The sequence below is a fragment of the Pseudonaja textilis genome, chromosome 2 (assembly GCF_049901715.1).
Source record: "Pseudonaja textilis isolate UNSWEBS1 chromosome 2, rPseTex1.2, whole genome shotgun sequence".
NCBI lineage: Eukaryota > Metazoa > Chordata > Lepidosauria > Squamata > Elapidae > Pseudonaja > Pseudonaja textilis.
Window position 1 is genome coordinate 98,137,285 of NC_141991.1, and position 144,179 is coordinate 98,281,463.

At 39.9% G+C, this 144,179-nt stretch overlaps 5 protein-coding genes across 9 annotated transcripts; 2 read left to right on the plus strand and 3 right to left on the minus strand.

The window, feature by feature from the left end:
- Positions 1-595: 595 nt before the first annotated feature.
- On the minus strand, positions 596-33,920 carry DNAJB1 (DnaJ heat shock protein family (Hsp40) member B1). Its single transcript, XM_026696256.2, has 4 exons — positions 33,718-33,920; positions 4,193-4,675; positions 1,966-2,531; positions 596-1,611 (listed from the first exon to the last, which is right to left on the minus strand). Exons 2-4 carry the CDS (start codon positions 4,401-4,403, stop codon positions 1,381-1,383), a joined length of 1,008 nt encoding a protein of 335 aa, XP_026552041.1. The 5' UTR covers positions 4,404-4,675; positions 33,718-33,920; the 3' UTR covers positions 596-1,380.
- A 271-nt stretch (positions 33,921-34,191) lies between these two features.
- Positions 34,192-78,124, plus strand: TECR (trans-2,3-enoyl-CoA reductase). Of its 2 annotated transcripts, XM_026696255.2 has the most exons (13): positions 34,192-34,275; positions 57,012-57,062; positions 61,616-61,667; positions 62,410-62,454; positions 62,854-62,957; positions 63,042-63,157; positions 66,300-66,405; positions 66,556-66,628; positions 68,222-68,265; positions 69,406-69,463; positions 69,903-69,991; positions 74,287-74,332; positions 75,454-78,124. In XM_026696255.2, the coding sequence occupies exons 1-13, from the start codon at positions 34,261-34,263 to the stop codon at positions 75,579-75,581; spliced, it is 927 nt and encodes a 308-aa protein (XP_026552040.1). In that variant the 5' UTR covers positions 34,192-34,260; the 3' UTR covers positions 75,582-78,124. The 2 variants fall into 2 exon arrangements, with proteins under 2 accessions (XP_026552040.1, XP_026552039.1); XM_026696254.2 differs by lacking the exon at positions 34,192-34,275 and having other exon boundaries at positions 56,655-57,062.
- Positions 75,705-86,042, minus strand: NDUFB7 (NADH:ubiquinone oxidoreductase subunit B7). Its single transcript, XM_026696253.2, has 3 exons — positions 85,713-86,042; positions 82,554-82,725; positions 75,705-81,916 (listed from the first exon to the last, which is right to left on the minus strand). Exons 1-3 carry the CDS (start codon positions 85,822-85,824, stop codon positions 81,820-81,822), a joined length of 381 nt encoding a protein of 126 aa, XP_026552038.1. The 5' UTR covers positions 85,825-86,042; the 3' UTR covers positions 75,705-81,819.
- Positions 86,043-86,203: 161 nt separating this feature from the next.
- On the minus strand, positions 86,204-99,883 carry LOC113433532 (uncharacterized). Of its 3 annotated transcripts, none has more exons than XM_087924666.1 (7): positions 99,732-99,883; positions 98,544-98,648; positions 97,675-97,791; positions 96,983-97,210; positions 92,953-93,083; positions 90,107-90,210; positions 86,204-86,321 (listed from the first exon to the last, which is right to left on the minus strand). In XM_087924666.1, exons 1-7 carry the CDS (start codon positions 99,829-99,831, stop codon positions 86,273-86,275), a joined length of 834 nt encoding a protein of 277 aa, XP_087780792.1. In that variant the 5' UTR covers positions 99,832-99,883; the 3' UTR covers positions 86,204-86,272. The 3 variants fall into 3 exon arrangements, with proteins under 3 accessions (XP_087780792.1, XP_026551936.2, XP_087780793.1); XM_026696151.2 differs by lacking the exon at positions 86,204-86,321 and adding an exon at positions 87,964-88,366; XM_087924667.1 differs by lacking the exons at positions 86,204-86,321; positions 90,107-90,210 and adding an exon at positions 88,279-88,366.
- A 6,336-nt stretch (positions 99,884-106,219) lies between these two features.
- On the plus strand, positions 106,220-129,562 carry LOC113433598 (low affinity immunoglobulin epsilon Fc receptor-like). 2 transcript variants are annotated; one of them, XM_026696251.2, is made up of 9 exons: positions 106,226-106,409; positions 110,108-110,227; positions 112,016-112,078; positions 113,301-113,354; positions 114,065-114,127; positions 116,038-116,127; positions 117,473-117,624; positions 126,551-126,657; positions 129,284-129,562. In XM_026696251.2, exons 1-9 carry the CDS (start codon positions 106,325-106,327, stop codon positions 129,420-129,422), a joined length of 873 nt encoding a protein of 290 aa, XP_026552036.1. In that variant the 5' UTR covers positions 106,226-106,324; the 3' UTR covers positions 129,423-129,562. The 2 variants fall into 2 exon arrangements, with proteins under 2 accessions (XP_087780794.1, XP_026552036.1); XM_087924668.1 differs by lacking the exon at positions 110,108-110,227 and having other exon boundaries at positions 106,220-106,409.
- The last annotated feature ends 14,617 nt before the right edge of the window (positions 129,563-144,179 follow it).

Sequence of the window (144,179 nt, forward strand, 5' to 3'; positions counted from 1 at the left end):
AAATATCAAAATATTCATGTTATATAAAGTGTGTATACTACCTTAAAGAGGCAGTTTTACTTTGATATTGATATCAAATGACACTTTGGAATTTTTATTAAATCCTTATAGACCAGGAGGGTGTACTTTTAGTATTAGAACATTTGCTGTCTGTGAGTGACCAAACCAGTCAAGTCTTAAATTACAAATCTAATAGGGATATGAAACATTTTTGGATGAATTGGCTAGATTTCTTAACCATCTCTACTGCTTTTCTACATTAATTAATCCTGAAGGATCAAAGAGTCTGGTGGAATCTATTCAAAACACTTGGCAGCAGAAAATCTACATTCTTCATTAGATAGCTACAGCCATATTCTAATTACAGTAAAGATTATTTCTCCTTATCCTTAGTTATTCAACAAAGTAAATGGTGTTTAGCAATTTCCTTAAGAAAAATAAGGTTTAGAATTAGATAGTCTTTTTCCCATGACAGAAAACATTGACAATTCACGTGCAGTTTTAAGTATCTGTTTTGTCACTTATCAATCAGATTTAATTAGGCATTTACCAAATTTTTAATCATCATAGGAGCAAAACAAATATTTTAAGCATATATATCAATAAGCAAGACTCCAAAGTCTTTTTATTAGAATTTTCAACTGTAAATTTGACTTGATACATTCAATTCTTTTAGACCGTCCTCCAGCAGGACATATAAATATGTCTCTACAGGAAAAAAAATATCTGGCAAGTCTGTAAATCAGATCAGATGGTTTCCTGTAATTTTTTTGCATGCATTCAAGAGCTACCTGGTATCAGAAAAAGCCCTCTTCTATTCAACTTTCTGAAAGAGGCAAATCATTTTTATGGCTATATAAACAACTTTTCAGAGTGTCAGCATTTGGTACTATTTAAGGCGTACCATAGGTATATCACGGAAGCTGGAAATCTGAATATTTACTAAAATAGCCTATCCCCCTTCAGGAAATAATGTAAAAGACAAAGACAATACAACATAGACAAGAGATTGAAGATGTTTACTTCTGAAGTCCAGTTTAGATTTTAGTCTCTTTTTTTTGTAATGAAAATCTGCATTGGCATGGCCGGACTACGGCTTGTCAAATAGATGCAGAAATCATTACTGGTCGCCATCCTCAGATACAAATTTTTGAGATGTTTTCCTGTTGCTTTCAGCAAATGCTCCTGGTTATAAATGCTATGAGCAAAGGCAGTCTGAGTCTAAAGTCATTTAGCAGTGCAGTACTCTCTTTTTCCAATGAAACTTTTTGTAGCATAAAGTTACTCTCAAGTCCACTGCCAAAACAGACCCTGAAATCTTGATTCCAGTCTGTAATCCTCCATAATAGAGGTAGTGCAGTCAAGTCGGTGCCAGTCTTATTATATTGGCAAGATCTGTTCTAGGACGCTTTTGGAAGACTGTGGAATTCTGTCTGGGAATCTTACATCAAATTCAATAATAAGATCCCCTCGCTGATTTGGATTCTTGGGAAATGGAAGGCCTTCTCCAGGAATTCTTCTCTTCATGCCAGGTTTAATGACATCTTTGAATATCATTGGTATGGTTCTGCCATCTAAAGTTGGTGTATTCACAGTGCAGCCACACAAAGCCTGTATATAAAAATAAACCACAGATGAAAATAATTTGACAAAGACTTTAAACTTCAATTAGATTCCATAAGAAAAAATGCCAAAAACCTGAATGCCACTTATATACCAATATACTGCAATGTTCCTGTTCAAGCTACAGCAGCAATATGAAGCATGCTTCCTGCATGTGTTCCATAATGCTGCCTGTATCTTGAGAATATATACTCTTAGGGGCTATTTAAAGTTGCAACAAGTCTATTCTTACAGTGATATATGGACTATCCGAATTAAACTTTAATCTATTTCAAAATGCAGTAATTCAGACATTTTACTACCTAGTCCATTTTTCAAATGACAGTTTTTTTTTTAACTTACCTCACGGAGGCTGATCTTAGCTGGGTACACAATATCAGACCCATCTCTGTTAAAAGTGTTGTGTGGCTTGTCCTTTAGAACAAAAACAATATCAGCTGGAATGTTGGTTGGTGTTTGGTCTCCTTCTTTGGGGAATGTGATCTTAGTTCCTTCTTTCCACCCTCGTTTTACTTCTATTGTTAAAATCTTATCCTCACTGCGTGTGCTTTTCCCATCTGGATTGAGCCGCTTGTGTGAAATTTTCATTTTCTTGGTGCAACCTGTGTAAATTTCCTCCAACGACACCCTCAACTCATGGATGATTGGAGGATCTTGTTTCTTGCGGATGTTTTCATGTCCTCCACGACTACGAGTAAAACCAATATTGCCAAAGTTTTGAAAAGTTGAAAAAGGATCATCAACGTCCATGTCCTCATCTCCGTTCCTCTGAACAAAAAAGGTATCAAAAGGATTCCGTCCACCGAAGAACTCCGCAAACATGGCATGAGGATCTCCATGGAAGGTGTAAGTGAATGAAGTACCATTAGGACCTCCTCCACTACAACTGGGACCACCACCTTTTAATCCTGAAATATAGAAAACATAAAAATGCACTTCATCAAGTAATACTGATGTTCAATGTCTCATGCTACATTATGTCTCTTTTTAGTATTATATTGAGAATATCAAATAGGGCTAATCTTAGAAATGCCTCAAATTTTCACCTCCATTTTTCTCTCACAATTCCTTTTTCCAGCATGTTCACGATTCAACTGTATAAAATCAGCAAAACACCTTTTTCAGTGTTTCAGTCTACAATACTCTCCTGAACGGAAAGTTATTATAGATACAACACAAATTATTAATTTCTACCTCAGCTGGATAAAGCAAAAGGGATCTTTTAAGAATTATGAAAAAAAACCATTTAGCACGAATAAAAATAATATTGGAAAGGACACTAGCATAAGAATATGCTAGAATATTCTAGCTACTACTAGAAGACTTTGCAGGAAAGGCTCCACCTATCTTAGACAGCTTGTCATGCAACCCAAATATATGCAGTGAATACATATTTTACCAAGCCTTCAGAGGAAAATTGCTGACTATTTACTATGAATTGAAGCAAGAAAGATAATGGAAGCCAGTACTGAAAAGCTATCCCAAATCTGTACAAATGTTATAGTAATTAAGAGTGTCTGTTTTAAATGCTGTTTTATAGATGCTAGAGATGGAATGTTCTTTAAAACATAGATGCCACAAGGTAGAAAGTTGACAGAATTTATACACACAGCAATCTTTATTAGCGTATATAAAATCATTATAAAAAGGAGAAATTCTGCATTTTAATACATTATTTTGTAGCTTCCTAGGTGAAGCATTTATCCAGCTGGCTCAAAGCAAGCTTCCTAGACAGGAAGAACCTGTAAAGTAATGGTGGATTTTTGAGGAGTGACCTTAATACAATCAGAACAATTCAAAGATGGCAACTCATCTGGCCAGTTTCCAGAATGGAGAGTAAAAGAACTTGTTTTCTTGTTCTCCACTATTTTGTCCTCCCTTCCCCTTCCCCTTCCTGAGGAAATTAATCCCAACACGGTCGTTTTCCACAGCCGCTGGGAAAAGAAGTCTTTATTAATAAGACCTAAAAGCTACATCTGACAATTATAATAGTAACAAACTGGGAAGTTCCCAGTTTATCCTTTCAGGGTGGGAGCAAGATTAATTAGCAACCGAGGGTTAACAGCCGAATAGAATTTTTAATGTCAGAGAAACGTACAGTCGAAGGAAGGGCATTTTTTGGCTGAAGCAAAATTTAAAAGATAAAAATATTTCAAAGCTGATTTTTTTTTTTTGATTCGAGTCCCCAGCCCGAGTATAATCGTTTCCCTTTGAAGTTTCACTTTCCAATTTCATTCGCTTCAGTTCAACGGGGGGATTTAATTCTGCTTCCTTGCCTACCCACCAGTTAAATTGGTTTTTCTTCCCCTCTTGCGTCCTGCGATTTACACTGGGAGCCAGGTCATTGCAATTTCCTTCTTAAGAGAATACAGCAAAGGCAGCAGCCCAGTAAGGCCGTTTCGCTAGTCCCGATTCTAAACAAATTAGATCCACCCCGCTCCGTAAATTCGGATAAGCGAGAACGTGTCCTAGACACCCCCCCACTCCCACCCCATACATCGCAGACTCCCAATTCCCCTCCGCCCGCTCCTACGACTCCCCGGCCCGGCCTGTTTCCCTCGGCACGCACCTTCCTCGCCGAACTTGTCGAAAATCTCGCGCTTTTTTGGGTCGCTCAACACGTCGTAAGCCTCGGCGATTTCTTTGAAGCGCTCCTCGGCTCCTGGATCTTTATTCTTGTCGGGATGGTAGCGCAGCGCCTGCTTACGATATGCCTTCTTAATGTCATCTTCGCTAGCCCCGCGGGCCAGGCCCAGGATACGATAATAATCTTTCCCCATCGCCCTTCGCAACTCCCTCAGTAGCCGGCCACCTACCCCTCTCGCTTGTCTCCCCAAGCTGTAATTTAGGAGGAGGAGGCGCTTTCCTTTCTAAGTTTATATGGCGGGCGGAGGAATCTTCCAGAGCTTGCCACAACATTCTCTCCCGAAAGCCCGCCTCTCCATCCTGCTTTATCCAATTGCAGCCGAAACCATTCGAACGCTGCGCCAATGAAGACACGGCGTGCGTCACACATGCGGGAAGTAACGGTTGCCGAGAGTCCGCCTTCCCCCTTAAAGAGCGAAGGAGATAATAAGCAATTGCTCTTCTTTCAACGGTTGTTTTCCTGCCGAATTCTATCGGCGGGTGGCTGGTCTCCGGGTGGGGGCGAATCGGGTGACGTCACGGGAGGCTCGCGCTATTCCCTCTTTTATTAAAACCTTTCCAGAAAACGTCGAATCCCCCTCCGGTCATTGCCATTCAATTAATCAACTCCACCCAGAAGCTGACGTTTTCTTACACCTCAAGCCAGGCAAGATTCAGAGAACCTTGTTAACACCGCGGTTTCCTTTATGTTATGCTAGTTTCTCCAGTCTGGTGCCCTATGAATGGAATTTCGTTAGATGGGGAATTGGGGGAAGTTGGAAATCAAACACTTCGGGAGAGCAGCAACTGGGGAAAGCATGCGCTCCACTGGGTAGTTATGACAATGGTACAAAGTACACACGGTTTTGAAATCCTGTTACAATAAATGTCATTTATGGCTAACCATTTCATCACTAATGATAAGGGTGATCCATGTCTGTAAAGTAATAGCTCTAACTATAAGACTCAATGCACCACTGCTGAGGAAGTGGCATTTAACAACATGGACATTCACACCGATCCTATCTGCAGATTTACAGTCCAGCCAGCTAGCAACGAAAACTGAATTCAAATTATAATCTTATATGGAAAGGCAGTTATTTGTTACCTGAAGCAGAGAAGCAAAACCCTAATGCCCACAAAATATCACTGCAATCAAAATATTTTGAAATATTAATTTAAGGCAGCCTGGAAAGCATTCAAAAGTACCTCGTTGGCAATCATAAATACATTTGCTTCCCTTTTAATATCCCAAAGCAACTTGCTAGAAACAAGCTTCTCAATTAAAAAAAAAACTGCCTAATTTTCTTTGTATCTGCAAGTCAGTACTGACTCCTGGAGATTGTATGGACAAGTCACTTCTGCTTTCTTGGCAAGATTTTGGAAGTTATTTGCCATTACAGGATTTCTGCTAGCCTCATATTGTGCTTCTGTTAAAACCTCTGAAATAATATCTGGCCCAGAGACAAATAGAAAATTAAAAACAACATTAACACAATAATTGTAGCAAGGTAACATTTTCTTTGTAATATTAATTTGTACAGATTATAGCCCATATTTCAGTTGTGTCTGCAGGTGATGAACACAAAATTGAAAACCAACAGAATAATTTAATCCCAGGCTCACCTAACCTATAGGGCCATTCTCAGGGAACATGCAATGGTTGAAGGATTTGCAAAATGCCAGGAACGTCAGGGCCCAAAAACCTCCAAGGTGCATGAGCTTCTCGGGCCTGCATAGTACTAAATGGGCCTACCTTGCCTGATCTAGTACACCAGGCAGAAACAATTGGAGAAAGGGGTCCTACATATAAGCCTCTGTGAATGTGGTAATGTGGTATACCCTGAAGTATACCTGGAAGCTTACTGGATTCTATGTAACCAAATTAATCAAGTTTGGAAAAATATTATGAATAGCTTCTGACTGTTTATTATATGCTGCAATGCAGTCAAAACATTTACACAATGAGTTTAATAAATAATTACAGGTTAGTGGAAAAATAATGGCAGCAATTATTTCCATTTCCTTCTAAGTGTAGCTGAATAAGTCCTTTAAACTGAATTTCTGGATAAGAAACATAAGACAAATATTTATCTGAGATAACCTGTCTACAGGGAACTGTTATATGGATTAAGTGATTGCTTAAATGTCAGTATTGCAAAAATCTATAAAACCACAGTGTAATGATTTTTTGGAACTACGTATTATATACTATCCTGGGTTATTGATGAAGCTGTAAAATACCCATAGTGAGTGCCACCCGCAATCATTTTGTGCCATGGAAAACACATTTCTAATAATATAAATGGGTCTAGAAGCAATCCCAAAGCTATGAACTTGAACTGGAAATATGTTGAATGCTATCATTTCCACAGGTTGTTCAATAATAGCACTTCATCTTATCTGGTTCAAGTTTTACTTTGTTGTCCCTTAGTACAGTCAAGGGCCTATCAAGCCATTGTGTTGTAGTGTTAAGGTACTGGAGTAGCATTGCAGAATTCCAAATTTTAATTTTAATTAATTTTAATTCACATCCCACAGTGTGATTGGTTTTAGGCTTGTCACTCATAGCCCAACCTATCTGTTTGTGAATTAGGTTGCTATAGTTGTTATCATGAGGAAAAATAAAAGGATATAGAACACCTTAAGCTCCTGCACACAAGACGAGATATCACAACTAACCAAATAAAAAAATACTGCCTCAGTTGGATCTGAGGAAAAATGCATATTTGAGCTATGTGTCATCAGAATGCTGAATCTTCAAATGATTTATTCAGTCTTTTAATATAGATTTAAATTTAAGAATGAAGCTTGCAGAACCTCAGAAAACAAACATTAAGCATACATTATAGGTCATATGTCAATCTAAGGCTGATCCAAGGAACTGCTTTCAGGCCCTTTCATAAATGATTCCCAGATTCAATTAAAGTCAGTATTAACTTGCGTTACATTATTTTTTGACATTGATCCAAATCTGTACTGTAATAAAGGTAATCCCCGATATACAACTATGATTGAGCCTGGAATTATGGTTGTAAGTCATGCTGATCGATAAAGGATCATCATGAAACCTCTCGTGATTATACAACTTTTTTGCGGCAGTCATTAAGCAAATGCTGTGGTTGTTCAGCAAACTCATTGTTTGGAAAGGGTGTTTTTTGCTGGGAACTGGAAGTAAATATTGTAAATTGTGGTGAAATGTGGCCATAAATTTGGGGTGTTTGGTGAGCACCCAAAATACAATCATTTGACATTGCTGGAGTGGGGCAACCATCAAAACTTCGAATCTGGGTTGTAAATACCTTTTTTGAAGTCTGTTGTAACTTCAAACAGTTGCTAAGTGATAGATTGTAAGTCAAGGATTGCCTGTACCTGACTATATCATTGTTCTAAAGATGGAATTATATATAATTTCCAGGAAGAAGAACACGGATGTACAGTTTCCTAGGAGCTGTTATCATATATAGAGCCAACTCCATATACTTTGGAGGAAAATAAGGATTAGTAATGTTGAATTTATCCTACCAGGCAGCAATTTAATTTGAACAAATCAATACACATGGCCATAGGAAATATTTTAAAATACAAATATCTAGACTCCCATATAAAGTTTCTAATATGTCATTATAAAAAGAAAATAATTGTCCATGAAAAAAAATGATCCCAATTGCTTTTCTTTGCTCCTCTTTCTTCAGTGTTTCCAAGAACAGATGCTGATCAAAAATAGAAAAAAAATTCTTCTGTATGTCTTGCAGATCTCAAGAATAGATTAAAGCAGCTGATGGTATCTATTAATGTAGTCCTAACCATGTAGTTGTCTTGCTTTCTTCCTGTCTCACAGAAAGTTGGAATGAGAAACTGTAAACCAGCTACACCAGCTCACTTTTCTCATGTTATAAATGAAGAGGCACCAAATATCAGGCAGACCCAGTTTCTGTATTAAAAGGCCTTCTTCGGGACAAGATTGGTATATTTTAACTGAATTCTTTTTTTAATCATTGGGTATAACCAGAAGAGAAATGCAAATAGTATTTATTTCTATAGTTCCATTATACTGTTCATCAGTCCTTTAATCTTTATATTATATAACATCACTGAAAACTCAAACAAGTCTTAAGCATAAAGTTTTCTTGTAAAGTATAAGACAATGCTGATAGAGTATATACAATCTCTATTACTAGTCCTTACCAATAATCTGTTCCAAGTCACTGTCAAATTATGTTGCCTGACTAGTGAGAGTGACTATTACTATTGATGATACATTTTCACCTCGTTTTGAACATGTGCAAAACATGTTTATTTCCCCATTTTCTACAGGGAAATGGGAGTGATAGAAATAATGTAGCTATTGCTACATTAAGCTACAAGTGACCACGGGGTCTCTATATAAGAAAAAGCAAAATAGAATCACCCATTTTGAAGAAAATAGTACAACTTAGTGCACTTAGACTGATACACTGCTTCTCAGTGCTTTACAGCTCTCTATAAGCAATTTACAGAGTCAGCATCTTGCCTAACAATCTGGGTTCTCATTTTACCGACCTCAGATGGATGGAAGGTTGAGTCAACCTTGAGCCTAGTGAGTTATGTTTGTTGCAGAATCCCCATGGTCACATGATCAAAATTTATGTAGTAACTGACTCAGATTTATGACAGTTGCATTGTCCCGGGTCATGTGACCACGTTTTAGTGACCTTCTGACAAGCAAAGTCAATGGGGAAGCCAGATGCATTTAACAACTATGTTACTAACTTAACAACTGCATGATTGACCTAACAACTGTGGCAAGAAAGCTTGTAAAATGGGGCAAAATTCACTTAACAACAGTAACAGTAACAGTGACACTTAACTTTCTGTCTTGCTTAGCAACAGAAATTTTGGCTCAATTGGGGTCATAAGTTAAGGGCTACCTGTAAATGCCAAGGACTTGACACAAAATAAGTTGAATGAAAATGCAGACTAAAAATTCAGCACTGATATAGAGGATTGCAAGTTCTAATTAGTTATATTCTTAGAAACAAGATCATTTCCAAATATCAAGGCTTAAAATATACAAAATGCTTTTTCTCTGGAGATATGCTTGTGATGTGATTCATAAACTGTATGACGCATACAGCAAAAGAAAAGGGAGGGCATCGATGAAGAATGTCTTGAGAAAGCTATCAAGCAGTTGACCTAGTATTTGATTTTTAAAAAGGATAAAATAGTCTATAAACTTTTCTAGGTGACTGTTGTAATTTTTATATTTCTCTGAAAAATATCTGTAGTTAATATTTCAATAATCTGGATTAGAAAAAACATTAATGAATTGTAAGGTTTATGGACAAGGAAAAGAAACACTATGGCTCTTTCAAAGAATTGAAATATTTACATTTATTTTTTGTATAATTTATTAAAGCTTACAAGTATAAAGATAAAAACAATATAAACTAAAAAATTACACAAGAATGAAAAGAATGATAGAAAGTACAGAAAATACAAAAAAGGAAAGAAAAATGAATAAAAAAGAAATATATAAAGAAGCAATTTCCTCCATCACAGAGGTATGCTATAATTTCAGCTACTTATTACTCTTAGAATCTACAATAAAATATCTCTTCTTCCCATATCTCATCTCTTACCTATAAACAAATTCTTAAAGCCTTATCATATATTTCAACTTTATATTTCCTTCCATTCCTTTTAATATAGTAACATCACTTTCTCTGAAAATGCAACAAAATTTTCTGTCTCATAACTGTATTTATTTATAAACAAACTTTTCCAGAAAAGCCTTGTCATTCAACCCTGCTTCATAAAAGTCAATTAAGGGTTACCAGAAACCACATGTGCCTTAATCTTGATAAAAGAAACTAACTGTGTATTTCTTCCCTTTGATTTTAACAATGTTGTCGCGACCACTTGACATTACATCTGTATCCGCCTTTTGTGACACACATTGAGATTTTTCAGAGCTACCCAACCCTTTTCTCGTACCACGTGCAATACCACTACTTTGTACATTACTACTAGTGGGGCCAGGAACCCTAGCTACTTGCTTTCTATCATCAGTTTCTATAGATGAACACTCTTATCGCCCAATGTCCTAAACCTTGACACCGAAAACACCTCATCAACACTCTTCCTCTACCATTAACTTTACCCTCTTCTCCCGTCTTTCCTCTTGCTGTTAATGCTCCCATCTTTTGTTTTCTGGGGCCTGTGAATATAGGACAAAATTCCCGTAATCGAACATCCAATTCTACAACCATTTTATACCATTCCCCCAGTTTCTGGGGAACCCCCCTGTAAAGAAAAGCTTGCCTCAATGCCTTATCTAAACCAGACCTAAACTCCCTAATCAATAATCTTTCAGGCCAGGTGTGCAACCTAGTTGCCAACTTTCAAAAATCTTACATATTCCACAGCAGGTCTGCCCTCCTGCCTTAATGACTTTAATGCTTCTTCATACTGATGAATCCTAGACCTATCTTCAAACTGAACCCTAAGTGCATCCAAAAATAATCCAACTTCAATCAATTCCTTCACATGCACACTGTGCAATTCTGCCACCCAATCAGCAGTGTCCCCTGTTAAGACCGCCGTTATAGCGACTATGATAGACCACTGCGAAGGGTAGCAATTTGAATATAACTCCTGGTGGTTCACAACTTGGCTTAAAAATAATGCCAGGCTGTCAGGGTTCCCATCAAATGGCGTGTTTAAAGGAGGTAGACCCCAAACCATGCATTGGGGCCAATACCCAGATGCCCCAGATGGACCCCAGGATGAGACTGTTTGCCTACTCCCCATCTGCCCCTCTCTACAGTCTACTCTGGAGCCTACTGGTTTAGAAGTTTTTCTGCAAGCTTCCGATATTCCTACCACTTTTGCTAATGATTCATCTATCTCCACAGAAAATTCTCCCTCCAACCTCCTACTCAAATCCCTACTTTCTCTTGTACTTGAACTGAAAAGTGATGTGTCCTCAGTTCTAATTCCCCGCCCCAGAGTTTCCCAACCACTCCGGGGGGGTAGAGTCTTGGATGCTCAGTTCACCATACTTGACACGAAGCAATTCCAAAGTACTAGCGTTTAAGCTGGTGGTGGAAGTGCTCCACTCGTCCTCGTCAACAATCCGACATTCCCACCATTTGTCAAACATTCCGGTAGCCATCAGCACAAAAGTGGGAGGCTTCCCTTGCACAGCTGTCCCCACAGTATCTTCCTTCAACTCCAATCCTGATTTCCGTTCCTTTCGGATTTTCGGCCATACCACACGTTGAGAATCCTCCTCACGCCTTGCATTATCTGAATGCACACTTTCAAGGGGGAAAACAGTATCGTACAATTGGGTTGAGGGTTGCTCAGGAAACGCTTCAGCTCCACCAACTGCAGCATCCACCCCCCCTCCAAAACATCTGTCAGACCCCTGTCAACATCAGTACCTTCAGCCATGATATCGTAAAGAGATAATGGAGGGAGAGCTGACTTTCCTCTTAACCACTCTGTAAGTCAAATGCGTGGATCATAGAAAATACAAAATCCTTGTTTTGATAAACAAAAAGTTTTAATTCCTTCGTCTGCAAGGACACCATGAAAACAGTCAAGCAAATAAAATTAAAGTCAGCTCTAAAACTGAGTTCAACTGAACCCTGTATTTATAGTAATTTCCCCCTTATTACCCACCATTATCCATTATTACCCCTTATTACCTAATCACATTCATAGTAGTTAATTCCTGTAGCCACATTAACATTGCCATAACAAAAAAGTGCTCTCAATACACCCTGCGTGTTTATTCAGGATTGTTGCTGGTGAATTTGAATCGCCATCCTTCTCGATCAAGCCATCACCAGAGTTCCGTTGGACTTTTGTGTTGTGTGGTCACGACAGTTGTCTTCAATTCTGTAAAGTGGCATCCCAAAACTTGATTTATTTTAATTTTCTCTTTATTTCTTCTCAGAAAATCCTTCAAAAATTTAACAAGTCTGTTTTGTAAATCCAAAATAAGTTATCCAAGTCACTCTTTTGATTTGCTATTTATATATCCTTTAATTATTAAGACTTTAGCTAGTTTTATTTTTGTATCAGTATAATATATTTTCCATAGTTTTTTTATAATCTGTCATTTTAAAATCTACATTCAAAACAGCCTCAATTTCAGTGTCATCTTTCCTCCAGTTGAAGGATTAGGCTAAGTGAAAAAATTTCCATATTTAAAATTTTCTCTCTATACTTTCTAAAAATAAATTATGATTTTGTTAAATACAATATATATTTGATTAGATAAAAGTTCTAAGTATTAACAGGAGCCAAAATTAATTCTTTCTGCTCACTGAGCATAAACCTCAGAAGACAGCTAAAAGAAGAGAAGTATTTCAATAAATGAATTACCAGTAATGTCTACTTTTGGTTCACGTAACATCACAAGATATAAGATTAATTTTGCCAAATGTCCACAGATTTTATAGCCTCTAAAGAGATAAAACTGGTATTACAATTTAAAGAAAATAGTTATATGTCTAAATCAGCAATGATGAATATTGATAATTACAGGGTTTATCCTATGTGCATCCTAATATCAAGTTTCTTTCTTTTTTTTGCAATACATTTTTTGTTTCTTCTACAAACATATCGTTGTGTGAACAGTATGGTTACAGGGTATTTTACATTTCAAGCAAACATGACAATGATTTCATATTAAAACTGTTGACTTAAATCATTAATATTAATACAAATTGTCTATCCTGATTATTCCAAATTCCCATGTTATTTTTATGTCGATTTCTATATTCTTAACATCTTCTTTTATTATAAGTATATATTACTGGTCATATTAGCAATTTATACATCTTTAACAATCATCCTATAATAAAATATTAATTTCATATTTATTACAACTACCATATTAATTTTCATGTTTATTTCTGTTAACAATTGTATATTGTTAATAGTAATCTTATAGTAGACTATTTCATGTTTATGCAATTAACAATTAAATATCCTAATAATAATACACACACTCATGTGGAATCCTTATCCTTTCCTTTTTCAACCATCGTCTCTTACTCTCAATCAAGCCTTGATTGATTGCTTCCTGGCTTCTCCCAGTTTCTATCATATTTTGACCTTTAATCATTTCTCCCTTCTCTATTATATTCCATTGTCTCTTTTTTCCAATTGTCTAGTTTTACCCCAATTCTGTTAAAACATTCTCCCTGTAATTCCCTCTCCTGTTGCTTTTCCCTAAGAATATTCTCCCCTTGATTTATTACCTATCATTATCATTTTATATTTTCTTTTCTTTTTATCCTCTCTTTTTGTTTGTTGTTCCATCTGTTCTATTTTTCTGGTTATTATTCCAGTTAACTCCTCCTCTTCCTGGGTTTCTTGTTTCCTTTCTGTTGTTGGTGTCTCTATGTTCAACCCTTCTGCCATGCTTTGTATTTTATTCAAAATGTCTTCAAAGCTTTTACTCACAGTGTCCATTGTAGCTTGCAGTTCCAGTACAATTTCTTTGCATGTTCTGCTCATCTTTATTTGTATTTGTTCTGTTTCTTTTATCCAATTGTCCCACAATCTTGTAATCTAACCAGCAATGTTTTTCAAACTATAAATCCAACATCCAAGAATCTTTGTATCTCAAAGTTAGTCAGTCTGTTTTAAATAATCCAAGGATGATATCTTAATAAAACTCTACACCAATTAGATTTTATCTTGTTACTTTCTGGAATCTTTTGATATTAGAGTTCAAGTTTTCCATCTTAAATCAGGACTTTGGTAATTTTAGGGATCTGCAATATTTTCTTTTGACAACAGGTTGCGTTCTTGTATCAGTTTCCACTTTTCACCTTTCCCCCCCAAATTTCTTTCATCTTTTCAAATCTTTACCAATGTTCCAAAAAAGTTAAATATAAAAATATATTTATAAAATATATATTTTATAAATCGATTACAGCATTTTAAATAATGCCGATTCAAAGCCAAATCCTGTCCAATCACAGCATCCAATTTTCAATTATTCAATTTATTTTAATCTTCCTTTCCTTTCCTTTCCTTTCCTTCAGTCTTTCAGTTTTTAGAGTTAATTTTTTTTGTATTACAAATTCTTCTCCAATATTAATACACTGCCAGTTCAAAGATCTTTATGAGTCCTCTTTTCTGATTTACTTTTTTATCAGGGGAACATGTAGTAATTCAGAAGCATTTTCACTTTGTTCACAGGGACCGTCTCTTCGCTCCTGCACAGTCTTGGGTATTCAGACTATTCAGGTCTTCATGGCAGCCATTTTGATTGCCGCTACAGCTTGTCTTCGGATGAAGGGGCTTTCCATGCCAGGGAGGAGAGATGCAGCTCTCCTCTACCTTCCAGATGGTCCCCCTTTTTTCACCACCCCTCCAAGGTGGTTCTGGCCCTGATTAGGGCCCTCTGATAAGGAGAACTCAGAACAGGGCCACAATGGTCGCGGACCTCACTCTGAAGGCGACAGAAGTTCAGCCGGATGTCCCGTATGAAGTTTCTTTTGTTCTAAAGAATTGGCATTAAACAGCAATAAGGGAGAAAACTTTGGCATATCAACTCTTTCGAAAAAGCTCTTTACCTTCTTTGAAACCAATGTTTTTGGAATCTTAAGTTTCAATACTTAATATTGGATACAAATAGATAGTAGGCCTGGTTAAGTAACTGTGATGTTTGTAGATATTCTGTGGTGGTTGCAGAGCCAGCTAGCACCTTTCTGAAGAATGTTTCAATATTTGTTGAAGGTGTTGCTGCTACTTGTTTCAACAGAGCATAAAATTTAGATTGATTTATTCTACTCTTTTGTTTCCCTTGGTTTGGACTCCTTTGCTTCCAGAGATAGCGCACTCATTGGCAGTTAGAAGCAGGAATGACAATAAGGCAAAGAAAATCAATACAGGGTCCTTTTAAAAGAAACAGAACTGGAACAAGAACAGTTGTGTTTCCTCTTTGCTCTTTGTCTGAGACTCACGTTCAAAGTATAGATTGAGAACTGGCATAATCATGGTCATGAATCATGTGCAAAAGGAGGTCACAGGCTTGGACTGAAGAAACAACCTTATACCAAAACATCAGAGTGAGGAAATGACCTTATAACAAAACTAATTATTCAAAGAATAACAAAGTGAAGGGTTTATACAGTATTTTTTTTCTTTTATACTCAACATCTAGAGGTGAAGTTTTGAGTTTTAAGCTGAGGAAGGAGTTCTCACTTTCTGAATTAATGCCTAATCAACTAGATTCACTGCCAAGTATGCACTTTACTCTATAAGAATTGTTAATATCATATTGTATTTGAGTCCTAGAAGCAGACAATTTGAAAAAGTCATCATAATCTCTTAGCAATTGTGGTAAACATAACTGATTTATTCTGTCCATTAGCACTTTTGAAATTGGTAACAAATCTCTTGTCCGTGGAACTTGTGGCCTGAATCCATAATACTGTAGTCATATCTGACTTATCCATAAAACATTTTGCTAATCGATCACTTGAATTCATTTTGACTTGGGTTGCTTCCAGACAGACAGCACTTACCATTAACATTTTAAAAGTGCAGCTATTCCATTTTGCCTCCATAACAGATAAGTTATAAAAAAATTAAGGATAGAAAAAGGAATAGAAGAAGCAGGGATTTATCAATAAGGCAATATGCACCTACAGTTACCCATAACATTCTATTGACAAAGAGGGAAATTGCATCCCAAAATAATATTTTGCAAGTATTTTTGAATTAAAAATGTTGTTTTAATACTTCTTTTTGAATTGCTTGCATCTCTTTCTGATCTTGCAGCCTCAGGACTTTTATAGAGAAGAAATTGAACTGGAGAAATTCAACTTTCACTGATTCTTATCTGTCAGGCCTTTATAATAGAGAGAACTGATCAACTGGATTCAAGAAGTTAGTATTTCTTTGAAAGATGAAGCATCATTCACTCTGTCTTTTAAAAAGAGGCAGTTTTCACATTTATAAAGAAACTCTAATTAGACTTGTCAGGCAAGACATGAAATCACAGTTTGATCTTAGCTAGTTCTTATTAGATCATTTAAAGATACCTAGTTTGGAAGATTTAGGACTAGATTAATATAAGAGATGGAATCAGAAGCTTCATCTACAACAGGGATGAGTAATTAATTTTTTCCAAGGGGCCACATGAAAAACTGTAACTATTGTGTATTGTCAAATCAATAGGGCTGTGAAAGGGTGTAGGGGCGCATATATATTCATAAATTAAAAAAAAATAGGCACCTTCAAAATCAAAGCAATGCTGTTGTATTAAGTGCATGGCATATACTTATTTACATTTGACTTCTAATTTCCAATTGATCACATGCGGGCCAAACAGGGACAGTGAAAAGGTTGGATCTGCCCTACAAAGCCAAAACAGAGGACTGGATTTGTATAATTGATGTAGTTCTTTTCATTTTTATTGCATCCAACTTACTTGTTTGACAGAATTTTATTGAGACCTATTTTATTTATATAGCAGCAGCCCCAACAAAATAGTGGGTCAAACAGCACGAAAAATAAAATAAAATAAAATTGTGACTAAGCACTGGAACCAATTGTAAATAAACAGAAAATATGTTTTACTATTCATGGCTCTGTCTCGATTAAAATTATTAAAATTAAAATTATTAAAATTAAATTAATATATAACATAATCCTGATAGGGTATTTTAAAGGTAGTTTCAAAAAGTTACATTGGTATTTTTATTTTCATGTGTTTATAAATCAAGCTATATTTGCATTCATATATTACATACGTTCATTCATACATATGGATCCATCACACTATTCCATTCCACTGGTTGCAAAATGCAAAAAAGATCTAAGAAACACAGAACCAACAAACTAAAGAACTGAGATATGGAGAAGAAATATTGCCAACACAAGTTTATACCTGACAGCATTCATGTAACGGTATCTCTTCATGCATTTCTATCCTTGCAAACATTTTTTCCTAACATATCCCCATTTTTATTCTTTAAACTTTTCAGCTTTCTTTCTGGGATTTCAGCAGTTTCACCTAACTACAACTTTCTTGGTCTTCTTCTTGACCCATTCATAGTCATTACTTGTATTTGTTTTCCAGATGGATCCTCAATCATTGTATCATTACATTCAAACCATATCAATGTACTTCTTTCACACTGGTCCATATTTAACACCTATTTGAACTTATTGCATCTTGTTAAATACACACCTTTAAATGCCCCATTCCTGCTGCATCCAACTTACTTGTTATGTTTCTCTTACATTCAATTATTTTCTTATCTGACAAAGTTGGCAGAAGCAACTTGTTCTTATATAGCCCTCATTACTTCTTTTGCATTATTATTATTAGTTTAATTTTCAGGTCCATGCTCCTTGTTGCATCATACAAACTAAAGTTTGATATAAATTATTTGGTATTATCTGCATACAAAGGCACATAAACATTCATACCCCCAACTAACAACCATAAGCATTCTTTATGTATTTATCCATAAGAACATTAAATAACTAAAAGTCATCTTTGTCCTACTTCCTATTGAATTTTGAAACATTACAAACCTTCAATTTATTCTCAAAATTATTTCCATTATATGCCACCTTTATTATTTAGGAATTTTATAATCATGTACAATATTTCATAATTCAAACCTATTCACTTTATGATATATTTTCTCTAAATTGACAAATGTTCAATAACATTTCTTTCTTAGATTAATATGCTGATGAAAAGCAAAACCTATTCTATAAAGGTCTGATGCATCAAATTTTGCTTATTCTAACTTCCTGCATCCTTGCAACATTTTAGGAATTGTTCTCACTGCAATCACTTTTTTTTCTTTGTACACATCTCATATTCGTGGTGTCCATAGCAATGGTCACTGGCTTCAAAACAGAAAGCACAATCATGATTAAAGCCCCAACTCTTTAACATATTTTGTATATGCATTGCATGGAGTAAAAAAGAGCAGGGCTTTGATCACCTAGTTCACATTTGCAATTAAAAATAATCATTTATTTTTTTACTTTTAATATTTTGAAAGACAAGGAAGAAATAAGAAAACAACATGGTGGGACTCATCTCCAGGGGGGATGAGTCTGCCTACCGAGATGAGGTGGACCGGTTGATTTTGTGGTGTGGAGACAATAACTTGGTCCTCAACACCAATAAGGCCAAGGAGATTATAGTGGACTATAGAAGGAACAGATCAGGCATCCGGCCCTTGCTTATCAATGGAGACCAAATGGAGTAAGTGGCCAGTTTTAAGTTTCTGGGTGTTACCATAAAAGAGGACCTGACCTGGGATGCTGACATTGCAGCACTGGTCAAAAAGGCCTAGCAGAGATTATACTACCTGAGACTTCTCAGAAAACAACTGAATGAAAAACTGCTGGTGACCTTCTACCGCTGCACCATAGAGAGTATCTTAACTTACTGGACCTCTGTATGGTTTGCAAATTGCACAGTGGCAGATACGAAAGCACTCCACAGGGTTAATGTCTGCCGATAAGATCATTGGTTGCCCTCTCCCCTCTTTGGAAGAGCTTTATAGCTCCCGCTGCCTTAAGAAAGTTCAAAACATTCTCAAAGATCCATCTCATCCTGGGCACCCTTTTTTTGAACTATTACCATTCTGGCAGATAGTACAGAATAATAAAAACAAGGACAAATAGGCTGAAAAACAGCTTCTATCCCAGGGCAGTAGCTCTTTTGAATTCTACTGTATAATGCTGTGTTGGGGGTTTTGGGTTCAAAGTGTGGAGTGTGAAGGATGTGTTTGTTTATTTTCATGATCATGATATGCACTGAAGATAGTGTTTGATTTCATTGTACGAGGTGCAATGACAATAAAGTAAACTAAAAAAAAAGAACATCTCACCATTCAGTTATAATTCTCATATACCACTGTCAGAGTTACAGCTATTATTAACAAAGCCCACATCTTTCAAGACGTAATAAAATGGTATTCATCTCTTTGAAATTTTGTGACTTTTTCAAGAAAAGCAATACTTTAGTACAGCAGCTGTCTAATGATAAACGATTTAAGAATTTCTGAGTATTTAATTAGTAGCTGAGAATAAAAATAGAGTGAATTCCTTTTTATTTCATTGAAAATATGTGACAATCCCAAATCTAGAATAGATTGTGCTTGTTCAAGTGACTATTCTGACTTCCTCAAAAACTTTCTTCCAGAAAAGTGCAATTTTTTTTACTAGTCCATCATACATGATAAAAAATAATGGTCTCTCCAACATTTTGACGTGTAATTTGCAGTAGTCTAATTGGAATTGTGCCAATGATGTACCATCTTCCATTGCATCTCTTGTAAATGAGCTGACTGAAGTAATCTGATTTTCATAGTACCCCATATCTATTCATTTTCTTAAATCTGTATGCACTACTTTTTAAAAACCTACTTGGGGCAGGGGTGTGTGTGGGTGTGTGTATAAATTCCAATTCCAATAATAATTTACACATTTTTGAGATTGTTCCTTTAAGTTGGTAAAGATATTTATTAATTTTTCAAAAGTAAACACTGATCTGTCACCTCTTAATCCTTCTTATTCAAAGAGGATTTAAATTGGAGCAATGTTAGCCAATAAAGGTAGCAAGCTATTTGTAACTTAATCTCTTTATTACATATTGTTTTACTGTATTATTGTAAAAGTGATTAAGATGTCTCCTAGGCTTCAACTGCATTGACCTATCTTAATTACAAGTATAGGTTGTCCTCAATTTACAACAGTTTATTTAGTGACCATTCAAAATTACAACAGCACTGAAAAAATTGATTTATGGCGATTTTCACATTTATGACCACTGCAGTAATCTGACGGTCATGTGATCAAAATTTAGATGCATGGCAACTGATTTATATTTATGATAGTTGCAGTGTCCTGGGGTCATGTGATCACCTTTTGTGAACTTCTGACAAGCAAAGTCAATGGGGAAGCCACATTCACTTAACAACTGTGTTGCTAACTTAACTACTGTGATTCGCTTAACAATTATGGGAAGAAAGGTAATAAAATACAGCAAAATTCATTTAACAACTGTCACACTTATCAACCAAAAATTTGGGCTCAGTTGTGGTTGTAAGTCAAGGACTACCTGTATACTCTTTTTGGAATCTATTTATATTGCCTATTTTCATAAAAAACATTTGCACGAAAAAATTGCCTTGTGGATCTAGCTACCTCTTGTATGCTTTCCAGTTTTATTTTGCTGGATCTTCCTATATATACCAAATTGCCCTATCTAGATAACACTAATTCATATTTTTGATACACATTTTAGTCCTTTCATTCATAATTAATCCAACTTTCATTTCCCTAAATGTATTCACTAATTTCACTCCACAAACCCATCTTCATCCTGATCTATTACATTCTCATATATCTCATAGTTTCACAATCATACAAGATATTTAATAAACCACAAGCACAACAAAGCAGTTTTGTATGAATCATGCTCGTTTTAACACCCTGAAATATGGCCTCTGTAAGATATAGGGTACCTTGCAAGCCAACATATTCTTGCCTATACACAGTACCACCAATTACAGTGTATGCAGTTTACTGACAAACATATGCATACATGCATACAATATCCTACATCTTTAATACCAATATTTAATACTTTAATATTGGTACCAGTTATTGTTGTTTCTGTGAAAAACCTAAAGAATTTGATAATGCATACTCTGACATGCCTTATCTTCTCATATTGCTATATTGTTTTAAATATAGGGTTGTCATATCTGGATTGCATAAATTGGAATAAGCACTGGAGAGTAGCAAACCATTTTTGTTCTGAATCTTTTCAGAACTGTAATTTCTAAAAATCAAATACTGAACGTACAGGGTTGAATTTAATTAATTCAATTAAATTAATTAAGCAAATGTGGGGCTCACTCCTACTTCACACTGTGAGTACAAAGAGTAATGAGCTAAACTCTCTGAAACTCACTCCATTTGTATAAGTTCCCTTGTCTGTGCATCAGATTTTCTACCTATGTGACTCATAGGTGAATCTGAGTTGAGAACATTATAGACACCTGAGTGGAATTATTAAAAGTGGAGAATTCTAGCCTTAGAACATATTAGTAGAACTGAGTCAGCAAGGTGTGGTGCTGGAAGTAACCGAGAAAACAGTCACTGGGCAATTCACTAGGTTAGTAGTTGAAAAAGATGGTATTGCATGTTCATGCTTGCAATGCTCAAACTTGCTAATGTTACTAATATTTTAGAATCTATTCATGTGGTATAACTTGTCCTAACAGCAGTTCTTCTAAAGTATTAAGCTCAGGATTAATCTGCTACTGCCCTGGATTAGTAGAATTTTGGATGAACAATGAGTAGATGGAACATTTAAACAGGACAAATGATTCTTTAATTCTTTGATTTTTGTATGCGACCAATAACTTGCCATCTGCTAACAAAACAAATGACTCCATTCACATATTTGGACAAATACAAATCAGATTAACACAAATTAAATATGAGGAAATATGCCTTCTACTAAAGTGTCATAGGGAAGCTCAGAGCTCCATTGCCCTCTACTCACTCTAAAATCAGCAGAACATTGTATTTGCATGGTATTTATTTATTGATGTCTTTTAGCTTTTGTATAGTTTTAATCTTTGTAGGATTGTAAAATACCTGGGGTGGGTGGTCAATAAATAAAATTTACAAATAAATAAATAAATAAATTTGTTATCTTCTTTGCTTAATCCCTGTCCTGGCTCAACTGCCTAGGTTTTAAATCACTGCAATTATCTGATTTCCTGCCAACTAATCTGTGATCAAACATATTGAAATTTTACATAATTTGAGATTACCCATAGAAGTATCAGAGTAAAGGAATAAATACTATTTTAATACAATATAGCAAAGGACGATAGAAATCTGACTCCTGGGGTACCTCCAGTGGGTGAGGTGAACTTTGACCTATCAATTCTTCAGCTAACAGAAAATTATACAAGTATAAAACATGCTGCCTATGCTGTTGGTCCCTATCCTGCCAAGAATGTTATCAAATAGTGGAGTCTTAATTTACTATGAAGTGGGCAATTAAGAAAAAGAGATTGGTGGAGTCCCCCAATGTTGTTCCCCTCCCTCCAAACTACCAAATAACCATCATAGATTAACATCATAAAATATTCATCATTGTTCTTAAGTGGGATGGGGTTGAAAAACTTGTGAATTTTGACAGATGATGAGATACTTCTGTCAGTATTCACTGCAGGCTTTGCAAAAGCTAAGGGCCTTGGGATGACAGGAGCTAGAAGAGGTAACGAGGGAAGTGAGGAGCTTGACTTGGCTTTACTAGCATGTCAGGAAAATCCCCAAACACTGAAGGTTCAAGGTGTTATATGGTCAAATAGGAGAGATCCTGCCTCACAACCCCCAGCACCTGTCTGGCTCCTTAGAAAACCCATGTTTACCACTTTTTCAGATGAATGCTTAAAAGTCAGCCATCTTTAAAAGTAGGCCAGTTAACACTTGATAGGCAGGCAGGTGGTTGCTTGGTACAGTGATAAAACCTCCTGCCACTTCACTTTATATTCCTCTCCCAATCCTGATTCTGGTTAATAAGAAAATATTACTTTATGGCTGGAACAGCTAAGGACAATTTGAAAGTGCTTGAGATATGGGGGTTAGAATAACGATGAAAACAATGTCATGAGATATGATGGAGGGGGAATCGCTGATTGTGTTTTTACAATGGTTAGGAACAAGCTGAGAAGTATCACAATACGTCTAAGTACAATAATTTAACGTAGGGAAATTCTTCAAATGTTTATAAATGGACTAGTCAGGAATGTTTCAAACACGTTCTTAGAAGTTCACAAACAAGCCAATAATTTGAGCACTGATTCAGAGACTACAAAGACTCTAGAAAACTGCTGTAATTGTTAATGGCTCGTTCAGAACAGCCATCACATACTGTAATTGTTAATGGCTCCTTCAGAACAGCCATCAAGAACTGAAATAGACAAATCAGCACCCATAAGAACAAGGGCTCTCTTATGCTATACAAAACCAGCAAAATCAGTCCCCAAAGCAAGCGATTATATTCAGGAAATTACAACTATATTATAGTAGTGTTATATAGTATATATGATATAGTATTTAATATAGTATATTAAAATAATATTATAATATTCAGGATATTATTTTACATGTAAAATAAAAATTTCCCAAAGAGATGACTGTCTTCTATAGCAGGGGTCCCCAGCTGCCGTGCCGTGGCTGACTACCAGGCCATGGCCCATTCAGAACTGGCCACACAACTGGCGGGCAAGTGCACACACGCAGCGCCACTTGTGCGAGTGGCAGGCGCTTGCATGTGGTCCATTTATGGAATGGCGGGCACTTGTGCAACTCACACACAACCATTACCTCTTCCTCCACCAGGCCACCAAGCCAAAAAGGTTGCGGACTGCTGTTCTAGAGGATTATTTTCAAAAGCAAGGAGGATTTAATACCATTGTTACAATGTAGGCCAGTGCCGATTCCACAACACCACCGGTTTTGGAATAGCTGAATGTTGGATTCACGATGAATTCAAAATTAGAGCATGCTCCTAAAGCACAGTGAGTGATGCTAAGACATAACAGTTTTCAGTATAATTTACTAATATACAGTTTAAAAAAAATAACAAAGATACGACATGTATAACTAATGTAAAGTGAACAATTCACAGGGCTGCTAATAATTATAATGAATTTCATGCTACTTTATTGTGAAGTAGCTGTTTTGAGTGAAAGGATTAACTTCATTTACTGGGGGAATCTATAGTATCTTAGATCTTGTTGAACTATAGCACACCTTTGAACAATTCTAGCCTTTATGGCCAGGGAGGGGCCACCAATTATCATATTATCTCTGTGTTGTGGTAACGACGATTGTATTTTAGACACAGATAAGTTACTATAGTACTTGGATAATGTTGTTCATTTTTTTCTGCAATATCTCCAGATGTTCCAATTGTTCAGACAAACAGGCACCAGAATGTATTGCACAACAGAGATTTGAAATAAGCAAATGAGCAAATCTCACAAACCAAAATAAGGAATAGCAATTCTCCCACATGGAAGAAGTCACTGTGCTATTCCTGTGAATCGAAAGGTGAAGTAAGAAGAAAAGAACTTGCTGAGGTATTCATTTAAAATAAAAATTTGCTTATGATGCTTCAACAAACCAGATAAAGGAGACTGAAATTTAGTAGATGTATGTATATTACTATGAAAAATCAGCAGCGTTACACAAAAGTGAACGTAGAGGGATATCATAAAAAGTCAAGGGGATAGATGTGATTGTGCACTTGGACTCTCATGGCTTTTTAAAAAAATACCTGTGATGTGTATGGCAGATATTGAAATACATCAAGGCTTCGAAGTGCATGGTCACAGCCACAGCTCTATTTTTTTCACCCTTACCCAGACGTTTTAGAATACAATCACATGCATATTGATTCAAAAGTACATATGATTAATATGCTTAACAGTTATTAGGTTTATTCAGTGTACTAAGTCGTGGGTTGTTTAACCATGGCTTACTGGATAAGCTGAAAGTTACTAAGATTTCAAACTATGCTGAGCCAGATCTATACTTTTAACAACAGGATTCACACAATGTGCTAAGCCAAAATGATCCAAACCATGATGGTATGATATGACATATGAATCGCTGACTCAAATCACTGCTTCAACAGAAGGGGCGTTGGTACTTACCTGATACGCCCGTTCTCTTTGAGCTGCGAAGAGCATCCAGTAGCGGGTGGTGCTTCAATCTCTGCATTCATAGGCTGAGCTTAATTTTGAGGAACGCTCCTCCTCCTCCATGTGTCTCCTCCATAGCGTTCCCCAGTTTTGCGAAGACGAGAGGAAAAAAATTCGTGCTCTCATCCTAACTAACTAATGGTTCATTGGCCGAAACAAGACCCCACCAGACGGTGAAATTTGGGTGGGGCTGGATGCTCTGAGCAGCTCAAAGAGAACGGGCGTATCAGGTAAGTACCAATGCCCCTTCTCCTTAAAGCTGCTCAGAGTATCCAGTAGTGGGACATACCAAAGCTGGGCCTGTCCTACGGGAGGGGCACCGTCTGGTCTGTAGCCACCTCGGGTTCTCTTAAAAACCTTCTGTAGAACTCTTCTACCAAAGGAAGACTCAGCTGAGGCAAACACATCAATCTTATAGTGCCTGATAAAAGGTGACGGGGAGGTCCCCGTCGCCGCCCGGCAGATTTTGGTTATTGGTGCCTGGGTGGCCCAAGCTGCCGAAGTCACCGCACTCCTGCTGGAATGAGCAGTGATACCTCTGAGTACCTGCAAGGCCTGCGACTGGTATGAGCTGGCAATTGCCGCCCTTATCCATCAGCCTATGGTGGACGGTGATACTTTGTGCCCCTGCGTCTTGGGTTGAAAGGAAAGAAACAAGGCCTCTGACTTTCGGAAGGACTCTGTGCGTTTGATGTAAATGCGCAAAGCACGTCTCACATCCAGTGTGTGCCATTGCCTTTCCCTTTCCTGTGATGGCTTGGGGCAAAAATTTGGAAGGATAAGTTCCTGAGCTCTGTGGAAAACCGAATTGACTTTGGGCAAAAAGGAAGGATCAGGCCGGAGGACCACTCGATCAGTGTGAAATACACAGAGGTCTTTTCTAATGGATAGGGCTGCAATCTCCGATATCCTACGGGCTGATGTAATCGCTACAAGGAAGACTACCTTGTATGTTAGAAACTGGAGAGATGACTCCCTTAAGGGCTTGAAGGGGGTGTGTGTGAGTGAGATAAGGACTCTGTTAAGGTCCCAGATTGGGTACCGGTGAAGAGTCGGAGGGTGTAAATTGGTGGCTCCTCTAAGAAAAGTCCGAATACAGGGGTGATGAGAAAGAGAATCAGCTCCCTCACAGGAGATAACCGTTGATAAGGCTGCTACCTGTCGTTTTAATGTATTGGGAGACAGCCCCTTACTGAATCCCTCCTGCAAGAAGTCTAAAACTTGGGCAATGGAGGGGGAAGTGGGGTCAATTTGGAGCTTGTCACACCATTTACAAAAAATGGACCATGTGGCATTGTAGATTCTTATAGTTGAGGGTCGTCTGGCTGCTAGTATAGTGTCAATGACCCTGCTAGACAGGTTTTCCCTCTTCAGGCGGTCCTGCTCAACCTCCAGACAGTTAATTGGAGCCATTGGGGGTCAGGATGGAGGAGGGGTCCCTGGGACAGGGAGACCCAGTCTGATGGGATCCTCCAGGGCGGGGCCATTGAGAGACTGTGGAGGTCCGCAAGCCATGGCCGTCTGGGCCAGTAAGGTGTTACAAGAAGTAGCTCCGCTTTCTCATGAAGCAACTTCTGGATGACCCTGGGCACCAGCGCTAGAGGGGGAAATGCGTACAGTAGCCCCATGGGCCAAGGGCAACATAATGCGTTGTGATTCTCCGCCCCTTGTGATGGGTACCTTGAGAAGAATCTCGGGAGCTGGGCATTGGAGGGGGAGGCAAACAGGTCCACTACCGGTTGCCTGAGGATTGATGCCGCTTCTTTGAACAGGGATGGGTGGAGGCGCCACTCCGACTGGTCTATGGTAGCCCTGCTTAGCCAGTCTGCTTGGGTGTTTGATGATCCCGAGATGTGTTCTGTCCTGATGGAAAGGAGGTTGGTCTCTGCCCGATGGCAGAGGCGCTCGGCCTCCCTCATTAATCAGATTGATTGCCTGCCCCCCTGTTTGTTTATGTGGGCTTTGGCCGTCACATTGTCTGTGAGGATGAGGATGTGGTGGCCGCGTACCTGAGGGAGGAAGCTGCGAAGGGCCAGGTGCACGGCGTGAAGTTCCAGCCAGTTTATATTGCATAATCGCTCTGTCCCTGACCATCTGCCCTGTGATGTGAGGGACTGCACATGAGCGCCCCATCTGAACAGACTGGCGTCTGTGGTGACGGTAAGTCTTTGGGGCTCCTTGAGGAGGCAGCCCTTGTTGATGGACGATTTGCTCCACCAAAGGAGGGACGTGAGGACCCTTGGTGGTACCCTGACCTTGAGTTTTGAGTTGCTTGTGCCGGATCTCTGGTATGGAAGCAGGAACCACTGGAGGGATCTGGTATGTAGACGGGCCCAGGGAATAATGGAAATACATGAGATCATTTTTTCCCAGTAATTGAGATAGTTCCAGAAGGGGAACCCTCCTAAGACGCCTAATGGTTCTAACTGATTTCTGGATGCTGAGAAGCCTATCCGAAGATAGGAAAACCTTCCCTTTCAGAGTGTCAATGACTGTCCCCAGGTGGGTTATTCTGGTGGAAGGGGATAACTGGCTTTTCTTCCAATTGATAAGAAACCCATGTTCTTGGAGTGTGGCTAGAGTAACCTGAATATCCCTCATTGCTTGATCTTTAGAATGGGATAGGATGAGGATGTCATCCAGATAACAGTGGAGGCGTACTGGGAGGGTTCTGAGGTGGGCAGCTAGTGCAGCTAGGACCTTGGTAAAGGTTCTGGGGGCGGAGGCTAAAGCAAATAGAAGTGCTACGTATTGGAAGTGGAGGTTATTGTAACAAAAACGTAGAAATTTGTAATGGGAAGGTTGGATTGCGATGTGAAGGTATGCCTCCATGAGGTCAATGGATGACAACCAGTCCCCCTGTCTAGTTCCCAACAGGACAGATTGCAGTGTTTGTATCTTGAACTTGCGATAAACCAGATAGCGGTTAAGCCGCTTTAAATCCAGAATCACTCTCCATCACCCCGAGTGTTTTGGGACTACGAACAAATGGGAGTAGAAGCCCTGCCCTCGTTGAGACTGAGGGACAGGTTGGATGGCCCTTATGTCAATTAGGTGCTGGATGGCTGAGTCCATGAGGCTGCGTTTAGTGCGGTTCTTGGAGAGAGGACATGGCATAAAGAAATCGGGGGGAGGGGCGGAAGACTGGAACTCGAGGGCAAGGCCGAACCTGATGGTGTCCCTAACCCAGGCGTCAGAAGTAGAGGAGTCCCACTGGTTGGTGAAGGCTTTAAGATGCCCGCCAATGGGAATGGAGTCATATGGCCTATCTGGAGCGCTGGAAGGGCCGGCTACTTGATCCCTGAAAGGGCCTCTTGTAGCTACTGCCCCTTCTGTTTCTGTCAGATGAGTCGGCCCTGTCTGGGGGTTGACCTGGCCCGAAGGGAGGGGGCCTTTGATACTTAGGGGAGAAGGGGGCCTGGTAAAAGGGCTGAAAGGGAGCTCTACGAAAGGGCTGTGAGGTTCTAGATTCTGACCTCCAGGTGAGGGAGGGAAGAAATTTTTTCTTGTTGCAACCCTCCATTAATAGGGGGTCCAAAGATGGTCCAAACAATTTGTTTCCCATGATGGGAGCGGAAGCCAATTTGACCTTATTCTTAAGATCTGCCTGCCAATGTTTCAGCCAGAGCAGTCGGCGGGCTGTGATCTGTGATGTAATCGCTCTGGTGGAGAATTTAACAGTGTGATAGGTGGCAGTGGCCGAGAACTCAGCTGCGGCCATGATCTTGGCGATGTCCTGATGCGCTCTGACATTGGACGCTGGAACGTGTTGTTTAAGCTGGCGGTGCCAGCGAATGGATGAACGGTTGAAGAAAGAGGCGGCCATGGCCGATCTGATTGCCCAGGCATCCAACTGGTGTGCTCGGTGCAAGGCCAGCTCGGCCCGCTTCTCCTCCAGCCTCAGGGCCTCCAGTGCATCACTGAGGGTGGAGGAAGAGGCTAGACCCACGATGGGCTCATCAACCTTGGGGGTACCCAATAAATTGGAAAATTCTGGGTCCAGATTGAAAAATTTTTCATCATGGGCTGACAGGGCAGGGGGCGCTGCTGCAGAGGCCAACTGTTTAACCACCAGGTCAGAGAAAATGGGAGGAGTTGGGATGACTTCGGCCTCCATTATGGGCTGTTTAAAGATGGAGTCCTCTGGACCTTCTGGAGCAAGAGGAGTGGGATCAGAGGGTGACTGAGTATTTAGGCCTGAAATATTCTTGGCCTTGAAAAGAAGGGACTTGAATAATTGTGGCTTGAATAGCCCCACAAAGGCGGGTTGGTCGGGAGTGAGACTCTCATCCTCGGACATCTCCCTTTCTAATGGGTCCACCTCAGAAAAGGGTTCACTGTATTGCAAAGACCCCAAATCAAACTCCTCTTCATCCCTGATTAGATCTAGGTCCCCTTCCTCCTCCTCCTCCTCCTCCTCCTCCCTTACTGTAGGGGGAAACTCCTCCTGCAGGGGTACCTGTCCATGGAGCAGTTCCGATCTGGGAATGGATCTTACGGATTGAGACTCGTGTTCCGAGGCTGCCATGTAGTGCCCAGGCCTGGCTATTTGCTGGAGTCCAGCTGCAATGCCTTGGTTCATAGCCAGCTCCATCCAGGATCGTAATTTCTCTGGGACTTCCTCTATGAGCGATTCCTCTTGGCATAGGCCAGCAGCAGTAGGCATGAAGGTGGCTTCAGGGGCCCTTCTAGCCGGAGTTCCAGTAATCTGCGCCTGATGGCCCTGAGAGGGCGAGCTGCGCCTGGATAGTGAGGAAAAATCTGGAGGGGGGGCAGATGTAGAGGGAGTGGAGGGTGGGAGGACTGTAACAGGAGCCTCCTTGGAGCGTCTGTTGATCTCCTTCTCCAGGGCCCTATGGCGCTTCAGGGCATCCCTCTGGGAGGCTTTGGAGGTCTCCTTAGCCTGTTTGCGCAAGTGATGGGTCTTAGATTTAGCCTTCAGAGAAGATCCCCTAGAAGTATTGGTCTCACAGCAAACTCCAAGACCAATAAACACAGACCAAGGCTCCCAACCAATCAGGATGAAGAAAAAACCATTCTGGCACAGCAGTAGGCTAGCCCCAAATTTAAAACTGAAAGAACTGTAAAAGTCTGACTCACAGACGAACACAATACAGAAGCCTGATGATGGCAGATGAGATTCTGCCGAAACATTGCTACAACTTTAAAAGCACAACTATAATGACGTGGGAAAATACCCAAACAAAGCTGAATACTATTCTTTCTCTCTCTCTCTCTCTCTCTCACACACACACACACACACACACACATATATATATATACATATCTCCCTCTCCACTCCCCTCACAGAGGAAACCTATTCATTATAAACCTATTTATTACACTGATCTGAAGCAACAGTAGCTCTTTCATATGAAAGAGATTCTAATTCCTAATTTAAAATACAGTGTTTTCTTAGATTTTTGTTAGTTTTGCTTTTTGAAGTTTTGGGATGGGGAGAATTATAGAAGACTCAGTTTTGGCATTTTATATTATTTTTCTGCATTAGTCCTTCACCTGTTTCTAGAATCTATGTGTGCTTGAAATAGCCTTCTGATCTCAGTATGCATGAAGGGCATTTTTTAAGGAAAGAGGATTAAAGAAAGGAGTTACAAATAATGAGAGGCAACTCCTCCTTCAGCAAGCCATCAAATGATGGCTCTGCATTCATTTCCTGACCCTTTTTCTCATTTCCTGTTCTGCTATATACTACATTGGGAGGGGGGCAAATTGGAGTCTGCAGCTGTTTTACAAAGTAGAATTAAGTCTTGCTTCCTGTCATCTCATATTAGTTAAAGAGTACTATATTCAACAAACCAAATTCTTTCTCAGTCATTCCTGTAATACAAAAGAGAAAATCCATACGTATGTATTTCTCTCTGAATTCCTATATTACAAAAGCAATGATATTTAAAAGGGGTTTTGTACATTGTAGATTCATCCAACTGAAGTGAATAAAATCAATTGACTTGTATTCTCCCTAGTACCAAGTCATAATTAGTGGATTATCTTGACAATATTGTCAATACAATTCAGTATTGTATTCTTATCTGACAATGAAACCTTGTTTGCAATCTCCTACTAGTTGCTAATGGTGTCAGCTCCTCATCTGTGTATGACTTCCTTTGTTTCCCATTGAGCTATTCACTTAAGAAACTATCACAGGAATCAACTATTTTAAACAATCCAACTTTCCCTTTTCAGAGGTTGTTGAGGATAGTAAGAGCTGCAGTTGCAGGGGGCTCTGAAGGAAATGGATTCTCTGGACCTTTTTCAGTCATGGTTCAGGCTGAACACAGTCATAGAACTAAATCTACATTGATTGCTCTTGTGAATGAACTAGGGCAGTATTTGTAAGACTGCAAAGGCCTCTCCACATGCACCAGCAACTGAAAGAAAAGTATCTTTCCATGTCCAATTTGTACATGTCATTTTAGGCCTCTCAGTCATATATCTCTTGCAGGATCCAATCTGGGTTGTCACCAGGACCGAAGGTTTAGTCTTCCAAGCTTCAGACTCTTACTGGAGCACATCCTCAGGGAACTTCTCTCGCACCAGAATCTGTCTCTTCTCTAGAACAGTGTTCTTCCTGATAGTCAGGCTCTGACTTTGTTAGTTTTTTGCAGTGCCATTAAGACTTGGCTATTTTGGCGGTCCTTTGGACCCCAGGGAACCATTTTACTCTCTGCAGATGACAGTGGTCTTATGGTTGCTTGTTGTCATGTGGTAGGGTATTTATCATATGGTTATTAGCTTTTAGGTTTACACTGTTACAATGTTTAGTTGTAATATTATTGTTTGGAAATTTATAAGCTATTCAGAGTCAGACATCATTGGAGGGGCATGCAAGTAAATTAACAATTAATAAAATATAACAACATCTAATTTCAATAAGTGAAAAACCAGTGTTATTTTCTCTGACAATTATGTCAGTTTTCTGATACTAACTAAATATGAAAATAGATGGGAGTGGCACACAAAATATTATTGGCCCATTCCCAGCTCTGAGTGTGTATGAATCATCAGGTAGATTTTTGTACTAGTTCCTGCTTGCCCACATTCGTAGTTCACAGGATTTTCCCAGGCATCATTTTAAACTATTTCATCACCATATGACTCCATCTAAATGTAAGACAATAGAATCATTGGGAAATCCATTAATTAACATTTAGGTATTTTCCCCTTTAACCTTTTAATAAGATATCAGAAGACATCACCTGAAAACAGAATATAAAATAATCTTATGGAATGGAGTTATCAAACCATTGCACTAATTCTCTGTGCAAGACAAAATTGGTTCAAGACCTTACAAATAGAAATGTACATAGAGAAATATCAAACAAACTGACATTTTTTTTCAGAAGAGAGGGACATGAAATAAAAGTTATAATAAAATGAATAATAAAGAGATCATGAGAATACAGCATTTACCTTTAACAATTTATAGCAAAACCTTTGTCTATGTAGAGCATCCGAGGCTCTGAATAGATTAAGGCTAATGATTGTCAGAGTACTGGATTTTCTTCTGAAAGTTTACAATATGGAAATGGAAGAGTAAGAATTGAACTAGAAAAATGCAGCAGTGCAGAACAAGAAAAAGACAAGATATGGATGCATATTTTTATTTGATAGCCCTCTCAAAAGATGTCATTGGGTGGTGAACATTATAAAACGATAAAATAAATTTAAAGCAATTATAAAGTAAATATATATGACACTAAGTAAATACTATGGATGGTAATACACCCAGGAAACAAGTCCCTTAATACACTTGGTGCCCTAGAAAGACCCCAAAGTAACTCATCCCCAAGCCTTGAAGGGCTTTGAAGATGATAACCAGCTCCTTGAATTGCCAGGGAACACCCTGGCAATCAATACAGTTCACAAAAAAATGGGATGTTATGTATCGGATATCTGATACCCTTTACTACCTGTGCAGCTGCATTCTGTACCAACGGAGTCTTCTGGATGTTCTTCAAGAGCAGCCCAATGTGGAATGCACTGCAGCAGTCTGTTGCATATTGGACTTACAAAATAAATGTAATTTAAGAATGGCAGAACTCAAAGAGATGGCAGCTAGCATCAAACCAGGGTACCCATTTTTTTAAAATAATCTGACAACGCAATTCAGAAGTTGGAAGTATTCAGCAGAGTTATGTAAATAAAAAGGGGAAAGGAAGACTCTAAGTTAATGATAAACATCCAGAAGACAAAACTAATGCCAACCCCCACTCTTTCTGATTTTAAACTTAACGCAGAAATTAAGGTGGGAAATAATTTTGTTTACTTGGCTAAAGAACAGATAAAGTGAAGAGGGAACAAATTCTAGGAAGGGAAGCAGTGACAAACGCAAACTTAGGATAAGCCTATATTTACAACGAGGTAGATCAGAATGGTAAAATTAATACTGGCACTCCAGTAGCAACACAGGACCGTTAAAGTTGGACATTGAAAACAGCTTTCCTGGAGAGAAAGAAAATTGGATCCCTTCGAATGATGGGTTTGGGTGGGATGGGATGGAAGAGGCTACATCCCTGGAAGAGCGACTTGTTACCAAGATGTGGCCAAGGTCTCAGAGATACTTGTACACGGAACCGCCAGTAATCGAGCCAGACCGACTGGCATCGAACTAATCTGATCGTTACTGAGCTGGAACATAGACACCGTTCATTCTATTGAGACTTACTCCAGTGTAAAAGTGATGCAGAGCAACTCTTTCGACCGACAGGAACGGAACTAACCCGGGCATTTAACCTCGCTTGCGGCCGACTCTGAAGGAACTTCCAGCGAACTCTTAACAGCGCCTCCCCTCAAGTAAGGGAGCGCGCAAGGGGACCTTAGCCCTCGGAATCTTTTTTCAGCTCCCACCGCATCACCTGCGGCAACCCTTCGAAGGTCATCTATATTTGCTTGCAGCTTTATGATTGGATCAAGTCGACGTTCTCGGATGTGATGATTGCTTCAACGGGTTGCCACTTCTACCCTTTGGCCACTGGATTGGGTCAGGCGTGGTCACGCGCCACAAGTTGCCATGGTGACGTTTGGAGGTGGGCACGTAGGCGGGAAGGGATAGTTGCTTGCGTCTAATTGGCCGATCATCCGAGATAAGAGTTCCCCGTGATTCGCCTTTATAATTCTTCGCGCCGCGCCCCCCTTCAACGAAGTTAGAGCGTGTCACGTGAGGGGAAAGGGTGCTTTACGCCGCGGGAGCGAAAACGAGCGCGGAGCTATGAAGTACTACGAGGTGAGGGGGTGCAGTTGGCGTCCGAGGGCATCGCGTGGGCCGACGGGGGAGGGGGTCGTGCGGCAGCGGCCACCGGTCAACGGTCGGAGAAGAGGAGAATGAGGTCCTCGCCCTCTGACCTAAGGCAGGTGGTGGGTACCACGCACGCGTGGGATTCCGCTTTGTACAAAGCGCGAGAGGGAAAAGTACGCATGTGTAGTATCTGGAGCAAGCATGCGCTGGGAGTTGGAGGGAACGAGGATGGGCTTTTCATCGACTTTGAAGTGTGGGGTAGCCGGTTCCGTTGGCCTGTCCTCTGTGCTTCTGCAGGGAAGTGGTCCATTTCAAGCCCCCACAGGCTGCTGCTGCTGCTTTGTGAAGGAACTCTCCAAAAACCCTACACACCTTTTGTGTCCTTTTGGAGTATTTTACCTCCGTTATCAGATCTGGGTCTGATTTGTGTTCGCTTCCAAAGATACTCTGAATTTTCCTTGGGGAAGAGAAATGCTCCAAATCGAAGGCTTTCAGACTTCTTCAGATGGTGGCACCTGTTTAACTAGCAGAAAAATAAAGACGCTTGACTAAGAGGCAAAGCTTCATTTCATAGAAAGTTGGCTATGTCCAAGTGGATGGGTTTTTTGTTTTGCCTCAGGCTGTCCTGGAACCCCATCAAGTTCTTGCAGACCAGTTTGAAAAACCCAAGTCCGTATTACTCTCAGATTGACATGGAAGCAGTGCATTTCTGCATATATTCTTCGATGCCTTTCCATTTTCTAAAAACATAAAAGTTATCAAGATATTTCAGGAGGGTGATGTTCAATGAATGGTAGTAGTGAAGTGTCAAATTGAATAGCCATTGTTCAGTCATGTTCAACTCTTCACAACACCATAGCATGACAGGCCATTCTGCCCAGGAACTGTTTCCAGGAATTTTCTGAAATTCGCATTTGTTGCATCAATTACATTATCCATCTCATCCTCTGCCATCGCCTTCTCCTTTTGTCTTCAATCTTTCCCAACATATCCATCTTTAGAAATCTTAATTTTAAAATAATTTACAATTATTTTGTGTGTGTATATTTCTATTCATATACTTCCAGTATATCTGGGTTTTTTAAAATCTCCAAATCTCTCTGCTGTTTCTTTAACAGACTTCTTGTCTTTTCTGTTGCTTTTGCCATGATTCTAATTACTCAAGAGAACCTAAAAGTCATTAGGCAAGGCAGCTTTAATATGTTAATATTTTGGCTTGCTCAGTTAAACTGGTATTGCAAACCTTACTATTAGTTCATCTATGTACAAAGTTAATTATGTGTTACATTGCTTTATGTTATTGAACATTAAACATAATACTTTTTTGAGTATATCATTGAATTGGAACCTTAACATTTCCCAAAGATTTCCAGAATTTCTCATAGTTTTGATTATGCAGGAAAGTCTTAATTTTAAGCTTTTATAACTTTTGATGTCTTCTTTCATATGACTAGTCACTGAGCGGAAATACAGATATTTAGGATAGTGGATGTCAATTGACTGGATTCCTTAAAGGTAAAAATAATATGGAAGAGTAGAGCATTTTATTTAGTAATAGATATTAGTGTCACCTACTATGTTCAGGCAAGATGTTTAGGCTGGTTTAATGAATTTATTTTCTGGGTTTGCACAATATAGTACTTTGAATCACAAGGTAAACAAATGGCCCATAGTAAGCCACCAAAAAAACCCCAAACTAACAAAATTTAAAACAAGCTTAACATGGTGTACAATTGTACATAATGTACAATTGTACATTAATAATGGATTTAAGCAATACCATATAAAGTTTGAGAGGAGGGAGGAAGAGAAAGTAAGTACATAAATTATCCTGTTTTCTTTAAGACAAGCAACTGTGTTACATTTGTTACAAGCCTATGTGACCTAATTCCTAATAATTATAGGTGACGGAATAGAATGTTACAGCATAGCTATTGATTGCTACATTTTTAGTTCAGGATTGTTCTTTTAGCTTGAAAATTGATGCACCATACGTACTTGAACATGTTACAGAACCCTCATATTTTTTGCAGAAAGCTTTCAAGACCAAAAAATACATCTTAAAAACATATCCAGTACTTTTGTATTACTGGTAGTAAGATTATTATTTCCTGGGTGCCACAGGACCCTTATAGGAACTTTAAATTAACACAAATTACTTTCTTCAATCTAGATTAATTTTCCTCAGAGCAGATACTTATTTTTTCTAGTAATTTTTGCTAAACAAACCCTCAATTCTCCATTTACTGAACACCTGCTAATTTGTGGAAATAGAATAGGGAAGCCTTCCAAAAGGCTTTTGTATTTCATTGAAGGTTCTTCTCTTATTTGATATAATGGACTTAGGTTCTTGTGCTACTGATTACTAGGTATATAATACTGTAACTGATGTCCTTGTTGGATCTTTACAATCCACTTTATATCCCAACTGAATATATCCCATTGTGCATCCCCTAGTGTCCTCTCTGTGTTGTATAGTCCTACAAAAGACAGATATATGCAGAAATTAAATAATACTTATCTAAGAAAATAAATAAGTAAAATAAGCAAAGTAAGTCTGAATGATAACAATTACATTCAGTGGTTCCTTATATTGTTTTAATACTACGACCAATAGTCACAGTTCCTGTCTAGGAGGCTTCTGCCCTGGACATAGTTGCATGATTTAAAATTTGCTTAGGTATTTGGACTGTTTTTAAAGAAGAAAAGATTATTGTGTGGATTGCTTCAATAATTTTCTTTTTCCAAGAACACTTTATAACTTTTAAATGTTGTTTGCAATACAACTTTTGCACATTTGCCTTACAATCTGGAGATGATCTGAACAGCTCAGTATACTTTTCCAGCCTTGAGGTCAGATCAGCCTTTGCACCTGTCTTGTAAATGGATATATGCTTAGCAGTGCAATGGTACTAAGATTGGCTCTTTGCATTGCTTACTCAGCTCAGCAGTTTTTCAAATGGCCTTGTCTGAATACTGAGCAGTTGAGTGTTTAAAATCTCTTCCACAATACTTTGAGCTGGTAGAAAATAATAACTTTTCCCAGAATAAATTGGCAATATTGCTTATTTGCTGACAGTTTGTAGTTTTTTCTTTCATTAATTTCCTGATTTTAACCTTCATTATTAATAGCAAAGATATGCCCAAATCAGGCTCTTACAGCCACATGCTCTCCAAACAGCCATGTGGGACCTTTAATGACATACAAATCTGGAGGGCATTTAGTTGGGGAAGACTGTCTTGGAGAATATAATTTCTCCAGTCATAACCATTTGCTTAGAAGAAAAAGATCAACGAATAGGCCATCATGATTTAAATCACTAGTAAAAATTTATTATATATTATTATAATAGTAATATGTATTATTATGTATTCATAATCATGTTTATACTTACATCTGTTATCAAATACTTGTTTGACAAATAAATAAAAAGGCTTGATTTAAATCAACTTGATTTAAATCATAATTTTTAAAGAGCAATGGTCCTCTCTGTCCTGCAGTGGCTCCTCTGATCCACTGTTGACTCACACACAGACCCATTCACTTTAGTGGGATGGCTGGTGATGCGGCAGTGACACAACAAGGTGAGGGACGTGGCGGGCAGCAGGTGAGTGATGCCTGCTAACAGGTGCCATGATGGATCTGAAATGACAGGCGTTCTTTAATATTATACTTATAAGTTGCTTAGAAGGCTTCGCTTTCATTTTTACTGCTTGCTCTTCCTCCTCATTCTTAGAGCCAGAATATATAGTCTCGTGCTACATAACTAAGCTCCATTTCATGCTGAAAAAATTAAATTATTAATGTATCTTAAATAGAAAACTATCTTTAGATAGATTTTTACTCCAAAATCATTTTATTAAAATAAATTTAATAAAAAAAATGAAAAAAGCCCAATTTAAATAAAAAAGTTTAAATAAAAAAATCTTTTTAAATCAATTTTTATACACCCTGTCATAATTTAAACATTTGGAGGCCACCAAATTGTCTATCCTTGTTTATATAGCATTTAATTGTTATGAAAATGCATACAAATCTTGCAAAAATCTTAACATTTTATTGTACTCATGTGATCATGACAATTTAGAGTGAAGCTATGCAAATGGTAAAAGGATTGCACATAGATGAAAGATGTTTCTCAATACTTTAAGTTGAAGTTAATACTTTAATACTGAAGTTAATGGATAAGGAGTTAATTTCAGCTGGAAGCTTAAGACAAAACATGTTGTAAGCAACTTTTTTGGGTCTTACACTCCTTTTAACAAGAATACTGTATGCATGGTCCAGCATAACTGTAGGCATATGCAGCCATTCTCTTAAGTTAGAGGCTGCACTGATAACGACAATGATAAGAAACTGATAAAAACTTTTAAAAAAGAAAAAAGTGTTAAAAATAAATGAAAAAATAAGACTATATTTATATTTATAGATATAGAAATACATATATAGATATGACTTCCCCTTTACCAAAAGTATATTTTTTTAAAGTAATCACCTTATATTAAGCAAATTATCTCTTCTTCCCATATCCCATCTCTTACAAACAAATCCTTAAAAACCTCATCATTTCAGTCAGAATCAGTAAAAGTCCGCTTTGGTTATTAGAGATAATAACATATCTTTTTTAACCTTTATCATATAAACCATTTTTATATTTCTTTCTTTTACTTGTAACAATCTTTATCTTCAAAGCTTTAACTAGCCTATTTGTAAATTCAGTATAGAAAATATATCCACCCTCTTAATGTGTTATTTGTATATTCCTTTTGGTTGTTAAGACATCAGCTGGTTTTTTTAATGTCCAGTGTAGCATTTCCCTCCCATACATTTTGACTGTTATTCTAAAATCCACTTTTAGATCAGCCTCAGCCTTTTATATTTGCTCCATTCTGTAATTGTAAGTCAAATTTAAGTGTTCTTCTCCCTTAATTGTAATCTTCAGTTATTTCTAGTTCTCAAATGTCCAATCGTTAAAGTCTTATAATTTTTTAAAAATAATTCAAAACAAAAACAATTTCCCACAAGAAGGATTTTTATAATTCATTCCAAAATCTTATTTCAGATCCATCTAGACCCTGAGTATGTCCAAAGTCAAAGTTCTAATCAGCCTTTTTAGGTTTATTTAAAAAAATCAAGTCCTTAAATTTGCATTTAAAATTTCTTTTGCTAATGATTGAAGGAAACTCATCCTGTATTTTTAAATTTGTTGATTCACAGTTCCCAATGGCTGAAAAGCAGTTGACAAGCGATTTCCAAAAGTGATTAGAAAGATATGGGAATCCTATAGCAATTGTATTTCAGGATATATTGGCCCTAACTAGATACCTAACATCCCACTATTTCTATCCTTTCATTGCAAGTTCATTTAAACCTGTTTTCTTCCTCTTACTATTGCCTGATGTGTTTCTTCTTATAACTACTACTAAGGGGTCTTAATTAAAGATAAATATGATAGCTTTGATTAAGGTTTAGTTTGGATAGTTTTAAAATTGTATGTTACATTCAAAGTACACTGGCTATGTATTGAAATCTTGTCCTTTTTATATTTTTATATATTGGTGATTATAAGAACCCCCCATTTCTATTTCAAGGTTAATTTTAACTATAATAATTATAATTTTAATTACAATATTAGAAAATACATTTTTTCAAATCACAAAATTACAAATTGACATTAAGAAACTTCATTTAGCCAGCAAATATCTAGCAAAATTACAAATTGACATTAAGAACCTTCATTTAGCCAGCAAATATCTAGGAATAAGACAACTAAATACTATAAGACTGATTTACACTGTTCACTTAACTGTTTGCTAGTACTGAACAAAGTACAAAGTACAGTATATGCTGCTATTTTTGTACAACTTGCAGCATTGTTTCCAAGGGCATGACATAAGAAATTCTGTGTGAAATAAAAGTCAAACTCAAAATGCAAGAAACATTTGGTAAATTACATTTGTATGGCTAAGATTGCCTTTTATGAGCTAAATGGAAAAAGAACTTTTAATTTATTTTGGTAAGGGTATATTTCTCAGTTCTCTTCAAACCCGTCATTTACTGGGTGCTTAATATAGTTCTATTGAGTTTCCCTGGTTTGAATAATTTAAATAAAAGAGATAATTATCTACTACAGTGGTGTGCTTTTTGTCAGCAAACAGAACATCTCATGTATAAGCCAACTGAGAATGGGCGTTGGTAGAAATTACCCAGAACGCCCTTTCTATCTATGCTTTGAGAGAGCCCAGGATAGGATAGGATGGGTTGACTCCTTCCTATGATGTAATTTAGCTGAGTCTGTACTAAGATATAAAGCCAGACCCCAGAAGTTACCCCAGCTTTGGCAAAGATACTTGACAGACTGAAAGGTGTTTCTGAAAGCACAAATGAATACAGAAATATGACTTACCCTCTCCGGACGAATCAAGGGAGGGGCTGGGCTCTCTCGCAGCATAGATAGAAAGAGCGTTCAGGGTAACTTCTACCAATGCCCATTCTCCTCCATGCTGCATCGAGAGCCAAGGATGGAACATACCAAAGCTTGTATGTCCACGGGCAGGTCCTCATCTGGCTCATCACACCGACTGCTGAACCACTCATTGAAGCACCCGTCTGCTGAGGCAAAGGCATCCAGACGGTAGTATCTGATGAAAGGAGACGGAGATGTTCATGTGGCCGTATGACAGATCTCCTCTAAGGGTGCTTGGGTCGCCCAGGCAGCCGAAGTGGCTGCGTTTCTGGTAGAGTATGCTGTCAGACCTCGAGGAACTGGAAGGGCCGCAGCTTTGTAGGCCTGCTCAATTCAAGATCTGACCCACCTGCTAATAGTAGGAGAAGAGGCCTTGTGCCCCAAGTGAGAAGGGAAAAGGAAACAAACATGGCTTCTGACTTCCTGAAGGAGGAAGTGTGCTTAATGTATATTCTAAGAGCCCTTCCTACGTCTAGCATGTGCCACTGCTTCTCTAAGTCATGGTGTGGGAGGGGGCAGAAGCCAGGCAACATAACGTCCTGGGACCTGTGGAACAGGTGTTAACCTTTGGAAGAAATGAGGGGTCCAGACGGAGGACAACCCTATCATCATGAAAGGAACAAAGGTCCTGTCTGATGGAAAGAGCAGCGAGCTCGGATACCCGCCTGGCTGAAGTGATGGAAATGGGGAACACTACCTTCAGGGTCAGGAAACGGAGAGACAATGTTCTAAGGCAGTGGCTCCCAGCCTTTTTTTCGCCCTGCACCCCTAAAGAAATTTCACTCGAACCTCACACCCCCTGAAATAAATAATAAATAAAAATGCCAACATATAGCCAATATCCTATTATTTACCTGGACTTTTCTCGCACCCTCTGGAATATCATCTCGCACCCCAGGTTGGGAACCCCTGTTCTAAGGGGTTCAAAAGGGGGCTTCGTAAGGGCATTAAGGACCTCATGAAGATCCCAGGAAGGATACCTGTGAACCACCGGGGGTGCAGGTTGGAAGTCCCCTTTCAAAAAACTTCCTGACTGAAGGGTGATGGGATAAGGAAGGAAGCGAACCCCATGAAAGAACCAAGGAGAGGTCCTCAACCTGCCTGCATAAGGAGTTGGGGGCCAAACCTTTCTACAGATCATGCTGAAGGAATCTAAGAACCTCTGCCAACTGGGCTGAAGCAGGAGAGAGACCCTCCCTAAGGAACCCTCGGGAAGGGCCTTCCAGGTGGCATCATAGATGCGCCTTGTAGAAGGTTTGCGAGATGCCAGGATAGTGATGATGACCCTTTCAGGAAGATCAGCCACCCCTAGCTGCTGCTGCCCAAGTGCCACATGGTCACCTTGAGCCACAGGGGCTTCGGGTGGAGCAGAATCCCCTGATGAAGGGAGGTTAGATTGGCTGGGATCCTCCAAGGAGAAGCCTCCCGATAGGTTGACCAGGGCGTCCTTGGCCAATAGGGTGTCAGGAGAAGGAGCTCCGCTCGTTCCTCCAACATCTTCCGAATTACTGCCGGAATGATGGGAAGCGGGGGAAAGGCATAGAGGAGACTTTTGGGTCATCTGCACCAAAGAGCATTGGTCCCTTTAGCTCCGAGGCAAGGAAACCTGGTGAAGAATCTGGTGACCTGGGCGATTTGAGGAGTGGAGAAGAGATCCACCTCTGGTGTTCCGAATCTGAGGGAAAGGTCCCTGAATAGAGATGGAGGAATGGACCATTCTGCCTGGTCAACTAGGCTCCTGCTGAGCCAATCGACCTGGGCATTGTCAATCCCGGAGAAGTGGTCCGCCAAGATTGACAACAGGTGTTTCTCTACCCATAACACCAACCGTAGCGCCTCTCCCATGAGGGCTCTGGACCTTGTCCCCCCCTTGCCAGTTGACATGAGCTATGGAGGCCATGTTGTCCATAATGACTAGAACATGAGAGCCAGTCACTGAGTGCCTGAAATGCTTGAGAGCTAGAAAAATGGCTCTGAGCTTTAGCCAATTTATGGGAAGGGCCAGCTCTGACCTGGATCAAGGTCCTGAGCTATCTGGCCCTGAATATGGGACCCCCAACTCAGGAGGCTGGCATCGGTGGTTATCACTAGCCTGTCTGGGACCTTGAAACGGAGTCCCTTCTAGATTAACGGGGAATGCCAGCAATTGAGAGATCTCCGGATTTGTGGTGGGAGTGGGACCTTGATGGATGAGAGACCGGTTCCTGTTCGATGGTAGGGAAGCAGGAACCATTGGAGTGGACGGGAGTGGAAAAATCCATGGCTCTGGAGATAGGACAGGGTAATTTGCAGATCCCAATAGGCTGCATGGATGGAGGAGGACAGAATCAAAATGTTATCCCAGTAGCATTGGATCCTCACTGGAACAGAACGCAGAGATGCCATCAGTGCCGCCAGAACCTTCATGAAGACCCTTGAAGCCGATGAGAGGCCGAAGGGAAGTGCTTGATACTGGTAATGGGTATTCTGAAAACAGAAACGGAGAAACTGGCGATGATGAGGCCAAAAGAGGATGTGGAGGAAGGCTCCATGAGATCAATGGAAGAGAGATCGCCCTCCTGAACGCTCTCTAAAATAGAATGCAGAGTCTGCATTTTAATTTGTCTGTATTTTACAAATTGGTTGAGAATTTTTAGATCCAGGATGGTTCGCCACCCCCCCGAGGCTTTGGGAATGATGAAAAGGCTAGAGTAAAGCCCACGTCCCCGTTGAGAGGGGGGAACAGGTTGAATAGCTCGGATTTCAAGAAGGTGTTGAATGGCCTGTTTCATGAGGTCTTGCTTTGAAATGTCCCAAGAGACAGGCCAGCTCAAAAAAAAAAAAAAAAAATTTCCCCCCCATTTTGGGGGTGGCATTAGGAAGTCAATTGTAACCCTGACCTAATAGTGCAGAGCACGCAGGCATCCGTCGTTGACTCCTCCCATGTGGAGGCAAAGAAGGCTAGGCGACCTCCGATGGGTGGGGAGAACGAGGGATTACTTAGAGCGACGGAAGAAACGACCCCCACCCCCCGAAAGGGGTGTTTACCAGTAGAAGGTTGTTGCCTGCCAGATGTTTCCGCACATTGGTCTTGACGTTGGGAGTATGGACTCTGAGACTGGGGGAACCGGGATGAGGTCTCCGCTCGAAAGGCAGGAGGGCAATAAGGAGCTGGGCGATAATCGGCTCTCTTCCCAGAGGAAGAGAGAATCTTACGTTTATCTCTGGTTTCAGTGCAATAAGGTTCCATAAAATAACAATAAAATAAAAATAAAATAAAACTAAAGAAGGTTCCAGAGCATCGCCAAAAGCTTATCGCCTGCGAATGGAACTGAAGCCAGCTTCCGTTTATGGTGTGACTCTGCCTGCCAATTTCTGAGCCATAACAGTCTTCTTGCTGCTACTGAAGATGCCATGGCCCTAGATGCAAATTTGGTGGAATTGAGAGTGGCATCTGCAGTGAATTCTGCCGCTGTGAAATCTTATTAGGGTCTTGGTGAGACTGAAGGTCAGATGTAGGCAATCTAATCTGGAGTTGGTGCAGCCACCAGATGGATGCCCTTGTGAAAAAAGGATGCTGCTGTTGAAGGCTGAACAGCCCATGCATCGCTGGAATGTCAACAGAAGTCACTGCCAGGGCATTGTCCAGGGCTGCGCTGACGTTGTAGAAATGCTTATCCAGAGAAGATGGGTGAGGACCTGCCAAAGGAGAAGTGCACTGTTCCTTGACCATGACTAGGAGCAAAGTGGGAGAAGGCAAAACCCCTGCATGCACTACAGGCTTGGAGAAGAGTGCGTCTCCCTGGCTAGAGGGATTTCCTTGTGGCTCAGGAGCCACTTCCTCTGGCGACAGCTTGGCAGTGACCAAGGCCTTGCTGAGTAATGGCCTGAAGAGAGAAGGATTGAAGACCAATGCAGAGGATGTCTGCTCTGGGTGAGAGTCCTCTTCCTCTGAAAGATTTTGGTCAAAGGCCTCACCCTAAATCAGGGTGATGAGGCAGGGAACTTATAGATTGAGAAGGGAGAAGGGTCTGAGCCCTTTCCAGAGGTTGAAGAATTTGCTTGAAGCCTTCAGCCAATCCCTGCCTAATGGCCAATGAGACAACATCTTGGATATTCCCTGGTCTATGCTCAAAGGAGAGGCAGAAGGCAGAAGGCCCGCTGCTGTGGGAGTGAAGGTAGCTTCAGGCCTAGATTGAGAAGAGGTTCGAGGCCTGGAGGGAGGGGAAGGAGCATAGGGCCCAGAAGCCTGCTGGAAATAAGGCCCAGATCTGCTTAGATCCTGAGGATCATATTGTACTGCCAAAGCTTCAGGAGACCAGGATGGAGGACGGAAAGGCTCAAGATAACTTCTCCTCCCCTGGGAGGGCTTGGCTGGGGCCCATAGGTATCACCTGAAACCTGCTGTAATTGCACTCCCTTTTGTTGAATAGTTCTGTTGAACTGCCGCTCTAGGGCTGCATGTCTGAGCTTTTCTGCCCTCAACTCAGCCTGAGTTGCCTTCTTAGGGGCTAGAGCCTTAGCTCTGATTTTAGCAGCCACCTCCCTCTGGACCGATTGGGTGCGTTGCCTATGTCTTTTTCTCTTATTGGCTTAAGAGACTGCTCCACTGGGGGGAAAAGCTCTGCCTGGCCCTTATCTTGCTCCACTGTAGAATAAAAGGCTCTTGTGATGGAAAGAAACTGTAAATTTTTCTATTAAGCCCCTTAGGGTATAAATGGCCCCCGGGCTTACAATATGGCTGCTCACCTCGTGGTGGAAGGCTTCAATCCAAGATGGCTGCTGACTATCGGAAACAGGCTCCAAGATCGAAGAATCGTTCCTTAGGCTATAAAGAGCCCCGAACAAAGTCAGCAAAGGAAAGGGCAGCCTCTGGCCACACAATCAGCTGGCTGACACAGTTATCGGTTTGCCGATCGCTTTTTAGACCGCTCAATCTACAGGTGTAGGGGAGGTCTACAGACACTGCCCAACTTGCCTGAACAGCGCTCTGGCAACGCTGCTCCCAAAGTTGCAGGAGAGAGAGAGAGCCCTGCTCTCCTGGAAGAGCAGCTGTCCAGATCCTGGAAGCTGCTGAAGCGAGGAAAAAGGTATTGAAGATCGCTGGTGAGTGCTATCTACAGAACCTCAGCTGGCTGATGCTGTTATCAGTTTTCCATTCGCTTTTACGACCGCTCAAACCGCAGGCGTGGGGAGGTCTACAGACGCTGCCCAACTTGCCTGAACAGCACTCTGGCAACACTGCTCCCAATGTTGCAGGAGAGAGAGCCCTGCTCTCTTGGAAGAGCAGCTGCCCTGGGAGCTGCTTGAAGCGAGGAAAAATGGTACTGAAGATTGCTGGTGAGTGCTAACTGACAGAAAGCTTTCAGAAACACAGCTACTGACTGAAAGGAGCTGAGTCAAAAGCTGTGGTAACTTCCGGGGTCTGGCTTTTATATCTTAGTACAGACTCAGCTAAATGACATCATAGGAAGGAGTCAACCCATCCTGTCCTATCCTGGGCTCTTGATGCAGCATGGAGGAGAATTTGCTTTGTAGAGCAGCTGTAAGCCTTTTAGTTGTTGAAGTTTTGTTGGTACACCAGAGGGTGCTGTTAGCTTAATTTTGGAGAACATGCATTTCAAATAAGATCTCCATTTTTTTCCTGGTTTTTTTTTCCTCCCCTAAATATGAACTGATATTTAGCAGAAAAATCAATACCTCATTGCAGCCCGACATAGGATCTATTCCTGTTGCTGAATAATTAATCCATGGATTAGTAGAAAACTATTCTAGGATGATATCTTTTGCCTTTGTTGCCTAGCTACTGTATTTATTGCTCCATAAGACACACTTCCCTCTCCCCAAAAAAGTTGCTAGAAATGTCTATGTGTCTTATGGAGCTAATATTGCATCACAGACCATGAAATGTATTACCTCAGGGCCCCCAACAATGTACCGGTGCTGGTCTTTTGGTGAATAGCAGCTGGGCCGAGGCGGCAGGGTCCTTTTATGGTGCTGAACCTCTTCTGACTTAGTCATTGCCCACCTCTTCTGTCTCTTTTCTGCAGTGCAGGAGTCAATAGGCAGAGCTGGCACCTGAGAGGACACCTATCTGTGGTCCTCTCAGGCTCTGGTTCAGAATATTTCTTTTTCTTGTTTTCCTCCTCTAAACCTAGATGCATCTTTATGGTCAGATGCGTCTTATGGAGCGAAAAATACAGTATATTCTAAATCTATTGGATCTGTAGAAAACTATTCTACATTGACCATTATCAGTATCCTGACTGTCATGCCCCTGGTGGAAACTGGCTCTGAGCAGTCAGAGGAGGATTCAGGCCCATCCACTATCCATCCTAGGGCACGTAAGAAGGAGAGGATCACGGTAAAATGAGGTGTACTTGGAGGAGAGGGCCATGATCCTTTTCATGGGTTGCAGGTGTGAGATCTGCATAAGAGTTTGGACCTGTGTGCTAACAGACGCTGGAGACAAATTAGTGTTTTATTCCTAAAGAAGGTTTATCTTGGTTGGCGTTCTTCCAACCTGGTTATCTGCCTGAAGTTGGCAATTATCTATCCTGGTCTGTCATGGAACTTTATTCAGTGCGGTTTGTTTTTGGTTTTTGCTTTGTTATCGGCTCTTTGAATTTGAACTGTGTTTCTTTCCTTTGAAATGTTATTTTAAAAATAGTTTACTCCTCCACTGTGAACAATTAAACAGTGAAGCCAAGTTGAAGGCATTAAAGGACTTTTATTTACATTTTGGATTTTGTTATATTTCTGATATACTCTGGGTCATCACATCACTGTCCACCTGCAAGTGCGTTAATGAAAATAGTTAATTCTTCTATCTTAGTTTCCTTTCCCCCTCTAATGTCATTAGATGGTAGAAAACATCTCCAAATTATTAAAGTGATCCAGGAATTAGGTGGACGTAGCAACTGTGCATTTCTGTATCCTTCCTCTTTCAAAGACTACGCACTGGGAAATGAAAAGGAGCTTACATCCACACACAGTGATCTGTGAATGAACACAAATACTGATTTCCCCTAGTTCTGAAAAACCGAAGAGGGAGTCTAGTGTTCTTGGGCAACAGTGCAAGCAAACATTATACAGCAAGGGTGTCAAATTGGAGGCCTGCGGGCCAGATGCGCCATGCGCAGGCCATGCCCACCCCAGCTCTGCGAATGGAAAAACATTGCAAAATGTCACATGATGGCAACATGACATGGCGAGTTTGACACCCGTGTTATACAGCATCAGTCCTTTTGTAGGTAGCAAATTTCTTTTAAAAATGCTACTGTAGCATGCACTGGTGCTTGCTGCAACCTCCTCCAGAAAAGATCAGGGAAAAGCTCCCATCTCTATGCAAAAGTTGAAAAATATCTTCCATGCTTCTTGAACGCTTATAATCTGAGAGAAAAACAAAGCAGCAGTAGAAGACATGAGCTAGGAATTGGAGGGAGAATTGTCCATACTGGCTTAAAATGAATAATAAGTACTTAATTTTTATCACTCATGATGGAATAAACAGTGAAATATGTCAGTTTTATATGTTTGGCAACTTGTTATCTGTAGCTTAAGGGCAGAAACGCTAATATTGTTGCAAAACAGCTAAGGGTGACCTACGTTTATCTCACTTTGTGGACCCAATAAGCAAATGTTATCCATGTAAAATGACGTTTATATAAGAGGTAAAGGGCAAATGGAGAAAGGTTTGAAATCTGTATCACGGAACTTTAAATAGGAACTAGTGTTATGCTGTAGTCTGTCCTGTTTAAGGTTCTATAATGTGGATTTTCATATGATAAAATACAGACTTCCCTTGTGTTATGCTGTATTTGTTGTTTACTAAGCTATAATGTGACTTGTTGGATTTAGACTTAGTCTGTTCTGTGAATCTAGACATTATGGCTTATTCCAATAATTGTTACAGGGTTAAAACATTCAGAATGATGTAAGAACCCAACAGTTGGATTTTGGATTCAAAGACAAAAGGGCATTTCAGACTTGCTTGAATGATCATGCAGCATCTTCTGCAAGTCCTGATATCAAGCACATCTTTTCACTACTACTGAAAGGCAGTACTAATGCAGTAATTTTAATGACTTGTAGATAGGTGTTACATGGATATCCCCATGTTCTCCAAAACATCCCCCCTCTGCTCCCTCACCCCCTTAATTACAATGTAAGGCTGTCAGCTTGCAATGTGTAGCTTAGCAGAATGGCAGCCCTGACATTTGTCATCACCCATGTCAACAAGAACCATGCTAGATATTTGAGTTTCTGGACATATAGTGACAAATGAGTTGCAGGACTAAAGACTGTTAGCTGAGCAACCAGAACCCACAGCTGCAGGACTATTGAAAGAAAGGTTGTTTATCTGTCACAGATATACAAAAACTGAAAACAAAACAAAAAAATGAATGAGTACAAATTAAATCCAATGAGAAGATGATGTTCATTACCTTAAGTTATTGTATAAAAGAAAGGGAGGGAGGGAGGAAAAGAGAAAAGAATGTACCAATTCTGGAAAGAACAGCATCTAGAATCAGAAATAACAAAGACTAACATATCAGCATCCATTTATAATGTGAAATAAAAGTAGAAGCAGCATTGGAAGAATTGCAAAGGTCTACACAGGGTAAAGAAATGAAAGTCTTACCAGAAGTAGGTCAGACTGTAGAGGCAAACCAGGGGAAGTTGGTAGTAGAAAAGGCTAGGATAGCTGTTGAATTCTTTTCATTCCCAAAGCAGGTACTTTTGACCAAAGCCCTTTTAAACAAAAAAACAAGAGGAATTGAAACAAAGTATGCTTGAGCACCTAGAATAGCACAAAAACATCAGAATAAGGTTATTTGCATTGAATTTTGTTCCAAAGAAAGAACTAGAGCAGGGGTGTCCAACCTGGGCAACTTTAAGACTTGTGGACTTCAACTCCCAGAATTCCTCAGCCAGCAAAGCTTTGCTGGCTGAGGAATTCTGGGAGTTGAAGTCCACAAGTCTTAAAGTTGCCCAGGTTGGACACCCCCTGAACTAAAGTATTAAAGTTGACAATATTGTGATACCAAATATAAGCAAAAGCTCACTGTAAGAAACAAACTAATTAATGTCTAGCATGACTGTAGTTATAACTGAATACCCTAGATGCAAAATCAATAAACGAGAAAAAAAAGCTAGTGCACCATCTAAGTGGAAGATTTGTTGAAAAATAAGATCTACATGCTAAGATTAGATCTGATGAAGTTAAAGTAAATGCCAGAAAAGAAGCTGAAGACAAGAAGACCAAAGAATACTGATGAAGAAATGTCATCTAGAAACAAGGAAGATCAAGCAACCACTAGAAATAATAAAGAAGCAAGTAACAGCTAAAGTCAAGAAGCTCCACCGATAAGAAGCTCAAATTGCACACTATAGACCAGGAGTGTCAAACTTGCATCATCACGGCAGTGTCATGTGATGTATTGTGACTTTTCCCCCCTTTCGCTAAACTGGGCAGGGGCAGGGCCAGCATGTGACGCATCTGGCGTGCGGGCCACAAGTTTGACATCCCTGCTATAAGATGGACAAATTAGAAACACGCAGTGGCTACTGCACAGAAGTCCCATATTCTCTTTCCTGCCAGATAACACTCTTTGGTTGACAGGATCTACAGCATGTCCAATCTTCTAGATCGGGGTATCAAACTGACAATCTGTGAGCCAGATGTGTCACACGCAGGCCACACCCACCCCAGCTCTGTGAATGGTCATGTGATGGCAACATGATGCCGCAAGTTTGATATCTGTGTGCTAGATTTAATTGGATGAATAGAGACTCTCAGAAAAAGGCAGTCCCTCAAGTTACTTGGTCCAAGCCATATAGGGCTTTAAAGGTGACCACCTTAAATTGCACCTGGAAAGATATCAGTAACCAATGCAGCTCATGCAATAGCAGTGTCATGTGTGCTGCATATTTGGCACTTCTTACTAGCGCAGCAACATTCTGCAGCATGCTGAGGGCCCAGATTGTTGGGGGCAATATGCTGACTCTATAAGCTACTTAGAGAGGGCTGTAAAAGCCCTATGAAGCGGTATATAGGTCTAAGTGCTCTTGCTAAGTGCTATTCTGCACCAGTTGAATTTCCAAATGATTTTCAGGGGCAGCTCCATCTAGAGTGGTAATTGTTGCAGTAATCTAAACAAGAGGTTACAAGGGCATAGTGATGGTGAGCAGACTCTCCTAGTCCAGGAATGGGTGCAGTTGGGCCAAAGATGGGCAAACAGTCACCTAGCCATGGTTGCCAATTGCTCTTTGAATAGGAGTCATGAGTCTAGGAGGGCTCCTAAATTATGTATCAAGTCTGTCTGGGATAGTACAGCCTCAGTCAGAAATGGAAGAACCATGTCTTTGGAGTATCCAAATAGCCATTCAATCTTGCTAGGGTTGAGTTGGAGCCCATTTTGCATCCATGACATTGATGATACCTGATCCCAAACCAACAGTTCACCTCACCCAGTGGCTTCGTGTAAATGCTAGATAGAAGGGGAAAGAAAATCAAATCCTGAGGCGTTCCACAAAGTGGAACCCCTGGGCTGGATTTGTCTCCCTCTATCAACATTGACTGGAACTGACCTCAAAGCAAAGATAATAATAGCTATGCTGGGTACAATATGAAAGCGACTAGAGCACTTGAACAGCATTGGCATTGACAAAATCATCACCTGTCAATTGCAAAAGGCAACTTTACCTGGAATAGCTTACATTCTGTGACAATATCTTTACATCATCAAAACCGCAACTTCTACCTAGCTAGGGCCTTGGGAAGGACTTGATAAGTGGATTAAAATGGCAAATCTAGCCTAAACATCTTGCTGGTTGTGCAACCAACCCTAATAACAATATGTTGAACCAATCTGTTACCACATTTCCATATCCTCTTATAGATTATTTATCTTTGCTGTCACTATAATGACTGAATGACAATTAACCATCTTGTTACATCTCAAAGATGCTTCATTGGGCCAATCAGAAAGGTGTCAAATGTTTTCCGAAGAGCCTCTTGGCACCAGGTCCACTGCTGTCCCTTTTATAAATTGGAAATTTTTTTTAGCTACCTTGGTTTCCGAAGCAAAGCTGTGCAGAGAATTTTTGTTAGGAGATCTAAGTTTGTGGTTTAGGCTGTGTATCTTGAAGAACAGATCTTAATTATGGAAACAGTAATAAGTAATGAAATTTTCTTTTGGGACATACACTTCTTAATGGTTATATCTTTGTGAATGTGTTAGATGGATAGCAGGGAATCTGACACAAGTTTGAGTTGTTAATATTTTCAGTCAGTGGGGAATTAAGAGATACTGTTACCACATTCTTGCACTGTCTTCAGTTGCATCTGAGACCAAGTGGGGTGGGGAGCAAAACCATAATATCCTTTCTGATATTCTTCTTCTGATCTTAGGCAACTGCACATGTACCTGTAGTAGTCATTGCCAGCCAAGCTTATGCTTTCCCGTCCCCGCAGCCCCCCACATCTCAAGCGGCTGCTTCTGTGCTATAGTCAAATAAAGACCTCAGAACAAATCAGAGTGGATGGATCATAACTATACTACTTACAGGCATAAACATTCTGGGTATGCCTGCTGCTTATGTTTGCTTGTCCAATTTCATCTTGAATTGTAGTCGTAGAGCTATGGAACTGGATCCAGCTTTTGATTTTCCAGGAAACTTTATATGCAATTTTCTTTCTTCCAGTAGATTGAGTGTGCAACGGTCAGTAGCCACTTCGCCATGCATAGGTTTAATCTGTCCTGCAGATAGCCATTGTCAATTATACACATTTAATAACTTTCTAGTTCTCTACCAGCACAAGCCTACACTAAGTACAACAGATTTATTTACTTCTGCAGTCTATTTGTCCTTTTGTAGATAAATCCCAATCTCAGATTTATATAGAAACAGAGTTAATTAGAGCAACAATTGAAATAGTCAGTAGAAATACCACATAACTAACTTAAATGAAGCCTGACAAAGTATGTTACATCGAAATGTGGCATTATGAATAGACTTCTAGAAAATAGACTTCTGGAAAGTTTTCAACGTTGAGTTGTAAGTGACAACAATTTTAGTTGAGGCCACATAGTGGGAAAATGGTCCTACCTATATGCTGTATGCCTCTCGGCATTTTTATATTTTATTTTCACTTCAATGCTTAGCCAAGCAACTTGTTAAGAATGATGTGTGGGAACCCCACCCTTATTTGCAAAATTTCTTGTGTAAAATGTGTGTTTGAAATAGTCTGCAGTATATGCAAGTCTTATTAGGATAAGCAATTCAGATGTTGATCTCTAAATTCCACTATCTCCCCTCACCCTTCACACCAACAACACTTACCAGAGCTTCTTGTCTTTTTTTTTGTATCAGGTTGCTTCTGTCTGGATTAGTAGTTCTTCTTACTTTCGTGGTGATTTTTAAAAAAATTTCCCCACAGATTTATTGAAAGGCTTCAATTGGAGACTGCTTTATTTTCAATATTCTAATGGTTCTTGTATTTCTTTAGCATCAAGTTGTTTTTCTGGGGCTTTACTCTCTCCTTTCGTAGATCGTATTATCTTCAGTTCTTGCTGCGCAACTGATTGTAGTTTACAGTAGCTTAATTTGGTCAGTGTGATCTATGTGTCGCTTTCCACTGGAATAAATTCTTCGTTTTAGAAGCTCTGAAGTATGAGAGTGACCATTCCTGTCTGAGGCACAGTTCTATTAATACCCCTGTTTGGAGCTGGTCCTTGCTATCTGTTGGACATGCTGAACAGATTCCAAATTTTTGTCCCACTCGAGACAGCTCTTAATTTCAAAGAGCTAAGCTCTTACATAAATAAGAGAAGAAGGAGATTATGTTTCTGTCTTTTGGAAAGAGTGATGATTACATTTATTTTATATAAGAAAAGCTTTGTAAAGTTGAGTATAATAGTATAATTAATCTGATGCAAGATCCTGTCATTATGAATAACCTTATTCTGAAAGCATAGAATATCAAGGGACAAACATTAGCAACTTTTGAAGGCTAGTTACAGGTCATCCTTGACTTACCAAAACTGAGCCCAAAATTTTGGTGGGTGAGCAAGAATCACTATACTGTAGTTATTACATTAATCGCTGTACTGTAGTTATTACGTTTTTGCTACAGTTGTTAAGTGAGTCTGGCTTTTCCATGGACTTTGCTTTTCAGAAGGTTGCAGAAGTTGATCACATGACCGCGGAATGCTGCAATTGTCATGAATACATGTCAAGCGTCCAAATGTTGATGACATGACATATGGGATGCTGCAATGGTCATGTGAAAAATAATCATAAATCACTTTTTTCAGTGCTGATGTAACTTCAAACAGTCACTAAATGAATGGTTGTAAGTCGAGGACTATGTGTATTACACTTCCAGTTTGATGAACAGCAAGATAATTACAGCTGGTTTGCAAAGGATTGGTCACTCATTGGGCTAAAACTGTGTCAAAATAATAGCTCCTACATGCGTTCACTTTTGCTTGTCCCCTTTTTAGATATTTTAACGTATCAGCATTAGAAGATTATTTTAATCCTGTTGGTTTATTCTCAGGAATAAACTAGGGGCTGAAATAAAATAAGAAAACTAGGAGGAAATCTGTATGAGGTTTTGGAATGTAGTATTTTGTAATTGAACAGAATGTCCATTTTTTTGAATGGGGAATGATAGTAAGGCTCATGTTGGACTTATTTTAATATTAAAATAAGGCCCCCTTTTAAAAATGTTCAGTATTTCATTAGATCTTTTTCACTTTTAAAAGAAATATAATCTGACCTAATGAACTTGCTATAAAAAGTTTAAATCCCTCATGGCCATAGCTCTCAATGACATCATGTTTCCAGAGATCATGTGACCAATCTTGGACATTTTCAACATATGATAATATATGCTTACAGACAGGGAGACAGCTTTTACAATCTTCAATTTATTTATTTATTTTTGGACTAGATTCCTTGTTTCTAAAAAGCCAGTTAAAGTGTATTATAATTGTTCTTCTTTTGGATTGATAATTTAATTTTAAGGACATGATAACTAACCTATGCCAGTTGTGGAAATGGCTGCTTAAAGTGACCAGGTAAAGGACTGAGTCACCCTAGTTATGGTAGACAACACTATTGATTCTCACAGGTGAGTTAGGACTTGAAGCATGAGCATTTTTGTCCCCCAAGATGTCTCAAGTGTTTTTTTTATATGGTTGACAACAGTATACTTTTGTAATATTTATGAATGTTGAAAAATTGAGCCCTTATATCAGAGTGGTTCTACTTCTTCTGAGACCCAGTATATAAGACCAGTAGAAGTAACAGAGTTCTGAACAAATGTTAAAGATCAGCCCAGTTCATAACAGCAGTTTTCTGTACTTGTAGTCTATAACAGATACCAGCACTTCCCTAATATTGTGTCCTTTTCTTTGGACATTAAGAAGTATATATACTCTGAACATGGAGGTTTCACATAATTAAAGTGGCTTAGGATATAAATCATAACAAAATAGAAAAGAATTGGATTTTTAATTTAGGGGGTTAAACTGCAGGTGGTCCTTACCAACTGCTACTTCATCAACTACTTGAATTGATAGCGCTAAAAAAAAAGAAACACAATTGGTGCTTGAGATTGTGGTGGTTGCAGTGTCCTTGCAGTCTGTGATCACGATCACATGATGGGTACTTGGTGACTAGCCAGCATTTGTGATGGTGGCAGTAACTCAAATGAGCTAATTTATGAAATGTGTCCAAAATCCGGGACCCATGACTCCCATACAGTTGAAATTTGGCAATTTTTATAAAACATTTTATGACATAAAAATCATAATAAAGCATTTTTTAACATAATACAAAATCTCATAAAATATTTCCTTAGGTCAATTGTTGACTTTTGATTGTGCTATATAATGCAACATGAGCTACTTTCAAGGCAGATGCATTTCTGAATACCTCTCTTAATTTTAAACAACTTTTCAATTACATTAATAGCCATTGTTAAAGGCGTTGAGGAATCTAGTAAGGAAATATCTCTGAAACAATGATACAGTGGGGAACTAGCTGTCTTAGTTATTTTTTAAAAAGCAAGCAATCTATAGTTATTGTAAACAAGTTCCAGTCAGTATAGTTTTTTATGAATATTTTCTGAGCTAAAAAATAATCTAAGTTGGATGTTTGATGTTTGTGGATGTTTGATACATCAAATTGCAATAGAGAATTGTGAAGAATTTGACTGTTGTGCAGAAATATTCTGTCGTAAATTTCTTTTAAATGCCTTATATTATTAAGGGCATTTAAGACAGTGTCTATACATAAACTTAGCCCAGAAACATATAATCACTAACATATAAAGCCACTGTGGACTTATATCTCACAATATTCTGACCACATCTTAGCAGCCATTTTTTGTACCTGTTGAAATTTCCAATTATATTCAGAGGCAACTCCATGTGCCACAGCAAGCATTAAATAATTTGTCCTAGAATGATACGCTTCTCCCCAGCCCAAAAAATACCTAGGAATTGTTGCTGTTTGGATTCTTGTGTTACTGTAACAGAGAAAAATTCTAAGTTCTAATATCAATAGAGACCTGGTTAAGATCCTAGAAACTTGTGAGTTTTGCCAAGCAGCCTCCTATATTAATGTGCAGTTGAAGGGAGAATTTTCGGAGTGCCTTTTCCTCCCCAAAAGATGGCTTGTGAAATCTGGACATTCATGGGTTGGCATAGTCTTTTTGATTGAAAGATTAACTTTGAAACGAGATGGGTGGCACATAAATTTCATAATAAATAAAATAAAAATAAAAGGCTTTAAAATTTCCTGATATGACTTAATTGGCCAAGAGGCTGCTTACAAGAAGTTCTTTGCTGGGCTCAGTTTTATATTTAGCTGAGAAGGATAGTGGTTCAGCTACCATGCTATCGACTTACGCCTTGGAACACAACCTACAGAACAGACTAAAAGGGAAGCCCCTTTATTTGCTGAGCCGAATTGCTTGAAAGGCTGAACTTTGGGTCTTAATCTCAAGAGGAGCTTTTATTCTTTGAGATTTTCACACAGATCAGAAATGATCTATACTTAAATGTTAATCATTTGGAAAGGAAGCTTATTGTGAACAAGTCTGTTGACTGAACATACTCTTTGAGATTTGTTGCTTTGTGAAGAGGCATGGATGGGAATTTGCTGTCTGCAGAGGGGTGTCCGCCTCTTCAGAGAAATTTCAATGATTTAGGGCCACACCATCCTACTAAGAAATCTAAAAGGGGTGTTCTTTTTTTTGAGGTGGAGATTCTGGATGCCAAGACCCGGGAAAAGTTGTGCTTCCTGGATAAGGTAAGTGTCCTACTCTCGGAAGAGGGATTTGAAGCTGAAGTTGACTTTTTGTCATTGCAGAACATTTTTGTAATTGTTTTAGCCTTTAAAAAATAGCATTGTACTTTTAAACTGAAAAGGTGAGTTATTTACTAAAAACTGCTATAGATCAAAGCTTGAATGAAATATACATGAAGTTCAGAACTTCAGTTAGCAAGTGAGATCTACATGTGCAGGACTTGTAGTTGGCAATGTGAGATATTCATGCATCGGAAATTATACACTATTGCAAAATATGTCAATATTTGCTATCAAAAGGCAACTACACATGTTGCAAAACTACAAGAAATATTTTTGTTTAATTCCCAAGTTATTCTATAATCATGACCACCTAACTCTGAATGTGTTAATCATCTTTTAGGCTGTGTTTGATATCGAGACTTTTAGGACAGCTCTAGAATTATGAGTGATATGGCCACCACTCATAGAGTTTTTGTTTTTTTTAAATGCTGGTGTGATATCTCCCTATGCAGATCCTAAGTAAGGAACCAAGGCATGAACCCTAACTCCATGGAGATAGATTTGTATTATAAATGGAAGACAGAACTTTAAATCATTGAAAACAGTTCGTTACCTTCAATCCCACTTTCATTCTTACATAATAATTGCACTATCACTGACTTAATGGTTAATTTCCCAGAAAAAAATAATTCTTCTGGATCTGCACGTCTACCATTGTAACTAGACACACCTTCAGATTTTGGATATATCCGAACCCCCAAAATAGGGAAGTTATTTTGGTTTACTTTAGATAATGAAATGAAATGCTGTAATTGTTTATGCATATATCTGGCTGGCTTGAGGAAACACAAATAAGTGGACTTCAGATTTTTTGTTTGTTTCAAAAAGTACAATCCACAGAAAATTTCCTAGTGGCCAATTTTTCAATCTTTAAAAGGTTCAGGACTGTAAGGACTCTTGTATAAAATAGCTATTGGTGCATTTTGGTTCAAGAATTTACTCAAAGACACAGTACCAAAAGTATCTGTAAGATAGGTAAACTTTTCAGAAACAAGTCTACTGGGTGGAATTTGTCATTGCAAAGAATGACAAATCCCATCCAAAAGTGCTAGCCAATCTGATTAAGGGGAGGATTTTGAACCCTTAATATGGTGCCACAGTTACAAATGGCTCTCTGTATATACATTGTCAATCCTTTTTCTGCACAAAGTAGATCAGAGAGATATTCTTTTTGAGATGCATGTTCTTTTGAATGAGATAAACTGGGAAGGTACAAAACATGTTTATGGGAAAGGAAAGGAAAAACAGAGATTTGGAGGAGAGCACCAAAGAGGGAAATTCAGGTATTCTTTTTTTTTTTTTTTTGGTCCCAAAGATTTACTAACCATGGCAGTTCAGTTTTTGTGTCAGCACTGAGTGATAGTAGCATCTTGCCCTTTTTCATTTTGATTCCTATGGGTATTGTTAATCCTTTCAGACAAATGAGACTCCTGCATTGACTGTTGAGGAAGCAAAGAGACTAAAAATAGAGATGAGACTAAAGTAACATCCAAATAATGATAGTGGTCAGCAAAGCATAATCCTAGTTTCTTCCAAGTTATATGCCAGGCAAGACATTTGGACCCTAGTCTTATGTCCCAGTAACTGATTTCTTATCTAAAGTGCTACTGTCTTCCATGGCCTTGCATTGATGTTATTTTACTATTTTGTAAAATGGCAGCACAAATCAGTAAATAACCTTTTTTTTTTGTATGGCTGCTATGTAGGTAGACATAATGACTAAAAATTCTAAAAATATAAAAATGCAGCTCGGAATTCCAGCACAACATTCCTACACCCATTTTATTATTAGTTTATTGCAAGCATTTTAAGTCACTTTAATCAAGCAAATAAAAGTAACTCACAAAAGTTACTTATATTTGCAATAAATATAAGCAATAAATCAGCCACAGAGAAAGCAGATGAACACATATTTTCAAAATTCTTTCAACTCAATAACAGCACAACAAGAATAAACAGTATCCATACACATCTCAAGTCAGTATGTCATCAACTCCCAACTGCCAAGAACTCCTCTACAAGGGAGCCGGGTGGTTAGGAAATGCCATCAGTGCAATTTCCAAAACAGGATCCACACAAAACAAACAAAGCGTGCACTCCATCCACTAATGTTAGATATATCTATAAAATATTAAATATAATGTCTAAAAATCTAAAAACTAACTCAGATGTTTCAATCATGTACAAATCTGTATGGTCATTTCCTCTAAACCCATAATTCTGCCTCTCCAGCTGAATACTGTCCTTTGCTAAACAACCTCTTTTGTTTGTTTTCTAATTTTGTTTGTTTTTATAACAATGTCAGTAAAATAAACTCCTTTTGACTACATTGTTTCCTTTGTCTTTCACCCCTGGTGGGGCTTCCATACAGGATTGGAATTGGGCAGAATAAATGATTAGAATGAAAGTATAAATGCTGATCACAATTATAGGTGGTGCTTGTTGTATGAGAACTATACCAACTTTCTCATTTGCTTATTGATCATTACTTATATGGCACATTTTCACCCCAGAAAACATATATTTAAAAGGAAAGTATTCATTTAAAAAATCTTTCCCAATACACACCTAACAATGTTTCTAATGCCCACACTGCAGTTAGGCAACCCTTTTCACAATCGTTGTACATGCAAATTATGGTATTAATTTTATTGTTTGACTTTATGTGGGTTTTTTTTTGCACTGTATCCAAAGCATCCTTAGTTCCAGTATTAAAAGTTTGAGTTGAATCAAAGAACTTTTGCTTCATTTGTTTTCATTGATTGATTACCTGATTGCTTGATGGAGTATTTTTGGTAGCTTGGGAATGAATATGAGAATAAATTAAAACCACCTAATATTCTTCTTCAAATGAATATAGGAGCCAACTGTTTCTTAGTTTTTCCTACCACTCTCCCCTTCCCCCCCCCTCTCCCTTTTTCCATGTTCCAACTTTCAGTATACCCTGCCCCTTGTGCAACTTCTACCTGCTCCACATGGATGAAAAAGTAAGGTAGCCAAGAATTTAAAATTGTTTCTTTTTTCCATCTTTGTATATATTCACCTACATAGGATTTATATCACACACACACACACACTGCATGCTTTTGTGCCATGCAAAATCTGTTTAACACTTTAAAATGTCTTCTATGCCATATAACATAGTCACTTCAACCTGCAAATCTGTTATTTCACTTTTGTCTTTTTTTCTTTTTAAACTTGGAAATAAATCTATAGGCTGCAGGGAATTCTATCTCTGTTATGTATAAGGATTAGGAGAGATACTACCAGGTAAAGATGTCCCAATGGAAGTATTGGTGGAAGCAGTAATTGGATAGTTATGGATAATTTTGGGCTTAATTGTGGTTGTAAGCCAAGGACTACCTGTATGATTACAAAATTGCCTCCTTATATTTACAAAAATAACACTTACCTTTTCTATTCTCTAATGGTTTCTAATAATAAAGATCATAGATCAGAAGTTCATATTTCAGAAACAGTACAAATTGAGAAGGTTAAATATTTGGATATTGCTATAACAAACATGTAAAATTATATCTGTATTTCTGTTGCAAGCAAGACAGTTGTTAAGCAGGCTTTGTTACATTTTATGACCTTTCTTGGCATAGTTATTAAGTAAATCACTGCAGTTAAGTTAGTGACAAAATTATTAAGTGAATCTGTCTTCCCTATTGACCTTGCTTGTCGGAAGATTTTCAGAAGGGGATCACGTGACCCCCGGGGACACTGCAGCCATCATAAACACTTGTCCGTTACCAAGCATTCCAAATTTGAGCACATGCCCATGGGGATGCTGCAATGGTCATAAGTATGAAAAATGATCATAAGTCATTTTTTCCAGTGTTGTTGTAACTTTGAATATTCATTAAATGAATGCTTGTAAGTTGAGGACTACCTTCTGTGCAGTGCTTTGGATTTTCTTTGAAACCTGTGGGAACAGTGCGCCCAATGCTTGTAACTCATTAAAGGATTTTCCCCCTAGGATTGCATGACTGTAGTGGAGAAACTTGTATAGCAGCCATGCAACCATAGGAAAAGTTGCAAATGCACAGACAGTTGTTGCATACATGCTTTTCAATATTCCAAAGACTTCATCTGGATTGAATTCAAACTTGCACCACCCTACTAGATGTAATAAGTTCTTGCCCACAAGTCACTAGGCTGATAAGAATATAGAAGTGTGTGACAGAAGCATATTTCTAACTTATTATCTCTAGCAATGTTTCTGGGGTGTTGGGAGGATATTTTTTCATCACAGCTTTTTTAATTTTCTAACTGACTCATCTAGTATTGTTTTGCTTAGCACACTGATACAAGCTGTATAAATATATTTCCAGTTTAGACGTAATTTGAATATGCACTTATTATGTCTGAGGCATTTTTATTGTTGCCTGTTTGTCAGGCTAGAAAGTAGTTAAATCAAAGCGGTCTTACTTGATTATACAGAACAGTCTTCTTTGGTTTTCTGATTCCTCTTGTTTGTTTCCTTTCAGGTAGAGCCCAATGCTACCATAATTGAAATCAAGAATCTCTTCACCAAGTCTCGTATGTATAGAAAAATACCACCTTTGTTGTTTATCATATCTTTGTGATGGGTTTCACTGTTGAAAGCGCAGAGCACTTTAATTTATTAATAAAATTAGCTATTGAAAGTTTCTATTACATCACTTAAATGGCATCTTTGAAAATATAATTATTTTTCTTTGATTAGAATCAAAGATCAGTGGCTTCAGCTTATGGATCTATCTTTTTTGTCCCCTTTGTCCCTTTACAGAGTTGAGAAAGAAAAATGTGTAGATTAAGAGCATTTTCCCCTTCATTCTAGTTTGTTTCTTGACCAGTTATTTTTATTTGCTGTGGAAGGTAAAGGAATCTGAAGCAGATGAGAGGATCTAAGATTTGTTTGTGTTTTCATCAATTTTCTAGTGCTCGCGAGATCTTTTCGGCTTCAGCTGCCAATGGCCATGTAGGTTATCTGTCTAAACTTGTATAAAACATTTAAAGAAATAGTAACAGCTGTGAGTTTAGTCATATACCCTACTACTTTTAAATAAGTCCTGTTAGTCACGTGTATAGATTGTACTACCAGTATAAGATACTGTTTGGAAATTTTATATATTTACCCGGAAAGAGTTACTTTTCTCTAATTTTTAAATTCTCTTTCTAACTGTAGGGCAAATAATTTTTTGTCTACCTTCACATCTCTAGATTGCTCTTGAGTGCCGCCCGCTGATGGCACTAATGGTTCTGACTCATTATAAGAAAACTTTTATTTTTCTTTTCTCAGACCCTCAGTGGTATCCAGCCCGGCAGTCCCTGCGACTAGATCCCAGTAAGTTGCTATGCTAAAATATCTCCTAATATTAAAATATCTCCTAAGAGAGATTTCCTCTTTTCATGATAAAGTTTTTGGGAAAAGATATGGAAAAGAACAAAAGAAAGGCTGGCACTTGCTTGAATGAGATTGTATTAGAGAATAACATTGGTGTGAACATTATGTGGTTTGGGAATTCGCACAAAGGACCTCTTTGAAAGAAATATTTACCTACCAATAGAAGTAAGATAATTAAGCATCTTTCATCTTGGGTTTCTGTGCATATGTTTGTTCTTTAGAACGTAAGGCTAACAATTTCTTCTCTGTTGTGTAGCCAAACAAGCAACTACTGTGTTTGATGTTCAAGACAAAATTCTGAGTCCCCCAGAGTTTCAATGTGATTTCTCTTTCTTCTAGAGGGAAAGTCTTTGAAGGATGAAGATATCCTTCAGAATTTGCCAGTTGGTACAACAGCAACGTTCTATTTCCGGGACTTAGGTGCACAGATCAGCTGGGTGACTGTGAGTGGTATTTCAGTTCTCCTCAAGAAAACACTTCCCTGTGAATTCCTTTTGCCTTTCTACATTCTGTTTTTGTTCTGTCAGGTATTCCTCACAGAGTATGCTGGGCCCCTCCTCATTTACCTGATGTTTTACTTCCGGGTTCCTTTCATTTATGGCTCAAGATATGATTTCACCTCTAGCAAGTACTCTGTTGTTCAGTGAGTATTTACAGGGCACAATAAACATTTTACCGCTTACATTTAATTTAAACTGAAATATTTTCCACTAAGTGAGCTGAGATCTTTTCCAACGAAGGGCAGCCCCAAACTTAATTCATTTTTCTTCCTTGCTAGGACTAGACGTTTCCCTTCATATATCGTGCTCTTGTAAAGGAAAACTTCCCTGTATTCCAACTGACATTTCTAGAGTTGGCAGAAAAGAATTGGTTTGAATATTGAATTCCTTTTTGCAATTAGAATTGAAGAATCACATAAGGACATAATGTCTTGCTCCATTAGACTAAAGGTACATTCTGTGTAATAAGCTGGATGCATTTGGAAGCTCACAAATTTAGGTAGGAGTAACTGCCACCTTCTACTTACATATTCCAGTAATCAGTATTTAAAGCATATTGCTATGATTCAGGAGGCAGTAAGATGCTATCTATATTGGTAATCATTGATACTCATGGCACAACATAGGAGAACAAACCCTTCATGCCAAGATTCAATAGTCCACCTGCATTTAAAAGAGAAAGGCCACTCTTTCAAAGATAATAAAGTCCACATTTTGGACAGAGAGGGCCGCTGGTTCGAAAGAGGGGTCAAAGAGGCCATCGATGTCAGAATTGAACATCCCTCTCTCAACAGAGGAGGTGGGGCACAACACCATCTATCTCCAGTCTAAAACACAGCCCTTTCAACAGTTCCAAGAAGACTCCACACCATTTGCACTACTCAGGTCACCCTGAGGACACAGATAAGCCTACAGGTAGCCTCAACAACTCTCTTAAAGAATGAAAATGACCAGCTGTCTGCAAGGAGTTCTCCACCATCCAGTCAGAGCTGAAGAATCTTCTTAGATAAGAAATTAAAGGTCTTCAAAGAAAAGAAAGTCCAGTTGCCTCTTGAAAAAGCACTTTGTGACAACCATCACCTGAATGATTAAGAATTTCCATCAACATTTGCCTATTTGACACTCTGCATGGAACAGTTTTTCCAACACAGTCATTTCAGCAGTCTTCAATTTCAGGTCCATCAACATAAATTTGGTTTCCAGGCCTGCCTGCCTACCCTTCTTCACATTGTTAGTACTGATGTGCATCCAATCTACTGGTTCTAGTGCAGCATTACCTATCAAGCTCATCTAGATCAGGGGTCGCCAACCTTTTGGACCTCAGGGACCACCAAACTCATAATTTTAGATCCTAGGGACCACTAACCTGTTCTGTGGGCATGGCCTAATTTGTGGGTGAGGCTTGGTGGTGGTCTGGGCATGACTTGTATGTAAATATTATAAATGTTTATATAATATTGAATTTTTATTAAAAAAGAGCAACTTTTACCCAAAATCAGGCAAAGCAGGCAGATTGAGTTGCTCACAGAATCACAGATTCATTCAGAGATCTATCTGCCATTGGCTAGCTCAGTCTGTCACATAAAATTTTCTTGCAAGCAAACTCACAAAATTAACTCACAACACACCATGCATGTAAACATTGAATTTTTTATAAAAAAGAGCAACTTTAACCAAAATCAGGCAAAGCAGGCAGGCAGATTGAGTTGCTCACAGAATCATTCAGTGATCATCAGCTAGCTCGGTCTCTCAAATTTGCTTGCCGTGAGTCTGTACTGAAATTGCTTGCAAGCAAACCTTCAGTCCAAAGTGGGGTTTGGCTGTGCTGAGCCGAAGATCTAAAGACTAGCTAGAAAGCAAGAAATCCAACCATTTCCTGCTTCCTAGCTAATCTAAATCTCCCGGCACAGCAGAACAGATGATGGTCAGAAAAAGGAAAAATAGCAATTTAGCAGGCAAGTTTACCGGGTAAGGAGTGAGTGGGCGGGGAGGGTTCCCGCGGGCCATGTGGGTGGTGCAGCCTTGTGTTTCTGCGCAGCCTGGATTAATTGCTTTGTGGGGGTGCTCTGGGGGTGAGATTTCTCTGCGGCCCACCAAAATTTTCTCACGGCCCACCGGTTGGCGATTGCTGATCTAGATAGCACATGATGTCTGCATCTTCAGAGTGGGAGGACAAGCCACCATATGGTTGGCAAGCTGTTGTACTTCTATTTGTCCAAGGATGATAGAAATATAATAATAGGATAGCTCAATAATGGAATAGGATAATTAATAATAGAATAGTAAGAATTCCTAGAAGTTCTTCAGTACTAGAAGCATCCTCCATGAGGCAATATATGTGTTCAGTCACAAAGAGTGGATTCATTCTTAAACTTCCTTTCTTCTTCCATGGGTTGAGCGCCTCCTACCCTAAAGAGTTTTATTTTTCTGTCATTAATGAGGAACCATGGTTGGGATGAGATGCACCATAACCCTTGAAGGCCTCTACTGCCACCCTCCCTGTCTCCCTTAGCTTCTCCAGTTCAGTTACTTGGAAAATGGCCTTTTCCAATTAGTTCCCATTGATCCCAAGACATGGCCAAAACAATAAAAGCCTTCGTGGCATAGGGCAAATATTTGAGAGATCACCTCTCTCCAATTATAACTATCCCACCATATCCAGCAGGAGAAAGATGCTACAGATTCTGTCTCTTAGTGAATGTCATTTGGCAGGGCTCAGGAAGAAGACCTTTTCTGTCCCTTTAGACCATCATCTCCCAGAGATTAGATTTGCCCCAACCCAGCTAGCCTTATGTAAGGTCTTAAAGCAGACTTGGGCATTTCACAGCCCACTGGCAGTCCCAGTCCAGCACACAACAGTGGCATCAAGTGGGACAGCAGCAATGGAAGCAAAGTGGTGGAAGCAGAGCAGTAGCGGGGGTGGGGGCAGGGCAGCAACAGGTGGCAAAGTAGCAATGGCGGGGATCAGAGGCGGCTCCCCACAACAGTCCCAGTTTCTCATGTGACCCCCTTGGGAAAATTAATTGTCCAGCCTGCCTTAAAGTCATGGTTGGATCACCATTGGGAAGCTGAATTTGTTTCAAAGCGTATGCAATGCTTGTAAGAGTCAATAATTTGAGGTGGTTGGCCATACACATTTAAATAATAAATAAATTAACATTGGAAACATGGATATACCTTATCCTTTGGCTGATAATAAATCAAATACAGTAGAATTGCATTTGCATTTTTTTGGTAAGGTAGTGATTCTATTGTCAGCCATCTCTGTTTTCCTTTCCTTTCTAGCCTGGCTTGCATTTGTCACTCTTTCCATTATGTCAAGCGCCTCCTCGAGACCCTTTTTGTCCACAGATTCTCCCATGGAACAATGCCTTTACGTAACATCTTCAAGGTAATGACATTTTCAAGCAACATAGCTATAGACTTTTCTGCTGGGACTCTTCATGGAGCAATGAAACGGAGGCAGTTGGCAAGTCCTTTTTTTATATACTGTTACTAATCTGTAACATCTTTAATATGATACTTTTAATTCTTTCTTCAGAATTGCACTTATTATTGGGGCTTTGCAGCCTGGATGGCATATTACATCAATCACCCGTTGTATACACCACCTGGTAAGCTAAAAAAAGAATACCGGTTGATTAAAGAAATCCATTTGATTTCTAAGAAGCTGAATATTAAATGAAGTTAATGTTTCTTTCCTTGTAATTAACCAGAAGTGTGTCCTGGGATGTGGGGTGGGAATCTCAAAATGGGCTTGCATAAGAATGGGTTCTGCCTAATTAATATGCTACTTACTGAATGAGTGCTAATAAACTTACATAATGGTGAACCAGTCATTGGAGCTGTACAGATTTCTTGCCTTAAGAAATGGAATAAATACATAATTGAGCAGAATTCCATCTTTTTTTAAATCAAAGTTCCTAGGACCTTTAATTTAAAATAATAGCTTAAAAACATATAACTAATGCCTGATAAAATTCTTCAGATCAGAAGCAACAGTAAATATCTGTTAAAGTAAAGCAAGATTTCCAGGATATCAAAAAGCAAGTTCCTAGTGACTCAAATAATTTCTTGAATGGAAAAATATGTAAATGTATTCTTTAGTTGAGGGGCAGGTCTATAATTTTTTTCACTAACTTTCCAAAACTGAGGATTCCTCAGATCAAGTAAAATTTCATGTAATCTAATTTCTCGAACCTTACTTTCTTTAAATTGACTTATGTCACAAATTCTCTATTTTAGAATTACAGTTGACATACTTTCCCTTAGAGATGCTTTCTTTATGAGTTACTGTTTTGGACTTGGCTCCTTTCTAAACAGTTCAAATTTCAGTCTAGGTCTAGGGAGATCTCATTCAAATATTCTCACAGATATTAAAGTCATTATTTGGGCCTGTTCATTATAAGTCAGCTATACAAATCTCACAAGGTATGAAAATTAAAAGCTGATGAAAAGGAAACATACTGTATATGTCATAAGGAACTCTGTGCACAAAACATAGGATATAGTTTGGTGCAAATTATTTCAAATCTTAATTAAAACATAACTTTATATCAAAAGTTATTTCAGATTTGAAGTTATTTTTATACATATTCTTGTTTCATTTGTATAGTACATATTTTAGCTCCTATACTTTTAAATGTGCTATTTTTATATTTTAAATAAAATAATAAGCAATAAACATTCTTTTTAACAGTTGTGTATAAAAATTTGTTTTCTTTTTCTGGTCCTAAATCTCCTTACATTAAAGGGTTCCAATGTAATGAGAAAGGAAGAAAAAAAAAATCCATACATCTGTACATCTTATTATGAGCCTTCGGTGAGGAATTTTTGTCAAAGGCTTTATGAAAATCCATATATACATTTCTTGCGTTAACCTGGCAACATGCTTTTTGACATCTTCAAAATGTCTGGGTGAATCAAATTCTTTATGCCATTTATCATTTAATTACTTAGTAAATGGCGAAAGGAAAAGAAAATTCTAATGAGATTAACTAAAGGCCTCTAGTTTATCCTTATTTTTTTCCTTTCCTTATGAATATTAACATGCTATCACACATATAACTGTATAAATGCTGTCACGAGATTCTCTTTAAGTTGAAAAATCTTGAGTTCTGTCATTGGGGAATCTTTTTTCTTCTAGGAATGTTCTAGGTGTTCCAAATGTGGTTACTCTAAAAATGTTTTTGTTCTTTTTTTTTCAGCATATGGACATGAACAAGTGAAATTGGCGCTTATCATATTCCTGGTAATAATTTGTAGATTTTTGAAGCTGAGCCTTTTACCTGAAAAATGGTAGATATGTAATAGAAAATAGGCGATGTTTTAGACAGAGCCTAGGCCAACCGAAGGAGGGAAGTTTCCCCATGCAAAGTTAAAAATCAAGAAATTGTTTATCTAGAAATAAAAGTTATGACTATCTGTGGCACAGAATGCAGATTGATAATATTGGATTTTTTTTACAAACCTTAGTAATTCCCTCAAATAAGAGAAAGATTGGTTACCTTTTGTAGCAATAGGAAAAAATCTGGGAGAATGGAACTAGAACTATGTATAGTAAAAATGTAGAAATGTACCTCTCTTGGTACGTCACAAAGCATTCTGGTTTGGGAATGGATCGTGCATCTGGTACTATTGCCTGGAGGGAAACCTTTTTTCCCGTTACACATGTGCTCATGTCTTAAGGCCAGTTTATTAGTAGTACTCTACAGTGGTTCAGATTCAATTTGAGAAGGGTGCTTTAGACATGCAGAAATGTGAATACAGCATTTTACTGCAAGTTTTGAAGGCAGACGTCATTTTTCTTGGACTGATCTGACTCCTACACTAGGCAGTTCTGTGATCTCAGGAAAAAAAATTGACTGCTTTCAAGAATTGCAGAAAAATGCTGTATTCATGCTGTGCAATCTTATTTGTTGATTGTATGTATATAATGCATTATAAAGAATAAGAAGGCAAATTCCAGCACCGAAGAAATTCAAGTAAAACAACAAAAGGAGAGAAAAAAAGGCAGGAAAAAGAAAAAAAGGCTTTATTTAGTTATGGTACTGGAAAATACTGGGTCCTAAGTCGTCTTAGAGCCAGCACTTACTTTTGAACAGTTGTAGAACATCTTATTAGTGCCAGAGCTGTTCAGTTGTTTTGGGGGAATGAGAACAAGGGCCCAGAAGACATGAGTAATAAAAATCCCTTGTTCTTTTGCACGTTAAGTCTTGTCTTTTCCTCCAAGCAAATTTGTAACATTTCTACAAAATTATTTGAATCACGATGGAGTGAACTCTGGGAGATTTCTGTGCCACTATCTGGCTTCTATTGGTGATAGTAAGCAAAAAAAAAAAATCAATTCTTGCCCCTTCCCTGCTAACACTGGTTTTGTTTCTTATTCCAGTTATGTCAGCTGGGAAACTTTTCTATTCATATTGCTCTGCGAAATCTTCGCCCAGCTGGTGAGTACAGAGAAATGGCCAAATGGAAGTACAGATGTCTTTATAAAAAACACCCTCTGCTCTGTAATAGGAACAGCTGACCCTTTAAATAACAAGACAGCCTTAGATGCTCAGAGGTAATCACCTGACCTCTGAAAGCCAATCAAGGAACAGAAGAAAGTGCTGTCAGGTTTGGATAGGGAGAAAGGAAGAGTTTTGCAGTTTTCTGGGGATGGGCTGAAGCTACATCAGGCAAAATGAGAAATTATTTTGTTATGGGCTAAAACCATGTTAGAATCTTTGGTATGTATCTCTTTAACTTTTTGTCACCCTTGATGAAGGGAGACTTTTACAAGTCTAATGCTTTACTGTAACTCTTATGTGTGTTGTTAGGTGATAATTTTTTATTGCTTATAAATTGGTTCTTTGTCTCAATAAACATTCTTATGATTTCTTCCAGGTTCAAAGACCAGGAAGATCCCATTCCCCACGAGGAACCCATTTACATGGCTTTTCTTGCTGGTCTCTTGTCCCAATTATACTTATGAGGTATGACTGTGTTTTAGCTTTGGAACAAATTATGGACGCTTAAATCTGTATTTTATTAATGAATTCTGCTTCATAGGAAACATATAGGTATAGTGACAATATCTAGGCAAATAATCTGAAAAGCATTACTTTTATCTTCTTTTAATTGAATGATTAATTCTTGTTGCTCAGAAGCTTCCTCCACCTTTGACTTAAATTGAAACTTCATGACAGATGGAAATCTAGTTTCATCTTGAATCATCCAGCAAAGTGGACCTGATTCCTTCTCTCAGCAATTGGTTCCACTGCTGACTTATTCTTTCAGAATAGCCTTTTTCAAAAAAAAAAAAAAATCAGTGATATCCATTCATTTCTGTAATTTGAAATTATTATTTTGCATTCTAGAATGATAGAAAGTAGGTTGTGTATATGATAATCCTGCAGACATTTGAGGGGAGATATGATAGTTACTTGTCTTCTCTGAAAGTTAAAAATTCTCAATTACTTGAAATCCTTATTATATAACTTCGTTTTAGTCCCTTGATCATGCTTCTTACATTTCTTTGAATCTGTTATAGTTTCTCTGAATGCTTTGTGAGATATAGTACCCAGAATCAACTTAAGAAGATATTTGATATAGTAGACACAGACTACTTCTTGGTAAGATAGAACAAAGTGGGATAGAGAGCACCATCACCAGATGGATTTGCAGTTGGCTGACCAACCACACTAAGTGTGTAATCCTCAGTGCAAATACATCAATGTGAAGGGAAGCATGCAGGGTTCTGTCTTGGGCCCAGTACTGTTCACAGCTTCATAAATCATCTTCAGCTGCCTAGAGTTGTTGGATACAAGATGGGCAGCAAATGAATTTAATTAATAAATAAGGCACTCATCAAATTTGCAGATGACATCAAGTTGGGGACGAATTGTTAACCCTTTGAGGTTCAAGATCTTGACAGACTTGAACATTGGGCCCCATCCAACAAGATGCAGTTCAGTGATGAGAAAAGCAAGGTCCTGCACTTAATAAAGAAGAACCAGATGCACTGGTACAGGATAGACAGTAACCTCAACAGTATTAACTATGAGGCTCAATAGTATTAACTATGAGAGGGATCTAGGCGTTCTGGTGGATCACTGCTTAAGTATGAATCAGCAGCGTGCTGCAGTTGTCTTAGGTTGCATCAACAGAGGGATTGCATCAAGTTCGTGGAAGAGATAGTATCTTTCCCTGCTGTACTACTGAAGCCATCTTTGGAATACTAGGTCCACTTCTGATTACCAGGACACACAAAAAATACAGAGAAGAGCAACAGAGATGATAAGGGGGAGGCTAAATCATATAAAGAACAACTAAGGGAGCTTGGTATGTTTAGCCAAACAAAGAGAAGGTTTAGGCATGACATGGTAACAGTCTTCCAATACTTGAAGGGCTGTCAGTGGAAAGAGGGTGTTAATTTATTCTCCATAGTACCTGAGGGCAGAACAAGAAGCAAAGGATGAAAGTTTATCTGAGGGAAATCCAACCTGAAAATAAGGAGGAATTTCCTGACAATGAGATTTAATGGAACAGTTTGCCTCCCAGAGTTGAATACTGGAGGTATTCAAGAAAAGATTGGACAACCATTTGTCCTTGGGAAGGGGTTTGAGCTAGAAGACCTCCAAGGATTCCCTTCCTTCCTTATGATTTTATATTTTATAAATTGGATATACTGGGGTCTAACTAAGTAAAGTAGAACAATTATCTCTCATCATCTCAAACTATATTTCTTTGATGGGCCATAAAATTGATTTTGTCCATTTTGCACTCACCTCATACTCATGAGTAACCTATCAAGATTGTTTGAAAATTATTAAGTTACCCAAGTAATTTTTAAAAATGGAAGAATAAAGAGAGCCCATTTTGGACCTCATTAAATGCATCATTCTGTTCTTTGAAGTTGTTTTTTGAGAAGCTGTGTATCCACTTGTCATGTCATCTCATTCACACTTAATTATCTTGTTAATCAGAATGTCATGGGATACTCTGTGAAAGACTTGGCTGAAGTCAAGATACATTAAATCTATAGGATTCCCAGATTGGCTAAGAAAATTACCCAATAAAAGAATGAGATAATGTTAGTGTGATGAAACTTGTTCTTACCAAATTCATGCTAGTGTCTTTTAATTATTTTAATTATTACCTTGTTTGCAATGTATTTTTGAATTAATCTCTCTAAGATCAGCTCTCAAATCTTCCCACCTATTAGACTAGTGTGTAATCCCCTGGATCCTTTCTCCATTCCTGAAATAGGAACACATCTGAGCTCATTGAGTCATATGCCATCTGTTCTCTAGAATTTCTCAGAGTTCAGCCTGTCCATCAGCAACATTTTTCACATCCAAATGCATTGCATTTTAGGAAATATGAAAGGTGTACTCATTTGAAATGAATAGATACTGGCTGACAATATATTTGTCAGCCTCAAGCTTCAGTCCTCTGTTCATATTGTCTTTACATTTAATAGTGGAAGACACATAACCTTTTTTCTTGAAAAAATGGAGACAAAATAGGAGCTGAGTAATTGTTGTTTTTTTGCCATTTTCACTGAAAAGCTGATTTTGTTCTCCAGTGTCTCCTTCTGCTTTGTTGTTTTTTTATTTTGAACAGCCCTTCAGTTGCTAAGTCTTAATATATAACTGATGCCAGGACATCTGTGCTATATTTATTTAATCACATTTTTCTTCTAGTACTATGGCTCACATGGTTCATTTTCTACTCTTCTATGCATTAGTGCATAGGTAGTGAAAGCTATGAGGCATTGTTTCTGGTGTGAATCTGATTTATCATTCTAGTTTGATGTTGTAGTTAAAGCATCAAGCTAGAAACTGGGAGATTGTGAGTTCTAGTCCTGCCTTGGCACAAAGCCAGTGGGTGGTCACTTTCACTCAGCCCTAGAAAAGAGGCAGTGGCCAAACATTTCTTAAAAACATTGCCAAGAAAACCAGAGGTCCTTGTCCAGGCCGTCTCTGAGAGCAGGACAGAGTTGGATGGAAGAAAATAAATTACACCAATATTTTACTCTCTACAGTGTGTACGTTTTTATTTTAGGTTTTCATTTCTAACATCCATAGGATTTAGTTTAAATCCATACCAATAAATTTTGCTTTGTTTCAACCAAATGTATTTTTTACCAGCCCTTGTGATACCGTCCATATCATATCAACAGTCAGTCACCCAGACAATTCAGCCCATGGTTCTTGAAAGCAAATTTCTCCTATCGGCATGAATGAGAACACTATAATGGCTCCAGGGTCTTGAGCATTTTTATTTGATTTTCATTAGGATTTGTTTCTAATAGTACCATTTGTGCTCACATATATTAGAAGGAAGAGATAACTGTCAATGGACTTGATTTGATTGGTAGTTATTCTATCACACATCTTTGTTCACTCAACATACTCTTACTGTACATGATGGCATTCATCACACTTCACAAGTCAGCATGTGTGGTTGGCACACAATCGTTTCAATTTCAGTTTTTAATAGTCGGCCACCAACTACATAACTGTTCTTATCTCTGCCCTTTTCTTTGATCTTAAGGTAGGAATTCAGTAGCAATATGTTACAAACATTATAGATTACAACAGCAGTCAATTCATTTTTATCTTTTAAGATTCCATCAGTACAAGGCGTATATTTTATTTGTATTATTTGTGTGTGCATTGTTTTGTTTGCATATTGTTTACTTGGATGCCAAATTTATTAGATATTTAATAACATATCCTACTTAATCAGCAGACTCAAGTTGCCTTACAATACTCTCAAAACAATAACTATAAATTACTAAAAATTAACTTCATATACTAAAAATGACCTTGGAACTTCTTGTTAACCCGCCCTGGCAAACTCCCATTTCTTCTACATTTTTCTCACTCTGGTTTTGCAGAAGGAAATAACTTTGGTTTCATGGTGCTAAGAATAGTACCTATACTTAAGCTAAGAGAGTACAATTTGTACTACAAAATCTTCAGGCCTGTTTTGACACTGATGGTTGTACTCATGTGAACATTGCTACTTGTCTTTTAAATTGAGAATAGGATAGGTATTTCCTTCTACCTACACACTAATCTGCCATATAGGTGGGCTAGAAAATTTATGGGAAAGTTTTCAGTGCAAGTACAGAAACACAGTTAGGATTTGTGCCTGGGTTGGGTCTTTATCCTTCAAAGTAGGACTGTGCTATATGTTTACTCTAGCTGAAGAATGCAATGCTCAAGCCTAGAAAGTCTTAATATTTTTCTTGATGTAGTCTTGATGCTTTCTTTTCCAGGTAGGGTCTTGGATTGGCTTTACCATAATGACTCAGTGCCTTCCAGGTAAGTCCTGGTAATAGGTTAGATCTTTGTTGGAGTCACTTTTAATAAGAATTATGAAATTTAGTAAGAATTATAAAATATGGTTATGTATTTTTATTCTTTCTGGCCCTTCCCAATTTTTCTATTAGAACTGTTCTTTATTGCCAAGTAGATTAGGGTCTATGAATTTAAAACAGGAGAAATATCTTGCCCCTTTCAGCAAAGACCCACATAAGATTACAAGAGCTCAGTAAATTACAGCTTCTGTGTTAAAGTAAACTTCACCCCTTTACTAAGAGGGATGCCAGCAGCTATGCGCTCTTCTGCTTAATCTCTTCATTTGCCTTTACTTTGTTTTACCAAGGCACATAGGAGTTGAAGATGTTCTTATTCATTATGTAGTGTAGGAAATAATGAAAGATGCTGCCACTTGCTAGAATAGTAAACCTGAAGACTACCTCATATTTTACAAAATCTATTTTCCATTTGTTAGGGATGCTTTAGCTCTGGAGTATCTATATTAAACAATGGACAAAATTAGATGGTATTCCCCAAGAAAAGTATCCAATGTAATATAAGATCTTTGGTAGTATTTTCTATTTTCGTAGTCTCCTCTTTAAAAGATGTACAGGTAGTCCTTAATTTATGACAACAGTTGAGCCCAAACTTTATGTTGCTAAGTGAGACAGTTAAGTGAATTTTGTCCTATTTCACGACTTTTCTTGCCCTGGTTGTTAAGTGAATCATTGCAGGTGTTAAGTTAGTACCACCGTAGTTAAGTGAATTTGGCTTCCTCTTTGACTTTGCTTATCAAAAAGTTGCAGAAAGTGATCACATGACCCCAGGACACTGCAACCATCATAAATTTGAACTAGTTGCCAAGTGTCTGAATTTTGATCATGTGACCATGAGGATACTGCAATGATTGTAAGTGTGAAAAATGATCATAAGTCACTTTTTTTCAGTGCTATTGTAACTCTAAACAATCACTAAAGAAACTACTGTAAGTCGAGGACCACCTGTAATACATTTGGAAAAGGAATCAATGTTAAATGTTTTAATTTTTTTCTGCCTTTCTGCCCAGAGAGAGGCTGCTTTTCTGAATATCTAATAACATTACACACTTTTTTGTTTGTCAACAGTGGCTCTGTTTTCCTTGGTTGGATTTATTCAAATGACCATTTGGGCAAAGGGAAAACACCGAAGTTACCTGAAGGAGTTCCGAGATTACCCACCCCTACGTTCGCCTATCGTCCCTTTTCTGCTCTAAGCCTCCTCCTGCACTAACATATCAAACTAGGCTGGTAGCTTCATTTTTTAATCTTCTTGAGCAGCTGTTAATGGAGTCTAAAACAGGGGTTTTTTTCACTGTCCACAATGGTTTTTGGGGTGGTGGTGGTGGTGTTGGAATTCCTTCCTTTTTAAAGTTAAATTGCCCCTTCCTCCATCATCTTTGTCCATTGTCCTTATTCCAAAACCACATTTGACTTAGAATAACACTTCCCTACAGTTACCATGAAGCCAAATACTGCAACAAGAACAGAGGGAACAATTCAGTTTTACAGGGTGAAAAGTTGAACAGCTGTTAGGCATAGGCATTATATTTGTAAGAGCAGGTACCATAAATGGAGCCTTGGCAGCTGGACTTTGCCAAAAGTGAGGTCATAGAATAGCAATCTTAACCCTGGTCCTTATTAATAATAATTTTAGAAAAGTTGTCCACTGCGTTTGTCCACTTTGGATATGAAAGCGTAAAAGTGCCTTGGAATGCATTGTGCCATTCCTAAACCAAATGTGTCTTTCCTGGGATGGAAAGACCCAGGAAAAGGCATGGTTGCATTAAGGAGTTGCAGACTGATGCAGTCATCATGGCCCTATGTGATACAAAACACTGTTTTTCATTGACATTTGCATTCAAAGCACAGCACAGCCTATTAATTCAGTTGTGGTAAATATTATTGCTATTTTTTTTATTGTGGAGTGATGCTTGGTACTAAAAAATTGTAATTATTTTTTTTTCTGGAGGGAAATAAACTAAGATCAGTGGCAGTCCTAACTTCTCTTTTATAGGATGTTCTTGTGTCCCTTTTTAACCCTTGTTCAACTAGCAGGCATTTGTGCTTGAAACCAAAATTGAAAATGGCTCAATTGAATGACATTACAAGTAATTTCATAAGGTCAGAACACATTATTTCATCATCTGTTATAAGCTAAATTATGACATGGCAAATTCCCTGCTGTGAAGAAAGGGAAACCAATTAGTTATGAAGTAGTAGCTTTGGTGTTACATAGGTTGTTTCAGTCCTGACCACCATACAAATTGGCCACTTGTCATCCACGTGTTTTTCCTTTTCCTAGTAGAATCTTATGAACAACATCTTCCAAGTAGAAACGTATACTTGAAGTGACTCAGTTTTGTGTGATAGTAGAGTAGGCTTTTTTTTAGTTAAGAGGTTCTTGAAATGCAGGACTAACAAATACAGTCTTGTGCCTAACTAGCAATAATTGTGTAACTTTCTGTAACACAGGCCCACTGAAGGGCAACTATGGAGATATACAAGTGAAACTTTGATTTAGAGGATCAGATGATGAAGTGTTTCTTCTAGTTGTCCATTAAATGGAAGAATGATCAATACCAATATAGTTAGATAAATGCTACAAATTGCATCATTTTCAATCACTTACTCAATTTGTATATTTACAAGTGCACGGAGAAATTTGGGGGGGGGGGGGAATCCTGCTTTGAAATTTGTAAATATTTCTAGCACTTAAGAGATAAGGAAACAAATACTTATTATTCCTTCTATAAAAATATTCAGTGTTACAGAACTGGTGTCAGTGTTCCAGAAAAACTCGACTCCAACGGAGTCCAACTTCTGATACTAATATGGCTTCCAAAGCTGATTACTGAAGCCTCTTAGGTTTGGACGGTCTTCTTGAGAGGAGGTTGTTTATTTTTCTGTTTGTCATTATTACCAAGATTGTGATAGTGCATGCAGGTAGTCTTTGGAGTATGATGGCAACTGGGAAGTGGGATTGCCATTGCTAAGCAATGTAGTTGCAAAGTGTAACATCTGGTGGCCACACCGCTTAACGACAATTCTAGGAACCCCACTTGCTGTCACTGATACGCAGGCTAAGTGGGAAGTGGTAGGAATTTCACGTTAAGGACCAGGATGGGAAGCTGGGAGGATTGGTGCAGGTTGTGATTTGGAGGAGGCTTAGGGGGGTGGAGAGTGGTTGGGGCAACAGACTGTGAGCATAAGAAGGTTGTGGGATACACGATGTGGCAAGAAGGCTGGGGGACTTACTAAAATAGCATGCAACCTTCCTCGCTGGCTTCCCCGTTGATTTTGCTTTTGGGAAGCTAGTAGGGAAAATTGTAAATGGCAATAATCTGACAACAGGATGCTGCAATTGTGGTAATACAAGCAGTTGCCAAGTCCCTGAATCATGATCACATGACCATGAAGCACTGCGAAGGCTAGAACTTCAAGGATTGGTCATAAGTTCGACTTGTTGAATGCCATTCCAACTTCAAATGATTTTCTGAATGAGTGGCTAGTAAATGAGGACTACTTGTATATTTAATTTGAAGAAAGCCCCATTTGAAGTAGAGTGGAACTCGATTCTAAACAGATATGTTCACAATCAAGATGAATGTTTGTCATAGTCTTAGGTTATGCTGCATGTGAGCAGTGATATCTGAAACCTGGGCTCCGAGGCTGCTATTAAATGAGCCACTGACTTTTTGCTATAATCCATTTTATGTGGAACTTTATTTAAACTAACCAATAAAAAATAATCCAGCCACTGGACAGTCTCAGATTGTTTTTTTAAAGCATGGAATTATACATTGAAGGACTTTTTTCACACATTGGGGAAGACTGCAGGTAAGAATGGACATTAGAAATCATTAGAAATTAATTGGACCAGAAACTATATAATCTTATATGGACATTGGATTCCTAACAGATTATACAGTAGTTGCATAAGGAGAATGGGACTGCTTACTGGCTAGGAAAATTTAAAGTTAGGATTTGAGAGTCTTGTGCGACTTATCTTACAAATTGCAACTGGAGGTTGATCACAGAATTGGGCTCCCCAGTTCAGATTCGCTCAATTTGATATGTAGACCAGGTAATAGGATGAGCAGAGGAATCATAGGCCACAAAATACTACTCTTTCATGTGAAAAAATGATACATCAGGTAGGACTGACTATAAATATAAATACATTGAGTGAAAAACTTCTCGCTAATGAGCTGTATTTCCAAATAAATATTTTGAACACCTATATTTTGTATTCTCATCCTCACCTGCCAATAGTACCCAGCAAAATACCTTTGGGTGCTCAAGTATTGTGGGATGATTGCACCTCATGTTGTACTCGGCTATAGATGAGCTTTTACCTTCAGAACTAACTAAACACGAGTAAAATTGGATAGAACGGTATCCCCCATTCCCAGAAGCCTACCCAGTTGAAGGATGGGATAGAAAAAAGAATCCTTGAAATATACTGTACATGAAAGACTCATTTGAAAGAAAAGTCATCCCACATGACTTCTCCCTTTGAAAAATCACACAGAATTCATCAAACAGTAAATTGTCGGAAGCATAATTGTGAACGTTTACACAAGATGAGAAATGCAGCTTGGACATACTACACAAGAAACTTTCAAGGCCACATGCAATCTACTTATAAGCACAGCAGCTGCATGACTGGACTTACAGCAACTTTGCCATCACCATTAGTAATATCCCTTGTTTTGGTTCTGCTGTCAACTGTATTACTGCTCAGCCTGAGTACTTGGATGCTCCTTCCAATTAGTTCCAGAGGTCTTTGGAGGGGACTAGGTGGAATATTTGGTCTGATGCAGGTATCTTTCTCAACTACTGGTTATATCCTTGCTCAGATAGCTGGGTAAACATACTGGCTTTCTTAATGGCCTATCAGTGCTCTTACCAAATGCCAGATTGGGGAATAATAAAATCTGAGCATCCGTTACCATGGTGCAGAGCTTCTTCAGCCTCTACTATACATTTCCACTAGCTAGGCTACGCAACAGGTTGTGAGATAGCTAAAAAGCAGATGGAGAAAAACCTCTCAAATTTGATCAAATTCCAGACTACTGAATATTTTGGTGGAAGACATCAAGAGACTTTCTCTCCACTTTGCATCCTTTCAGTGTCATCTAATGGAGCTTTTCTCAATTTTTGGTTTGGCGTAAGCATTTATTTGTTTCCCACCTTTATTATTTTTATATAACTCAAAGTGGCAAACATACCCAACACACCTTCCTCCTCTTATTTTCTCCACAAGAGGTCTGTGAGGTGGGTTGAACTGAGTGTGTGACTGGCCCAAAGTCACCCAGCCGGCTTTCATGGCTAAGCGGACCTTGAACTCATGGTCTCCCACTTTCTAGCTTAGTCTTTGAACTGATAAACAAACTGGCTCTAGATACAGGAAGCCCTCAACTTATGACCATAATTGACAATATTCAGCTAAGTCCAGTTCATACCTTTCTTATTATAAGGAGTGATCCCTCATAGAAAGATACCATTCATTTTTTTAAAAAAAAGTCTCAGTATTAGCTAGGGACAAATTCTGATCAAAGTATTAAAAGTGTATGGTGACTGATTATAGTCAGTCAAATGAAATAAATTTTCCAGGTCAATTCAGTATGGGCTTTGACTCTGTTTTAGCATTGAAACTATTTCAGTTGCTCTGTGGATGAGCTTTGCCAAGGGAGAAATAGTGAATAGTACCATGTTGATTCTGCCACACTTCTCAATGGCTTCTAACTCCAGCAATCATGTTATACTTCTGGGAGAAGTCGTCTGAGCTTGATATAGGTGGAACAGCCTTAGAATGGATCCATTTATTCATGGGTGGTCATCTCCAGAAAGTATTGCTGGAGGATTTCCACTTACTCCATATTGCTAATATAAGGTTCCACAAGATACTACCCGTGTAGTATAAGACCATGTCTTTTCTTTTGGGCCCCAAAATAAGCACCAGGGCTTATTTGGGTGGGGGGGGGGAGTCTTATTTTTTTCTACATATGGGAAGTCCACTTCTGCTTGCTCATGGACAAGCCAGGATGTGTGGAGCTGCCTCATGCGCTCCGCAATGGCTTACCTCAGAACCCCCACAGCCAGGCCATCCATGCCTTGCCTCATGACCAAGGTACTCACACATTGCTCAGCTTCCTGCTCCGTTGCGGCTGTAAGCAAGCGGAAGTGCTGGGCCGGTGGCCATGTGGGCTCCTGCTACACATGGTTGGTGGTGCTGCCGTTGCGAGGCAGGTATCGGGGCATGCAGCCCTGAGGTAAGCCAGTGCGGGGCACGTGGGCAGCTCCCACCTTGCCTCATGGCTGTGAAACCACGAGCAATCAGATGTAATGGGTGTGTGGCCAGCTGTGCAGGCTCTTAAGTAGGACTTATTGTGTGGGTAGGACTTATATTAGGTGCACATGTAAACATGCTAGGTCTTATTTTGGGGATAGGTCTTATTTTCAGGGAAACTTTCTCAAGTCACTGAAGGTGTACAATATAGAGTATGTGGATAATATATAGTAGTGATCACACATATTTTATTTCCTTTGTCACTGAAGTAAAGCATTGGCATTGCTAGTCAGTGCCTGGGTATAGCAATTGATTAGCTGAAGCCAAAAAATAGATGTTCAGTCCAGACAAAAGACATAGCATTCACCTGGAAGATCTAATTCATAAGAGATGCTTCTGTATCCATCTTTGACATTACAAGCATAATTATCCTCTGTAGCACAAATGGCATGTGGCACCTTCATCAGTTCAGGCTAGTATATCAGTTATGACTGAGATAGCCTCACTACAGTAATTTATGTCCTGATTCTACTAGGATGTTCAATGTTTCCTTCCTGGAAATAAATGTTTTAAATAAATAATAAAGTAATTCAGTCAGGATGTACAATCTCCAGACCTGCAGCCCAAACTGTTCCACTATTATTTCTTATTTCACATGAGGCAGAGCAATTCTTGGGTATTTAGCATAATCGACCGCCCTTTGGACTCCAGCACTCATCATTTCCAAAAGTTCTAACTTTTGTAAAAGAAACTTTGCTTGTTTATGAAGGGGTGTAAATGCATAGAATGTAAACAAATGTAACGTTCAGAAGCCACTGCCTTCATCCAGAATGAAACTGCAAGCTTACGTTGATGAATACAGAGACAATATAAAAGTAACTAGATTATACAGTTCCATCTGAACTTAACTAGATACATTTCATTGGCACAATTGCCAGAACTGGTAATGCAAGATTAGGACTCCCAACAAGAAGATACTTACAGATCCTTGGCATTTATGAACATTTATTAGCGTATGTCCAAGATGTGTATTCATTCATTTCGTTGTAGGAATCACAGTGAACATCTGAGACCCAACTGTGACATAATGTTTTTTATTGTTTTCAATATAACAAGTCCAGAAGTTTCTTTTAAGAGGGAGGAGAAGCACCCCAAACTAATTAGGCTTCTATGGTAATTTTCGCCTGTTCTTCGATGCGCTTCTTCCTAGCCAGCAAACGCCGTTCTCGTTCAAATTCTTTCATGCGCATAACATAGCTAACACAAAGGATACAAGTAATAAGTCAGTCCAAATCTTTTGCCCTACTGAACCAGGCTTTTATTGCTGCATGTTAATTGGCTTGAATGCCATAATTTTATTTCATATTTAAAATATCAGACATTTTATCACTGAGGCAGATTGCTCCCCAGATTTATCTTCTACAATCAAGGTTTTAGTGTGGTATTTTTCTTAAAGTTCTTTACGCATGCTAAAGAAGAATAGAATTAATTAATAATCATTTATAAATAATTATGCTCATGCACATAATTTTGCTTAGATCAGTGATTTACGGCCCTTTTCCATCCGGGCAAAGTGCTTTAAAATTAAATCAAAGCTTGTTAGCATTAAGATAAAACTACTTGCTTGACTATCATGATCTCTTTCATACTCATATCATGGTAGCATTTATAATCTCCCATCCCACCCCAATATCTTATGCTACTTTTTTGAAGACTTGTTGAATTTTTATGGTGGAAACAGAACACATTTCATAAAGGAATTACAGGGATATTTAGAGGCATTACTTCTAATCCAGGGTAGTTTCTAATCCCTGAAACACAGTTAATTTACAGACTGAAGAATAAAGGACAAAATATAGCAACCAAGCAGATAAAAGCCATAGCTTTGACTTACTCCAGATGCTCACAGTAACTCCACTCATGTGCCTCATGTTTACACCCATTGATTGAAAAAGGATATTTGTCACGTTTGCACTTCATCCACATTATGTAGTGATGAGCACAATAATCCCGGAATTTGTAAGGAATCTGGGCATCATTCATCTCTTGACGTGTTGCCATCATCACTGTAGGAGAAAATGGAAGGAGGAAAAGATGGAAAGGGAGATTAAAATCTAAATGGAAGTTCTTCAAGAACCACCATTTGGAATTCTCTGACAGATGCTGTAAAAGCTCCTTTTGAAAGCATGTTCAGTAAGTTAAGTTCAAGAACCTGTTCAATTAAAATTTACAAACCACACTAATCTGATGAGGAATTATTGATGAGTGTTCTTTGAGTAATATTTTGAAATCAGATATGCAATCATTCAGTTATGCCATTCAGCCCATGCTTAATCAGCTTATTAATAAGAATGTCATAAGGTATTTATTAAGTGCTTTATTGTATCATGTCTCTATCACTCCCACAATTTATTAAAGAAGTTACTCAATGGTAAAAAAGTTAAATTAGTCTGTAAGGAAGTACTTTTCAAAGTCTTTATTATTGACTCGGGTGAAAAAGCTTATACAAAATTGGTAGCTAATATCCTAGGAAACAAAAGCATTTTGAGCATTTTGCAAAACTTTCTATAACTGCGATCTACTAAACAGAAATTAAAAAGCAAGGACCAAACATGTAAAGAATACACTTACCCTTTGACTTTAGGAGCATGGAAGTTGAATATTTTGGAGAAAATCAAACTACTGATTATAATTGTATTTAAATATGTCTTCCTGTCCATTGCATTTTTAAAATCCTTTTAAAATTAGATTTTATACAAAAAATGTTTACCACTTGAGTTATTTTTGTGCTCTATTCCGTAACAGCATTAGCATATTTTTCTGATAAAAATGTTCATTTGCTGTTCAAATGCACTTGAGACCTACTCAGCATTATCAGATTTCTGAATTGTAATGCTAACATTATTATATTATCACTCATTTCCTTCAATAATTTTTTTGTCAGCCACTGATGCATCGTTATGACCTAGCTAACTGGTGATGAACAGGAATGAAGGTAGAAGCAATAAGTAAGCTCTGGCCCAATGACTCGGGTTAATATGGGGCGGATTATCTAATGGACCCCACAGTCCACTAAAAATGAGCAGTTTGAGAATCACTGGATTAGAGAAATGGCTAAATGTAATAGGATGAAATATAAAATAGACATATGCAAAATTTCACTTATGACAAAAAAGGTGAACAGATATAGATGGAGAATAGTTCTAAGAGTATTTGTAAAAAGATTAAAATAGTAGCCAGTTGTAAACTGAACAAGAGCCAGGAATTACAAAAAAAGGCAAATGAAATTTCAGATTGCACCACCAATGACAAAAACATAATTTCCAAATCACGGGAAAGTTTCCAGTTTATTTTGCATAGATCAATTCCTACCTCATGATATAATGTTTAGTTTATGTATCACACTTAATCCAAAAATATTGGAAGAGGTTTAGAGAACAGCAACAGTAGTAATAATTGGGGGACTAGAAATTAAGTGCTATGAAGAGAGCTGAATAATCTTGAAGGGGGGAAAAGAGAGCCAAAGAAGAGATGTGATATATTCTCCAAATGTATCAACAGATGTCAAATCAAAGGCATCATATGTGTATTTCAGGCAGATATATATCATTGCCTTAACTCTGTATACAACTGGAGTGCACCCAGGATATTTTGTAGTATGATCCTATTACTGGCTGTATAGATGAATTACAGAAGTTTCTAACCAGTTTTATTGACAGGAGAACAATAATTTGTCAATACCAAGGCTAGTAATCAATTTCATTGTGTACAATGACTCATTATCTTTCAGCCCAAATTATTTCAAAGACTTGTGAGGATGTAAACATAACTGAGCAGGTGTGGCTGTGAGAAAGGATTCACATTGAATTGTGGCAGGAATTTCTTCCATTGTTTGTTTGCCAGATATGTTCTAGAATGGGTGCATTCCAGGTCCTTCTATTAAAGATTGCCATCTTGTATGATCTAGATTAGAAAGTGCACCTTTTCTGTAAAGCCTTCCACCTTCTGGAACACTGTCTCCAGATATGGAGAGCACCCTCTCTCCTGGAGTTCTGAATAGCCCGGAAAACCTGCCTTTGCTCTCAGGCCTGAGGTTAATGTATTGGGAGGGGAGGGATCTTTGTAGTTTGTTTGGATGGTTGTTTTTAGTCCAAGCTGTCTTGTAAATTTTGTTTAAATTGTTTTGATGTAATATTATATTTTGCAAGCTACCTAGAGTCCATTGGACTGGATTAAATGTATTTATAATAGAAATACTAGAAGATAGTAAGCATCTAATGGATGCCCAAAATACCACCACTTAGTTCTCATTTTCGACAGAAATCTGCAGACGGAATTGGCTGTGGAGATTCTCAGACATCCAGGTCATGGTTGTCCCGAAGGTGCTTTCTGAAGAGGCAACTGGACTTTCTGGTTTTTCTTTGAAGACCTTTCGCTTCTCATCCAGTGCTGAAGAAGCTTCTTGAATGAGAAGCGAAACGTCTTCGAAGGAGAACGAGAAAGTCCAGTCGAGTGGCCTCTTGAAAAAAGCACCTTGGATGCAGATGGAATCCCTCGGGTCCCCGTCAATGCATTGATTAAGGGGCGATCCTTTCCCGAGAGCCAGAAAAAAAACCCATGCATCGCTCGTCTACTTTTGTCTCGTGCGAAAAGGTAGGCTGAGTGAAGAACTGGTCCCCGGTTACTCCACTTCGTGCTTCTCAACCAAACCACACCGATTTAGCTCTCAGCGGCACATAAACTACGCCTCCCCTAGGCAAACCGGCAGAGAAAGAGGCAACCGGGGGAGCAAACTCCACGCCGTGTCCCATGGGTGGCCGATGGAAAGGGGAAAACAGAATCACTCCGAGAGGGAAGCCGGTGGAGGACACGGCCGGAGTTACCAAAAGAAGAAGAAGGAAAAAAAAAGGGGGGGGGGCAGGAGAGGCTGCGTGATCAACATTCCGGAGAGCTGCTACCGACCGCCCAGCCCGGGACACCCGGAGCCACAAGGGCGGAGCTCAGCGCGGGGTGACCTTCCTCCTTCGCGACCCCCCGCTCCGGCGCTGCTCACCGCGTTCCTTGCGCTCGGGGAGGCCGAAGTGGGGATCGAAGGTGGGCAAGGCGGAAGGGTCGGGCTCCACCTCCGAGTCCCCCAAATACCGGCGGCCTAAATGGGCCCCCATCTCCGCCAAGCACTCTGCGCCCTGTTTCGGCTGGCTTCCGTGGTTTGCTTTTTTTTCTTTCTCCCCTTTCTCCCACCCGGAACCGGAACAGGGCGCGGAGTCCGCTTTAAAAGCGTTCGGCTCTTGGAAACGCTGTGGGCTCTATCGCGGTCTTGGCGCGTCACGGCCGGAGCTCCCGGCAGTTGGTTGCCGATGAAACTACGGCGTTGGCTTTTTATTTCCCAAATAAATGCGCGACAGACAAAGAAAACTGCAGGCAGATTCACCCGTTTAGAGAGGGGGGGGGGGGGATGAATCCCGAATCGCAGTGCATTTTTTAAAAAATTCCAATGAATTATTTATTTCTTTTCATTTGTCCACATTTAAACTTTTGCCCAGACAAATCAAAGTGAACATGCTGTTTGTTATCCTTATTATCCGCGTGTTAGAGAACGGCGTGAAAAAAATGTCATGCATTGCCGATCGAGAGTCCAATTTGTGTTGGAAGTGTCCTTTGCCTGTTGAAAACCCGTGCAGGAAAAATACATTGCAAATAGCCCTGTAACATTATTTACAATTAAAATTCAATTTTGTATATATGCTTGTTGCTGACTGGCACATTTTAAGTCCGAATTTGAAAAGTATACTGCAAAAAAACGTCAGAAATTCCTGTCTTTCTGGCTGCCTTATTGATTAGTGATGGTCCTCCATTTCAGCTTTTCTGATGTTCAAGAGGTTGCTTCTTTGTTTGGAAGAATATAGCAATAGCATTTAGACTTATACAGGTGGTCCTTGACGTCCGACCACAAGTGACTTCAAAATTTGTGTTGTTAAATGAAGCATTTGTTAAGTGAATTTTACCCCACTTTGCAACCTTTCTTGCCACAGTTAAGTGAGTAACTGCAGTTGTTAAGTTGTTAAGTGATCTGGCTTTCCCATTGACTTTGCTTGTCAGAAGGCTACAACAGATGATCACATGACCCCAGGACACCGAGTGTCATAAATGTGAGTCAGTTGTCCAGCATCTGAATTTTGATCATCTGACCATGGGGATGCAACAGTGATCATACTTGCAAAAAACAGTCATAAGTCACTTTTTTCAGTACTGTTGTAACTTTGAATGGTCACTAAATGAGCTTTTGTAAGTCGAGGACTACCTGTACCTCTTTGTAGTGCTTTATAGCCCTCTAAGCGGGGGGGTGGGGGGGGAGGCTTCAAAAATTTCAGCAATGGGTTCTCTGCCTGGTTGCTGGGTGGGCGTGGGTGTGGCCATGGTAGGCATGGCTTAGTCGGCCTCCTGTATCATGACGGGATGGCTGTTTTTGCCTTCCCCAGGCTCCAGAGGTTTCCTCGAGCCTCTGGGAGGGTGAAAACTCTTTCTCCCAGGCTCTGGAGGCCCTGCGGAAATGGGCCCATTTCCAGGCTTTTCCCCCTCCCCGAGCCTCTGTGCAGGCCCTGCACTTACCTTGCATCCAACATGCGCCACATGAAGACTCCTGGGAAGGGCAGGGTGAGCGGAGGCAGCCAGGGGTGGGATTTGGCAGTTCACTGAACCAGCCATAACGTTAGCAACGGGTCCGCCTGAACCGGGTGAACTCATAGCAGCCCATCCCTGCCTCTAAAGTGGTTTACAGAGTCAGCATATTGCCCCCAACAATTGGGGGTTCTCGTTTTACCAACCTTGGAAGGCTGAATCAACCTTGAGCCAGTCAGAATTGAACTCCTGGCAGTTGGCAGAATTAGCCTGAAATACTGCATTCTAACCACTGTGCCACCATGGCTCTATTGTTAAGTATTAATCTTGGATCCAAAATGGAGAACTGTTCCAATTGTGTTGGCATTTTTTTAAAAAAGATTTTTTTTGGACAATTATCCCATCAAAATCTACAGGTGATGCTCCTTAGATCAGAACAATAATAATTCTGTAGGAGACACAGAATCCAAATGGCTTTGCCAAATGGCTTTGCCAAATGGCTTTGCCAAATGGCTTTGCCAAATGGCTTTGCCAAATGGCTGTCATCTGAAATAAAAAGAGCCTACAGAGGAATATGGCAAAATGAAAAATAATCTGGAATTTTTAAAAAGACAGTGAATTTAATATATTTTTAGGAAACAATAATTTCCATTTTACTTTAAATGTTTGTCTACCAGGCTGCTCTGCATTTCAGCAAAGTTATGGTGATATTGGAAGCAGTCTTCGTGAACAAGTGACAAGATTGTTTTAGGCAGAAGGCTGTTTTAGGGTGGTTTTATGAGAAGAAACTTTATTAAAGGTATGCTGTCACTATAAGTGCTACTTGTACAGAATTATCTAGGTAACCAAGGCAGTGTGCATTGATCTTAATTAACCTTACAAATAAACAATATATTGAGAATTCTCTACCAAATTTGGAAAAGAGAAACCCTCTTGGATTAGGAAATTCATTACTCAGAGATCTCTTCCTTCTCACACACAAATTTAACTTGTTTATCACAGTGAATGTCATTCCATTTTCCCTCTTTATACAGGACAGCGCAATCTTCATTGTTCCTACCATTATTGGGTTCACCTTCTTTCCAGCTCCTGAAAATGGGGCAAAATTAATTATTCCTTAAATTCTGCTTATTGCAATCATATCTTTCTTTCTTTAGAATCTTTATACTTCCTGGTATTACACAAAAGCATAATGGGTAACTTGTATAGTATTGGCAAACTAAATACTTGAAGGAATATTTCCTTTTGTTTTTGCAAGTCTATCAATTTTTCCATAACATATATAATTGGATAAATATCTTCTATTTCATAAAACTCCCAGATTTGGATAAATAAAAATAATATTAAATAAATAGGAAAATCTGAAAGATAAATCCTCCAAAAAGACCACAAGAGGGTGTTAGACTGCACCATAATGAGACAGGATAGATAGGAGAATTCCAAATTAGTGATGTCAATTATGAGAAGATTCCTACAATCAGGTGGGATTCTATAGGTTCTCACCTATTCGCTAGAACTGGTTGTTAATATTCTAAGCAGTTCGGAGAACCGGTTATTAAAAGAAATTACTGGCCTAATCCTGTAAGGAAGGCAGGAAGGAAACATTCTGGTGTTGCTTACAGAAACTGCCTCTCCGTTAACCCTTATTACATTTTTGGCAGAACTAGACTTCCTGTCTCAGGAAATCTATGGAGTTTTTCCTCCCTCCTTTGTTGGTACTTTGCTTGTATGGAGTGACCATTCAAAGTTATAATGTCACTGAAAAAAGTGACTTATGACTGTTTTTTACACTTATGACAGTTGCAGCCTCCCCACAGTCATGAGAGGCCAGGTGAGGAGATGCATGCCTCGATGTGAGTGATGTTGAGTTGGCCACACCCAGCCAGTCACATGACCACCAAGCCATGCCCACCAACTAAGCCACACCCACAGAACCGGTTGTTAAAAAATTTAAATCCCACCCCTGCCTACAATGTCTTCCTGAACATTGCTGAATTAACCATTGTTCATTTTTACATAAGTCAGAGATTTCATTGGCCCAGGTCTATTCCATATACATCCATTTATCATATCTATTTGGGACAACATAAACTGGACATGAAATTCTGGATATATTGAGGTTGGGAGCTGCTGGTAATTAAGATAAGGAGCAATTTTCTTCCAGTCTTCAGTTTTTAGTTGATTCTTTTATATGTCTGCTTGTATAACAATTACAATGTTTTTATTATTTTAGCATTGATTGTTATTGTTAATCACGAAGGGTAGGAGAAAAGTAAATAATTGAATGAATGCTCTTTGCTTCAGTGTCTGCAAAAGAGCTCAAGCTAGAGGAGGGGTCCCCAAACCCTGGGCTGTGGCCCACTACTAGGCCGTGGCCTGTTTGGAACTGGGTTGCACAAGCAGCAGGCAAGTATATGTGGACACGCAAAGCTCCCCTCACACGAGCAGCTGCTGATTGCCCGCCCACGCAAAACTCCCCTCGTGCGAGCAGTGGCTGTCTTGCACTTTTCTGCGAAGCTCCCCTCACATGAGCGGTGGCCACTTGCGCACAGGTGTGAAGCTCCGTTTGTGTGAGCGGCAGGCACACATACTCACCACTCAGATAAATGGAGCTGTGCACGCTCGTGTGCACCTGCCTGCCACTCACAAGGAACTATCCCCTCTCACCCCACCCTACCCGGGCTGCTAAGCCAGAACGATTGGGGACCGCTGAGCTAGAGTAAATATGGTTCCAGATAGCTCAGTTAGCAAGTTTCTAATCTGTGTGATTCCTAAAATGTCTGACTGTCTACCTAATACACACACACACACACACACATACATACATACCGTTCTTTCAGTGGTGATCCATCAACCCAATGCCAAGTTCCTTCTTTCTCTATATCACTTAAGCCAAGCCAGATGGAATGTTTTAAAGTCTGAATCACAAAATCCTAGGAGGAAACATCTCTGTTCAAATGTCACGCAACTGAAATCGGCAATATGTCTATATGCCTGCTTGCCTGCCTCTCTATACATCTCTTGTACCATTCCATATTATAGCATTTTGGCATTTTACAGAGCATGCAATATACCAACAAATCATAGTACAATTTTAAAGCAAATAGTGTGGGAAAGCCTCAGTGGCGACAAGAAGCAAATGGGAATAAAAATAAATAAATGAAATAAAAGAGGTGCAATGCCTAAATTAAGTGAATGCTTCCAAAATAGTTCCATTATCAATAGTTTTCTGAAAGCCTGTAAGGGGCGCGGGGGGATGACTGATTCCCATTGGGAAGCCATTCTAGAACTTTAGTACTGCCACAGAAAAGAAATGCCTTCTAATTTTGGTCCTACTCAGGTTGGGCTCTACCTGAAACATCTTAAATAGTTCCTCAGAGACTGGAAACCAGTGCAGGCCCACAAAATCAGTATTACATGCTTCCATCACTGGAACCTTGTAAGTATATGAGCTGTCACTTTCTGGATCAGTGGCAGTTTCTATATAGATTGGGTTCTAATATAAAATACATCACAGTACTCCAATTAGGTGGTAGTGAAGGCATGAATTACTACAAACAGATCAACATTGGAGTTGACAGCATGTGCAAACAACAGTTCTATGTTACATGGATACAATCTCTGCCTTTTCCATCCAAACTGTCACATTGATAGCCTTGACCCAGGATGGTGATGTAAAACTGAATGTCACCACCAACTTGATAATGGACCCTAAGCTCCTGAAGACTCATAAAGTGGCTTCATGTAGATATTAAAAAGTATGGGAGAGAGGACTGACTGACCCCTGTGTCACTCACCTATTATGGCCAATGGGTTGAAAAATACATAAACAAGGTATGTTTACTAATTCTGCTGAATGTTTTTTAACAGTTGCTGTCTGCTGCTTACTCCCTTCCCACTTCCCTTTATACTGTAGTATATCCTTTTATTAACAGTATACCCTTTTATTTTGGGCTGATAGGCACACTAGAAGGCACTTTATGAGCAGCTCATACGACCACTGCCATGGGATGGGAGAGCTTGCTATTCACTAAATGGCTGAGTATGGCCAGTTATAAAATTCCCATTTATCTGGGGCTTTTTCCATTTCTGTGATGGAAAAATGCTAAATGGCAGCAAAAAGAGACACCAAACGCCAATTCTTGGCTGCCATTTAACAGTGGTCCTGATTGGGCAGCCCTGTATTTGTCAGAAGGGATATTTATTTGTTAGATTTTTTTATCCCACCTTTATGTTAGAAATTCTGTTTATACATAGCACCACAGATCAAACAAAGAGTACAGTCACTGTGTGCTTTACTGCTTAACTGTTTAACTGTTACAGGAAACAGGAAACTCTACTTAGAACAAAAAACCATAAAGTAGATGGTATGCCATAGATTCAAACTTGTAAGCACTGCCATCTACTAGCTAAATACTACTTTAGTTGTTGCATAAAAATACAAGAAAACTTTATTCCAACACCTTATAAGTAACTCAAGGCAAGCAAACATACATAATACTCCTTCCTCCTCTTAATTTCTCTACAACAACAACTTTGAGAGGTTGTTTCCTCTAACCACACTAATTTCCATATTGCTGTAGCTGACATTTGCTATCTTTCTAGGCAGATAAAATAGGCGTTTAAAAAAGCTGCTTGTAGCTGCCAACTGTATTTATTTCCAGAGAATGCCAATAAGGTCTTTGTATGGACCCAGAATATTTTTGGTCAAGAAAAATGCTATCAGGCAGTCCTCCACTTATGACTACAACTGGGAGTAGCATTTCTGTTGCTAAACAAGGCAGTTGTTGCAACTTTGCAACCTTTTTTCCAGATGGTTGTTAAGTGAACCACTGCACTTAAGCGAATCACATAACGTTTAAGCAAATCCAGCTTCCTCCATTAGCTTTGCTTGTCAGAAGATACCTGGGAAAGTCGCAAATGGTGATCATGTGATCCCAGGACAATGCAACCTCTGTAAACGCATGCTGGTTGCCAAGTGTCCAGTTTGTGATCATGTGACTAGGGATGCTGCAATGATTGTAACTGCAAGGACTGGTCATAAATCAATTTTTTGCAGTACTGTTGTAACTTTGATGTACCTAAATAAATGGCTGTAAGTGGAAGATTACCTGTGGAACAATGTATGTGGTGTCCAGCAAAAGAAGCAGCAACTGGGAAAAGCAGCTTGAACAAGTGTAGAAAGAAGAGTTAATGGTCGCCCTTAGCTATGATTAACTGAAGCACAGTTGATCCAGTTAATCCAATATATTCAATATCCAAGATATAGATGAATAATCCAAATTGATTTTGCACAATGCACAAAGCTAGTATGTAGTTATCTGGTGTATGGTTCATTGAGTCTACATAACTACAAGTATCATAGGGCTAAAAGAGGCAAGGACAAAACAGTATTAGTCCTGATCTATGCTAAACGAAAATTGTATTAGTAATATTTTTTACTGGTATTTATATATAAGCACTGCACAAAGCGAAGTTTTTAAATAATAATTGCTACGTGAAGTGTTATATTTGTCTAAATGCTATTAACTAAGGTGCTGATTACCTGGTTTCCTTTTTCAGATTCTGCACAAGAAGCAGGCAGTGGTGAAAGGTTAAGATGAGGAAGTTCAACTACAAAGAAGGTGTACAAGAAAAGAATAAAGCTATTCCCTGCAGGAATATGTAGAGTTTACCTGCTCTTGCTTGCTATTAATAATGACAAGGTGAGAATCATGATCAGCACATGTTTTCCTTGCCATCTCCCAATTTTCTTCTGTGTCAGAAAAGTAGTAAACATTTGTCTCAAACCTCCGCCATGAAGTATCTGAAATAGAAAAGTTGTACAGAAGAATTGTTTTAAAAATGGGGGCAGAGACTCCTGGAAGGAAAAAAAATATGTTGGATTGAAGGCAGTTCAATAAAAAAAAAAACAGAGCTGGCAACAGGATAGATCAGAAGAATGAAGAGCTGGTGAGTAGACCAGCTCTTTGCATCTGTCTGAAAAAAGGAGAGGAGCAGGAAGAACCCTCAAGCACTCCAAACTGTTGGTCCTTGCAAGGAAATTGCAAGGAAGCAGTTTGCAAACAATGTTAAGCACCAAGAGAGGAAGAAATAATCACATTGCTCGAACCTTGGTCAACACTCTCAAAAGAGCACGAAGTTTGTATCCTTCCTTTTCTAAAGACACTTGGAAACAGCTTGTTAACTACTTTTCATCTATTAGAAATTTTTGGAGTGACAAATCTGAAAATATTGAATGAGTCTGCTTTCAATCCTTGATAAAAGATAAATTTAACTACGAGAACTTTTTTTTAATAAACAGCAAATGGCTGATTAAAACTTTGATTTTTAAAAAGCTATAAATAAACTAAGGGCCCAGATAAATTTGAAACAAGATTTTGGAATTAACATAAAGAATTCTTCCTGTGAGAAAGTGTTGGTTTTGAATTTTTTAAAAATAAGTTTTTTTAAAAAAATGAACACTAGAAGAAATTAAAGATTTCAATTAAAAGAGAGGAACATTAACTTAACTAACAGTTACAGAATGGCACAAAATATTCTAACACTGGAAAGTTTAAAATTAATATTAACAATGTCAACAGTGATATCTTCCTCTATGGATAGACTTTGTTTAAAATATATTTTGAAAGAGGAACAGGTTTTACCTGAGAAGAGTTGAAAGTGGATTTACAACTGGCTACAAGAATGGCAGGAAAAGGAAGTTACCCTGGACATACAAAAAAAACCTGGCTGATATTTTAATAATTAAAAAGGATATACCAACAATAAACCAAGACAATGACCTGACTAATTTTTATATTGAATTTATAAAACAGATTTGCTAAAGTTTTGAATAATCTCATGAAAAGGGACAAAGAAGAAATGAAAAGAAATCAAATATTATGATATGGTGAGATTACATTTGTTAGAAGTTAAAGTTGGTTAATTTGATCAAAGTTAAATAGGTGTTATTTCTAGTAATTTTTAATGGCTATGATTGAAATGATGATGCTTTAAGGATTTGTTTGTAGATAAGGGATGGGACATGGGAAGAAAAGATCATTTGTTAAATTTGAAGAGAAAGTAATAAATTACTAAAATTTCCTATACTTGCTATAATGAAGGTGGCAAGACAGTACTGGTTGTTTTCTTTACTTTATTCCCATTTTTCTTGGTAAAGCAGGTCTGGTAAAGCAGGTCTGACTCACATGTATTCATGAGAAAGAGGAAAAAGGAAGTAATTAGTCAGCTTCTCTTCTCAAACACTATAGTGGACTGCTGAGTCCAGAGGGTGGAATGTGGAAAATTTGTTCATATTCTGGTTGTGCCTCCTCTTTTGGAATAAAGTACTGGTGGTATCACTATCATGACCTAAATCTCAGAAGGTACCTCACCTGACTCCACACCTGGGGTGGGATAGAGACAAGGGACTCCCGTTATTTCTTATCTTTCCGGCAATTAAAAGATACAAATTTAAGATGTGGAACAATTCCAATTATGCCACCCTCTACCTGAACGTTATATAGTAGATTCTTAGGATTATATGGGACTAATGATCCCTCCTTACGAGATAGAACAATCTCTGCAGAAGTATACCAAGCTATATAAAAGAAAACAAAATGCATAACTCATTTTAGGATATATTTTTGAGGGCAGAATTTCTTCAAGCTATCCAGGATGCTACAGTCACCTTGTTCCAGAATCCAGAGGCACAGCAAGGAGAAAATTTAGAGGGGAGGGCAGTGGGCTTCCAGGTCAACATACATTCATTTCTCCCTTTGAGTCTGCAGCCACCAGTCTGCAGTCTTCCTTCACAACACATGCATATTTTAACATGATACCGTGTTCCTCACAAAATAAGGCCGGGCCTTATTTTCTTTTTACTCCTGAAAAAACGGCTAGTCCATCTTTTCAGGGGTGACTTAATTCCCCCCCCCCTTGCATCCTCGGGTGGGCAGGCAGCGATGGCTTGGATGTTGACCTCGGCGTTGGTGGGGCACTTCGTATTGGGAGATCTTCCACCACTGTTGCTTTCCCTTCTCCCCGTGCTGCCGTGGCATTTAGAGCAATGCTGTGGCGTTTGGCGCAGCCATGCGCGGCCAGTCAGGGCTCCTCCCTGCAACCGGAGCCCGGCAGAGACACTCGGCTTCAGGCACTCCTATCGCCGCCTTCCCTTCGCCTTTGAAGGCAAAGCCAATTCTTTTAAAAACAACGCTCTACTACCGGTACGACAAAGAGGGCAGCCCAACCCCAAAAGCAAGTGACTCCCCACCGGGCCCTCTGCTCATCCCGCCAGGGCCATGCCAGAGCCGTGCGGGCTGGGCAGAGTCGGGAAAGCGAGCCGTGCGTGCATGCTCACCTGCCAAGCGAAAGAGCCGGGCTGACCCAAGCTTGGCTTCCTTCCCAAGTCCCTCCAGCCCAAACCCGAAGGGGCCACTGGGAGAGGCCGCCTGAGGCAGTGATAGCGCCCACCCATCTGTGGACAGGGAGGCAAGGCGACAGCCTGCACCACCTCCTCCGAGCTGAGCCCTGCCAAGTGAGCGCCTCTGCCCGATGCCTATGCCGCTGCAGCTTTTGGAGCTGCCGGCACATTTGGAGATGCGTGGGGATGGGGACGGGCTGGACAAGGGGTGGAAAGGATGGGAGGCTTTGGGCTCTCTCCGCCAGACCCGCTGGCCAGGGAAGCAGCGCTGCCATCGCCTCGCCTCCCTATCCGCAGATGGGTGGGAGCTATCACTGGTAGTGGAAATGTCATAATGTCTTTGAAGAGTATATGAACTAAATCGCTAATACTTTTTAAAAAATGAGATAATGTGTTTGTGAATGAAAAGTGGACTATTATGTCAATTTCCCTGCCCTGTGTAAAAGTAGAACAATGTAAGCTACCTGAAAACATAAAACGTATCACTATATATTGTCAGTGATGGTATTCAACCAGTTCGGAAGAACTGGTAGCAAGGATTTGGCGTGGGTTGCTGAACCGGTAGTAACTTCTGGCTGGCCACACCCCCAACCCGGTCACCCAGTCACCGCTCGCTTATCCCGCCCGCCCGATGCCCGCTCACCTGCCCAGTCACTCCTTAAGATATTTCTTCTTTTTTAACCTCCCGACAATCAGCTGTTCCTATGAACAGCTGTGCCAGGATTCCCTTTGCTTCTTAATGCTTCACCCAGGAGGCTTCCCTGAGGCCCAGGAAGGCAAAAAATGGAGGGGGGGGGCACAGCCCCAGGGAAGCTTCCTGTGAGCAAAAAAGGCTCCCCTGAGGCCAGGAAGGTCCAAAAAATGGGGTGGGGGTGGTGCTGCAAAAATGAGCCACACCCACCCAATCACATGGCCAGTCCTACATGGCCATGCCCACCTAGCCACACCCACCTAACCACGCCCACATAACTGGTAGTAAAAAAATGTTGAATCCCACCACTATATATTGTATGTTGCATCACACTGTAAAATGTATTTAATTCTCAGAGATATAATGTGACCTGATTTTTGTTGAGTTCACAATATACTAAACCATGTTGTAATATATTTGGTTTGAGCTTAGCTGGTTATCTGAACCCCAGTTGAAGAGATTCTTCTGTGGAAACATATTATTTGCTGTAACTTAAATCTGAAGCCTCCTTACTACTTTAATCTTCAAGTGTATGTTGAGTATTTTTTTAATGAATTCTGGTCTCTTATTGCTTTTTCTGATGTCATGTTGACTTGTTTTTCATATTTACCTTTGCAATTTTGTAGTCTACCTAATTCTCTTTCTATTCTGAGTAGTTGTTCCTCTATTTTCTGCAGGCTGATTTTTCTCTTCTCATCAAATTGTTGTTCTAAGCTTTTGAGTTTGGTTATAACACTGGTCTCCAATTCTGTGAAATTGAATGGTGCTAGGGAAGCATCATAGCCGTCTTTTGCGGAGCTCCAATTTTGCGACCTGAGTTCTGAAAGTACTGAAGTATCTGGGAAGAAAAAGAAAGAAATGCAATTTCATGAATTAAACTGTATTCTTACAGGCAGTTGGAAGATACTGCGGTGTCTGCAAGAGCCAGAGCAAGAGTCTAGTGATTTAGAGTAATCTGGGTGCTTTTGCCTGATGGCTATTTTTGCCAACTCATGTCTCAGCACTCTAATTGCACTGTGTTTATGGAATTGGTTATGAAATATTTCCCATTTAATTTTGAAAGGCGGAAATTATGTTTGAAATGGGCTGTAGATCAAAACCAGTTGGCAAAAGAGCAATCTGAGAAAGGTCCTGGTCCATACATTAATACTCCTCCCCAGCTTGTTAATACCATCCCTTAAATGTTTAAGCACAACCAATGTTTCTTTTTCACTGAGTGTCATTGCCCGCCCCCATTGCTTTCATCTCATGGAGCTGGGATGTCCATGGGGTTGGCTTCACTAGCTTTTGATAATCACTCACTTGAGAGGAGGAGGATGACACTAAGGAGGAGACAGATACCAGTGAGGATCAAGAGTACACAAATTCGGTTTCTTTTCCAGTATTTTTTCCATTGGACTGGAGAAAAGATGGATGGATCTGCAGGGAAAGAGAGCCACAACTGATACAGACTGGATTTAAACTCCAAAAGCAAGTGAGAATTAAACCCAGAGAAGGGTTTGATTGTGTAGTCACCCTGTTTCATTCACAATTGTTTACAAGAATGAACTTGCACCTATTCAGGGGTGGGATTCTGCCTATTCTCCCCTATTCGCTAGAACCTGTTGTTAATTTTCTAAGCAGTTCGGAGAACCAGTTGTTGGAAGAAATCTCCTTTTGTTTTCCCCTAGTTTACAGGGCTAATCCTGTAAGGAAGGCAGGAAGGAAACATTCTGGTGTTGTTTCTAGCCTAACCTTTATTACCCTGCTTACAGAAACTGCCTCATTCTTGGCAGTATTACTAGACTTATTGTCTCTGGAGCTTCTCCAGATTTTTTTTTTTTTTGCTGGGGCTTGACTTTCTTAAAGGGGAAGGGTTGTTTTAAGCTTTTTATACTGCTGTTGGGAGGAAATACTCCCCTGTTGGAGTTCTTCCGGCCAGGATGATAAGCACTTTGAAGAAATAATTGAATAATGAAGCAGAACTGCCAGAAAGAAGCTTTTAATGACAAGGAACCAAGATGAGTGACGTTCAGCTAGGTTTCTTAGCTAGCTAGAAAGTGTGAGTTTACATACTCTTTTTTTCAGACTGCCTGTTTTTAGAGCATTCTGCAGTGAATTGAAAAAGAGTGTTTGAACTGAAAATATTGAGTGAATTGAAAAATGTTGAAACAGATTTACTAATATCATACCGGTAATAGCCTTTATATCAGGATCCAATGGTTTAGCTGGTGTCTTCCTTTCACAAGGTAGCGAGATACTGTCATAGTTACTTTCTGCACTGCAGTTATCATAATCTGTTCCAAAGTGAATGGAATAAATTAACCTTGGGATTATGAAAATTTTTACACAAGGATTGGGCACAAAGTGCAAACATTCTTTAGATGCTACCCTTTAACTTCGTTGCTCAAGCAACACACTACATTTCTGACTTAGTTCTTGCTCATCCTTACAAAGTACATTTAGCTTTCTCTAGAAGCTGAGCACCTTCCTTTTTGGGGGAGGGGGGAAGTTTGATCAGACAAGAAAAATTAATGGCACTCCACAGCTTTACCATCATCTCATTCCTGGAAATAGCCAAGTCAGCTTCTGCATGATTGTGTGAGGGTTTGTGTGGTTTCATGTTTGACCTCATTCACTTCCCAGCAGTTAGTCAGTCTATCAAAACAAAAGGCACAGGAACTCATATTTGCTGAATTTGAACCATTCCCATATCACCGTCATGATAAACATTTTGCTACCAGCTGAGATGTTAGAAGGGAAGCCAATTCAAAGGGATCAATTGTTTTAAGTAATGCCTCCTGTTTTATGCTATAGGTGCCTAATGAGGAAAGCACTGTTCGGCACTGAATCAAAATAGATGCAATACAGACAGAATAAGGGCAGCACATTTTTCTCAATATAGTTTTCCTGCCAACTCAAGGATGAATAGGGTAGATCACAACTCAGCACAGGGAATGGTTCCATTATAAAAACCATTAGTGAATCTTCAATGGAGATATTTGTAGAAAAGATACATAGAAGGATAAGGCTCTACATTCTTAACAGCAATAAATATGAAAAAAAAACTTCAACAAGAATAGCTTGTGGTTCTAGAGCAAATTTTTCTTCTACATAACTTTTACAAGTACAGAAATCTTTTCTCTGCCTGACCATTCTAAGTAGATTAAGGTCTCATCCCAGATTTCCATTCAACCTTTCATTTCCCTCCTGGCACTGATGATCAAACCAGATCCCATGTTCGTAATCCTGCTTTAGATACATTTTCCATATAGATGGCAGTCTACAAACCAACATTACCGCCAGTGAAGCTCATTATGTACATTATGAAGTGTGCCATATCACCTTCCGCCTCCCCAGCCAGGTTTTAACTCAATTACCTTCAGTGCTGAGCCCACTCTGTTCTGCAGGCTCAGGAGGGAGGGAACGCCAAGGCTTGCATGGGAGATCTGCTTCCCTGCTTATTGTGTTGCCGTGCATGGCTTCGGGTTATAGACTTGAGAAAGAGGGAGATTCTGAATGGATTAAAATAGAGCTCTCAAGTTCTTAACATGGTCTCTGGATTTCATTTCTCCAGGAAGTCATCAGATCTCCTTTTGTTTCGCTTCCTTTTTGTGGACAGGTGTCTAGCAATACTGGGACAACAGCTGTTGTTGAGGGTACAATGAGTTGTGGCTACAGCTCTTATATAAGGCTATCCTCAAAGGTGGAAAAGAGTCCACATTGCCAACTTCAAAAGCAAATACAAAAATTTATGCCACCAATTATCACATGAAACAAGAGGAAAACCTTCTCTGCACCAATTCCATCTGTGCTTTCTAAAGTTTAGTAAACAACAAACTAAAAGACTCAAGGTCCATCCCACCACTGAAAGGACCTAATGGTAAAGACTGCTATGAAGAAAACATTAAAGCCAACCTCTTTAACACATTCTTTGGCTCAGTATTTGAAATTCTAGACCTAGAAAACCTAGAACTACGCCGCCTTTGGTCTGATCTAAGTATAATACATAAAATTATATATTGCAATGTCCTACCTGTCAATGAATATTTCAGCTTCAACCATAACAATAGAAGAGCACACAATAGATAAAAACTCAAGGTAAACTGCACCAAACTTGATTGCAGGAAATACAACTTCAGCAACAGAGTGGTCAATGTCTGGAATACTCTACCTGACTCTGTGGTTTCCTCCCCAAACCCCAAAAACTCTAAAAACCTCACCCCTTTCCTAAGAGGTCTGTAGGGGGCGTGCATAAGCACACCAACGTGCCTACAGTTCCTGTCCTATTGTTTCTTTTTATTTTTCTTATATGTATCCCTTTCATGTATTCATAACTATGTTTATATTTATACCTGTTATCTTATAATCGTTTGACAAAATAAAATAAATAAGAATAAAAAAAATAAAAAACCTATTGATCCCAAAGTAGTGGCCTAGTAAATCAGGACCGCTGCTTCAAATCCAGGCCGCTTTCTTTTAGCTTATGGGGAGTGACTGCTAGTGATGTAGAATTGAAGTGCTGGAAGACACAGAACAGGCAGATTTTGCAGAGAAAAGATCTATGCTCATAATTGACCTAATAATTTAGTGGTGCTATCCTCTAAAGTACTTCTGAATTCTAAATAAAATAAATGTGCTTGGACTAGGCTGAGGTAGATGCATAAAAGCTCTATTTTGTGTGTGTGTGTGGGTGTATCTCCATTTGAAGCTTCCAATCCATCAGTGGAAAGATTGAAATGCAGTTCTAGGTGCAGCTATGGGACAAATAAATTCAGTAAGAATAGAGGTAGCTAAGAACAAACAGAAGCTGAAATGGTAGAGAAAAAGACAAGGAAGATCAAGAATTGGTCAGCATCAGATGAAGATGAACTGCTCAGTTTTTAGTTGAAACATCTAACTGGCCTACACCCATTGGTTGCTAAGCAGTTTAACAACATAGTGTAAAGAGGTGAAATTGAAGATTGGTTAACATTTGGCAAAACCTAACTGATAATGAAAAATCCATCAAAAGAGGAAGCACTAGGCAATTACAAGCCAAGCTGTTTCCACCTGAGCAGAAAGGAAACGGCCCAAATAACAAAACAAAACATCAGCTCCTAACTACCGTGTTTCTCACAAAATAAGGCCGGGCATTATTATTTTTTTACCCCCGAAAAGACGGCTTAGCCGTGACTTAATTCCCCCCCTTGCATCCTCGGCCGGGCGAGAGGCGACGGCTTGGATGTTGACCTCGGCGTTGGTGGGGCACTTCGTATTGGGAAACCTTCTGCCACTGTTGCTTTCCCTTCTCCCCGTGCTGCGGTGGCATTTAGAGCAATGCTGTGGCGTTTGGCGCAGCCATGTGTGGCCAGCCAGGGTTCCTCCCTGCAACCGGAGTCTGGTGGAGACACTCGGGTTCAGACACTCCTGTCGCCGCCTTCCCTTCACCTTCAAAGGCAAAGCCAATTCTTTTAAAAATGACATCCTATTACCAGTACGACAAAGACTCCCCTGCCCGAGAGGGCAGCCCAACCCCATGTGGGGAGGCGAATTTCCCGGGGCCACAATGCAGGATCGGCCTAGCCCAGTAGAAGCGCCCAGCCGCCATCCCTGCCTGGTGCCAGGCAGAGGGTGAAGAGCTTTGCCTGGGGCGCCCAGCGCAGCTGACAGGCCCGCTGGGGCCTCCACTCATCCCGCCAGAGCCATGCAGGCTGGGCAGAGCTGGGAAAGCAATCCACAGGTACGCGCCCGCCTGCCAAGCAAAAGAGCCGGGCTGACCCAAGCTTGATTTCCTTCCCAGGTTCAGCCTGAACCTGAAGGGGCCACTGGGAGAGGCTGCCCAAGGCAGTTATAGCACCCACCCATCTGTGGACAGGGAGGCAAAGCAACGGCCTGCACTGCGTCCTCCTCTGAGCTGAGCCCCGCCGAGTGAGCACCTCTGCCTGATACCCATGCTGCTGCAGAGTTTGGAGCTTCCAGCGCATTTGGAGATGCATGGGGATGGGCTGGGCAAGGGGTGGAAAGGACGGGCGGCTTCAGGCTCTCTCCGCCAGACACGACAGCCAGGGAAGCAGCGCTGCTGTCCCCTCGCCTCCCTGTCCACGGACGGGTGGGTGCTATCATTGCCTTGGGCAGCCTCTCCCAGTGGCCCCTTTGGGTTTGGGCTTTGAGGGACTTGGGAAGGAAGCCGAGCTCAGGTCGGCCCAACTCTTTCGGTTGGCAGGCGGGTGTGCACCCGTAGCTCGCATTCCCAGCTCTGCCCAGCCTGCACAGCTCTGGCGGGATGAGCGGAGGGTCCGGCGGGGAGGCGCTCGCTGCCTTGGCGACAGCTCCGCCACTGGGCAGGAGGGCCCGCCTGTCAGCTGCACTGGGTGCCCCAGGTGAAGCTCTTCGCACTTTGCCCAGCACCAGGCAGGGATGGCAGCTGGGTGCTTCTCCCAGGGTGGGCCAATCCTGCACTGCAGCCCCGGGAGATTCACCTCCCCATGTAGCGTTGGGCTGCCCTCTCAGGCAGGGGAGTCTTTGTCATACCAGTAGTAGGGCGTCGTTTTTAAAAGAATTGGCTTTGCCTTCGAAGGCAAAGGGAAGGCAGCGACAGGAATGCCTGAAGCCGAGTGTCTCCGCTGGGCTCCGGTTGTAGGGAGGAGCCCTGGCTGGTCACGCATGGCTGCGCCAAACACCGCGGCATTGCTTTAAACTCCACGGCAGCATGGGGAGAAGGGAAAGCAACAGCGGAAGGTCTTCCGATACAAAGTGCCTCACCAACACCGAGGTCAATGCAGGCAGCACCATATCTGGATATGCAACAAAAGTACTTCCTAACGGCCAGCCTCCCTCTGCCATTCCCCCCCATTTCTCATGTTTAATATAGTCCTTAATTTGGGAGGAGGGGCTTAATTTGATTTTATGCCTATAAAGCATGCTGGGACTTCCTATTGGGGGAGGCTGTATTGTTGGAGAAACACGGTAGCAAGTTGATTGTAAAAATACTGCAAGGCAAGATCAACTTGAAGATAACTTGCTTTGATTACAAGAAAAGATTCAAGTCCTTGCCACCTGACTGGATAACCAAGTGCCTAGAAATACCCATTGTTGTGAACAACATATAATATACCACCAGTAACATGTTGGCAGTTTTGCAACTAGGCACTTTCACCAATAGCTCTAAGAATGGTTGTTTGTTGCTGTGTGGAGATAGGAGTAGAAGAAATGAAGTCAGATTAGTTTGTAAGAGTGAAGGTGAACTGTCAATATCAATGTTATTTTAGGCAAGACCCCCAAAACAGGCTTAATAGTTAAACAAGTGGGCTTTAACAAAAGTATTATATGTAATGCCCAGAATTTCCTATCAGAAATTCCTAGATAGAAATCCACTTCTGTCTACCTTGTTAAGAGGACTTTCCGAGATTGCTGACAGGATTCAGAGGCCTTCTCCTCAGATGCACACATCTCACTTCAGATGAGAAGGATCTCCAAAAAATAAGAGCATTAGAATGAGATAAAAAAGGGGGGGAAAGCTACTATATGATATTTCAACTTCCTAGCTCATCTATTCTATTCAGCTCATTTCTCCTTGTAAAGTCTACGTACTGCATACATCAGAAAAGTTCTAGGATGGAAAAGTGTTGGAAAGAAGGATAATTTACGATAGATATCAAGAAGATGGGACACCCCCTTTTATAGAAAAGTTAGGTCAGAGCTGTATGAAGTTTATCAAACCATTTTCTTTGAATTATTATGACTCATGTAGTCCAGTCAAGAAGTAGAAAGCAAAGAGGGAGAAGCGTTCTACTAGTTACGTAATTATAAAGAATGCTGTTTCTCGAGAAATGTCAGAGGAATGAATTCAACCAAAAATGACCCTCTGGATCTCATTAGTTTCACAACCTCTTCTGAAATTCTCCCCCAACAGCCAAGACTCACATGTTGGAAGATCTGGATGATATGGGAGGAATGGCACTTTCTGTTGCCGATCTCCATTAGAATGTTTAATCTCTTTTGTCTTTGATTATCAACCTATAAAAGAAATAGATTGGTCTATCCGTCCATCCATCTGCTCCTCTAGCCTGCAGCACAACATGGCTTTCTCCAATTATTGTCCAGCCTATTTCCTGGTGAAGCAAAAGAAGGCCAAGGGACTTCTTCGGTAGCATTAGCTACTTTGATAGGTTATCCTCTTGCATTCAAAGCACATATTAGGTAAGCCTTGGGAAGAGGCTTTCCCACTGCTTTTCTCCACATACATGAAAAATTGAATTATGCCCCGTAAGCATAGAATATAGTATCTGCATAGACAGCAAACGTATGCTTATTTGAGTCTCTGTTGTTTATACAGTGAGTGAATCTTTCATATTCAACAAACAGTAAGCCATGTGTAGCCAAATCACTCCAGGAGACAGGTGTGATGCTGCTTCCAATCTCTGCAGTTGTGATTTCTGAACCTCTCTCAGGGCACATGGCATGACTGCATGTCGGAGCTCTTCTACACTGCTTGCTAACTATTGAATGGAAATGCTCCCACTATCCTATGTAGAGGATGTAAATGGACAATACTTCTTTAAACTTATCCATGCCAATGCAGAGATAGCTTCTATTTGTCTGCTCTACTTCTCCAATTTGGGCTGTCATTTTCTTCGGGTGCAAGCAAGAGAAGCGGGGACTGGGAGGGAGAATTGGGGAAGTGGTTTGCAGTCCTCTGAGCACCAAGAAGATTCACTTCCTTCTATGCTTTACTGTATGAGAGTGGCAGGAATTGAGTGGTCAGCCATTTCTTTCTAGTAAAGGATTGTTGGAGATTTATTCTTCTTGGTGCCAGGAGGAGTGTTACTGAAGGAGCTGTTCTTCTCTACCGGTAGCCCTTGCTTACTTGTTTGTTCAGCAATGGTTTGAAGTTACAATGGTGCTGTCCCTCAGTCATATGATCACTATCAGTACATTATATTCTGTTCCTGACTATTGTTTTCTGCCCCAACCCGCCCACCCACCCCCGAGCAGAGAGAAAAGGATTACAAGAGAGCAAGCAGGCACACAATGGGGTAACGTTGAAAGCAACATGCTGGCACTGGCAACCACTACTGCACTCTACCACATTCCCCAATGTGTGCCTGCTTACTCTCTTATAATCCCTTCCTCTCCAATGAATATAGGTATAAATATTAAATCTCTTCTGGCTAATTATCCCAGCATCATTGCAGTGAACATTCCAAATTGCAACAGGGTGCGGGAAAAGTACAATCATAGTCATGTGATCTCCCTCTTAGCGAATGCTTCACTTATTGACAGAGTTGCCAGCCCCAATTGTCACTAAACAAGGACTAATTGTACTTCTCTGCCCCAAGAAGCAACTGGAGATGAAGCAGGGAAGAAAAACTCCTTGGTATCAGTTTTCGAATTCCACAGAATGGAAACTCCACTCCGCGCAACTGAAGAACAACAGAAGTTCCACAGACCTTCTGCTATTGGTGCCAATCACTAAAAGAGGCTTTTCCTGCTCCTCATGTCTCCTATGAACAGAATCCATATTCTGCTTCATTGCCAAGCTAGAAATCCAGGTATATTTTTATGTCGGCCTATTTTCTTCCTGCGGCCTGTGTAGCAGAAAAGCACTTTAATGCTGCCAAGTGGAGGAGTCCATGATTCCCGGAAAAGACTGATACTGTGTGGCCCTGGGTTTTCCAATCAACATTGGCAGTTGGCTTGAAAAGTGCCCAGTACTGTGAACTCATTCTGACATGCACAAAGCAGACACTTTAATACTGAAGCAATGCTAGACATCACATTCCAGCGTAGCCGTTAGGAGGCTGTGTTAACCAGTGCATTAGGATGATCTCCGGATTTTCAGAGGAAGGTTTGAAGAACTTTGTAGAAGTTCTGAGCTAAAAAGAGGAAGAGTGACTGCTCATGCCCATTTCATTTCCTCAGAAAAAGTTTGGGAGAACTTTAGACTATAATAAATAGCTGAAAGTCCCACAGCTTCCAAAGACTGAGAAAAATGTCATCACCACAGGGTATCTATAAGAGATGCGAGGAACCCGAGGAACAGGGGAAGAACCCAAGGAAGATATTTGAAACAGCAGGTAATTGCCAGCTCTAGCTGGATTCAGAAATTTTGACCTATGCCTCGGGGTGTGTGTGTGTGTGTGTCTGTTGAGTTTCCAGACATTCAGAGCCAAATGGAGAGAAGCTTAGAATGGCAGCACAAACTCCCTCCAGCTATTTAAGAACTTATTCATGAAAATGATTGCCAATTTGGTATAGAACAGCACAACTTCTTCTATAATATGAATTCTTATACTTATGGTGCCTGACAATAAGCCTCGCTCACCATGATGAGACTTACTAATGATTGGATTTGTGCAAAATTGGACTATAAAGAGGGCAAAAATTGCAAAGGTGCATTCTATGGGAAATGAACAGGTATCTGAGAAGAACGAGAATACTCTTTCCATTTTCACTTATTTCCAAACATTTAAACATCCCGTCCACCTAGCAATTTAAAGGAATGAGGGAAGAATTCTAGCTGTTTGAGGTACATGCTTATTGAGAGTAACGGTTCTTTGCTGATATGGAGAGATATGAGCTGCTGTAATTCTGTTTCTCGTGGCTTTGCATATGAGGAAACTCTGATTTAATGGTCTTCTAAGGCAGTGGCCACCAATCTTTTGGGGCACCAGGGACCAGTTCCATGGAGAGAGGGTTTCCCACCGACCAGAAGGGGCGTGGTTTTGCATGCTACCTGCATCCCACGGATGGGACTTTTCTTGTTTGTGCGGCTCGGTTTCTGGCATGGTGTGGCCCAGTGCCGGTCCACGGACTGGGGATTGGGGACCCCTATTCTAAGGTATGCGGGGAGGATCCTCTGTCTTGAGCTGTGAGAAAATCAACAGTCAACTCTAGCTAACACTGAGGTTGATGGATCAATGATCTAACATGATGAAAGGCCTATAGTCCTAACCTGAACCTGAAGACAAAACTTAATCTCTTTACATTTATGTTCCAATGTTTGATCTGCATTTCTGTCAGCAAGGAGATAGCAACCAAATTTTCTTAAACATTGCCTTTCATTAAATGTTGCCAGGCATAAATTAGGCAACCATCTCTCTGGGATGGTTTAATTTGTATTCTTGTACTGGGAAGAGGGATGGAGTTGATGTCCTCAATTGACTTTTCTAGTTCAATAATTCTATGAAATAAGGCTTCTAAGCTTATCCTTATAAAGTAGGCACAAATAATGTGAACCTCATCACATGCAAACCCACATGTTTGCAGTTCCTTCAATTAACCATGGTTAAACAACCATAGTTTGTTTACTAACTAGGTCAGTATTCTGTAAGAAACATATACCCGAGTTTCCCTCAGAGAATATCAACTATCACACCCACAGAAGTTAACTGTTCAAAGAACAAGCCTTTTTCCTTTTTAATGTGCTGCTTCTGAACTCTGTGTTGGTAAGGTGGATCATAGTAATCTCAGTTCAGATAGTTGGCCCCACCCTAAAGCAGCTTTCTATGCACTTCTGTTCCACTGTAAAAAGCATCTTGAGCCTGAAGCTGTATGATCTTTGTTGTGTAATATTTGAGAGGACAATCAGTTTGTTCCCTTTCTCTGGGTCATACCAAAGACAGCTGCTTCCTGCTTCCATCAGTCTGTGATCAATTGGTCAAAACCACTTTTGTTGGATCAGCAAGATTCATAATGATTCAGAACATTCTGAAGGCATTCACATGTGTTCTGGAACTGAGACAAGATGACCGAATCTAATTCATGTACTTTAAGACTTCTCGTGAGGTTTAAAACAGTTTAGCCATAATAGGTTTCCAGCAAGGAATTCTAGGAACTGATGAGGTTAAAAATGGCATCCTAGCCACTATCTTACTGCTTTTTTGCTGAGAAACTTTTTCTGTGTAACTCAGCTGAAAGTAGATATCATCATTTCCCTCTAAAGTCACATAGATCAGATGAAGAAAAGAGCCTAATGTGGTACTTGAGAGATCAAAGAATTAATCTTTTCCTTGCCTATTTTACCTCACAGATAAAATGGTTTGGTACATAGACTGATTTTTAAAAAATACTTCAAAAATATAAAAAAATATTTCTAAAAATGTATTCAAAATTTAATATGGGAGGTACATAATACAAATGATGTTGCTTTTAAAAGATTCAAGGGAAAACTAGCACTTTCTTAGTAGACATTAATAACTTTTTAAATCAACACCTTTAAATAATATTGGTGAGAGTATGACAGTTAATGGGAACTGACAGATTATTGCTATAGTATAAACACTCGTAGCCTGCTTGCCCCCAATTTCATTCCTCAGGGTTCTGTGCAGAAAGAGAGACTATGAGCACAAGACAGAAACCATGGCAAAAACTCCTTTGTAGCACAGAAATGATCTCTAAGGTTCAGACAGAGGTTCTAAAGGTGCTTTTTCCAGACAGCAACTGGACTGTCTTTTTTTTTTTCCCCTTTGAAAACATTTTCTTCAGAACATCCAAACGTCTTGGATTAAAAGTGAAATATTTTCAAAGGAAAAAAAAAAGCCAAGAAAGTCCAGTTGCCTTTTGGAAAAAGCACCTTTGGGGCAACCATAATCAGGAGGATGGAGAATCACATTCAGAGGGGCAATTGAATGTACCTGTGGTAAATGACATGAGCTGGAATAGATACAGAATACACAATATACATCAACTCTTGTTCATTGCAAATAAAGATTTTTTTAAAAAAATTATACTGTAGCTGACTTTCCATTCAAGAGAATATTTTGAAATAAAGCAATTTACCATAGCAATTATTGATGGAGTAAATTATTTTTTATTCTGTTTAGAATCTCTTTCTCCTTCTGCACAGAAGCCTGGGAAATGAAATTTGGGGATGAGCAGGCTAGGAATATTTGTATTATTACAATGCCATCACTCCTATCAACAATCATATTCCCATCAATATTATTTACCATAGCAGTGATTGATGAAATAATTATTGTAGTTGAAAAAATGAGCCATGGACTGGAGAGAGAGAGAGGGAGAGAGAGAGAGAAAGAGGGAGAGAGGGAGAGAAAGAGAGAGAGAGAGAGAGAGAGAGAGAGAGAGAATATCAAAAGAACTTGTCTGGGACAGCGGTGGACATTATGGTAGGATCGGTTTCTTATGGATATTATTATATTGACATTCTGCCTTAGAGGAAGTACAGTGTTAGCCATTGGGTCCATTCAAATTGATGTGTTCTGCATTCAGCTTACTGTAGCATTCATCCAAATAGATAAATGCTACAGTAAGCTGTGGAGAAATAGTAATTTTCTTATTTTGCAGTTATTTAAGAACATTTACTCTGATGTATTGTGTTTCATTTCAAAGGCAGTTTTTCCCTGTGCACATTCTCATCTCTGTCATAGTCCATTTCATATATGTCTTGAAAAAAGTGCCTAATGATTATAAAAGTTTATACCATGTAGGAAATCAGCTGTATAAAAGCATGTTTTGTTGCTATAGAGAAAAGCTAATAAAAATATTATTCTAGAATGAATGGGATTTTAGCTAGTGTGTCTGAAACTTTGTAGAGTTTTTCTTCTATAGCAGGGCTGTCAAACGTGTGGCCTGTAGGTCAGATGCATCACACACTGGCCACACCCATGGCCCGTTTAGCGAAGGGGGAAAAGTCACAATATCTCATGAGATGATGCCGTGATGTTTGACATCCCTGTTGTATAGTATTAATATAGAATTCTTATCCTAGTTTTACCACTGTAGGTTTCATAAAACACATGATTTTTGTCCACAGGTAATTTCCTGCCACAAAGCTTCCGAGGTGGTTCAGGAGTATCCCTGCTGATCATTTATCTTGTGACCATTGCGTCATTTTTGCTATGGATCATCATTGTTGCTGTGATGGCATCAAAATGTATGTCTTCTGAGTCAAAAGCTGGATCATCTATCTCCTTTCTAAAATAGCAGATCTTGGATGTGAAGAGAAAGAAAGAGGATAGGGTACAATTTGGTGCCCTACGTACCAGATTAGTATGGAAGATCAACCTCATAGTATACCTTCAGATGTGTTAAGTCTGCATTTTCCACAATTCCCCCCCAGCTTGGGGAATTTTGGGAGATGAGAGACACCTTTACTAAAAAAAATGCTAGTATCCCAGTTATGTTTTCAATTATATGTACATTTGAAAATAATTTATTTTTAGAGAGTCAAATCACTAAACAGCTCTGGTGGCCTAGAGGTGGAGCTCTCGCCTCACAATCAGGAGGCTATGAGTTTGATCCTAGGTAGAGGGTAATATTTGGAATAGACTCTTGCTTGAGCAGGGGCTTGGACTAGATGATCTCCAAATGTGCCTTCCAATTCTGTTACTCTATTCTATGAAATATATTGGCTAAAAACTATTACTCAGTTTTACATAAGATGTAGCTGTTTTGTCACTGAAATATTTGCATAGATATTATCAGTTATTGCTATCATCTCTGGTTATTAGCCATGCTGACTGGAATTGATTGGATGGAGCCCAACAAAATACCTCACTTCTAATCCAATTTAGTTTGTGTTTGATGAAGTTTGGGGAAGGGAGGAAGAATATTTGCTTTTTGTGACTACTGATCTCAATGTCCTGATTGAAAAAAAAATACTATAGGAAATAATGTGGGGGTTTTGCTCAGGTCCCAATACAGCCTCTTGATTATGGACATTCTTTTCCTGTCATGCGATTCCCAAATTGAACACTTCACATGAAAGCCTTTATTTAGAACCTCACATATGGTGGCCGATCACCATCCCTTCTCACATTTTTCTCTATAAATTTTAAAACACTTCACTCCATAAGCTAGCTATTTATTAGAGATACTATTGGCCGCTCTTTTTAATTAGAAATGTTGAATACAATTGTATTAAATGTAAACATTGTCCTTTTCTTAGTGAGCCTTGTGTCTTCTTCCATGGATGCATCTTATTCATTGACACCTCAGATTTTTTTAGCTGTCACTCAGATTCTCTTTGCTTGTCACCCTTTCATCTTTACCAAGTCTTGTTCCTCCTAATTGTAGAAGGAATACTACCTCCATGCTAGCAAAAGACAATCTGAAATATAGACTAGGAAATATTGAACTGGAGAAATTTGGTCAATAATTGTACCTTTTTATTATAACAATCTTTATGTAAGACAGTGGACTGATAATGTGGAGTATAGATTTATCCTTTAAGAAGACAACAATTTGAAAAACATCAGAAATGTATATTATTTTCTGTTATAGAGTTGAGATCATTCCCCTTTAACTTTCATAGGAAACCACAATCTATTGCTTATAATTAATTGATCGCAGGCAGTTACAGATTTCTTTGTTCTTTCTCCACTCCCACTGCTTCATTTGACTAGTCTAGGCTGGTCCGATTGCAGTGGTGCTTATAATTAATTGATCACAAGCAGTCCATGCTAATGAGGCTGTTTATCTCTCAAAGTGAAAATCAAACTAATTCATTTCAAGTTGACTAGTCTTGGCCAGGTTAAATATTTCACATAGATTGAAGTGTAATTGGTTTGTCTCCCTGAGTAGTGCATACCCAGCTACTGTAAATTATAATAGATGATTTGTGGCTTAGCGTATAATTCTTCTGCTAACCTGGACAGTTATGGTTCATCCAGGTAACCATGGTTTGATGAAATGTCTGAATTCAGTCATCCTATTCCTTCAGATTCTAAGATTTCCAAGGAACTAGAAGAGCTGCGTTTGAATCAAACTTTGCTGACTAAAAATGGTAATAATTCCATGTGTGTGTGTTTGTGTGTGTGTGTGTGTGTATATTACAAAGATCACATTTTAAAAGAATAATAATTGAAACAGCTAACCACTCATATTCATGTGTGCAGAAATATTTTGTAAGTAACTGCAAAAGTAGACTTACATGAAAGGGGAAAGATGCAAATAAACAGTCTTTTGGGAAAACATATTTCCTATATTTCACCACTGAGTTCCAGAAAAACAATGAAAAAACATAATACAACCTGTTTTGCTGTAAGCAGTGTAGTCTTGCACAGCCAGAGGGCCTTCAAGATATATGGATTTCAACGATCAGAATTCCCTAGCCCGTATTCTAGAAATTGTTTCTACAGATCTGGATGGTATTCACTTTAGCAAAGGCTATCTTATGATAGCCAATGAAGTTTCATAGTGATAATAGTAACTACAATACAACTAAAATGCAGCATTTCACAAAGCATTCATATATTTTCCTATTTCTTGGCAAGATATATTGATCAGAAATTAATGATTGTCCTTTTAATGGGTCTGGACAGTGGACATTTCCAATTCTGAATTCATTAAGATGTGTACACATAGTATTTATACAAGCTAACAGTACATTTATGTTGAGATTTCTAGAATAGGCTAGCTTTTCTGTGTATCCATTCTATTTTACTATCATAAGTTTGTTAGGCCTGAACCAGGATCTCCCCAGATATTATTGCTTTTATTGAGAAAAAAAAACCTCCCATAAGCATTCAATTTCTTGTTTTGATAGCAATAGCAATAACACTTAGAATTACATACCACTTTACAGTGCTATACAGCCCTCTCTAAGCGGTTTACAGAGTCAGCATATTGCCCCCAACAATCTGGGTCCTCATTTTACTGACCTCAGAAGAATGGAAGCCTGGGGGGAGTTGAACTGGCAAAATGCAGGCAGCCGGCAGGCAGCAGAAGTACCCTGCAGTACTGCACTCTAACCATTGCGCCACTGAGGCTCATTACAAAGAACTTAATATCTTTAGAGAAAAAGCTCTGGGTCTTTTGGGAAAATTTTCCAGTGGGGTTGGGTCTATACATTTCTGCTGAAGCTAATCCTGACCACGTAGGGGTTTAAAGTGATAGAGCTGCCTTATAATTTCCAGTAAATCCATATATTGTACATTATCTGCCTGGCAAAACATTAAACTTTGAACTACTGTTAAGTCCCTCAGGCTAATATTCTGTCTTTTTAGGTCTCAATTCAAAGGAGCAGTTGCAGCAGCTCCACTCCCAACATAATTCTTACGGTATGCATTAGCTTCATCTTATGTCTGATATTTCAACTGAAGTTTCTCATCGCTTCTTTCCTTCCTTGTGCCAAGCTCCATGAGTTATTTATTTTTGTTCTCCCAACTATCACAACATATTGTTTTGGCTGCTGTGGGAAACCATATTTTGTTCAATGTCTGGGGGAGGGGGTGAAAAATTCGAGATGATGCTGTGACCATACAATCAAAGGCATGTAACCACTACTTTAACCTTTTCTTTTTTTGGTCTCTTTTATCCTATTGGATGCCTTGGCTGATAAGGAGAAAATGATTAATGGTCCAATTGAACGAATTAAGCAATTTGTCAATGGGAGTTCCTGCCTACTTAGGATGGGGGTGGGGGTGTTTCTTTTCTGTGAGAGGAGGAAATTGGCTTATTGGATAAGGTCTGAGACTAGTGTACTTCAAGGATTGCTGGAGGGAGAAGAAAAAGCAATTCATATTTTTAAACTTGGGACATAGAGAAACATCTGCACTGTTGCTCTGAGAAATTTTAAGCAGAACTTACAATTCTGTTGCTTATTACAGAAGTGGGCTTCCATTGTGGTCTCGACATTTAATTTTAAATCAAACCATTATCCCATAGCACCTCTTATTTCTTCCTGCATAGTGAAATTTGGAGGTCTTAAAAATGCCTTTTCTTCCAAAGTAGTAATTACAGTTTACTGTGTCTTTTTCTTCTTCTTCAGAGTCATCAGTAAATAACACCCTAAAAAAGCTGGACGAAGAACACAATGGCCTGAAAAAGTTTGGTAAGTGGTCTTTATAGGAAGATATGGGCTTGCTTCTGGTGAGAAAGGAAAATAAGGTGGATACATGAGCTTGCTAATAGGGAATTTTATGAATAAAATTTACTTTGGATTGTTCCAAATTGAAAACTGTGAGTCATTCCTGGCAACATCAGTCTAAGTTCCTAGATCCTGTTCATTGTATCTCTATTGTTTTTTCTTTCTTTCTGAAGGACTCTTCTGACAACTTTCCCTATCAAGGATGGTCCTACATTAAAGTGAAGGATCTGCCTTGGGTGATTGATCAATGGGAGGGGCGAATGGGACACATCAGTATCAACAGTCCACCAATTCCTCTCCTGTCCTCTTGTGTTAGAAACCAGTTGTGTGAATCTTTCATATAAACAGACATGTTTTCCAGGAACGCTTTTCAAAAAAGCATTTTGGCCAAACATAAGTACTCATATTCTGATCATCAATAAGGAAATTAATGGCATCTTCAGCAAAGTAGGATCCCCTCCCCCGGCAATTCATAAGTTTTCCAGGCCAATAAGAAAGTAAATATAAAAAATAAAATAAAATAAAATAAATGTGGAAAACATTCATGAAAGATGGAATAAATTGGTCAAAGGATATTAATTTTTCTGGGTTTCTTAAATAAATATGTGTTTTTATTTAAAATGGCCACAGATTATCAATATATTAATGCTGTTTAACATGCGAAGGAAGCATAAATGAGATAGCAACCGAATAAACAAGAAACTGTTCAGTGTTAAATGTCTTCTAAATATATTGAAATTAGAGTATTGAAAGTATTGTACCGGTTGAAAGTCCAACAACTTTGGTTTTAGCACAACTGCAAAAGTCCCAATTGACGAATTACTGCCACAAGCATATACTGCAGAGGTGAATTTAAGGGATAGAATAATGATATTTTCCTCTTTTCCATGCCTACATATAAACATCTGTACATGTAGAAAATGGCATGAGAAAGAAAATATAAAACAAAAACCATTTTTCATGCCTTCCCAGTGTTGATGAGAGGAAATATATGGAAAGCAATAAGATTATTCAATATCTAAACCAGGAGTTCTCAGACTTTGTGGTAATATAATCTCTGAAAATAAACAAAGGAACCTCTGTGACTCCCACTTAAATAAAACTAACAAATTCATGGACATTATTTGGGCAAAAATATTTTAAAAATTATTTTTAATCTATATATCAAATAAAACAATGATACAATCTTATAAATTTATAATTTTTTTACTAAAAATAAATAAACCAAAACCTTATGTTTAACAGGAATTATAAACTTACTTAATTTTGCATAATTGCTAAAATTTATGGAGTGGGAGTTTAGACAGTCACACTAATTTTTCATTACATGTTCATTTTGAATTCATATTGTGTGATTTCAATCATGACAGTGATTCAATTTTGAATGTGTGTGCTATTGGATTTCTGGCCCCAAACATGGTGCTGGGTCAGAAGCTACTCTGGACTTTTTTTTGACAAGATTGGTTTCGGCAAGATGATTTTCCAGCCATAGTAAAAGCAAGTTCTGCCAGATATCCATCTTTGCATTAATGGAAAGATGGAAGATGATATTGCTTGTCATCAAAATCTCAGTGACAGGAAGAATGGCTTTAGACTTATCTTCTCTTGAGCTTGCTATCTGACCTTTATATATATGTGTGTGTGAATATAAGGAAAATATTATTTCTTTCTTTGAATTCTCCTCTGCATCAATATATCAATGACTAATCTTCAATCTGGTGCCCATCAGATGTCCTGGGACTGAAATTCTTCAACGACCCTGTCAATAGAACATGATAGGTTTCAACATATCTGAAAGATACAGATTGGGAAAAGTTTTGTTATATCTAGTTTTATTTACATTTAATTGTTTTCCTGTAAATTTGTACTTTTAGTGGATGAAAAAATACAACAGACAAACACTCAAAATGAAGGAAATGGGAAGGCAGTCATTGAATTAATCAATGCAGTTTATCGGATTAACGGTAAGATACAATTCCTCTGTCAATTCATAAGATGTTACTCCTTCAGAGTTAAGCACTCAATCTTGTAATTGAGGCTGTGTTGAAGAAAGCTTGTGTTTGATACTAGGCAGTTGATGTTTGAATTAAACAATACATGTACAAATGAAAGTTCTCCTACAAGTTTTGAACTGTAGCCCAATTTTACCACATGCCTCAAAGCATTGGTTACAGCACTATATATGGTATTATTATGCATCTTCTCTGGCGATTTAAAGGGGATAGATACAAACTAATATATTTGGATCCAAATTCTAATCAGGGCCTCAGTCAAACCACCTATAGAACCTAAGGAAAAAAATAATAATAATCCACCCTGGAATCCCCAAGTCAACTATGGGGGACCAACTGTAGTTTCTCCCTGACCACATAATGGTAGCAGCATTGGCAAGCTGAAAAGAGAATTATCTAATTATGCAAAAAACAGATGGTGATATCCTCCATTCCCAGATTGCGACTGCTTTGAGATACAAACCAGGTCTAATGCATAATCTCGAGTGTGTGCGTTAGGCTCTTGGTGACTTAGGTTAGGCCCGTGATTGTCCTGGTGGTGAGGAACTCCTGGACCGACTCACACTTCTTGCCATCTGTGGGCAGATCAAAGTCCCAAGAACTATAAGCCATCTGGCAAACAAATCTAACACTTTGGGTAGGGATACTGTTGAGCAACAGGGAGGCCAATATAGCAGCTAAAACCTTAGAGGCCATGTTTAACCAAGAGGTCTCATATTTGATTATCTGCAGCACAGAATATCTGAAAGCCATTAAGGTGTTTTTTTTTAAAGCTGCAAATACAGTATTGCAGTTTTTGCCAATCAGGACCTGGGCCTAGTCTTTATTTTCAACACTGTATAGACCAGGAGCGTCAAACACAAGGCCTGCAGGCTGAATCCCGTCCACGGGGTGCTTAGATCTGCCCCGTGGGCCCACCCTGGAAACAGTGAAGGACCAGCCTGTGGTGCCTCTGCTAGTGAAAATGGAGCTCAGGAGGGTTGTGCGCAACCCACCTGGGCTCCATTTTTAGCCATGACGGCCTCCTGCAGCCCTCTGCCAGTGAAAACGGAGCTCTGGAGGACCGCATGCAGCCCTCCAAAGCTTCATTTTTGCTGGCAGAGGGCTGCAGGAGGATCTCCTCCAGCCACACCCGGGCCACCACAAGTGCCCCCAACACGAGTGATGTTGAGCTGGCCACTGTTTAGATTTACAGACAGGACCAAACTATCACAAGCATTGGTAATATTGGTTTAATTACTAAAAGCAACTAGAATATGTGATTATCTGTCTTTAAATATCTACAACTGTTTTATAGCTTCAGGCTGCCAGGTATGTCCAAAAGGTTGGCTGCTGAACAAAGAAAAATGCTACTATTTCCAGATGGGGAGTGAAGCCTGGTCTCAGGCGCAGAGGAGATGTGAGGCTTATGGAAGCCAACTGGTTGTCATTGATGATTGGAGTATGCAGGTAATAAACTGCTCCAGTTTAATAATCAAACATTTTCAATTTCTCAAACTTAAACCACGCACATTGTCTCAAGGAGCACATTTGTGGGAAGGAAACCTCAGCTGTTGAGAATCGAACAGTGGTGCCATGTTGGCTCTCATTTTGAAGCTATTAGAGGTAAGGAGGAAGGAGAAGGGCAAAACTTGCACAAACCTCCTGCTTCAGTAGGGAACAAGGGTCAGAAATCTCCTTCACATCTGAAAAGATGGTGGAAAGGGATGTGCACTCCAGGAACAGGACTCCATATCCATACACTGCATTTGTCTTCTTGTTCCTCTGGGAGGAAGCTAATCTGAGTGTCTCATGAGAGAGGCTGTTGGGTGGAGGGCTACTGGTCCTTTGCTTGGCTGCTGATAGTCAATACTAATATGCTGGTGATGAAGATAAATGATATGCAGGTCCCCTTTACAGGATACATTTTTACAGTTTCAAGGAAAGGTGGTGACCCCATTCACAAATTCTTCTGCATTTCCTGTGTCAGATGAGCGAGCACATAGAATAGAATGGAATGGAATGGGAATAGCAATGGCAATAGCAATAGCAATAGCAATGGCAATAGCAATAGCAATAGCAATGGCAATAGCAATAGCAATAGCAATAGCATTCTTTATTGGCCAAGCCACAAGCCAGCCTCCTGAGTTTGATAAACACAGTTATGATATGATTTTGTCTGAGTTCGACACTTTGCTAAATAAAACTCAACAAATGGGGGGAAAAGAATAAATAGAATAGAATAGAACAGAATAGAATAGAATAGAATAGAATAGAATAGAATAGAATAGAATAGAATAGAATTCTTTATTGGCCAAGTGTGATTGGACACACACTAAATAAATAATTATATTATAATTATGAAGTCCCAAATCCTGCAGAGGCAAATAAAGTATACGGTGTACATTTATTTTATTACATACATGATAATAGAAAGCAGAAGGAAGAACTAGCAAATAAATTAGGTATGCAGGTGGTAGATAAAGTAAAATACCTAGGGATCTGGTTGACTGCTAGATGTTCGTCGATTAAAAAAGATAACTATGACAAGTTAATAACACAAATAGTTAAAGATTTAGATAATTGGGTCAAATTGCAGTTATCGCTATTGGGATGTATTTCGATAGTAAAAATGAATATTTTGCCAAAATTGTTGTTCTTGTTTCAAACAGTGCCAGTCAAGTTGGAAAAGTTTTTTTTTGTAGAATTAAACAAATGTATATCTAAATTTATAGGGCAGAGGGAAAAAACCCAGAGTGAAATATAAATTATTACAGGATGCCAAGAAAAAAGGAGGATTTGGCCTTCCAGATTTTGAATTATATTATGATGCTGCTATAGTAAACTGGCTTAAGGATTGGGTTAAATTAGAAAATAGAAGGTTATTAGTATTAGAGGTTTTGATCTCCAACTTGGCTGGCATGCCTTCATGTGGGATGAAAAATCTAAACAACTTTCCTTTCCAAAGGCACCATGTAAGAAATGTGTTGTTTAATATCTGGGGCAAGATTGAAAAAAACCACTACTACCCAAAGGTTCCATTGTGGCTATTGTTAAGTTCGGGTAATGAGAGGCTGAACCAGGGCATGGGTGCAACAAATACTTTATTAGAATAATAAAGGACTGAACGTGCTTGCCAAGCCTGGAACTGGCTCGCAGCGATCAGCAACTGGTTGGACCCCGCAGCCTGCTTTTATAGCTGGCTGCTGGGGAGAACCAACCAATGAGAGAGAGGGCAACCGCCCGCAGCGCGAACGGACCTGGGTGGGAACTTCTTTAAGTTCCAGGGACATAACACCCCTTCCCCCAGATGCGAACACGCATAGTCTTTAAGGTACGCGGGAGGCTTGTGCTGGCGCCCAGAACGGCGCAACTCTGGGGAGTTGTCTGGTAGATCAGAGTCTGCAAGGGAAGGTTGGACCGGTGGGGTGTCACGAACGCATTCCTCGGTCAGTGCCGGTTCGGGACTCGTAGGGCTGGTCACTGGGGATGTGCTTCCGTTGACTGGTTCGGACTGGTCAGTCATCTGGTGGTCACGGGTCGTGTTCGGGGTCCCCGACTCGGCTGCAGGCGTGAACTGGTCCCTGGAATTGGTGCTGATGTGGGGTTGATGCTGCAGCCCTGTACCGGTCTGCAACCACGAGTCACTGCTAACGTGAGTGCCTTGGCGCTTCCGCAGCTGATCCAGGTGCCTTCTCCAGATTCGGCCATCCTCCAGTCTGACTCGATACGACCTGGGTCCGGTGATGGCCACGATCTCGCCCGGGATCCACAGTGGGTCTCCAGCGAAGTTCCTCGCGAACACGGGTTCCTGTAAGACAAAATGCCTAACCCTAGATGTGGAAGCGAGGGGAGAGTCAGGGCAGTAATGAGGGTGAAGCCTGTCCAATACAGTCCGCAGGCGTCTACCCATCAGGAGTTCAGCCGGGACTTATTGGTGACTGTGCACGGGTTGAGTGCTGGCTCAGCAAGAAACGGGAGAGTCTGTGGTGCCAGTCTTCCTTGCTGAACCTAGCTAGAGCTTCTTTAGTGGTCCTAACGGCTCTTTCTGCCAACCCGCTACTGGCAGGATGAAAGGGGGCCGTGAAGATGTGGCGGATGCCCAGATTGGCAGTGGCGACTGAACTCGGCCGATGCGAACTGGGGGCCATTGTCGGAAACAATTGAGTCTGGTAGCCCGTGCTACGAATAGGCGAGTTAATACCTTGGTGACCGCTTGCGTGGTGGTTGTGGACAGTTGTGCCACGTCAATCCATTTAGAGTAAGAGTCCACGACCACCAGGAACATTTTGCCGTGCATCGGGCCCGCTAGGTCGATGTGAATCCTGGACCAGGGTGCGCTGGCGCTTTCCCACTTGGTGGGGGTGGCAATTGAGAGGATGGACGGGATTCCTGGCAGGGATGGCAGGAGCTTACCCATCTGATGATGTCATCGTCGAGGCCGGGCCACCATACGTAGCTGCATGCTAATGCCTTCATCCTGACGATGCCAGGGTGGCCTCATGCAACGCCTCCAAAACTCGGCACGCAGTGAGGTCGGGATGACCACTCATGTGCCCCACAGCAAACAGCCCTGCAAACTGGATAACTCCTGTAGGCGGGTCTTAAAAGGCGTGAATTTGGTTTCAACATCACTGCCCGGCCACCCCCTCCTCACCCAGTCCAGTACCTGGGCGATCGCTTTGTCTGCCTTGGATTTGGCGGCAATGTCAAGGGCAGTGATGGGGAGGTCCAGTTGGGTGACCTCAAAGATAGCATGGACCGGGCAGGATCCTCAGCTGGAGCAGGTAGGGGCAGCGGCTGAGGGCGTCTGCGTGAGACAATGTTTTACCTGGACGGTGTATGAGTCTATACGAGTATGCCGCGAGGAAAAGAGTCCACCTCATCATTCTAGGCGACAGGACTTGAGGGGTCTGTTTGTCACCTGCTAGTAGACCCAGGAGAGGCTTATGATCCGTGACCAGCTCGAAAAAGTGGCCAAAAAGAAATTCATGGAATTTCTTCACAGCTGCGACAGCTGCTAAAGCTTCCTTATCGATTTGGCTATAATTGCGCTCTGTTGCAGAGAGCGTCCTGGAAAAAAAAGCGATGGGGGCCTCGGAGCCATTGGGGAGTCTGTGGCTTAACACTGCCCCAATTCCAAAAGGGGATGCGTCCGCTGCTAGCACTAATGGAAGGTTGGGGTCAAACTGAATGAGGACCGCCTCCGGACGTGAGTAGTGATTTGACTGCGCGAAAGGCGGAGTCTTCCTTGTGTCCCCAATGCCAAGCCGATTTTTTATCCAAAAGTCTGTGCAGGGGTTCCGCCACAGATGCTTTATGGGGCAGGAACGACGCATAAAAATTCAATAGCCCCAAGAAGGCCTGCAGTTCCGCTTTGGAGGTTGGAGTGGGTGCCTCGTGAATTGCCTTAACCTTGGACTCCAGGGGGTGAATGCCTGAGGTGTCAATTTTATAACCCAGAAAGTCCACCTGTCTAGTGGCAATGGCACATTTTTCTTTTTTTAATTTGAGGCCATGCTGTCTGAACCTCTCTAACACTGCTCGAACTCTCTGGAAGAGTTGGGGTCTGTCCCTGGCCGAGACTAAGATGTCGTCGAAGTAGGGTACTACACCAGGGAGGCCCTGTAAAATCCTCTCCATGAGAGATTGAAAAATGCCTGGGGCAACACTTACGCCAAATTGGAGACGCTTGCACCGAAAGCACCCCTGTGGGTGACAATGGTCTGGAGTTCCGCTGTTTGGTTGTCAACAGGGAACTGTTGATACGCTTGAGACATGTCCAATTTGGCAAAAATGCTGCCAGGTTCAAAAGTGTGTAATAAATGCTGAATGACGGGCACTGGGTAAGCGCTAACTTGTAAAAACTTATTAATTGTGGTTTTGTAGTCCGAGCAAATTCTCAGGCTACCGTCTTTTTGAGGGTGTGACAATGGGCGTCTCCCATTTGGTGAAATCTGTTGGCTCAATGACCCCTTGTTTTAATAATTTATCCAGTTCCGCATCTAATTTAGGCTGAATAGCGAATGGGACTCTCTACGAGGTTTTAGTCTGATTGGGACTGCTTGGGGGTCAACTGAGAATGAGATAGGGGTACCGTTATAACACCCAGTTCATTGCTGAATACGTCTGAGTAATCAGCGAATAAGGAGTCAGTGTCAGAGGTTGAGACAGCATGGACTCCTGTTAACCCTAGGCTGAGATGGGGAAACCAATCAAGCCCCAAGAGTGTGGGGAGATTTCCGTTAACTACCACTAGAGGTAGGTGGCCTTTGAAAGTTTTAAAATTAACAAGAAACTTGCCTCTGCCGATTACAGGAATGTCCTTCCCCTGGTAGTCCTTCAGGTTAAACTGGCACTTCTGGAGCCGGTTTCTGGATAGACTGGGCTGTAGTCTCTTGAGGGTGCTCCAAGAGATAATTGAGAGCGCTGACCCGTGTCAACCTCCATGCGACAAGGTTTACCTTCTAACAAAACGGAGAGAGAGATTTTACTAATGGCATGGCAAGCGTGCTTAGCATGGTGGTGAGTGCGACAGTTCAATACTTGCCTTTGGGGTCCAGAATGTGAAAAGGAAGGGTGCCTTTGTGCCGAGTTGTGAGCGGCTTGACAGACTCTAGAGATGTGCCCCTTTTGTGGCAAATGTTGCAGGTGGCTCCCTTGAATTTGCAGGTGGTCCTCAGGTGAGATCCACCACAGGATAGGCACAGGGTGATGTGCTTGGGTGGACTGACGCTTTCTTGCTTGGCTCCTACCTGCGGGTTTCTGGCGTGGGCGAGGCGGTGGATGTCGGCCGCATCGCTGGGGTCCTCTTCGATGACCACCTCTTCAGAGTGGACTGAAACTGCACTTTGCTTGGAAGCAGGACCTTGGATTTGGGTGGTTGAGTGTGCTGCCAGCTCTGCTGCCAGGGCTTCCTCGACGGCTTGCGCGAGGTTGAGGTCCTTCCTAGCGAGTGGGCGCCTTTGGAGGTGAAGATCCTTGACTCCGCAGACTAGCTGATCGAGGAGCATGTCCTCCAGGTAGGTCCCAAACCCACAATGGAGAGCTGCAGTCCTGAGGGCAGCCATGTACTGGTTGATGGTCTCTTTGTCTGATTGCTTCCTCATTCGGAAGGTGAACCACCACAGCGATCTGTGAGGGTCTAGGAGAATAGTGGTTAGTAAGGATTTCTAACAGTTCTGTCCAGGGACATTTTTAACTCACGTGGAGCCACGAGTGCTGTGGCAGTATCAAAGCGATGGCTCCACAGTAGATCAGGAAATATGATTTTTTCCGGTGCTCCCCTGCATCAGCCAGCCCAATTGCGTCGATGTAATGGTTAAAGCGATTCTTGTATGACTCCCACTTCTCCTCATCCGGCTTGAACGCTGGGAAAACTGGGTTGGAGTTCATGATGACAAAAAATCAGGTTGGATAATCTGTTGAGAAAATCTCTGAGGCAGCAGCAGGAAGGTTTTTGTGCCTGTGGCAGGCAAGTGACTTCAGCTCTGGAGAGGCTTTTCACAACTCTCTCTCTCTCTGGGTTAACATGAGGTTAGGCTGCAACGGTCGTTGGCAGCGTTTTGAAATTCGCGCCTGCGTGGGCGTCAGTGACTTTGTAATACAGCACCGCTGTCACTTCTTGGGCGGAAATTCAAATGACAGCCGTTTGAATTTCGCTACTAAAGAAACGAGCGGCTGCGGCTGCAGCGCTTCACTTTCCCTGTAGCTTGGCTAACTAGCGGCTACAGACGCTTCTCACTCTCGCTGTTTGCTGACCGCTCTCTCTGGCTGCGGATCAGCGTTCGCTCTCGTTGCCTGCTGATCGTTCTCTCTAGCTGCGGATCAGCGTTTGCTCTTATTGCCTGCTGATCGTTCTCTCTGGCTGCGGATCAGCGGCTAGTGATTCAGCGGTTGCATTGTGCCTCTGGTAGCCATCCCATCCTCGTCGCTAGAGTTAAGTTCGGGTAATGAGAGGCTGAACCAGGGCATGGGTGCAACAAATACTTTATTAGAATAATAAAGGACTGAACGTGCTTGCCAAGCCTGGAACTGGCTCGCAGCGATCAGCAACTGGTTGGACCCCGCAGCCTGCTTTTATAGCTGGCTGCTGGGGAGAACCAACCAATGAGAGAGAGGGCAACCGCCCCCGCAGCGCGAACGGACCTGGGTGGGAACTTCTTTAAGTTCCAGGGACATAACAGCTATTTACACTGAGAGCAGTTATACATCCAAATATATTGGATTCTAAAAATATTGTTAGGTATAAAGATTTATTATATGACACTGGAGAGCTTAAAAATAGGAACCAAATACAAATTCAAGGAAAGGAGATAGCATGGTGGCCCTTTGCACAAATACAAACCCATTATAAAAAAGATAGGGAACAATTTGGCTAGAAGAATTAGATAAAATATGGCTAGGAGAGGAAAAGAAAACAATTAGTAAAACATATAAATATCTTTTGGACTACAAATTAAAAGAAGAAACAGTTACAGAATCCATGATAATTTGGGCTAAAAACGTGGGTTATAGTATTGAATTAGATAAGTGGGAACACATTTGGCAAACAAATTACAAATTAACCATGTCAGTCTCGTATAAAGAAAACTTATATAAAATGGTTCATCACTGGCACCTACCTCCTGCGAGACTGGCTACGATGTTCCCCAACCTACCACCCAACTGTTGGAAATGTAACTACGCACAAGGAACATATTTTCACATGTGGTGGACTTGCCCATGTGCTCAGAAATTTTGGAGAAATATTAGAAATTGGATTTTAAATATAACAAAACAAAATTTAAAACTTGAACCCGAAACCTTTCTGCTAAGTATGATAGATTCAAACATGGAGAAAAAATATCAATATCTAATTTTGCACATCATAACTGAAGCCAGAATAACCTATGCACAAAACTGGAAACTGTCTTCCATTTCTTCAGAGGATATGGTAATTTAAAAAATACATGAATGCATTGAGATGGATAGCCTAACCAAACTGTTAAAAAATAAACAAGATAGTGACGAAATATGGAACATTTGGCATGAGTGGTTAAAGAAAAGGTAATATTTGATATTTGGATAAGTTATGGAAACGACAGAAGACGTGCATTTAATCACAAACTATATAGAGAAATTAAAACATTAAAAGAATGAAGGAGTTATGGTAACAGGGCAGATCATGTCAATGATAAAGATAAAGAAAAAAAAACATTGATCAATATATGCTGTAAAATCTACATACATACATACATACATATATATATACATACATACATACAGTCCGTTTTAAATGTATGTCAAATAAATGTTTTTTCTAGAATAAAATAAAATATTATTAAAAAAAAGAAAATAATGTATCATTGGAAGTATTTCTCCAGTGCCCCAGTTACTTTAGGTGGACTATCCTTTTTATATGCCTACAGATGACTGGAAAGCATTTGGTTGTAAATGATGTAGGACAACAAGTCACAAGTCATTATAAACCTCTGTTAAGGTTCTCAGCTAAGGTAACTAATCATATTTTAGCTATTCCTCACAACCCAGTTAAAGTACTCTCTTTCAGTTCTGAAGTTGACAGAAAACTAGACAAATAATATATTCATTGTTGCCATTATTACTATCTTATTTCTTTATCCTGTATTATGAAATGATAGTACTGGTAATCCTTGACTTACAGTTGGGCCCAAAATTTCTTTTGCTAGGCAAGGCAATGTTAAGTGAGTTTTGCTCCATTTTACAACCTTCCTTGCCACTGTTGTTAAGTGAATCATTCAATTGTTAAGTTAGTAACATGGTTGCTAAATGAATCTGGCTTCCCCATTGACTTTGCTTGTCAGAACATCACAATAGGTGATCACATGATCGCAGACACTGCAACTTTCATAAATATATAAAAGTTGCCAAGTGTCTGAATTGTGGCCATGGGGACTCTGGCACAGTTGTAAGTGTGAAACCTGGCCATACGTTTTTTCAATGCTGTTGTAACTTCAACTGTTTGTGAAACAAATTGTTGTAAGTCAAGGACTGTGTATATCCTGTTTTCAGGTATACATGGCATATTAATCACAACTATTGGTTAACTTCCCAGCTCTGCTCTTCTCATTTCTTGATGTCACCAAATGACAGGAAACACCATTGAGATTGGTACGTGTGTTTTAGAGAACACTAAATCCATTCTTTCAAAACGCACTCCCTTCCTTGATATGTGCCCAAACAATAGGGGTGCACAGTTTTAAATTATTAAATTTATACTCCTAGTTGCATATAAGCGACTACAAACCAGATAATCTGCAGGTTTGCACAAAATTGTTGACCAATTTTGGAAAACGATTGGACAGTTCACAAAAATTGGTCTATTCCATGTGGTATACTATAGCTGAACTGTTTAAACGGCCGTATTCTTTTTCAGATTTTTCTTACTCAACATACAAAAGGCAAGACATTCTGGATTGGTCTAAGTGATATCCACTCTGAAAACAAGTTCGTTTGGGTAGACAAAAGTACTCTATCATTTAAGTAAGTCTCTGCTAAAATTTTTCCTTTTTTTCTCATTTGTTTATAAATACTAGGGAATTTCTATACTAGACTTTCAAACTATGCAATCAGACTGCCTCTGTCAACATACTTTTTAACTGACTGCAGGTAGTCCTCAGCTTACAACCACAATTGAAAAAATATTGTTGTTAAGCGAGAAATTTGTTAAGTGAGTTTTGCCCCATTTTCTTGTCACATTTGTTAAGTGAATCACTGTAATTGTTAAATTCAGGGGTGGAATTCTACCGGTTCGACAGAGTTCTATAGAACCGGCTGTTATGATTCTGTGCAGCTCAGAGAACCAGCAAATCATACCTCTGGCTGGTCCCATCCCTCTCCACCAGCCCCTCCCCTTCCCACCCAGTCATTGCTGACTGTGTTCTTCCCTGCTCAGCCACTCCTTAACATTTTTCATTTTTCTATATTTCCCCTCCCAAGGATCAGCTGTTCTGGATCAGCTGTGCTGGGATCCCTCTCACTGTCTTACTGCTTTGCCCAGGAGGCTTCCCTGAGGCCCAGGAGGCAGAAAGAGGTGTAGAGGGGGCGGTGCAGGGGGGTTTGCTCCATTTTTTGTCTTCCTGGGCCCCAGCAAAGCCTTCTGGGAGCAAAAACACCCCCAAGGAAGCTTCCCCGAGGCTCAGGAAGCCCAAAAATGGGGGGTATGCTGCAGAAGGAGGAGGAGGAGGAGGGGTAGTATCATGTTTCTCAGAAAATAAAGCCAGGCCTTATTTTCTTTTGACCCCCGAAAAAATGGCTAGGCAATCTTTTCAGGGGTGAATTAATTTCTCCCCTCCCCGCGCACCCTCACCTAGAGCACCCTGTGGGCAGCCATGCCTTGCAACCAGCCACTCCTAATGGCCGATCATGGTGGAGTGCGAAGGGCTCCCTAGCCCTCCCAAGTGCCTTTGCTGCAGACCTGGATATGGTGCTGGTTGCAGGCCGGGTCAGCAGGCGGGCGGTGGCAGCATGGATGTCGGCCTCAGCAGGGCACTTTACATTATGAGACCTTCAGCGCCCACCACTGCTGCTTCCTTCAATGCCATTGCTTTCCCTTCTGCCCGTGCTACTGCCACATTTGGAGTGCTGCGCATTCCTCCACCAGCAGCGTTTCAGCTGCTTCTCGGACAGGGGAACCACCTCTGTAGCTTCCACAGTTCCCGCTGGCGGTGGTGCTGTTGTTGGAGATGGCGCTGGCAAGAGAGGCGCCAGTGCTAGCAGGAACCATGGAAGCTACTCCCCTGCCTGAGAATCAGCTGAAACGCTTCCACAGTTCCCGCTGTTGCTGCCCTGGATGTTGGAGATGGCACTGGCGAGAGAGGTGCCAGCACTGGCGGGAACCATGGAAGCTACAGAGGTGGCTACCCGCCCAAGAAGCAGCTGAAACGCTGCCTGTGGAGGAATGCGTAGCACTCCAAACGCGGCAGCAGCACAGGCAGAAGAGAAAGCAACAGCGGCAAGCGCCGAAGGTCTCGCGATGTAAAGTGCCCTGCCGAGGCTGACATCCTCACCACCACTGCCCGCCCGCTGACCCGGCCTGCAACCAGCACCATACCCGGGTCTGCAGCAAAAGCACTTGGCAGGGATAGGGAGCCCTCCCTGCTCCGCCATTATTAGCCATTAGGAGAGGCTGGTGGCGAGGCATGGCTGCCCACGGGGTGCTCCTAACAGCAAGTCCCCCCCCTATTTTTCTTGTTTTAAAATAGGCCTAAATTTGCGGGATGAGGCTTAATTTCATCTTATGCCTAGAAAACATGCTGGGACTTCCTACCGGGGGTGGGGGGGGGGGCTGTAATTGTTGGAGAAACATGGTAGTAGTAGTAGTCATGCCTACATAGCCACAGCTACAGAATCAGTGGTTAAAAAAGTTGAATCCCACCCTGGTTAAATTAGTTAACAGAGTTGTTAAGAGAATCTAGTTTTCCCATTGACTTTGCTTGTCAGAAGGTAACAAAAGGGGATCACATGACTCCGGGACACTGCAACCATCATACATGTGAGTCCGTTAGCAAACACTTGAATGTAAATCATGTAGCCGTGGGGATGCTACCACAGTTGTGTGAAAAACGGTCATAAGTCACTTTTTTCAGTGATGTAACTTTGAACAGCCACTAAATGAATTGGGTGATTGTGCCTTTATGCAACTAGGGCCCTGTTTTGTGCTGGTTTCATTCATTGATAATGTGCTGGTCTCACTCTCTCACACACACACACACACACACACGTGTGTGTGTGTGTGTGTGTATGTGTGTGTGGTCTACTGGGTCATCCACTATCATCAGATGGGCCATTTTCTGGCTCTTTCTTCTGCTGTTTCTATCCTGCTGCAAGTTTATTGGAGACCCGTATCTTACACTGATAGGTAAGAATTGCTGCATAGGCACTCATACAGGAAAAAAAAAATCACTGTTCCGTGTAGAACTGTGCCCGCATGGATATCTTTCCCACTTCTGTGCTTTCCAAAGCATTTTCTTCCCACATATTGCTGCAATAATGGAGAATATAGGTAGCTCAGGTTGACTTATTGGATTCTTCATGCTTGTTCACCAATTTACCGGTGCTCACTAATTAATTTTGCCATTTATATAATCTCTTGAATTTCTAATTGCAGAGCTTGGAATATAGGAGAACCCAACAATAGTGGACATGGGCAAGACTGTGTAGTGATGAATTCTAATGGCCGATGGGAAGATCGTGAATGTGGAAGAAGTGTGGATGGCTGGATTTGTGAAAAGCCCTGGAAGTGCTAATTGTATCCAGTAAGAGGAAGACTCAACATTCAGCATTCGTGACCCATGTGTATTATTTTGAGCTTTCTTATTTTTATTGTCTTTTATTAATTTTCTGTATTTTGCTTTACTGAAGACTATCAATATATGGTACAGCATAACTATTTCGGTAAACAAGTCTTTGAATAAACCGAGAGCTCAGCCTACAACAAGAATGGGCAGGCTTTAGGTGTGCAGGAGCTATTGGGGTTCGTTTTACCAGAACAAGCTGCAAAAATAGGAGTTCAGGACTACAGACAAAGAATTGAGGAACAAGTTGTGCTTCTGAACAGAGAACTAATGGATTGGCTGTCAGCAGCACAGTTGGAGCTTACACACAAATTATTTCACACATTGACGTTCCCCTCTTACAAGCACTGCTGATTTTAGCAACCTCACAGGACAACAATTTTTATTCAATTATCATGAGTCACAAACTTCTACTAATTTGCTAGGTAAATTACTTGGAAATCAGCTAATATGCCCAATTTCTGCTCATCCTGTGTAGAAAACAAAAAATCGAAGTTGTCTAGTTTAGTAAAGTTTAATCTTTGCTAGCCTAGGAAATTTTACTTGATGTAAATATCTAACACCCCCAGTCCCTCCACCTGCAACACCAGAAGCAGTGCCAGCCTTGCCATTTACCTACATGACCCCCCCCAGCCCCCGCCCCAACACCCGTCTCCCCTCTTTTTGTTGGAGTTGATTGAGTTGTGAGTCAAGCTGTATTTGTGAAGCCTCCTTGAGGCACCTCCCCCTTCCTGGTCCCCCCAACACACTCTTGCCTGTCTGCTCCCCAGTGGTCCAGGCAGTTGCTACTCCCCCCCCTTCTGCTCCTGGTGACAAATCTGCAAGACCCCCAAACTTACAGCACAGCCGCAGTACTTTTTTTAAAAAAATCTTGCATCACATGCTATACCTGCAGCATCATTGCTTCTCCCTGCCACCTGATTGGCTGGGGGCTGTTTGTCCTGTGCAGCCAAAGGCCTGGGTCAAACAGTGTTTGGGTGAATGGGCAGGAATGAAAGGTGAGAGGCGGAGGCCCATTGGCTGTGGAAAATGGTCGGGGTAGGGCCAGAGGAGGAGGAAAGATGGCTGTAAATGGGCTGAGGCAGGTGGCTGGGCGCAAAGGAGGAGTGGCCAAGTGTCCCTGCCTAAATGTGTCATTCCCTGCTTCCAACTGCAGTATCCCAACTGCAATCAAAACTTTTACTTTTAAAAAAAGGATTCAAAAATCCCTTGAATCAAGCTTAATTCCTGTGACTCCTATCTAAAAGAACCGACAAACTTGAATAGTATCTTCATTATTTCAGTAAGATTTAAGAACTGCTAAGGAGTGAAAAAATAGCTTATTGAACCAGGTGTAAGGCGAGGGAAATGTTTACAATGTTTTCAGCTCCACTAAAGGATGTGCACTGGATATTTTAAGAGCATTGTACAATTGCAATGTTCTTCTACCAAAGCAATGTTCTTCTACAATTGCAATGTTCTAGCAAAGCACTGTGGAATAGATTTCACAGCACTGAATTGGAATTTCAGACCAAGCTGCATTGGGAGCAAAGCAAAAAGTTGAGTGAATAATAATGTGCAGTTTTAAACATTATAAATGAAGCGCCAAGAGTATGGATCTTTTCTTCTTTATAAAATCTCTTGAACATGAATCTCTAGCAAATAAAGTACTTGCTCAAAACTGAAAATAAAATGGCTTTCCCATGGGCTAAATCCCACAACTTGCTACTCAATGAGTTTAAGATTGTCAAAATGAAAAAAAAACAAGGTTGGGCATCCAGTAGCGTAGGTTGCTCAATGCAGAAGCTCTGGTGCAATTTTTTTCCCCAACCACCGAAACTTCTTATTGAGATTTAATAGCTGACCAGCTGTTGTAAGGCTGATGCAATGGGGATGAATCAGCATGGTTATTGCAGCTTTAAGACTGAGGTTGGAACCATAGGGTTTTACCTCTTTAAGAAGCTGTATATATAAAGGTGGCCATGAGAAGGCATATCTCTCTCTCCTTGTGTTCTGTCTCCATTTGTGAGTTTTCCATGCAGAGTAAAGAAGATTGATAGATTGCTAGGTATTTGCCTACCACGTATATTTATGTATATAGCTGTCTTGTATATAAACCACTGTTAAAAGACAAAGCCTCTGTGTGCTGTGTTTTGCTCCTGGGTTGTCTCACAATAGTAGTCACGCTGCAAATACTCTGACATTCTTTATCTGTGGACTTCAATTCACAGAATTATTAGCAATTACTACACTCTATCCTGACTGGAGAATCCCAGGAGTTAAAAGTCTACAGATCTGGAAGTTGTCAAGTTTGAGAAACATTCATCGAGCAGTTGTGTAAGTGGACATGAGGGAAGAATAGCTTGGTTGGATTAGTGAGCTGAGCAAACTGAAAGCTTTCACAACCATCTGGATGCCATTATGGTCCATTGTTACCATATCCTGTTTTAATATCCAGACCTTTTGTTAAGGACTTCATTGACAGATTTTTTTTTAAATCTTGGAACTTCTTAAACTTTAATGTTGTACTGTTCCGTTGAACTACAACTCCACAAAAGCTGTAATGGAGAAGAAGAAAGGGGAAGCAGAAACTAGTACTCAGTGGCATCCAGTTTCAACCCATTAGTACCAGTTGATCCAGATCAGAACAACTTTCATAGAAGAACTGAGATTTCTTGGGTACTTTCCTTTTGTTCTCATGTCCTGAAGACAGTGCAGCTACAGATCGAGGCTGCTCCACATATTGATTCAGAATTTGAACTTCCATGGAGTAGAAATCTGATAGTAATTAATGGGAGGTACAAAGTATAGACGTTTTAAAATAGCCCTTGCTGCTGTGAAAGTTATTAAAAACTCTGGGATTAAATGAACTATTTAATTTAAGGGAGGGAGCATCTCCTTTAAGCTGAGTTAGATTTCACCTCTGCATTTTACCCTCCAGAGCTGCTGCATCTGCAGTTCCTTTCATTTCAAATTTTCTGCAAGAGATGCAGATTGCTCAGTGCCTCACAAAGGAATAGCAAAACCTGACAAAGGCAGAATACATACAATCTGCAGATGCATGCAGACAAGAAAATGTCAAAATTGCAGAAGAGGATTTGGTGTGCCTTTCAATGGAATTTTTTTCCCTTCCCTTCACCCTTCAAAAAATTGGATTCAGTTGGTTCCTTCACCCAGTAATTCAGCAAATTAACCTGGAGGTCTTTTGTCTTCAATTGCCTGCAACAGTGAAGATTCATTCTGCTTTCCATTGACTGCTACTTGTGCTGGAGCCCCTCTGCCTTCCCCCATTAGCATGTTATATTCTAATGGTGGATAGGGAAGAAGCACCAGAACCTATTTCAGAGTCTAGGTACAAGGGGAAATAATTGGAATATCTGATTAATTGGAAAGACTATACAGAATCAGAAAAACTATGAAAAACTAGGTCCCCTATCTCATTTAATTTAAATCCAAATATAGCCCCTATAAGACTAAAGGCACGGCGAGTTCCTTTCGCGTTAAAACCAAAAATTGATGAACAATTAGATAAACTTATCACACAGGGGGTATTAGAACCAAGAGACCATGCAAGGTGGGAAACCCCAATTGTTACCCCTATTAAACCAGATGGGTCAGTACGTATCTGCGGGGACTACAAAGCAACCCTTAACCACGCACTACAGCAAAGCGCATACCCAGTTCCGGTGGTACAGCACCTATTACATTATTTAGGGGGAGGTAAAATCTTTGTGAAATTGGACCTTGCCCGAGCCTACCAACAATTACTAGTTGACCCAGAAACAATGGAAGCACAAACAATTGTGACACACAGGGGGGCATTCAAATGCAACAGACTGCAATTTGGAGTTAGCATGGCCCCAGGGGTATTCCAGATGGAACGCCTATTGCAAGGAATAGAGCAGGGAGACCTCTCAAACACAAACAAAAGGGGAGGGAGAGACCCTCCACAAGTAAAAGAAGTGACAAAAGAAACCCTAACAATGACACACCAACCAATACTAACATTAGTCCCAATCGGAAATCGCAAACACGTACCTGAAACTATAGAAGAAGAAAAAAACTTGGGGACACTGGAGCTGACTTCGAAGAACCATCAGGAAGCCACTCCTGGTGGGAGTGGCCGAGCTGACTCAACCAGCCAGGAAAGGCCTGGAGGGAGCAGCATGGCTGACTCTACCTTCCAGGAGGCTCCACAGAAAAGAATGGGAAAAACAGCAACCCCATCCAAACAGTCCAGAGGCGAACTCACGACCGAATTGCGCAGGTCCAGTCAGAACCATAAGAGCCCCGCCTACTTATATGACTACGTAAGATAGGTGAGGCCCGGATTGGTTAGACTGGACCACATGGGGAGGGGTGTTATATATTTGCATACTTACCTATGATAGGTTGGTCCGTGGCAGCGGGAGATTTGAAAAGCCATCATTGGCCACGAGCCGTGAGCAGCCAGCTATAAAAAAGGCTGCCATGGTTTCTCCACATGCGATTACTAGAAAGAAAATAAAAAGGAAAAAAGTCAACTGGGTCTCGATTCTCTTTTCCCACAACGCAACACATTGTGTGTAATTTTAAAAATACCAAATAGCCTAGATTGCACACTGGCTAACCTCAATTTGGCCTCATAAAAGAAAGAGCTAGGGCAGGTTCAAGAAACCACCCTTGAAATGGTCAGCCTATAGTTATTTAAAGGAAAACCATGGATTGTGCTTGCTTGAAACCTGACTGAAAGCCCACAGAAAGTGACATCAAACAACTGAAAAAAAGTTGGCATAGAAAATTGGATACTGTAAATTTCTTTCCAGAACTTTTGCCCTGGATGCCTGACCTTCATGGTTGAAAATTCTCCTTTAGGGAGCCACTGAAGGATCTTTTTTTTGCTGCCTCTATCAAAGCCTTTCCCTTTGCATCAGAAAAAATTAAAAGCACCCATCAAGTCTCCCTGATCTGATCAATTTTTAATCTTTTGCCAATAACGTGTGTCCCACCCAAATACTTTGGCAAAAAGGGGGGTATTGTAGAAAGTTAGCACCTACCCCTCTCCTAGAAGAATGAATATTCTAGGAAATATTAAAAAGGCAGAATATTTCCCCTAAAAGAGAAATAACAATCTTAAAGGAAACAGAAACAAAAGACCCCAGCTCCCTGCCCCCAGCAGATATTTTGGTGTCAGTTTATCTACAAAAGACTCGGCCAATGTATCTACAAAACAAAAGACCTCAGCTCCAGGATTATGGGATTATCCTTCAGGGCAAAGCCATTTAGCCACAATAGGAAATTGCCCTTCATTGTATCACCCAGCAAGATTCAACCAAGTTTGGGACACAGACAACTTCAGCTATGACTGCATAACCCCATGGGAGTCTGACAACCAATGGGATGCATTTCTTGCAAGGCCCAAGAGAGGGTATAAATGTATCTCATTCTCTATTCCATGTGTTCAGCTGCACCAGGATCATGAGCTTAATGGTTCTGCTCTATTAAACCTTCTAAGCAGTGTCCACATTTCCAGTGTCTTTTTCCCTACTTGGAATTGAACCCAGATGGACATTTCTTCCAACACGTCTCAAAGGAGCAGATGTACTGAAATCTTCTGAGATTAAATTGTCAAACTGAGACCAAGAGACGTTAATGTAACTCTGATATATTTTTAATGCAAATATAAGTAAATGCAACTTGAAAAAGATCCTGAGATATGGAAGCTTTTGGTCATTTGTTTGAGCCAGCTTTGTATGTGTGTATGTGTTCTACCTTCAATGAATGTACATTAGACTGACAGGGAAGAAAGTGATGGATCTGAGGGGCTGAGATCTTCTCATATCCATCCCTATTGCCCATTTTCTTCTCATTCTTTGCTGTGCCCGTGAAACATTTTCCTCATTGCTTTTTGTGAGGAGACCTGTGTGAAAATGCCAAATGCTTAAAGTCTGGCATTGCACTTTGACCAATGTATTGCATTACCTTGATTCACCAATGTAAATGCATCTGATCTTTTCACATACTAAAGCAGATTTTCTGTCAGGACCTTTCTAAAACTGGAGCAATTAAGCTAAGTAACTGCTCATTAAAAAGTTCCTGATTATATGTATTGTGAAGAGAATATTTCAAAACGAGAAATATCTGAGGATAATTTTGGACTCTCTATCAGTATTTATAGCATCATCCAAAGTGATTTAAAATTATCCTAACCCTGCTGGTGAGTCAATTTTTCCACCATAAATGCAGTTAGAAAGTGTTGAGGTTTGTAATCACTTAAAGCTGTTCTTACTTTTCTTTGTCTTTTCTGCTTCAATGAACTTTCTCTCAGGGGTGGGATTCAAATTTCTTAACAACCGGTTCTGTGGGTGTGGCCTAATCTGTGGGTGTGGCTTGGTGGTTATATGACTGGGTAGGCATGGCTTATATGTAAATATTATAAATATTTATGTAAACATTGATTTTTTTATTTTAAAAGAGCAACTTTTACCCCAAAGCAGGCAAAGCAGGCAGGCAGATTGAGTTGCTCACAGAATCACCGATTCACTTAGAGATCTATCTCTCTGCAATCGGCTACCTGAGTCTGCACTGAAAAGCTTCCGTCCTAAGGAAGGTTCACCTCTGCTTTTAGATTAACTAGAAAGCAAGACATCCAAGGATTTCCTGCTTCCTAGCTAATCTAAATTTCCTGGCAGAGCAGAACAGCTGATGGTCGGGGGGGGAAAAAAAGGAAAAATAGCAACTTACCAAACCAGGCAAGTTGGAAGGCTTGCATGCCAGGTAAGGAGTGAGTGGGTGGGGAGGGGCAGGGCCAGTCAGTGGAGTGATTTGCTGTTTCTCTGAACTGCGGACAATCGTGTGTGCAAGAAATTATCGCCTGTGCCGCCTGGACAGCTGACAAACGCTGCGCTTGGGTGCACAGTGTTTGATAATCCTCTTGTTTCCTGCTTTTTTAACCTCAGCTGTGCTGCGCAAAGCAGCGGAGGAGGGAAAAGCAGGGAATAAAGGATAGCTTAGAGCCCGGGCAGGTGGGTGGGCCAAACACTGAACCAGTTCAGTGTCAGCTGCTCTTCGCAGCTACAGGTTCTTTAGAACGAGGCCAAACCAGTAGCATCCCACCCCTGTTTTCTCTTCAGCTGTCCTCACAGAGGTAAATTTTTTTTGTTGTTGTTAAATGTTTAACAAAATGGGTGCTGTGATGGCACAAATTTTCAGTATTATTGAAAGGCAGCCAAGTAATACAAAATGCTGCTCCTTGCTGCCATCATGTGGTCAATGGGTGAAACAATTACAGTAATAATCTATATTATATATAAAATTAGTCAGGTCAAGGTGGCAAGCATACTTAATTCTCTTGTCCCCTATTTCCCCCACAACAACAACCCTGTGAGGTGGATTGGACTAGAGAGAGAGAGTGATTAGCCCAAAATCACCCAGCCGGCTTTCATATCTAAGGACCACAACTCACAGCCTCTTGATTTCTAGGCCAAAACCTTCACCACTACACCAAATTTGTGCTGTTTCAGGTGAGGTGACTGAAATAAAAACCTCCAAAATAATCACCGAATGGTATGGAGGGAAAGGAATAAAACTAGAAGAATGTGAAGTAACTCAAATATAGAGGATGCCAACATGAAGCAGATTTTCACCTTATGGGGGTTTCTAGGCTAGTTAGGTTAAAGCTGTGTGGATAGTAATGCAACACTGGCCTATTTGGGGAACAAGGTAAGATCACACTGTGAGAATGACAGTAAGATTTAGGACATAATGAAAGCAGAGTATGGCAAAGCAGCCTTGGGGATATGGATTATAATTCCACCCATTATTCCCAGAGCTACCTTTTTGGCAGTGACAAAGACTGCATCAATAAATGAGTTGATTCTCATTATTTCTGGTAACTATGTCCTATAAAGTTGCCATGAACACTGAATTAACAAATACTGAACCATTGTCTTTAGAAGAAATACAGAACATTTGTTTACAGTCCAAAAACTGAAGACAGTGTGTTGCCTCATTCAACCTTAATTGGGAATGTGCACCTCAAGCGACTCAAATTTTTCATTGCTTTGCCATGTCTGTGAAAGAGCTGTGAGTATTGATCGGGGGTTACAAATTTAGTGAGTAGGTGAATCTGTATAGTACTATCTATTGCTTTCATAATTTGTTAATAGATTATTATAGAAAACAAATCATTATAATACTTTAATACTGATATATACCTCTCTCTCTCTGTGTGTGCATGTGTGTGTGTATATATTATGCTATTCTCTTTTAAGATGAGTGACATTATACAAAGTGTAGAAAAGGAATAAGAAATAATATGCCAATACCAGAGATAAGCCCTGAGGTAAGAAAATGAAATAGAGCTAAATCTAATTTATACCACCAATCTTTCTGTTCTTTTTCATAGCACTTGGCAATAGCACTTAGATTTACTGTTTCATAGTAAATTACACTGCAAAAACATATGGACGACACAACTTGATCAGGGCAGAGGAATAGACGCAATCTACATAGACTTCCGTAAAGACTTCAGTGGTACATGACAAACTACTACTAAAACTAAAATCTTATGGTACCTCTGGACAACTACATAACTGGATAGAAAGAAATGTTCCTGTCAAACAGACAACAAATGGTCAAAATTGGGAGCGTCCTATCAAATTCTGTACCTGTCAACAGTGGTGTCCCCCAAGGCAGTGTTCTAGGACCAACTCTCTTCATACTCTACATAAATGATCCCTGTGATCATATCAAGAGCAACTGCGTTCTCTTCGCTGATGATGTAAAGCTATTCAGCACCATAGACAATACTGCTACCCTTCAAAAAGAACTTGACTATGTATCAGAGTGGTCAAACAAATGGCAACTTCAAATCTCAACAAATAAATGCTCTGTCTTACATATTGGCAAAAAAAATCAGAAAATAAAATACAAGCTGAATAGTCAAGACCTTGTTGATGATCCAAACTCTGCCAAGGACCTTGGAATACTCATCTCTAATGATCTCAGTGCTGGAGCCCACTGTAACTACATAGCCAAAAAGGCATTAAGAGTTGTTAACCTAATCCTATGTAGCTTTTTCTCCGGTAATATCACACTACTAAGTAGAGCATACAAAACATTTGCTAGACCAATACTCGAATACAGCTCATCAGTCTGGAACCCACATTACGTATCTGATATTAACACAGTTGAGAAAGTCCAGAAATATTTCACAAGAAGAGTTCTCCACTCCTCTACTCGTTGCAGAATACCTTATGCTACCAGACTTGAAATTCTAGACCTAGAAAACCTAGAACTATGCCGTCTTAGGTCCGATCTAAGTATAGTATATAAAATCATACATTGCAATGTCCTACCTGCAAATAAATACTTCATCTTCAACCATAACAATACAAGAGCATACAATAGATACAAACTCAAGGTTAACCATAACAAACTTGATTGCAGGAAATATGACTTCAGCAACAGGGTGGTCAATGTCTGGAATACTCTACCTGACTCTGTGGTTTCTTCCCCAAACCCCAAAAACTTTAACCTTAGACTGTCTACTATTGACCTCACCCCTTTCCTAAGAGATCTGTAGGGGCATGCATAAGTGCACCAACGTACCTACTGTCCCTGTCCTATTGTTTCTTTTATTTTTCTTATATGTATCCATTTCATGTATTCATAACTATGTATATACTTATACCTATTATCTTGCAAGTGATTGACAAATTAAATAAATTAAAATTAAAATAGTGCTTTACAACACTCTCTGGTAGGTTTACAATGTCAGCATATTTTCTCCAACAATCTGGGTCCTCATTTTACCAACCCAAAAGAATTGAAGATTGAGTCAACCTTGAGCTTCATCAGGACCAAACTCCTGACTGTAGACAGAGTTAGCCTGTAGTACTGCATTCTAACCATTGCGCCACCACAGCTTACTCCATTTTCATTCATTTCTGATCTTCTGAATAATTTTTGCTTCCCTGGTGACTCTGTAACTCTCTTCTTTACCTTGTAAAAGGATTTTTTTTTCTTTATTGCTTTTTTAAAGGCCACTTTCATTTCTTTGTTCTTCAAGATAAATATCATGGGGCTGAGAAATGGCGTAATTAAGGTATAGAGAAAGGAGAGCAACATAACATCATTTAATGCTCTGGCAGCATTTGGCTTGAAATAAATGATGGAGGCACACCCATACTGCACAATGATCACCATGAGGTGGGAAGTGTAAGTGGAGAAGGCTGTATGTTGTCCATCAGTGGTAAGAATGTGCAGGATTGCGGGGAAGATGAAAACATAGGACAACGTGATCAACATGAAACTGACAAACAAGCCCACAATGGAGGCTGAAGTTATCACCACTTCTATTATGTGATCGACAGTGCAAACTAACCAGGGTCTCATGTGAGAAAATGACATGGAAGTCATGGAAGGGTAACCCAAACACTAGAACTGGTTCTGTTATGGATGTGAGAAACGCCACATCCCAGGAAAAGGCCATAAGCTGGAGAAAGCTCTGACAATTCATAAGGACCGGATAATGCAAGACATAGCATATTGTCAGGAAAGTCATATCTCATGGCTATGGCTGTCAGAATGAGACAGCTTGTTCCCCACAGTCCAAGAAAAAAAGAACAATTGGGTAGCACATGCAGCAAAGGAAATGGTTATACTTTTGGGCTAATAGATTGACCTGTATTTTAGGGGTAACAACTAAACTGTAACAGTTTTCAGATGACAAAATGGAAAGGAAAATACATGATAACATGGAGGTTGTGATTAACTCCAATGACTGAGATGATCATCAGATTTCCCAACAGGGAAGATGCTGTAAACCCATTTAGAACAAATTTGTTTACATTTGTTTGATTTTTCTTTATTATGCTTATTTGGAATCAGGTACCCTGTAAAACAAACAAACAAATTAAACAAGAAAGAGTTTGTTACCCACTGTATGGTTGCATTATTGTTAACGTTATTTAACAAACAACATGTGTCTCACCAAATTACATGATTTGTAAAAGTTTTCTGAACAGTGAACCCTTAATTGTTTACTTACTTACTTACCTTCCATATTGTTTTATGGAACATGGAGGGAGGGAAATACAATGTATGCTATATGCTTAGATTATTTTCCTGGGTTTATTCATATTCTGATTTCAGTTTGCTTAACAAAGTCTTCCATGAGATTCTACTGGGAAAAAAGGGGTCCAATGTGGGCTGAATCACGTTATGATACAGGAAAGGTTGAACTGGTATATTCCATGGTTTTGCAATGAGCAGGTGACAAATAATGTGGTATGTGGTAGAAATTTGTTCTAGGTGTGTGCTTTTGAAATATCTAATTTGCACTAATATAGTGCAAACCCTTTGCATTGCTATTAAACTAAAAGGCAAAGGGCCACACACTTTATGGATTGTAATTTTAGTATAATTATACCATGTATATTTATTATTTTATACTATAACTTTTAATTGTATATTTACTAAGTGTTTTTATTTGTTCTGGTCTCTGGTCTATGACTGTAATAAATTGAATTATTTATTTATTTAATATCTATAAATGACTTGGACAAAGAGAGAAAAATTATGATAATTATATCTGAAGATAACAGGAAAATGTGGGGGGAGGGGTTACCCAAAATTTCAGAGGGCAGTACTCTGATTCAGGAGGAACTTGGCAACTAGAACTGGGCAGAAACATTCCAATAAGAAAAAAAAAAGTAAAGTCCTATATTTCCATAGGGAAGTAAAAAATCAATGGATTGAATATACCCTGCTCAAAAAAATAAAGGGAACACAAAAATAAGACATCCTAGATCTGAATGAATGAAATATTCTTATTAAATACTTTGTTCATTACATTGTTGAATGTGCTGACAACAAAATCACACAAAAATTATCAATGGAAATCAGATTTAGCAACCCATGGAGGTCTGGATTTGGAGCTACACTCAAAATTAAAGTGGAAAAAAACACTAGAGGCTGATCCAACTTTGATGTAATGTCCTTAAAACAAATCAAAATGAGGCTCAGTAGTGTGTGTGGCCTCCACGTGCCTGTATGCCCTCCCTACAACGCCTGGGCATGCTCCTGATGAGGTGGTGGATGGTCTCCTGAGGGATCTCCTCCCATACCTGGACTAAAGCATCCCCCAACTCCTGGACAGTCTGTGGTGCAACATGGCGTTGGTGGATGGAGCAAGACATGATGTCCTAGATGTGCTCAATTGGATTCAGGTCTGGGGAACAGGCGGGCCAATCCATAGCATCAATGCCTTCATATTGCAGGAACTGCTGACACACTCCAGCCACATGAGGTCTAGCATTGTCTTGCATTAGGATTAACCCAGAGCCAACCGCACCAGCATATGGTCTCACAAGGGGTCTGAGGATCTCATCTCGATACCTAATGGCAGTCAGGCTACCTCTGGCGAGCACATGGAGGGTTGCGCAGCCCCCTAAAGAAATGCCACCCCACACCATTACTGACCCACTGCCAAACTGGTCATCCTGGAGGATGTTGCAGGCAGCAGAACGTTCTCCATGGAGTCTCCAGACCCTGTCACGTCTGTCACATGTGCTCAGTGTGAACCTGCTTTCATCTGTGAAGAGCACAGGGCGCCAGTGGCGAATTTGCCAATCTTGGTGTTCTCTGGCAAATGCCAAATGTCCTGCACAGTGTTGGGCTGTAAGCACAACCCCCACCTGTGGACGTCAAGCCCTCATACCACCCTCATGGAGTCTGTTTCTGACCATTTGAGCAGCCACATGCACATTTGTAGCCTGCTTGAGGTCATTTTGCAGGGCTCTGGCAGTGCTCCTCCTGTCCCTCCTTGCACAAAGGCGGAGGTAGTGGTCCTGATGCTGGGTTGTTGCCCTCCTATAGCCTCCTCCATGTCTCCTGATGTACTGGTCTGTCTCCTGGTAGCACCTCCATGCTCTAGACACTACGCTGACAGACACAGCAAACCTTCTTGCCACAGTTTGTATTGATGTGCCATCCTGGATGAGCTGCACTACCTGGGCCACTTGTGTGGGTTGTAGACTCTGTCTCATGCTACCACTAGAGTGAAAGCACCGCCAGCATTCAAAAGTGACCAAACCATCAGCCAGAAAGCATAGGAACTGAGAAGGGGTCTGTGGTCACCATCTGCAGAACCACTCCTTTATTGGGGAGGTCTTGCTAACTGCCTATGCTTTCCACCTGTTGTCTATTCCATTTGCACAACAGCATGTGAAATTGATTGTCGATTAATGTTGCTACCTAAGTGGACAGTTTGATTTCACAGAAGTGTGATTGATTTGGAGTTACATTGTGTTGTTTAAGTGTTCCCTTTATTTTTTGAGCAGTGTAGAAGAGGCAGAATCATATTAGACAATAGTATATGCTAAAAAAAAATGTGTCTCTCAGTGGATCACAAATTGACCAAAAGCTAATTATGTAATCGAATTGCAAAAAGAAAAGAAAATGCAATCTTACAGTGGTATCAAAAGAAATGTATCACCAAGGTGATTATCTGTTTCCGGTCAGTGCTGGTCAGAATATAACACTTGTTTCAGTTCTCTTTATTGACTTGATTTTCTTCAAGTCCACTTCCTGCAGATTTGTGATATAAACTGAGGAAAAATTGTTCAGAAGGCATATAAACAATGGGTTTAAATTATAAAGAAGTTTACTTCAGTTAGATATCAAGGAAAAAAAGCAGCTTTAGACAGAGATGTTAATTGTATAACAATTATTTTGATGTAATCTGCAGTTTTCTATTGTTATTTTTGGCTTTGTAAAATGTAAAGTATGTTATGCTTACCAACATCGACATTTCAAATCATAGTTAGCACTGACATAAGCCTCCTTTGAAAATATTTTTGTTTAAGTTTCCTAAACATTATTAGACAGTTAAAGATTTCTAGTCAGTACTATATAAATACTGCATTTATTGAATATATTACTATTATGACAATTTTCTTTTTTTAAGGAAACTTTCTAATAACAAGTTGCTTATTTAGCGAAGAGCAAACTTCCTTGGGAAGTTAACTTCTCTCTCTCTCCCTCTCCCTCTCTCTCTCTAACAAAACACTGAATCCCCTGTTTGGGATGTTGCAGGTTTCTGCGCTAGGCAGAGGGTGGACTGGATTACCACAAAGGGTTATTTTCAACAGCAACATGTTACAAATTGGTGATCCCTTCCCTTCTCTTAATTTAAACAAATATGAACCTTTTGGAGAATTACAGAAAAAAGCTACTATAATTGAATTTGAGGATAAGGCATTATCTGAAAGTGAACTAAGTTATATTGGAAACTGTTTCTCACTCATACTACAGCACTATTTGTTATTTACACACACACCCCTCTCTCTCCCCCTCTCCCCCTCCCTCCCTCCCTCCCTTATATATCCTAACCATTATTGAGCTCTATCCACTGTTTCAAAATGGCACAGGCGGTCAGGTCAAAGGGAATTAAGAATAGCCTTGATTGGTTATAAACCTTGGTGCTTCCTAATTGCACTTATAGTTGCATAACTCTCATCAGCAGGTAACTGGGATAAATTTAAATCATTTTGGATGATGCTAATTTAAGGTGAAAATGAATATTGAATCACTCCAAAACTATCCCCAGAATTTTCTCATTTTAAAATATTCTCTTCACAGTACATACAATTGGGAGCTTTTTTAATGGACATTTGTAAAGACTGATTGTGCCATGTTCCAGTTTTAAAAATCTGCTTTAGTATGTGAAATGATCAGATGCATTGT

Bases quoted from the DNA above. Each gene is read 5' to 3' on its own strand.
- DNAJB1 (XM_026696256.2), bottom strand. From the start codon at position 4,403: ATGGGGAAAGATTATTATCGTATCCTGGGCCTGGCCCGCGGGGCTAGC. The intron at 2,532-4,192 runs GTGCGTGCCGAG...TCTATATTTCAG, and splicing joins CGACAAGTTCGGCGAGGAAG to GATTAAAAGGTGGTGGTCCC. The intron at 1,612-1,965 runs GTAAGTTAAAAA...TTTTATATACAG, and splicing joins CTAAGATCAGCCTCCGTGAG to GCTTTGTGTGGCTGCACTGT.
- LOC113433532 (XM_026696151.2), bottom strand. From the start codon at position 99,831: ATGCACGGCAACACAATAAGCAGGGAAGCAGATCTCCCATGCAAGCCT. The intron at 90,211-92,952 runs GTAAACTCTACA...GTTTCCTCCTAG, and splicing joins TTAATAGCAAGCAAGAGCAG to GATTTTGTGATTCAGACTTT. The intron at 88,367-90,106 runs GTATGTATGTAT...CCCCATTTTCAG, and splicing joins GGATCACCACTGAAAGAACG to GAGCTGGAAAGAAGGTGAAC.
- TECR (XM_026696254.2), top strand. From the start codon at position 56,898: ATGGATGGGAATTTGCTGTCTGCAGAGGGGTGTCCGCCTCTTCAGAGA. The intron at 57,063-61,615 runs GTAAGTGTCCTA...GTTTCCTTTCAG, and splicing joins AGTTGTGCTTCCTGGATAAG to GTAGAGCCCAATGCTACCAT. The intron at 63,158-66,299 runs GTGAGTATTTAC...TTTCCTTTCTAG, and splicing joins AGCAAGTACTCTGTTGTTCA to CCTGGCTTGCATTTGTCACT.
- NDUFB7 (XM_026696253.2), bottom strand. From the start codon at position 85,824: ATGGGGGCCCATTTAGGCCGCCGGTATTTGGGGGACTCGGAGGTGGAG. The intron at 82,726-85,712 runs GTGAGCAGCGCC...TTTCTCCTACAG, and splicing joins CCCCGAGCGCAAGGAACGCG to TGATGATGGCAACACGTCAA. The intron at 81,917-82,553 runs GTAAGTCAAAGC...CCTTTGTGTTAG, and splicing joins AGTTACTGTGAGCATCTGGA to CTATGTTATGCGCATGAAAG.
- LOC113433598 (XM_026696251.2), top strand. From the start codon at position 106,325: ATGTCATCACCACAGGGTATCTATAAGAGATGCGAGGAACCCGAGGAA. The intron at 110,228-112,015 runs GTATGTCTTCTG...CTATTCCTTCAG, and splicing joins TGCTGTGATGGCATCAAAAT to ATTCTAAGATTTCCAAGGAA. The intron at 112,079-113,300 runs GTAATAATTCCA...CTGTCTTTTTAG, and splicing joins AACTTTGCTGACTAAAAATG to GTCTCAATTCAAAGGAGCAG.